Source organism: Schistocerca americana, chromosome 11 (assembly GCF_021461395.2).
Source record: "Schistocerca americana isolate TAMUIC-IGC-003095 chromosome 11, iqSchAmer2.1, whole genome shotgun sequence".
In the NCBI taxonomy this organism is placed as follows: Eukaryota; Metazoa; Arthropoda; class Insecta; order Orthoptera; family Acrididae; genus Schistocerca; species Schistocerca americana.
This window is the reverse complement of record NC_060129.1, coordinates 109557397-109697537: the sequence shown is the minus strand read 5'-3', so window position 1 is coordinate 109697537 and position 140141 is coordinate 109557397. Positions and strand designations below refer to the sequence as shown.

General features: G+C 43.7%; 2 protein-coding genes across 2 annotated transcripts; one reads left to right on the top strand and one right to left on the bottom strand.

The window, feature by feature from the left end:
• Nucleotides 1–18548: 18548 nt before the first annotated feature.
• Nucleotides 18549–83425, bottom strand: LOC124553341 (TD and POZ domain-containing protein 1-like). Its single transcript, XM_047127217.1, has 4 exons — nt 83235–83425; nt 34550–35123; nt 29366–29512; nt 18549–18942 (listed from the first exon to the last, which is right to left on the bottom strand). Exons 2-4 carry the CDS (start codon nt 35110–35112, stop codon nt 18549–18551), a joined length of 1104 nt encoding a protein of 367 aa, XP_046983173.1. The 5' UTR covers nt 35113–35123; nt 83235–83425.
• A 10413-nt stretch (nt 83426–93838) lies between these two features.
• LOC124553340 lies at nt 93839–96426 on the top strand. The gene is made up of 2 exons (XM_047127216.1): nt 93839–94016; nt 95525–96426. Exons 1-2 carry the CDS (start codon nt 93839–93841, stop codon nt 96424–96426), a joined length of 1080 nt encoding a protein of 359 aa, XP_046983172.1.
• Nucleotides 96427–140141: the final 43715 nt, after the last annotated feature.

The following is a 140141-nucleotide window of genomic DNA, read 5'->3' as shown; positions in this document are numbered from 1 at the left end:
AAGTGTGAGGTCATCCACACGAGTGCTAAACGGAATCGGTTAGGCTTTGGTTAGACGATAAATCAGTCAAATGTAAAGGCCAGAAATTGAACTAAATACCTAGGAATCACCGTTACGAACAACATAAACTGGATAGAACTCATAGGAAATATTGTGGGGAAGGAGAACCAAAGACTGTGTTTTATTGGCTGAAGATGCAACAGATCTATTAGAGAGACTGCCTACACTAACGTTGTCCGTCCTCTTCTAGAATACTGCTGTGCAGTGTGGGATCATTACCAGTTAGAATTAACGGAATTCATCGAGAATGTTCAGGGAAGAGCAGCACATTTTGTATTATCGAGAAATAGGGGAGGGAGTGTCACTGACATGATACTGAATTTGGGGCGGACATATTTAAAACAAAGGCATGTTTCTTTGTGGGAAAACCTTACCACGAAATTACGATCACCAACTATCTCCTCCGGATGCGAAAGCATTTTGTTGACGCCGACGTTCACAGGCGTTAACAATCAGCATCATAAAATAAGGACATCAGGGCTCGCTCGGAAAGATATATGTGTTTGTTTCTTCCGCGTTCTGTTTCAGATTGGAATAATAGAGGATTATTGTGAAAATTGTTCGATGAACACTTTGCCAAGCATGTAAGTGTGATTTGCAAACTGTCCATGTAGATGTATATTACGAGTTTACTACGAGTGATATTGTAGTGGACTTTAAAGGACATACATGGTACTCTCACTTGAACGCGTGAACTGTGATAATAATTTATTTCATGCATGCATGGTTTTTTATGTTGTTACTTTCCTTTTTGCTACCTCAATTTATTTGCGATATAGTTTGTAGCTATGTAATTAATCGCATGAGCTGCAATCGAATTTTATTGTATGTATGTGTATTATCTTTCCTTTTTCTGATACAGTCTTTGGTTTAGGAGTGGACCTCATTGCCCTCATATGTCGCCTCTAAGTAGGTCTGTGACTAAGATATGACGTCGGGCAAAGCCATAGAGTAGAAAAATCTCTGCAGTGAGCATTGCGTGCTGTGTATGCTGCTAGCACTAAGTGAAATTGTGACATGATCGCGGGGTGACTCTTTTTAAGACGAGTTCACAATGGCTGTCAAGTCTGGTCATGTCAAAACATTCCACAATGCATTTCAAATGGCGACATTCTGAAAAGTCGTCAACAGACCATCACGTCACACCAGGTCACGGTTTACCAGGAAGGAAGTGTCGACGGTATTATCGTCTGCTATCATCGTAAGTCAACCAATTTTGCCGCGCTTACTCGTTGTATAGATAGTGGATATTGTGCTTTTGTAACTTCTTAATCTTCATTTTATTATTGTTTTGATTTCGTGGCAAATTGTAAATGTTCGATGCCGACTTGGAGGTTTCTTTGCACTGGATGTTCTCACACAAGCGTTGTGAGATATCTGAAAGCGCTAAATTATTTAGGTTTGGCAATAACAGAAGAGACGCGCACTCACCCATAACGAAGAAATGTCGCTGTTTTAAAACGTTTCATGTATCAGCACTTCAACAAACAAAACTGATCAAGAACACGAGTTATGAGGTTTGCTTTACCCATTAATCACCTTACTTCCTCATTTGCAATCCTATACTCTGTCGCAAACTAAGCAAATTGATGTTACATGACGTGACGGACCGTGTGAATACACGCTGACGTGGCGGTGCTGTGACGTGATGTCCGCTCATTTTGCTCGTCAAAGCTGAGAGAACAATTTATTCCAGGTATGAAATGCAAGTTGTTATGGTGTCTGCAAAACGCCTGTCGCTAATACACAGCACGTACGAGCGGAATCTATCTGAACTAACGATTTGGCGACATTCTATATTCACAGGAAGATCATAGGTACATAAAATCATACATCTTTGGAAGAACTATGTTATCTGTGCATACATTTATAAATACATCTGTGGAAGGGCAGTGTTATCTGTGACCAAAAGGTGTAAACAGTATGTTTGTAGCACAAAAATATGACATCATGCTGAAAGAAATACACATATCTTTACTGGTTTAAATGAGAACAATGTCCATGTGTCATACATACTATGGTATAGAAATTGCGAAATTTTGCCATTAACATACTTAACGTTGTAACCAATATGTGGCAGATCATTACAGTTTCAGGCCTATGGCCTGAATGCCAAAGTTGACAGCGACATGAGTCAACATACCGGCAGCTCGAATTGGCACAGCGTCTATAATTCAGTTCTAGGGAGATGAGGAGCCAAGATAACGTGGCAGTACTGCACTGGTGTTAAGGATGCGAATTACAATGGCACAAGGACGATAAGGACGCCTCATTTAATGATACATAAACAGAAAAAAAACAATGCACATATTCTAGAGCTCCATTTCACCCTCCACTTTGACCATAGACTGAGGATTCACATGCACAGAATTTATTTTCTGTTGTCGACACACATTGCCACAGTAGTCATGTATTCTTGGCGTGACATAGGTTTCTCCGTAGAACGTCCTATAATTTAACTACTGCACTGATGTTCATTCTGTGGCTCGATTGTTTAATGAATAAAAAACATATTTGCTATCTGTCTGTCATAGATTTAGACGATTTTGCGCTTTCTGCACGCTGAGACATCCGTTTCAATAAATGTTGGCGATGACTTTACTTATACTATCTGATCAAAAGTATCCAGACATCTGGCTGAAAATGAGTTTGTGGCGCCCTGGAATTCAATATGCTGTTGGGTTTCTTATCATCCACAACTCCTAATGGATTACACGCTTTCTCTTTAAATTACTTTAATTACCACATGGGTTCGCAGTAACCTTGAAAATTAATTGGAAATGGTCTTGGGAAATAGTTAAAAAAAACAGTAGATCATTGTGGATAATTCGTGCTAATCTTGCCAGAACTTACTCAGTCATGTTCCGCGCTAAACTCCAGCAGCGACAGAGATGTCGCTCAGACGCCGACTTCAGCTCTCCAGGCTGGAGTGAGAGCGGCACTGTTGCAGGGACGTCGCTGCTGAGGAAAATGGAAGAGGAAAAGGGGATGATCTCGGAATCCCAAAGTGGGAGGAGAGAAGATTAAAGAGAAAGGAAACAGAAATAAACGCGGAAACACTATCTACTACAACGTTTCTGGCGATTGGCAACCCAGTAGTGGACCCTGTTCATTGAAAAGGACCTAAATAACTCTTGGCCCGACCCGATTCTGCCGAAAGCCCGCAAAAATTGACAGGTATGTGGTATTAACGTCGGAGAAAAACAGTACATTGCCTCCTGTGGGGTAAACGTTCCCCACAAGTAGTGCTGCTGTGTTTGGGATAGAATTGTACATTTCGATTTGCAGCTTCAGAGTGAATAATGTAACAGTTTCTGAAACAGCCTGCTGGACACCCAGTACTTGCCGCCGACCAGAGCGAAAACTTTCTGAGCCGAATTACCTCTCTACGTGTGCGTCATCATGGTTTGGTGCAACTTACAGAATCGCGACCTTCGATCGTATGAATAAAACGGAGAATGTACTTTATACTAGAAATTGTGGAGAACATTCCCAGGTTCCCACGAATAAAGCGAGTCGGAGAATATGCTTCACGAGAGAAATTTCTCAGATTGAGTAAACGAGTGGGGGGGAGTCGCTAAAAACAATCAACATGCTCCTATTTCGTATGAATAAAACTAGAGGAGCGATCACGAACCGAGAACATTCTCCGTTTTTTGAAGTGTGCTCTGTAGCATAACATCGAGCTGAGTAAGTTCTGTTGACGTTAGCTTTTACAGACTTTTTGGTAGTAAAGGCAAAGTTTATATTGCCTGTAAGGCAAGAAGGTATACGTACCCGAAGAAATACAGAAGAGAGAAACCGTAGAAACTTCTACGAGTTTTACAATAAAAACATTATTTGCATGGCGAATTTCCTTCCAAAAAATCATGAAAGAAGAGATGAGCGACCTTTCAAACGAAGTGAAAATTAAAATGTTTTTGTTTCTATTTAGCAGACTCAAGTTTTCACACTGATGTACGAGAAGACTTTGATATACACAGAATAAGTGTGCAACTGACATTTCCGGATATTCATCATGTATTCTCACACGGTAAATCTTACACTTCGTTAAGTTCGAAATATAGACGAATCAGAAAAATTAACAGCTGGTTGATTACAAAGCTAGCGATCTGCTTCTCGTAATGAACCTCACGGGCGATCGATTGCGTCCTTGACACCATTCTGCGTCGTATTTAAACAAAATTATCTCTTCTTAGAAAACTCGACCACAGTTCCGGTTTGGAGTCGATGAAAAATGATGTAATTTTAAGATTTCATTCACATAATGTGTTGACCTAACTTCAGTAACAGAAAAGGTTCGTAAAAGTCGTAAATTCAGTACGATCGCAGAAAATGCATTTTTCTAAATGGTCTTTAATCGTCTTAACAATTTGCTGCCGCACATAAAAGTGAAATCTAAACGTAGTGCAACTCTTTACAGAACACACTGACGCCAGTCCCATCTTCGTACACTGAACGGTTTGCCTGTTTGAGCGAGCTGAATGAAGTCTGACGTTACGCTTGCGTTCTGTGCGTCACACGGCGGACGACACACACAGAGAACCTTCTCAGGGAGGTGGGGAGGCAGTGGGGAGGAAACTCTCTCGCCACAGAATACGCTTCCAATTTTTCATTCATGCGAAACTGAAAACTTTCTGAGAGAATATTGTTGTGCTCTGATAATCTTCTCCGGAGAAAGATGTCTTTTTATTTATACGGCTCCTTATCCTCACGATTTCTCCCCATGAATGCGAAATCGAAGGGCGTACCCACGACATAAACTAGAGCAATTGTGGCGGGAGGGGGCAGGTCATACTATTCGCAAAGAACTGGGAGTAGGCAAACCAGGCATCATTTCTTGATAGAGAAAACAGAAAACTGGCAACAAACTGCTTTCCAGAAACATTTTAAGTATAAGAATACATTCGCGTAACAACACAATAATTTAAGTTCTTGGATTGGACTCAGATGTTTGATACTTCCTTCTTTGAAATCTCGCCGTATTCTTTCACGTAGTTTCGGTGTTCGCTCAGCAGGAACAACGCAGCCAGTCTCCCTCGTCTGTCTCGATTCGGTTGTAAGCCAAGTCTTTGCTGTTCGTAGAGTATTGGAGGATCGTTCCACAGTCACCGTTTCCGTGGAATAGTACTCAAAATATTTACTGCTTCTATAATGCTAGAGAAAAGGTTCTTGCCCTAGTGAAACAGAGCTGCCACCTATAAACCACTTAATTTAGAGTCAGAGACACACTTTATCGTCAGTTGTACTGCGGGTGCAGCTGAATAGCAATGGCCATAAAACCGTGAAGCTTTTTAAACAACTCTGCGTTTTTATGGAAGTGCGCTGTGCTACTTTTGCAAATATTCAGGGGATGTACCATGTTCAGAGCAAACGCTGGAATACTTTCAGAGAAAACTGAATACTTAACGGAGAAGGGAGTTATTCGATATATGGTAATACGAGCGAACGTCATCAGCATTTCCTCTCTTTTTCCGTCAAACATTTTCTTTCGAATTTTTCCTTACAAGCGAAAGGTCAAAATTTAGTTTCCACCTCCGGTCCCCCTGTAGGAGCAGCCTGTGCTTCTACAAGTAATTCCACACTCATCGTGTCTCCTTCAATAATATCTACAAATTCCTGTACGGCATGTAGTTCATCTACACAGATGGGTTACTGCTGCTACGATGGCAGCTTATGAAGATTTAAGTGAGTCTTAACGCGGTGTTATAGTCGGCGCACCAGCGATGGGACACAGCAACTCCGAGGTGGCGATGAATGGGGATTTTCCGGGACGACCATTTCATTGGTGTACCCACAATATCAGGATACAGGAAAACATCAAATCTCCGACATCATTGCGGTCTAAAAAAGATCCTGCAAGAACAGGACCATCGACGACTGAAGAGAACCGTTCAACGTGACAGAAGTGCAACCCTTCCGCAAATTTCTGCAGATTGCCATGCTGGGCCATCGACAAGTGTCGGCGTGTCAACTACTCAACGAAAAATCATCGAAAAGGGGTTTCGGATCCGAAGGCACACTCGTGTACGCTTTATGACTGCACGACACAAAGCTTTACGCCCGTCAACACCATCACTGGACTGTCGATGATTGGAAACGCGTTGCCTGGTCGGACGAATCTCGTTTCACATCGTATCGAGTGGATGGACTTGTACGGCTATGGATACAACGACATGAATCTATGGACCCTGAATTTCAGCAGGGGACTGTTCAAGCTAGTGGAGGCGCTGTACTGGTGTAGCTGGCGTGATATGGGACCCTTGACACGTCTAGATACGACCCTGACTGGTGACAAGTACGTAACCATACTGTCTGATCACCTGCGTCCATTCATGTCCGGTGTGCGCAACGACGGACTTTGGGAATTCCAGCAGGACAATGCGACATCCCGCACGTCCAGAACTGCTACGGAGTGGCTCCAGGAACACTCTTCTTATTTTAAACACTTCCGCCGGCTGTTAAATTTGCAGCGCACTGTTCAGAGGAGATCTCCACCCCCTCGTACTCTTACGGATTTATGGACAGCCCTGCAGGATTCATGGTGTCAGTTCCCTCCAGCACTACTTCAGATTTTAGGCGGTCCATACCACGTCGTGTTGCAGCGCTTCTGCATAAAATATGTGGACTTGAACAGCAAATTTTAAGTGCGTCTTTAGGTTTACATCTACTCCTTTTCCTGAAACTGCTCCTTTATCTTTAGTCTTTTCTAATGGGACTGTAGAGCAAGAATTATTCGGATTGCGTTTGTTACATGCTGCATAGCTAATCAAAGTAACTAGACATCCATAGTCAATTACCGCGGTGAAATTATGTGAGTCAATTGGTATGTTGATAATCGCTTGATACACATTCTCTGGTGGGTGTTCTTTTCACTGCAATAACGTGTCTATTATATCTTCCAGTGTGACAATACGTTCTGTTACTGTGTTCACATTGTAAAAATGTGCAAACTGATTAAATCCTGTTTATTATTAATCTCTTTTATAAAAACAAAGTGGTCCCCGTGCCTTAATGCTCTGGAAATACTACTGTTCGTGAAATGGTCCCTGTCCGTTAATAGTTTTCGTAGTAAACACATCCTGTAATGAAAATATCTTACCGCGTAATGTAATTGTTTGGTAAGTAGAGGCGCCTAATCGCTCATACATCTTTTTGCAGAAAGCTTCGTCCATTTCGTGCTCAGGTGAACGCTATGTCAAGTTACAAATGTTGTTTACAAATGTGCTCAGGTGTACTCAGAATACGTTACATTTCGTTTGAAAGAAGTGTGCGCAAGTTAATAAAATGGTCTACACCATTATTGTGCATTAGCTATAAAGTGAGGGAAAAAATTGCATTCATGACTTCATTTTTTATCGTTATTCTGCACAAAATCTCGTGAGATTACGTCGAAGCAATGTCTTTTCGTGGTTTTCATACACTACGCTATGTAGCACATGTCGGAGTGTCTTCCAGCACTCGTGACGTCGTATCGTGACTGTGTGGGAGGCGGCTGAGAGCAGACTCGGTGCACTCCGTACGTGTCAGAGACAAACCCAGTGACAACTCAGAGCCAGACCGCTCACAGAAGGTACCTCCATGTCACTTTTAACAAAATATCTGTGAAGTCGCCAAAAATCACGATAATCGATGCGGCATGTCGTGGTAAAGGAAACGTTAATAATACCTCCAACTTTCTCACAGCGCAGTGAGTCCACGAACGTGCTGCTTTCACAAAGTACGTATATTCTGTTACAATACAGTGAAAGAAAATGTAGCTAAGAGTTTATCTAAAACTACGTATAGTATATTCTCGGATTAAATGCAAAGACTAACAATCATTTTTCACGAATATCGAAATTACAATTTACACAGATGTGTCGGTAGTAACATGTCACACTGAAAAATCATAATCGAAATTGGTTTTACACTGCGCTAGAAAAGAAACATTAAAATAAAGTAATCATTACATGTATAATGCATTATGAAAATATCAATAGGTAAACATTGTGTTGTTATGCAAGAGTACAATAGTGATTTCTGCAGAGAGTGTGTTTCTATGTACTCGAGTAAATGCGCATAAGTACACAGGCTAAAGGAAAGGAATGTGAACAATATTTTGCTGCCGTAGAGGAAAAAAATAAATTATTACATTTCTCTGCTGCCTGTCAGTCACAAAAAAAGGCCTGTCAGTCACAAAAAAAAGATAAAGCAAATGAAAATGTGTCCACAAAACCTTAACCTATGCACGTGCCAGTTACTTATAATTACCCCAAATGCAAAATTTAAGTGTTATCAAGAAGAGTACTTAATACCTATGAACAACTAAAGTCAACGTGCAGAATGGAAATAATTAAGAAATTCTTTTTCCGATTAAGTCGATTAAATGTGGGCGAAAAAGAATGATAAATTATATTATTCTGTGAATGAGAATAAAATCTATTAGTGGAAGCAAAGTCACAAATTTCATCAAAGCATGTAAATCGTAATAAGCGTCTTCAAACCTTCAGGTTGTTATTCCCACAGAAAAAAGGCATATGTTTGAAAGAAAGTGTTTATCTTCCTGTAGATTCATAGTTTTGTCTTACCGCTTTGTAACACCTTATCGCAAACCATTAGAAATTCTAGAATGAGAGTTTCACTCTTCAGCGGAGTGTGTGCCGATATCGAACTTCCTGGCAGAGTAAAACTGTGTGCCGGACCGGGACGCCAACTCGGGACCTTTGCCTTTCGCGGGCAAGTGCTCTACCATCTGAGCTGCCCAACCACGACTCACGCCCCGTCCTCACAGCTTCACTTCCGTCAGTACATCGTCTCCTACTTTCCAAACTTCACAGAAGCTCTCCTGCGAAAGGCAAAGGTCCCGAGTTCGAGTCTCGGTCGGGAACACAGTTTTTATCTGCTCGGAACTTTCATTAGAAATTCTATTCATCAGAGAAACACACCAAAACACAATCAACAAAGAATGCTCCAAAGGTTAAATCATCTCGTAATACCTAACATTCCCAAACATCAGTGTGCCAAACTTCATATTATAAATCATAAACGTCTGCATAATAATCATGAAAAGTTCGCTACCCTCACTTCCTATTATCTCAACATATCTTTGTTGCAGAAATCCATAAATCATTGCTACACATGCTCCATCTAAAATTAATCCTTATGTCTTCACATACGACACAGAGTAAAATTCTTACAGTCAATGAAGAAACCCTAGTTATAGCTCAGGGTTCAGAGTATCCCACTGGAAGACGAAGAAATTAAATATCTTCTCCGATAGTTGACAGTACGTGTCATAGCTGTGCAAATATACATTGTCTACCTGTTTTATCAGTACTATCTGGAATCCGTTATTGCATACTTCTGTACCTTAACCTGTAAGAGAAAATGTATTAGCTCGGGCGAAATTCTATGTTATTGTTTCACATGTTGCTTTTATCTTTTGTGATGCGTTTGTCTTTGGCGAAGGAGTCGTTACTGTCTTCTTTTACGTAACTTTTGCTTTTAAAATGATGTATTGTAAAGATCGGGGTCAGTTATGTTAGAACACGGAATGGTATATACTCCGTAACAATCATGACACAGTGAAAATAAACATCCGAAATAGCTTGTGCTGTATGAGATAAAAATGTTATTGTCATGTACTCATACATGTCAATGAAAGAAAATTTGTAGAAAAAGTTTAACTACTACGTACAAACGGTTGGCGTTATAAGGAAACGAAGTGTAGTATATCGGTATGGTTTTGTCTTCATGAGGAGTACAAAATCAAACAATTGCATAGTGAACGGTTTTGTATTGGTGATGTAATGAAGACTAATAAACAATGTTTTCAGCCTTCAGTTGCAAGGTAATTTTACTCGTTTACCTAGGTTTCGATTCCAGTAATGGAATCTTCTTCAGAACCTATAAATTAAACCACATATGGACATATATTACTCACTAAAATGCATTATGTTCACCCCCTTTGTTCAATGTTAGGCATTCAGATCTGTAAAGTGCTTCTGGTTTAATTATTGTTGGGTAGTGTTTAATTTTTGCCTGCAATGATACTGATCTTATATAATATCAGTTTTGGGTACGAGTGTATGCTAATTACATTTTCTTCACTCTTTCTTAACTGGTGCTATTACCTAAGTCATTGTGTTGTATCCATCACCCAAATACGTAAACTTATCAACTTTTTTGATGTTTTTTATGTTGTCTTCGTATGTATTTTACTGTTATTTTCAGTGTATTCCATTCTCTCGTATGATATTCATAATCTGGTTTATCTGCAATGTCATAAAGTGTTTGTATCTTTGATTTTTTCCTCTGTTAGTTCTTTATCTCAATCTCTTATGACCTTGTCTAAGACCAGATTCAAGACACAAATCTTTAACATATTGCAGCGTGTCAGCAACTGTGAAATGTACAGCAAATAAACAATGTTTTCAGCCTTCAGTTGCAAGGTAATTACCTGAGGCTGAAAACATTGTTTATTTGCTGTACATTTCACAGTTGCTGACACGCTGCAATATGTTAAAGATGTGATGAAGACCTCTCGAAGCTTTCGTTCTGAGTGTTTCAAGATGTCCTACGTTCCGAAGTGAAGTGGGATTCGTCGATTCCGAAATGGTCCGTTATAAGGCAATGCAAATTTCTGACACCTGTTCTTTGCTTTACTAAGACAATGGGCGTGTTTGAACTAAAACTTACTGTCCAACTTGAAATTTTTTAGTGTGACTTACCTTCTGTTGTAGCGTTTTCCTCTTCTCAGCTGCCTCTTTTGTATTAACTGTTGCAGTGTCTGTCTGTCAACGATGACGTAGACGCTGTGACTTGGGGAAAGTCACAAGTTCTTTTATTTTGTCTGGCTGATTTTTATCCTTCAAAATTAAATGTGGCGAGAGCAAAGTTGCATCAATAGCAGTTGAATTAGTGGTGATCTGAAAAATCTGTCCAATGGAGTGTGTTGTTTGGTTCGTCTGTTGCTGCTTCACGACTGTCTTCCTTGGGTCTGACTGACTGCGAAACGTCGAAATTTAATCCTTCATCTGCATTGACTGTGGCAAAATACGTGTCAGTTAAAAATGATGTGTACCATTGGTTATTTTTTGTGTATGAAGAAAGTTCTGATCTGTTAATTTCCCATTCGTGTATTGAAATGCTCTGCTGAAAGTGTAATGATCTTCATAGTCCGAAATGGCGTCATGTTCTGTTAAAAAACCCATACGCAGCTTAGCTTCATTTTTTAAAAAGTTGGACGATCCAAAAATCTGCATAAATTGTGTGGCTGTGAACAGCAAATTTTAAGTGTGTGTGAGTGGTTTTTACATCTATTCTTTTTCCTGAAACTGCTCCTCTAACTTTAGTCCTTTGTAATGGGATTGTACAGCAAGAATTATTCGCATTGTGTTTATTGCCCGCTGCATCACTATACGATGTAACTGGAGATCCGTAGTCAGTCAGTGCGGTGAAATTATGTCAGTCAGTTGGTATGTTTGTAATCGCAAGATGCACATTCTTTTGTGGCTGTTCTTTTCCCTGCAATAACGTGACTCTTATGTCCTCCTACGTGATGATATGTTGTCTTACTGTATTGATACCGTAAAAACTGTAAACTGATTAAAACCTGAACTTTACTATTAATCTCTTTAATAAAAGCAAGGTGGTCCCCGTGTGTTAATGGTCTGCAAGTAATGCTGTTCGTGAAATGTTCCCTGTCGGTTGATAATTTTCGTAGCAAACAGATCCTGAAATGGAAACATCTCACCTCGTAATGTAATTGCTTGGAAGCACAGTGCTTGGCTGCTCTCTGCGCTCCAGTTGCAAATTTCTGACTCCAGTTGCTGAGAGCCCAGTGCAATGCTCCAGGCAGCGAGCAAACTGTTTTATACACACCACTGAGTGAGACACTGCTTTAAATAAAAGTGACTTGGAGCGAGGATGTGGTGAAATATGCCTTTAAGCAAATGTTTATACATTATCATATATATTAATATCTGTATGCACTTGATATTACAACATTTATTAACATTGTCAAAGTAAGACTCCGATACCAAAATCTTACTCTCACAAACGTCAGTGAAATAATTGACAGACATGAAAAAGCCCTGACAGTGAAAATTAAACAATCTTTAATGAAAAATCTCAGTTTCCTTGATATTACTGTCTAATTCAACAATGAAACTAATGTAACTAGCGCGACTGCAGTGCCACTAAATAAAAAAAATGTTCCCTTCATTCCTCTTCATACTCTTTTCTGATGTCCTTACACCTCATTTAATTCTGAACCGTTAATCGTATCTCTCCCCTCTGTTTCACAGCATTCAAACACAAAGCGCTTCACTTAAACGCAGGCGCATTTAACTTCACGCCTGCACTGCCCAGAGTCCCCTGCTCAGCGTCTCAACTCACAACTACCCCCCTGACGCTGGAACTCCAGCGCCCCTCTCTCTCCCCGGCAGCGACGACAAACACGTGGACACCCTCCAGCGACGCAGCTACTCGTCCCTTCTTCCGCTTGGTAGGTAAACAGACCTGGTTAGACACTGTTCATATGGGACCCTGCTGCCTCAAATGCTGTCTCCTGTTCCTTACCAGCAGGTTAATGAGCGCCACGTCGCTGCCGCCATTTATTCTGATATCGACCGCATTTTTTAATCTTTTTTTGCCAAGGAAAGATGCCCAAATGAAGAGAAATAAGTACTTCCTTCTAGCACTGGGTAAGTAATTACATGTGGTTAACATTTTTTGATATTACTCTCTGCAACGTCATAGGCTATTATTTACAGCTTCCTATTTGGAATGTGGTAACAGGGGGTATTCTCCTGCTCTTTATCAGCATTTAACGGACGCCTTTCAGTCTACTCTGCCGATGACTGCATTTTATCTGCAAATGGAACATGCTCTATTCGAACAATCTTTTTGAGAAGTAGGGAGCATGAGTACTTCTTACTTTTATTTTATAACAAATAACATCTGGTTAACGTTTTAAACATTACATTCTGCTGCCTCAAATGTTTTCTACAGAGCCCCACATGAATTGTAGTAATAGCACTGTTCTTTTCCAGCATGTCATGAATGTCTTTTGGCTGCCACCATTTCCTCTGTCAACAACTGTGTTTTATTTGCAAAGTGGAGGTGCCCTGCCCAAAAGCACGCTATGAAACGTACAGAAACCAGTACCTCCTCCTTTCATTTGGTAAGTGATTACATCTGGTTTAGACTGTCCATATTACATTTCACATATTGAAAATGTTACAATTGCCGTGACGATAATGGAAAGGAAAAAAGTTGTTATTTTATGTCGCGTTACCAAGACCTCAGTGAGTGTCCCTGCAGTTTCTCTGCCTCAGTCTGTCATCAACTGAAGGCCGCGGCAGGCGCCTTTTGCCGACACACTGTGGTGACGTCACAACACCACCGCCCACACACGCTGGCCCCGTAACCGAGAGAGCCTGGCCTTGTTGCCTCTCACCGGAACAACAAGTCAACACTTTGAAGTCTGGAAACAAACAAACTGAAAGGCATTTACTATAAAATATCGCAATACGCAACTAAATTAAATTACAATTTTTTATAAATAATTTGTATACGTAATTGGCTTTCGTGTGAAACGGTTCAAAGCATTCTGGCAAGCACAGCGCAACATCACACACTGGACAACAGTGTGTTGATTCTTCCCTTTTCCACTCTCCAGTTTCTTTTTTAACTTTGTCACCACACGCTTTACACCACCTTCACGGCCTCGCTTTGCTCTCAGTTGGAGGAAAGTTTCTTCCAAAATGACGCCCAGTTAGTCTGTCGCCTGCAGTCGAAGGCTTCGCCCCTACTTGTTCCTTTCCAGCCACCGTAGCCAGTGTTTCTCCAGTGAACACACGGGTTTATCTGGAGCACATGGTTTCCTGTGTAGCATTTTATACATAATGTAACTTTACTATTCCCCAAATGAAAATTCTGTAGATAAGTGAGTCGTGCAAAGGACTTGCCAACACGTTTTGTATTATTTACAGTCTGACATGTCACATGAACGAATTATTTTTTTCAATGATGTAGTGAGAATTACTAATTATTCTTACGAGTTTCAAATAATTCAAAATGAAATTCACGCTTTACTTCAATCCTGTAGGCGACATTTGTAACTAATTTCCGAATACCGGGTTTTAAGAGATTCACCCACCACTCAATTGCTTTACGGAAGAAACGTTTCCAGTTAACCCACAATTTGTAGAGAGCAATGAAAATCATATTCATCCATATTATGTGCAGCAGGTTAGAATTTAATTTCCAGTATCCTCTGCGAATTATTTTGGGACGAGGTAGACCTTTTGCTTCCACAATTACAGTGTCACGGTCGGAGAAGCTGACAGGGGCTGCGTCGTAATCCTGGACAGTCACTCACACCCCGCTGTGGTGTGGAGTCTGTCAGGCCTCGAAGCTGACACTGGCGAGTCGTGCGTGCAGTGAGTGCGTGTGGCGGCGCGCCGCTCAGCTGCGGCTTCCGTGTCCAGACCTGCAGTCAGATTTTGCAGGGCGCCACAGAAGAGTGTCGCGCCTTCTGAGTCGATCGCTGAAAAATCTTTCCCTAGCAGCTCTCTTGTTTGACGCGGAGGGAGTGCAGAGGTTTAGAGAGGAAGTTTAGAGAGGTGACGACATTCACAACGCCTGTCACAATGCGTCCTCCCGGCTCTTTTTCTACATCATTTAGTTACTGTGTTCGTGAAGGGTTACTCATTGAAAAAGGCGCAAAATCTGCATTACGAAGCTCTGCACTCGGCCGGTGGCCACCCGAGCGAGAAGCAGAACGCAAGACTCAAGTTTCATTTGCCTAAGAGACAAGACAGAATGTTTACACAGGCTTTCGTTACGTAGAGAGTAATGCAACATCTTACAGATACGTTGCTCTTTCCGGAAATAACTTTCTTTGGCGTCATTTTTATCGATGAAATTCGGATCTCGGAAATTCCTTTGTTATGTCGTGATCTGGGGTGCGGAGACGCGCACTCAAATGCAAACAAGTGGCACGAACTCATGTCTGTCAAACCAGGACTGAGACGCATTTGGTCGGTACACACCTGCCTGAAGCGTATTTCACAATGCTCTTCCACTGCTTCCACTGATACCTGCGCTGTTGGTGCTGCAGAGGAAAGGAAAGCTGAAGCCTGTTTCTCGTCGCTCTTGCTAAGCACAATAACATTCCCTACTTATTTTCTATTTATGGTTACGGTCGTATTCAGTGACACTGTAACGCTCCTGTCATAGCTGATTCCCCGTTCTACCCCTACAGATTCGAAAAGTTCGGGTCTATTTGTCACTTGCAAGCCTAAGATGCTGTCTTCACGACCCGTTTCTCAGATTAATGGCCCGAGGTAGTTTCTGAGTGAGGCACTTGGATCAGTTTCTCACGATTCCCTGGCCCTGCCTTCAGTCTCAGCCACCTATGTCGCCCACTGCAGAGGTGGCAGGTTAAAGGTTCCACCTAAAACTGTAACATGGCGAGGAAATGCATGCCAGATGTTCTCCAGGTTTCTTACTTTCTATTCACAGCTCTTCATAGACGATATGTCTCTCGCATCGTCAGTGGGGACTAACCTGACCCGGTCTCTTAGTTAATATTCTACAATCCTCCATTCCGAAATCACTGATATCTGGGAACCATGTCAATACAAATGGCCAAATTTCTGCTCGGTTCTTGATTGGTGGCTGAGTTACAGTAAGCCTAGTGTGCGAAAGGACCCTGTCTGCTACTGTTCTGAAGCAGCTTTTAGGAAAAGCAGGACAATGCAACTTCACAGTCAGTGTTTGAAAAACGTACTCTGCCCTTCTGCTAGTCTTAACGGGAACTGATAAGTTGAGCAAAGACACATCAAAACTGTTCATTCTTGTCGACGTGAAATTTTTCAGTCGATTGCAAACATTTTTATGATAGTACAACAGGGACATGAAGAAGACTTGAGCTCTATTTCAGTTTCTCTACGCCTGACTCAACCGATATATTGCTACCTGCTACGCACGTCTCGGGAGAAGGAGCGTGAAAGTAAAAATTAAGGAGGGAACGTGAAAGTAAAAATTAAGGAGAACGGAGGTCAGTTCTGCTACAGAGATAATTATGGAGAACGGAGGTCACACGGTGGCTTACCAGCAGTGTTTCACACCGCGACTGCAACAGTAAGAGGCCGAAACAGCTGTGGTACTGAAACTATCCTCCGCCACACACCAGAATGTATCTGTCAAATTGTCATATTTCAGACTTTCCAAATCGGTAAGTTATTTCAGAAAGGCGTTATCTTGTGAATTTTCAAGCAGTTTTGACACTAAGTGGGATGCGTTACATTTTATCTTCATTTGCTCGATAGACACGACAGCAGATCTGGTCCAGTTATTGTTTACAAGTCTGAAGATAAAGATTTACAATATTCGGGACTCAATATTTTTAATTGAGTTATTTGTTTTGCAGATAAATGGTATGTATAAATTACATTGAAAACGACCTCCTCTCTCGCAGGCGAATTGTTTGATGTACCGGCTAGCCTGGATTTCGCATCGTGTAGCGTGTGCTTCGCATACTTCCGTACAAAATTTAATTTTTACACTTTTCTGTCGCTCTGGACTGAGATTTACGTATTTCGATATCAAAATAAATTTTAGTCATTTCTCAGATACCAACCACACACTTAGAAGCACTAGTTTAAACAAATGCGAACACGTTTGAAAATATATGACGTCCGTTTCGACAGCGGATGTCTGCCGTGAGTGCAATTGTGTTTGACGATGCGAAGAACGCAGGTGGAGCTCTGGGCTGTTTTCCGTCTGCTGACGCGTGCCGTACCGTTCCAAAGTGCCGTAATAGCAGAGTGCAACAGGTGAATGGCGTTAGGCGCGATCCGAATTTTGGGGACTCACCGTTTTTTTTTTTTAGTACGCTCTAGCGCGGCCACCACTCGCCGTCAGAAAATCACTGCTGATTGCTGCATGTTGTAGAAGAGTTTGTCCAATTTAATTTTGTGTTGGGTTTTCAACTTTGAGAAACACGTAGTCTTTGTGAAATAAATGAAAATCTGAGAAAAGTCGGAAAATTTTGAGGCTTTCGTTGTGAAGCCGACATACTACAGGGCAGGAAGCACGAAATTTGGATTTAGGAGCCCAAAACATATGATTGTGGAATCGGTGAGAAAAGATCTGCGGCAGTTTGTTACCAATTGGTATTTTTGGTCATTGCACGCAGGGTGGCTCTGGATAGTTACTCCTAGATATTTTACGGTAGGTGACTTACTGTTTCCACCAATTTGTGATCAGCAGTGTAGTTGTGGAGTAGTGGATTTCCTTTCCTGTGTATGCACAGTATGTTACATTTATTTATGTTGAGGATCAACTGGCAGAGCCTGAAGTATTCATCAATGCCGTGGAGGTCACTCACCAAGTCAGTACTGTCTCCTGGCGCCGCTGCTTCCTCACAGAGAATGTTAAGGAGCTTCCGTGTGTAACGCCGCCACATGAGGGCCACAGAAGCTCTTGTTCAGAATGCAGTCTGCCACTTTGGTCACACATGCACGCATGGGGATGCCAAGTCTAATTGTATCACAGCAGACAGTGGAATGAATGTTCCAAATGTGGTCTGCTTCGAAAGCGTCTACAGAGATGCAAAAGTGTAATTTGGCGAAACTGCCGTATAATTCCAGTGATGGCTCCATGTCTCACGTGATTGAGTATAATTCCCTGAGAGATGGTAGTTTGTTGTGTAGGAGCAGCAAGGGAGGTGTGTGGGAAAGGAATGATTTTAGGTGGTTCTTCTAGTCTCTTTATTTGAAGGTGAGCTGGGAAGACTACTGCAGATGGTGAGCATGATGTGGTGTGAGCACTGCTACAAATGTGACATAGCAGTTAAACAGGAAAAGTACTTGTGCAGTGCATGCACAGAAGTGAATTCAGTGTGCAATCTGAAGTGAAGATACATTCTAAGTGAGCAGCTTATATGGCAGTAATTTGAGTATGGTGCAGTTTGCACTGATGTAATGTAGCACCATAGACACTGCTAGCAATTAGTTTGCAGTAATTATGTAATGTAGGAGACTGGTGCAAAGAACTAACATTAACGCACAACAACCGCTATTCTCGCATTTGTCTCTTGGAAGAGATTGGGTGTTTACATTTCGAAATACAGGCGGTTGTGAGAGACGTCGGCTGTATGCTTGTAAGCAGTTTGAATATTATATGTGGGATGAGAAACACAAGACAGAGAGGGAGAGAGAAATGAAGTTTATTAATCATTGAGTGTTTGTCAATTGTTGCTGAGCTTTTGCAGAAATTGCTTGTGAAATGTTTTACAGAGTGAATTCTGAAAAGGAAGGTTTGTCACGTTGGTTTACAGATATCTCCTGTTGTTGCAGTAGTTGTGGTGTTACTGGAGTAATTGCGTGGACTGCAAAAGGTAGAAATGAATAGAGAAAGCGGTCTTTTTTTTCAATTTTTTATTTTAATATTATGTACAATGAAGTACATGTCATTTCCTCTAGTGGCACGTATTAACACTCTGTTAGCATCTCGACGAGCTGCTGCTGGTTGTACTGCCTGGCGAGGTCCAGGGGGGTGCTCCCCCAATCAGTCCTCACCCCCCTGTCGGCTCCGACCTGCAGCAACACAGCCGCCGCTTCTGCGTGGCCATTCTGTGCCGCGAAGTGCAGCGGCGTCTGCCCCCACTGATCCCTGGCGTTGGGATCGAACGCAGCAGAGAGCAGCAGCAGCAGCTGCACCACAGCCGCGTGGCCATTCAGTGCAGCCCAGTGCAGGGCGGTCAACCCGCACCCGTCCCTCGCCCCCACGTCCGCCCCAGCCACCAGCAACGCCCGCACCTCCTCCACCGCCCCCTCCTTAGCCGCCTCTATCAGCCTCCGGCCTCGCTCTGAATCAGAAAGGCTCCTGCACAGAACATCGACACACTTACTCTCTACTATCGAGACACACACCAAATGAAAGAAACTGTCACAGCCGCAAAACTGCCAACAATTCTGAATACACTTCTTCCGAGCGACTAATCACAAATCTAGAAATCTCGCTTCTGCGATACGGGTTAACCAGCATATTACAGACAGATTCACAGCACTAGCCCGTACAAGACCACCAGGTCGACTCTTCCTGACACACACACACACACACACACACACACACACACACACACACACACACACTAACTACCCGCTGCATAATAATCGTCACATGTGCTCATATAATCATGCATGCAACAAGAGATACATCCACTCGAACTTTTATTTCCATCTACTTACACACTTTCCAAGCCACCATATCGTCTGTGGTAGGCGGTATCCTGCATAACTACTATACTCTGTCATGTTAACTTTGTGTAACTTTTTGCAATTTTTGAAAATTCTGGACACTAAGTTACACACCGCTACAGGCAGCGTAAAACTTTACATTTATAGTTAAAAAGGTCTTCGGAACTGTAAACGTACACCAATTATGTTGCTCTCGAGTAAAATTTCTGTTTCAGTAGTAGTAGGAACACTTAAACCGTAACTTTAGACCAGTCTCAAAAATGTACTATATTTCCTGTATCTAATGCTATGCATAAATCAGATCATGGCAGAAAGAAATCAGCTGTTTGTAAGAAACAGAAACACACAGTGTTAATTGATTATTGCATGTTCACTTACAAATATCAAAATACTTGTCTAGATCTGGCATTGCTGAACTTTAACCAATGTCGCGAGAACCTCTCCCCATAGCTGATCCAACTTAAAGGCTAATCCCAAGCGAGTGAGCCAGTAAGAAGCTCCAAAGACAAGTGAAATACTAGCTAGAAACTACACAGGTAATAAAACTGCTGCATTCAGTACAAAATAATCAATGTAGGTGGAGCAGGAACCATATGAAACAAAGGTAGTAACTGGTACACATAAAAAGTTATCCTAACCGACTGCAGTCATTTCTCTTTCCGTTCTGCTCGCAAATTCAGCGAGGCAGAAACGACTGCCTGTATGCCTCTGTACGAGCGACAATGCCTCTCACCCTATCTTCACACGCCTTGTCTCAAGTGTACATTGCCAGAACTAGAATTGTTCTGCAGTCAGCGTCAAAAAACAGTTCCCTAAACTTTCTCAACAGAATTCCTCGAAAAGAACGTCGGCTCCCCTCCAGTGATTCCGATTTGAGTTCCTGAAGATTCTGCACAGTACCTCTGCGCCACTCGAAACTACCGGTAGCAAATCTAGCAGCTCAGCTCTCAGTCCTTTAGCTGTCTTCCTTTAATTCTACCTGTTGCCGATACCAAACACTCGAGCAGTACTCGAGAATAGGTCGCACCAGCGGCCTACATGCAGCCTCATCTACAGGCCAACCACACTTTCCTAAAATTCTCCCAACAAACTAAAGTCGACCCCCTTGCCTTCCCAACCACAGTCCTCTCAAGCTCGTTCCATTTCGTATCACTTTGCGAACTCTCGCTCAGACATTTAAGCGACGCCTCTGTGTCTAGCGGAACACCGCTACTGCTGTACCTCAACATCATGTGTCTGTTTTTCCTACTCACCTACATCAACTTACGTTTCTCTACATTTACAGATGGCTGCCATTCGTCACACCAACTAGAAATTTTGTCCAACTCGCCTTGTGTCCTCCTACACTCACTCAACGACGACATCTTACTGTACACTAGGGGACAGTCAGCAAATAGCTGCAGATGCCTGTCCACCAGACCATTTATGTATACAGACAGTAACAGCGGTCCCATCACCCTTTTCTGGAGAACTCCTGCCTCTGGCGAACGCTCGCCACTGAGGACAACATACTGGGTTCTGTCACATAAGAGCTGAGGTCCATTCACATACATGGGAACCTATTCCATACGTTTCTATCTCCTTCAACAGTCGACAGTAATCCACCGTGTGAAATACTCTGTGGACATGTACGAATATGCATGTTATTCAGAGGTGATCGATAAGCGCACCACATCACAGGAAAATCTGCACAATGCAAAGAATTCCGATCTTTGATGTAAAAATGGCTCCGTCACCTCTATTGCAATCACGGATTGTATTAAAGAGTCGGCACAGAAAGAACTGGGGGTAATGTTGCCCGTCTCAAAGAAAAGGATTGTAGTTTACACAAAAGTCAGCCTTGCCGCAATTGGCACATCAGAAAGGCGACCGAAAATAAACCACGCAGTTTGCCAGAACCGCCAAGAAACACCACTAACAAATTTGCAGTATAAATCCATCATTGCAAGCAGCTTCTCAAAATCGGTAATTTGATCAACCATAGGGACTTTTGTATGGCTAAAAAATGGTGCTGACATTACACAAATTAGTTGGCGTAAAAACAAAAAAAATTATTTTTCCTTGGAAGAAAGCTGTTTAGCTTAAGACACTGCATTAAATGCAATTTACTTGCAATAGACCTCTAAGTAAAGGAAAGGTCCCTCTAGAGAGAAGTCATTACTGACTGGCGATGCAAATACTTGATACAAGTCAGGAAATTAACAGAACTCTTTTATGTCGACGAAACTTGGGTGGTGAACCAACGACATTCCTCTTAGAAGACGATGACAGGGTCGTGACATTGGCACCAAAATGGACAATATGATAGTGGAAGCAACAGCGGTGAATGTTGTATCCAACACTGGGTTTATTTATAGGTCTACATCAATGTCGTCTTCACCAAAATATTTCGCATTACATATTATACATTTATTCCAGTGCTTCTTCCAATGCTTAAAACTATTCTGGAACAATCCTTACGGTTGCGTTTAGTTCTCTCAGAGGTGCAGTTTGAATCTCATCTCTTATGTAAAAGACAGCTCTTTAAGGTTTGTCTTTATTTTTGAGAACAAAATGTCACACATGGAGCGAACGTGGGGCCAAGGACATCACTACAGTATTGTTTCTAGCCAAACATGCACAAGCACGCAACGAACTGTGAGCAGGTGCGTTATTGCAGTGCAGAAGCAATTAATTGTTCCGCCACAAAGCCGGACTTCTTTCCGCGTTGCTTCAGGCCATCGGGGTTGAGCTGGTGAGAAGATCTGCCCACTGGCCGTTTCATCTTGGGACGAGGAGTCGTGGTGCACTGTACTGTCAAAACCGATCACTGTCAGACACGTAACATTCACGTTTCAGTGGTCTTGGCCATCTGTCACCGAGACGATTGAGTGTTGGTTTATGCATCGTTCGGTTGAAGTCCTCAGCTCGTCTTCTATTACGACCTTTTGTCATCTTCATCTTCATCTTCTTCGAAATGTTTATACCGGCGGTAAACACCTATTTCACTCTTAGTATACTCACCAAAAGCAGTATATAATATTTCTAAAACCACGATGCATTTTAATCCGTTCTCATAGCAAATTTTAATACAAATGCGCTAATCTGTTTCTACAGTAAACAAATGATCGCTGATACTCTTAAAATACCAGTAACCTTTCTAACACCTGACAACACACTAAGTAACCGATGCGCATAACGTTGTACACACAATGACAAAAAGAAGTAGGAATCTGAGTAATAAAACGCCTGAAGTGATGAGTTTCCCGTATAACAAGAATGGTTGCGTTTCAACCCACCCAATCAAAGGGAACTGTTACCTCTTAGAGGAAACACAATGGAAAAGCAAGTCTTCAGTTCTACAGTATAATTACACCACATTTCCTTTATATTCGCTTCGACATATATATCCATCCATTTAGGAGGGAATTGTAGATGAAAATGCATACAGGGGAATAGGCATTCGGTTCTGACGTATATTTGTAATAGATGTAGCAACCCTGGCTTTTGATTTCTGTTCCTGTGTGGATGTAATTTACTCCACAATGTTGTGTTTCGGGAGAGGGCCATCGTCTGCTGTCTCGCAGTGGTGCCAATTCATTTACCTAAAAATGAACGCTGCCCGGATGGGTCTGCACAGTGCGTCGCCACCGATTTAAGGCGCGCGCCGCGGAATCGCCGGCACGGCATTTCGGAACTGAGTTGTATAGGAAAAGCAGGCAGGCCGCCATTCCGGCCCCAAGCGAGTAAAAAAAACTCGCAGACGCCCTCGCGCGCCTTGACGTCACGGAGAGGAGGCTGCAGCGCCGAGCATTCAGTTTTGAGACAGCCACGAGCAAGGCTCGCTGTAAGTGTGCCGTGGCAACATTGCATCAATAGTGCTCGGACGACGACGGACGTTACTTATCACGCTTTTCCCAAGGATGAGCACTTGCGACGTGAATGGATGATTCGATGCAAACGCAAGGACAAAGTGAATGTGAAACCTGCACGTGTGTGGTCAGCTCATTACCGGCCAGAAGATTATGAACGGGATTTGAGAAATGAGCTTCTAGGGTTACCTTCAAGGAAGAAGTTATTACCAGCAGCAATCCCCTGCATAAATATTCCGAACTGGCGTGAGCAAGAAATTGTGGAAAGCGGTGATGCAAACGAAAGGGTAAGACGTCTGCACATACATAACACTTTCAATAATTGAAACTGTAAAATTTACCGTAGTAAAAACGAATTCACATACATGCAACGCTGTTTGACGCATTACTACACTCCTGGAAATGGAAAAAAGAACACATTGACACCGGTGTGTCAGACCCACCATACTTGCTCCGGACACTGCGAGAGGGCTGTACAAGCAATGATCACACGCACGGCACAGCGGACACACCAGGAACCACGGTGTTGGCCGTCGAATGGCGCTAGCTGCGCAGCATTTGTGCACCGCCGCCGTCAGTGTCAGCCAGTTTGCCGTGGCATACGGAGCTCCATCGCAGTCTTTAACACTGGTAGCATGCCGCGACAGCGTGGACGTGAACCGTATGTGCAGTCGACGGACTTTGAGTGAGGGCGTATAGTGGGCATGCGGGAGGCCGGGTGGACGTACCGCCGAATTGCTCAACACGTGGGGCGTGATGTCTCCACAGTACATCGATGTTGTCGCCAGTGGTCGGCGGAAGGTGCACGTGCCCGTCGACCTGGGACCGGACTGCAGCGACGCACAGATGCACGCCAAGACCGTAGGATCCTACGCAGTGCCGTAGGGGACCGCACCGCCACTTCCCAGCAAATTAGGGACACTGTTGCTCCTGGGGTATCGGCGAGGACCATTCGCAACCATCTCCATGAAGCTGGGCTACGGTCCCGCACACCGTTAGGCCGTCTTCCGCTCACGCCCCAACATCGTGCAGCCCGCCTCCAGTGGTGTCGCGACAGGCGTGAATGGAGGGACGAATGGAGACGTGTCGTCTTCAGCGATGAGAGTCGCTTCTGCCTTGGTGCCAATGATGGTCGTATGCGTGTTTGGCGCCGTGTAGGTGAGCGCCACAATCAGGACTGCATACAACCAAGGCACACAGGGCCAACACCCGGCATCGTGGTGTGGGGAGCGATCTCCTACACTGGCCGTACACCACTGGTGATCGTCGAGGGGACACTGAATAGTGCACGGTACATCCAAACTGTCATCGAACCCATCGTTCTACCATTCCTAGACCGGCAAGGGAACTTGCTGTTCCAACAGGACAATGTACGTCCGCATGTGTCCCGTGCCACCCAACGTGTTCTAGAAGGTGTAAGTCAACTACCCTGGCCAGCAAGATCTCTGGATCTGTCCCCCATTGAGCATGTTTGGGACTGGATGAAGCGTCGTCTCACGCGGTCTGCACGTCCAGCACGAACGCTGGTCCAACTGAGGCGCCAGGTGGAAATGGCATGGCAAGCCGTTCCACAGGACTACATCCAGCATCTCTACGATCGTCTCCATGGGAGAATAGCAGCCTGCATTGCTGCGAAAGTTGGATATACACTGTACTAGTGCCGACGTTGTGCATGCTCTGTTGCCTGTGTCTATGTGCCTGTGGTTCTGTCAGTGTGATCATGTGACGTATCTGACCCCAGGAATGTGTCAATAAAGTTTCCCCTTCCTGGGACAATGAATTCACGGTGTTCTTATTTCAGTTTCCAGGATTGTATAATATTTGTCACGAAGATTAATAAGCTACAAGAGAAGCTAAGCTTTCACATATAATGTCGATCTTTCTTGCGCGTTTGCACTTTAAGATACATCACACAATGTGCCAGTAAAATGTTTAACACCAACATAAATCTCTGATGTTCTGGGTTCGAAATTTTTCTAAATGGCTTGTCATCAAAGAGTTGGTCTAAATTAGAGCCAAACGCTCTGCAATTTAAGAAATTCATCGTAAATTTTCGCACATAGTTCATCGTAGAGGGAGACCGAGAGATGAATACAGTAAGCAGATTCAGAAGGATGTAGGCTGCAGTAGGTACTGGGAGATGATGAAGCTTGCACAGGATACAGTAGCATGGAGAGCTGTATCAAACCAGTCTCAGGACTGAAGAGCACAACAACAACAGTTCATCTTGCGTAAAAGGAAATTTACTTTGAAGATAATGCTTTTCAAACCACAATTCGTAATATTTCCCCTCGATCTGTCAGAAATAGATTTGTTCCAGCAGCTGCCAGAGAGCTTCAGGTAAGAAGCGTCCCCGCGCTTTCGCAGCTACGGCGATGTAGGAAGCCCGTATGTTCTTATGAGCAAAACATTAAAACACCTTACATTATGTCATAAAAGGAACAAGGGATCAGAGGATACTACAAGAGGCCCGGAATTTCTTGAACCACACTGAAATGAATAATTTGCATTGAAGTGCACATGCGTATGTCCAGATTCCCAACGAAGTAGGCTTTGATCTGATATTAAGATTTTCAGTGTGCTTTTCGGGGTGTAAATTTTCTTGAAGTACCAGCACTGTATTGTCACATGTTTGGTTCTTTATTATGGCATAATGCCATACGTGCTTAAAAATGAAAACTTGCACTTGAAATGGAGCGAACAGTTGAATCTAGCCGATAGTGTAGAATTAAACACATCGTTTCAAACAAACTGGCTGACTCAGTGGAAAAGATAAATAAAAGCCGAATTTCTTTAGCAAAGTGACAAAAATAACTTATTTGTTATGCAAGGCGATTAATGCTTGACAGTCAGAAAGGTGGATTTTATATTAAAATCTGGAACTAGTAACATATTTTAGCCTTCCGTAATTATGTGAATGTATTTTAATTCACTTGGTAGTTCCCAACGACAGAAATCATTTTTTTTCCATTCGCGTGAGAACAATAAACAAAGAGGAAACAGCAAAATCACTAAATGTGAACACACATCACGTGGAGCTCCCCCCCCCCCCAAACCACTGTAAGTCAAACAGCTCTGCGCATCAGCCCCAGATCTATGATATTTCGTACCAGGGCAATACTGGACGGTTTGATGGTGGCACCACCCTAGCCGCTTTGTGAAACAAGGTTATTTTTCCTCGAGAATACGAATTCCTCCCCCCCCCCCCCCCCTCGCCACCGAAATTGCCGCCTGGTTCAGATACTCCAGTCTGCTGCGTACACAACCAACAGCGACATTCCTGTTTCCAGAAGCGGGAGAAGGTACTACTCAGACGCGACTCAACTGCGCATGCGCGTGATTCCGCTCGTAACTGCTTAAATGAATCTGATGTAAACAGTTGTGATGTCACGCTGATCGGAGGTAATTTGTTGTTACGAAGCATTACATTGTCTTCCTACAGCCTTTCACACATTTTGCTGTTGGCAGACGCTTGTATGAGCACTGTGTTTTATTATATATATGACGCATTTCCTTTGCAATTTAAGTTTCATTCTCTCGTTCATATTTTGTAGATGCAGTATTATTCTGCAGTAGCGGGATACAGTAATACCCTTTGTTAGAGTATCGGTTCTTAACAGTCAAAATGACAAAAAATTAACTGAAAACAAAAGCAATGAAAAATTCCCAGGTTTTTCCCAGTTTTCTTCCGGACGAAAAAATTCCCGAGTCTTTCCCAGATGTCCCGGGACGTATAAACCCTATAACAGTCTCTTGACCGAGCGAGGTGGCGCAGTGGTTAGACACTGGACTCTCATTTGGGAGGACGATGGTTCAATCCCGCGTTCGGCCATCCTGATTTAGGTTTTCCGTGATTTCCCTAAATCGCTCCAGGCAAATGCCGGGATGGTTCCTCTGAAAGGGGACGGCCGACTTCCTTCCCCGTCCTTCCCTAATCCGATGAGACCGATGACCTCGCTGTCTGGTCTCCTTCCCCGAAGCAACCAACCAACCAACCAACCAACAGTCTCTTGATACCATTCCTCACAAGCCTTCTGTAAATGTAGGAATATGGAATCGATCTTAGATCCCTTGTCGACAGCACTCATTACTTCATAGGAATAAAGAGCTAGCTGTGTTGCACAAGAACAATAGTTCCTGAATCTGTGTTGGTTATGTATCAGTAAGTCATTTTCTTCAAGATGACTCATAATGTTCGAGTACAGTATATGCTCCAAAATCCTACAGCAAATTGAGGTCAGTAATATGCGTCTGTAATTCAATAGGTTACTCCTATTTCCTTTCTTGAGTATTGGTGTGACCTGTGCTACTTTCCAGTCTTTAGGAACAGACCTTTCGCCAAGTGAACGGTTGTATATGATTGCTAAGAAAGACACTATTGTGTCTGCATACTCTGAAAGGAACCTGATTCTTATTCCATCTGGACAAGAAGACTTGCTTTTCTTGAGTGATTTGAGTTGTTTCACAACACCTAAAATATATACTTTTATGTCACTCATGCTAACAGCTGTTCTGGTTTCGAATTCTTGAATAGTTACTTTGTCTTTTTTCGTGAAGGAATTAAGGAAAACTGTATTTAGTAACTCCGCTTCAGCGGCAGCACCATCGGTAACTTCTCCATCGCTATCACACAGTGACGGTGTTGACTGTTTTTTGCAACTGGTGTACTTTACATACGACCAGAATGTTTTTGGGCTTTCTACCACATTTTGAGACAATGTTTCATTGTGGAAACTATTAAAAGGGAATAAGTCAAGTCCATTCAAAAGACTCCTGCCACATTATCCACATTAAATTACTTGTTTGGCTCCCACGTTTCCCTTTGTATAGGGGAGAAATTTCTGTATTATACAATAGCTTATTGCATTCTGCTCTGGTTAATTTCAAAAAGGCATGTCGAAGAGTCTCACTGCTGTTGGTCCCAGGTGTGTGTGTGTGTGTGTGTTACTGAAGCATAAATTGGTCCATACTTTATTTTGAAATCCACCAGCTATTGAGTCATCTTGCAAACATGTCAGTTCACTTTGAGATGGCAGTATATTTTCAGTAGGACCAACTATCTTTGCCCACATCGGTTGCTCTTTTCTAAAAATAAAAGTTAACTATACCATGGAATTATGCAAAACTTCTCCTCGGTGAATCAAATCCACTACTCATCACACCTGGTGACCTCCATCATCCATCGAATACACGAGTTTGTTTACGAGTGACGAGCCATACAGTGCTGTACGCACCTCCACTCAGCCACACCCACTGCATTTCTCCCTTCTCGAGAGCAGATACCTCAACCATTAGACCAGCTGAGTGCGTTTGCTGGTGTAGATGGAATTACCACTGTGGATGATGTTTTTTCCCATGATTTGCTAACACTGCCACCAGAGATTCTGATGTACAACCTCTGAAGTAAGATAACACATCCACCGATTCAATTTCCCTCTTGCTACTCTTCCCAAAAGTGGATAAACTGTAGTGCAAGTGTCGATGAGGTGTGCTCAGGCAGCCTACTGCTCAAGGAGACTGCCTACAATAAGCAGCTAATCTGGGTTCCTGTTACAGTGTGGCGCAGATTTCCAACAGTCACTACAGATGTAACTGACCAGAGAACCATTTAAGGAATATTCGAATTACATTTTAAGACATACCCAAAACAAGCTGTATCCTCATTACTGTACTAAATATTAACTTTGTCATTCTTACTTGTATTTCTGTTTACCTTTCTTTCGCCATTTCTTCCCAAGTGTCTTCAATAACTTATATCTACAACCATTCACATAGGTTTTGTTGAGTGGAATTGTGTGAAAAATCCTGTTTCCACACCCATTTACTTCAGAATCAATTTGTAACACGAAAACATCACTAAAAACAAAATCTAGATTAAACACATCAATACATAAAGAATTTGGAAATGGGTATGATTTGAATGGGACACTTCCTACGTAACTACAGTTGAGTGACTCTGAACTGAATGTAATTCTCACGGCAAATACAGAGAACGAGAAATCTTCTGCATATGTGCTCAGTCTTCAAAATATCATAGCCAAAAAAGTGTGAATGGAGTAATGTTTAATGGTACCTGTAACCTCTATCCAAAAACTGAAGGAATCTGTATTTTATTTTATTTACTATATTGGCTGGTTAATGCCAAAATAAGCAGTACTGTGAGGGTAAGACTTGGGCACATGTGGTAACACAACTCACCGGAAGCGAGAGACGGCTGCGTCATCAGGTGGAGGGGTGTGTCGGGCATACGTGGGAGGCGCAGCTGCAGCAAGAGTCCGGCTGTGGCCGCTGTGGGGTTGACGGTCAGAGTTGGGGGTGGACCCGCCCCCTGTGGCGGTCGGCGAGCTGCACAGAGAAACACTGTGTGGGTGGGCGTGTTCACACAGGGGCTCACTGCAAGCGGTACAGCTGAGGGACTGTCCACTGGGGTAACAGAACACACAGTGCCAACAACACCAGCCTGTCACTTAACGTAACTGTACAACCAAATAACTGGTCTTTTTCTGCACTACATCTGCTATATTCTCCACTGGCACAGCTTAAGATGCAAAACAACACATTGTTCACAATGAAGCACAAACCAAATCCCAAACATAAGGACCAACAATTTTGCTGCCCTGACAGAACAACTATCAGACAGAATTTAGAAGCAGTTAAAGACAACTGGCTGCTACTTTTGGTTGTGCGGTAATTTGAAAATTAATGTATGCAAGCTGAATTATATCACTGGAGGCAGAGAGAGAAGGAGAGAGAGAGAGAGGGAGGGAGGCAGAGAGAGAGAGAGAGAGAGAGAGAGAGAGAGAGAGAGGCAGGCAGAGAGAGAGAGAGAGAGAGAGAGAGAGAGAGAGAGGGCAGGCAGAGAGAGAGAGAGAGAGAGAGAGAGAGAGAGAGAGAGAGAGAGCAGGCAGAGAGAGAGAGAGAGAGAGAGAGAGAGAGAGAGAGAGAGAGAGAGAGGCAGGCAGAGAGAGAGAGAGAGAGGCAGGCAGAGAGAGAGAAAGAGAGAGGCAGGCAGAGAGAGAGAGAGAGAGAGAGAGAGAGAGAGAGAGAGGCAGAGAGAGAGAGAGGCAGAGAGAGAGAGAGGCAGAGAGAGAGAGAGAGGCAGAGAGAGAGAGAGAGGCAGAGAGAGAGAGAGAGGCAGAGAGAGAGAGAGAGGCAGAGAGAGAGAGAGAGGCAGAGAGAGAGAGAGAGGCAGAGAGAGAGAGAGAGGCAGAGAGAGAGAGAGAGGCAGAGAGAGAGAGAGAGGCAGAGAGAGAGAGAGAGGCAGAGAGAGAGAGAGAGGCAGAGAGAGAGAGAGAGAGGCAGAGAGAGAGAGAGAGAGGCAGAGAGAGAGAGAGAGGCAGAGAGAGAGAGAGAGGCAGAGAGAGAGAGAGGCAGAGAGAGAGAGATAGAGAAACAAACTGGTAAGTTGGGGTATCAACTTACTGTTGAAACTATATGGTCATGGATATGCAAGGGCTGTTTGATGTGAAGCCCAAGGGAATGAAGAAGATGGACACGAATTACAAGAGCTATGCTATAAAAGTTATCAAGAGTGTATTCAAATTTTGCATTTGAGTAAAGCAAATAGAACTATATATATGCATTTAATGTCTCCACAATTCGATTTATTGAAAAGACAGCAGTGGTGATGTGTTTCTTAAACAACAATTTTTGTGTTGAGCAGTTTGCAGTAGAGGCCACCATTAAAAGAAAAATGGGTTACGCAGTGTATGCAATTTTATCTCATGGACAATGTTTACAACTTGTGAAGTAATCTGTAGTTTATTGAATATGGATTTTTTTAAATTGAAAATGAAACAATAGAGACTTGTATGGAGCATATGTATCAGAGAGACAGAGGCAACAAATGATAGCTGGATGAAAACGTCACATCAATACTGACGTCGTGGGAGATATGTCGTACACCTGTAGGTGGACAGCGAATATAATCTGCTGTATCCCAGTAGCAGGAAACCTCATAGGATTCACTGGACGACCTCTGGTAACGCCACAGGGAACTTCAAACAACAAAAGGGGGCAGAGATTTCCTGTCTGTTTAGTGAAAGGGAATGCACGGAAAATATTCAGGGCGATAGCTGAACAGAGACGAGAAGGAAATGTGATTGTAAGACACAGCATTGATTGTGACAATGTTATTGTGCTGCCTGGAGCATTCTCTTCTTATATGCCCCCAGTGGGCATGAGTAGCCCCAGTGCTCATAGCTCCTGCTTTACTGGACATCTCATCTCAGGGAGTCATACCCTGCTCTTTGGGGCCAGTCACCCAGGGGCAGTGTCTTTTTTAGTAATCAGGAAAGTCTTCAGTCCCAGGTTTGAACCTCACCATCACTTGAATTTTGAATACGAATAATCAGCATTGGTGTCTGAAGACTTCCAGCATCAGGTGTCACCCTCTTTCAGCCAACAGCCTTTCCAAAGAGGGCGGAGGGGCCGACAGAGGTTCAGGGCACTCTCTTTCCCTTGAGGTCTGAAACTGCTCCTAAATGAGGAAGAATTGGCATTGATCAACAACGTGAGGATACAGAAGGCAATGTAAACCACTGCATAAAGATACATAACGTGCATCAACATGACATGTGGTATGTGATTCAATAAGAGCCATAACGGTCTCTCCATTAGCAAAAGACTAGTCCCCCATTCAAACCTCCAGGCGAGGAGGCCCAAGAGGGAGGTGACCACGAGAAAAAGGTTGAGTAACCAACGAAAGGATAACATTCTATGAGTCGGGAGCTGGAAAGTGAGGAGTTCGAATGTGGTTGGGAAGCCAGAAAATAAGAAACGGATTTCTGGTCACATGAGAATAGGGTAGTAGCAACAGTAGTAGGATTCAGTATCAATAGAAAGGCAGGACAGAAAGTGAGTATAGATATGTTCTCTTGAGAATTAAAAGCAAACCAACAACATGCATAGTTCAGGTATTCATGATGACGTCGCAAGTTGAAGGTGAAGAGAGAGAAAAAGTGAGGATATTGAACAGGTAATTCAGTACTATGTAATAGTTATGGAGGGACTGAAACGCGATCGTAGGGGAAGGAGTAGAAGAAAGGGTTACACGAGAATATGTACTTGATAATAGGAATAGGAGAGAAGAAAGGCTAGTTAAGCTCTACAGTAAATTTATCCTAGTAATAGCTGGTATAGTATATTCAAGAATCACTAGACAAGGGGGTATACTTGGAAAATGACCGAAATATGGGAGGTTTAAAGTCACACTATATTATTGTCAGGCAAACATTTTGAAATCAGATACTGGACTGTAAAGCATACCCAGGAGTAGATATAGAGTCATAACAATTTAGCAGTGATGAAGAGTAGGCTGAATTTTATGAGACTCGTCAGCAGCCATTGATGTACAAAGAAGTGGAATACAGTAGTACTAAGGAAACAAGAGATGAGATTTATGTTCTCTGAGGCTACAGATACTGCAATAATAAGCAGCTCAATAGGTAGTTCAGTTGAAGAGGAATGGATATCTTTAACAACTACAGTAACAGAAGTTGGAAAGAAAAACGTAGGTACAAAGAAGCTAACTGCGAAGAAACAATGGAAAACATAAGAAATCCTTCAGTTGATCAATCAAAGAAAGAAGTTCAAAAATATTCAGGAAAATTCAGTAATAGAGAAATATGTCACTTAAGGATGAAATGAATAGGAAGTGCAGAGAAGCTAAGGTGAATTGGCTGCACGAAAAATGTGAAAAAATCAAAGAAGAAATGATTCTTGGGACGACTGATGCAGCATATAGAAAAGTCAAAGCAATCTTCCACGGAATTAGAGGCAAGCCTGGTAACATTAAGAGCACAATGGGAATTCGAGTGTTAAATACAGAGGCGAGATAGTTGGAAAGAGTACACTGAAGGCCTCTCTTATCGGAACAACTTGTCCGATGGCGTGACAGAAGAACAAAGAGGAGTCGGTATGGAAAATATTGGTGATTAGAATCAGATTTTAAAAGCGCTTTGGAAAATTTAAAATCAAAGAAGGAATAAGGTATAGACAACATTCAATCAGAAGTTCTAAAATCACTGGGGGAGGTGGCAAAAGGTCTATTCTCACTGGTGTATAGAATGTATGAGTCTGGCAATATACAATCTGACAGAGAGAAATATAATCATCAAGATTTGGGAGACTGCAAGAGCAGAGAAGCGTGAGAATTATCGCACAATCAGCTTAACAGCTGAAGCATCCACGTTTCTGACAAGGATAATACACAGGAGAATGGAAAAGAAAATTGAAGTTCCGTGACGTTCATAGGATTTGTGGTCCTGGAGAAAGCGTTCGGCAATATCAAGTGGTGCAAGATGTTAGAAATTCTGAGAAAAATACATGTAAGCTATAGGAAAAGACGAGTAATTTGCAATATGTACAAGAGGCAAGAAGGTAAAATAAGAGTGGAAGACCAAGAATGAAGTATTCGGATTAAAAAGGGTGTCAGACAGGGATGTACCCCTTCGCCCCTACTGTTCAATCTATACATCGAAGAAGCGATGATGGAAATAATGGAAAGATTGTAGAGTGGAATTAAAATTCAGGGTGAAATGACATAAGATTTGCTGATGACTGGTTCCCTCAGTGACAGTGAAGAAGAATTAAAGGGTTTGCTGAATGGAATGAACAGTCTAATTAGTACAGAATATGGAATCAGAGTAAATCAGAGATAGGCGCAATTGATAAGAAGCAGAAGAAGTGAAAACAGCAAGAGACTTAGCATCGTGACCGACAATCAGTAAGTAGATGACATTAAGGTGTTATGCTATGTAGGCAGCGAACAAACCAAGGGCGAACAAACCAAGGGCGAACAAACCAAGGGCGAACAAACCAAGGGCGAACAAACCAAGGGCGAACAAACCAAGGCCGAACAAACCAAGGCCGAACAAACCAAGGCCGAACAAACCAAGGCCGAACAAACCAAGGCCGAACAAACCAAGGCCGAACAAACCAAGGACGAACAAACCAAGGACGAACAAACCAAGGACGAACAAACCAAGGACGAACAAACCAAGGACGAACAAACCAAGGACGAACAAACCAAGGACGAACAAACCAAGGACGAACAAACCAAGGACGAACAAACCAAGGACGAACAAACCAAGGACGAACAAACCAAGGACGAACAAACCAAGGACGAACAAACCAAGGACGAACAAACCAAGGACGAACAAACCAAGGACGAACAAACCAAGGACGAACAAACCAAGGACGAACAAACCAAGGACGAACAAACCAAGGACGAACAAACCAAGGACGAACAAACCAAGGACGAACAAACCAAGGACGAACAAACCAAGGACGAACAAACCAAGGACGAACAAACCAAGGACGAACAAACCAAGGACGACGTCAAATTCACACTAGCACTGCCAAAAAGGGAATCGTGCTTACCTGGCTTCTGCTGGTGGCTCACCGAGCATACTGCTGACTTGAATGACTTCTTGCGGGTACTCGAGCACAGCGTCCGCCCAGCCCCGCGTGGCCATCACTTGCGGGTGGTCCTTTATGAAGGCGACGGCAGCCCTGGTGGCGTCCGGGCACGAGTGCCTCACTGCCCTGATGGCCGTCGCCGCTGCGGTCTCCACGGCCAACTGCGAGATCAGTTGCCGCTCGCAGGCAGACTTCAGGGCCGACAAGCCGTATTTGTCGGCTGCCGAGAGCAGCTGGGGGGCCGTGTCGGGCAGCTGGGGGGCCTGCAGGGTATACATGTAGGCCACCAGGAGCCTGAGCACCGGGCCCTCCACGTCGTCGATGCTCACCTGGCCGCAGCTGGCCTCAAGCATGTCGTGCGCAAACATAGCTTTGAAGACGGGGCTCGCAGCTGCCAACACCGCCCTGTGAGCCGCCACCCTCGTCTCTCCCACCACTAGTGTCACCAGGGCGTCTTCACCCCCGTCTACCAGGGCGGCCAGGGCCTCGGTTGTGTTGTTCTGAACCTCCGTAACTGCCGACATGGTGGGTGGTCCTGAAACACAGTACCACTGAGCAGCCCTCACACTGCACCCTCAACACTTGTACGAGGCGCATGCATACCTGTATGAAACAGCAGCTGTTAAAGTGTTGTACACCCTAAATCAATTACAAAGTCACCAGTTTCCTTCAAATGACAAGGGCCTGTACTGCTTCATGATCACCTAAGGTTTGTAACTACCAGTGTGGTGCTATGATAGACTGCTTTCACCTTCTACAAATGTTATCGTTCTCAGTCAAAAGATGGTTTATTTATGTCTCAGCAAAAAAATTGGCAAAGCAACAAACTTCTTTCAGCCCTAAAGTTACACGACATATTTAAATCCAAGCTCGTGGCACCTCTGAGAAAAATTTTCTTCCTCCTTATCTCAGGTTCCTCAGATCCGTGACACCTCATCAGAAGCAATGCACATGTAATGCAGAAATCAGTTTCCTCGGTGAATTTCTCAGGGTAGGCACAATTAAACTTGACCTGCCATGGTGGCGAAGCGGTTCTAGTCGCTTCAATCCGGAACCGCGTGCCTGATACGGTCGAAGGTTAGAATCCAGCCTCGGGCATCGATGTGTGTGATGTCCTTAGGTTACTTAGGTTTAAGTAGTTCTATTGGACTGATGACCTCTGATGTTAAGTCCCATAGTGCTCAGAGCCATTTGAACCGTTTTGAACCACTGTAACAGTCTAAATTGTGTCATGGCGGCTGCAGTGTAACACGTGTTAAGTTCGGCTCGCGAAATTTAGTTGATTTCGAAGGTGTTCTCGCAGGTGGTGTTGTCTAGTACAAGTGGAAATCGTGTAAACAACAGTGTTCTGCGCAGTAGTGCTATTTTTTTCTGTGCTCCGCCAATATCTTCGAGAAAATGGTAAACAGAAGAGTCAACAGCAGCGCGTCCAGCAGCGGGGAAGCAGCAGGTGCGGCGGGTCTGCTCTTGGCGGAAGGTGCGGCCTCGGCTCCCGGTATAGCGGAGCTGGTCCGTTCTGAGGTAAACGCTGCGCTTCGCGATAAAAGCAATCTCGATCTGATAGCAGGCACTATATCAGATACTGTAACGGCAGCAGTATTGGCCAAAATGCGTGAAACTGTTGAGGCCAATACTGCCGAAATTACAGCACTAAAAAAGTCTGTGTCTGAATACGAGAAAAAGGCACGAGAGTTGGAAGTGAAACTATCTGCCGCAACAGACGAGCTAGAACAGTACCAAAGGCGAAATAGTCTACGACTGTTTGGAGTAGTAGAAAATAAGGAAGAAGACACAGACAACCTGCTTATAGAGGTTGCGCGTGAAAAATTAGGTGTTGAAGTGACCAAGGCAGACATTGACAGGAGCCATCGGGTGGGACGAAAACTTCCAGGTGCTACCAAACCTCGTCTATTAAATTTCTCTCGTACCGAAAAAGGGCAGAGATCTTTACCCAGAAGAAGAAGTTAGCAAGGACAGGGCTTACAATAAGGGAAGATCTGACACACGAACGGCTAAAGATTTTAAACAGTGCCATATCCCATTTCGGTCTTCAGAATGTGTGGACTCAGGATGGCAGAGTAATCATTAAGACAGCAGCTGGAAAGAAGACAGTCACAAACATGACAGAACTGAATAGTATTAAGTGAAGCTACTCGAGCCAAAAGTGCAAACTTAACACCATTTGCAAATTGTAACAGCCCTATACTCAGATATAGTGTTGTAATTGTATTAACTTTTCAATTATACCCATATTTGTACCTTCAACTAATTGTTTTTGTAACTGTATTAACTTTTCACTATTTTTTGTGTCTGTAGCTCTAACCATTACTTAATTTTAGTTACTGCTAATACTTTTTTCATTTTCTCAGTTTATTCTCTTCCATTCTGTAATAGTTCTACTGCAACTATTACTCTCTCGTTTAGCTCAGTAATCATCCATCTCTTCGGTTTAGATTGTTCATAACAAAAGTCACCATCAGTATCACTTTGGCAAATTTCATTCTAATTGTAGCTTCCTACGATAATCACTACCAATATCACTTTAGTAAATTTCAGTTTAATTATAGCTTCCTACGATAATCTATTAATTATTAAGCTTACTTCTCTCTGCTGGCAGCATCGGCCTATTAAATCACTCCCCTTTTCCTTATTTCCACCCTAACCTGTTTCAAATACGCTAATTACATTTCACCTCTTACGACATAGGATACACACTGACACACAGCCGTCACTATTTTGGTCATATTCTCCTTGCACCGAATACCACTAATCCATTTTCTATACTCCCGCAACCCCAGGAAATCTCTTGCAGTCGCCTTTCTTTCGGTACTCGCGGAGTCACAAACAGGGCGCGCAAAATCTCGGACACCCCTGTGTTATGTCACTTGGCGGAAGCACCGGCCAGTGCCCCTCGCGGCAGGTAGTGCCCAACAAAGGGACAAAACAGTCTGCCACCCTGCTCCAGGCCGCCCAGCGGAACGCGTCAGAGCTTTTAGCAGCTCACTGCAACATCCAGTCTTTACCTGCACATTACGAGGAACTTAGCCTCCTCTTCAACCAACTAAACTACCACGTAATCCTCTTATCCGAAACGTGGTTGAAACCACACATATCCTCTGCATCTATTCATCTCCCAGGGTACACATTTCTTAGGGCAGACAGATCAAAAAAGCGAGGTGGCGGGGTCGGCGCGTATATACGAACAGATCTCAAAGCGAAAGTCTTATGTACGTCAAATCCTGCTGAAGAAAAAGAGGCTGAATTCATGTTCATTGAAATAAATATACAAAGTCGGAAATTCTTGACTGGCGTCGTGTACAAGCCGCCAAAAATAAACTCAATGAGTTCCTTCCAGTCGGAATTACATTCACTTCAGTGTCAATACGAACATGTCGTCGTAATGGGTGACTTGAACATAGACCTGCTAAGAGACACTCCCTCCGCAACAAACCTAAGAAGACTGTTTAGTTGCAATAGCATGAACATTCTTCCATTACAATCTACACACCATACGGCGCACAGTCATACTCTTACAGACGTAATCGCAACGAAACAGACTGACAAAGTAAAAGATGTTGGTCAAACATCGGCCCCTGGCCTCTCAGCACATGATGTAATATTCCTGGCCTACTCTGTGCAACCCCCAAGGATCAAATCGCGTTACATAACTTGTAGGAATATGAAACGCATTGACCCTGACGCTCTAACAGCCGATTGCTCAGAAATCTCATGGCATCAAATAATCAGAGAACCTACAATCGACGGCAAAATTAATGAACTTGGTGATAAACTCACTGCTCTCTATGACAAACATGCACCTGTGCGGACAATCCGTGTAAGAAAATCTCCTGCTCCATGGCTGACAGCTGAATTACGTCAAATGATGACTAATAGGGATGCTGCCCACAGGCGTTTCAAGGCAGATCCGAAACCCGAGCGTTTCGAAGAATACAGAAAGCTACGGAACAGAGTGAAGCAATGCATTCGCAATGCTAAAATCAGGCACGCTCGCTCCCTTGTATGCAGCGATCTGACGCCCACGACTCTGTGGAAGAATCTCCGTAGCTTGGGGGTCGGAAAGGCAAAATCGGAAACTACTTTTCATGTGTCAGCTAACGAATTAAATGAATTCTTCTCTGCACCTCTGAATACCAGCACGGCTGATAATTACCGTCCACAAGAATCCCCAAACATGATAACTAAAAACGATACCTTCCATTTAAAACATGTAACAACAAATACGGTAAGAAAAGCAATAATGAGAATCTCTTCTGATGCAATAGGCAACGACAGTATCGGTATAACCATGATTAAGAATGTTGCCGATATCTTAGTACCTGTCTTAACTGACATATTTAATTTTTCCCTCGTGAACGGAATATACCCCACTGCATGGAAAAGAAGCATAATTCGACCCATCCCTAAGATCGAAAACCCGCAACTGCCTAGTGATTACCGACCAATTAGCATACTGCCTGCTGTTTCCAAAGCACTTGAATATATTGTTCATGACCAAATCACTGAACACTTGCATGAATTCAGCCTATATGACAAATTTCAATCCGGTTTCCGTAAACATCACAGCACAAACACTGCTCTAATTAAAGTAACTGATGACCTGAAATGTGCCATCGACAATCGAAAGGCAACAGTATTGACGCTACTGGACTTCAGCAAAGCTTTTGACACTGTTAACTTTGACATATTGCTCAGAAAAATGCAACAGCTTAATTTCTCTGATAGTGCAATGAGATGGTTTGAAAGCTACTTAAAAGACAGACAGCAATGTGTTGTCTGCCTAAATGAAAAATCTTCCTGGAAACATGTTTCCTCGGGAGTGCCACAAGGATCAGTCTTAGGACCACTTTTGTTTTCTTTATATGTCAACGATATTTCGTCGGTTCTGTCCTCCTGTAAATATCATTTCTATGCCGACGACCTCCAACTCTACCTAAGCGTCAGACCTGAAGACGTAAACACTGCAATCGCTCAGATGAATGATGATTTGTCTTCAGTAGTGACATGGGCGAAAAACCTGGGACTTAAACTAAATGCAAAAAAGACGCAAGTAATCTTAGTAGCCCATCAGAAACTAATAAGTTCAGATTTCCGCGAGCGGCTACCTCCGATTCTGCTCGACGGTACTCCAATACCATATCAGAAAACAGTGAATAACTTGGGTGTAATTTTGGATGAGCATCTCAACTGGGCGGAGAATACAGTCGCAGTGTGCCGAAAGACGTCTGCTTGTCTCTATGCTCTCAAAAAGTTTCGGAACGTATTTCCACAGGACTTGAAACGCCAGCTCGTGCAAGCACTCGTTCTACCGAACCTCCACTATTGTGATGTGATTCAGCAAGGCACGAGTAGTGAAAACTAAAGACGGCTAGAGCTAACCATGAATGCCTGTGTGCGTTACACCTGCAACATTCGCCGATATGATCATGTTAGTGCTTCATACTCCGAGCTAGGGTGGCTGCGGCCGGACAAATTGCGTGACTACCACACTCTATGTCTACTTCACAGACTCCTCGTCGCGCAAGCACCCCAATACCTTGCTTCAGAGATTAAAAACCTGTCATGCCATCATAATCGAAACACGAGGTCACTCTTATTTGGTATCCTAACTGTGCCCACTCACAAAACAAAAACTTTTGCAAACTCCTCAGTTGCAGCTGTCCGCCTCTGGAACAAACTGCCTCTTACCTTGCGCAAAATTCAATCTCCTGCTGCTTTTAAGAAGAAGTTGAAGCATTTCCTACTATCATCTTCATAAAGCTCTCCACAAAATTAATGTACCAGGCCAATCCTCTGATCTGTCAAATAGCAAAGCTAGCGTCTCCTATCTTGCTCCTGAGATGCCTTCCTCTTCATCTATCTCTATTAGCCACGCAATCTTCTTTTCCTTTATATTTCCCTAATTATGTTTCATCATGTCTCTATTCTTCTGCTCCCTTCACCATGAGTCTCCCTCATACTCCCTGCTGCCAGCACTCCTATCTAAAATCTGTCTGTTCAATAATGTCTAATTATAACAGTACTTATGATCTACGAATATAAACTCTATATGTATGTATTTCTAATTGTTTATTTCACTTTTTGTACTAGATGTAGTTTAACATGCCTACTAAAACGTATGAATGTAAAATAAGTAGAATGCCTGGTTAGATGTAAGAGAGGGCCTGATGGCCCTAATCTTGCCAGGTTAAATAAATCAATAAATAAAAATAAATAAATAAAAATAAATTCATTGGTATGTTTAAATCTCCTTTGAACAGATTGATATCTGCGTCTTCTTTCTTAAGAAAAAGATGCAGCGCCCACCTCCGTGGTAAATAATGCTGCATAATACAATCATAAATCATGTCGCCATTTTATCCGATTGTTGCGAGCTATGGTGTACCAAGGTATTTCCAGGTTGAGCAGTTTAGAAATGAAACTCGTTGCTTCCATTTCCAGAACGCGTGTTGTGGAACTTTCGCGCAAATATATATTTGTATCTCCTTTTGGCGTGGACGTGTTTGTATAGCATCTTTGCCCCACAGAACGTTCGGATACTTATTAGATGACAGATACGTCATGGCTAAACCAAAGTAAGCTCTATCACAGCTCCGACATCACTCTTGACTCTCCTGGTCGTATGAGGGGGCAGACGACGGAGTCAGTGAAATAGTTCCACACTCTACAGTGTAAACTGGTTTCCGAAATTCAGACAAGTGGGTTTCACGAGCACGGCGTCCACTTTTTTCGAAATGTGCCGACTTAGCATCTCCATTACACCAGCGTAAGAGGTCTGCCGGCCGCTCGTGGTCTCGCGGTAGCGTTCTCGCTTCCCGAGCACGGGGTCCCGGGTTCGATTCCCGGCAGAGTCAGGGATTTTCACCTGCCTCGAGATGACTGGGTGTTTGTGTTGTCCTCATCATTTCATCACCATCCAGGAAAGTGGCGAAATTGGACTGAGCAAAGATTGGGTAATTGTACGGGCGCTGATAACCACGCAGTTGAGCGCCCCACAAACCAAACATCATCAAGAGGTCTGCCGGATTGTTACGGTGCTAGCAGAGCGCCCAGAATTCGTCCCAAGGCTTCTGTCACGCCAGCTCGACGTAGATGGAGACGCCGAGGCAGTGCTGTACAGAGTGTAGCGCCGGAGGTCAGCGCAGGGTCGCAGCCCAACACGTGCACTGCAGGCTTCTGGAAGCCACCCGACCAACCCGAGTCTTCCTTCCCCATCCCTCGTTAGTTAATTGTACACTTGTTTCCGTTTTATATAGCTTTGTCGTTTTTTATGCACTCAATGTTACAGGCTCAAAACTCTTGACACAGGCGTTGTAATCGCATAATGAACGACTTTTTACTGTTGTTTACAGGTATTGTTACCGTATTTTCCTACATCCAAGTGCTGCTGCACGTCAATAAACGAAGTGGTAAAAGCTGTAAAGCCGTTTACATTTCCATACAGTCTTCGAGCATCAAAATGTTCCTCGTCTAAGAAACAGACCTTCAGCATATTTTGGAGACACAATCTTCGTGCGTGTCGGCGCCATGTAACCGACAGAGAAACGTGTGTGAAACTCAAGTAGTGGACTGGATATGCAGGGCGCGGCGGTGAGACACTCTTGACTCACATTCGGGAGGACAGTGGTTCGACCACACACCGTGCAGTGGTCTGCAGCAGGTCTGCAGACGAAGGGCGAATGCGTGGACGTGGCTGCTTGTCATTTGTGTCTTCTGCACCGTTTTTCTGTTTGCTGTCCACCCACACAGGTTTCTCTTCATGGAGTCTCAAGAGGAGTGCCATGACGGTGCCCTAGAAGAGGCATGACCTTTAAGGTAGCCCTACCGGTCTTCATTACCGAATGTTCCACAAATTGCAACACGTATTTAGCTGTCTGTGTGTCTTTTCCCAGGAAATCCGTGAGGAAGTGGTCTCATTTCGTCCATCATTAAAGTTGTTTACAAGCTTTCCAATGAGTACGACGTGCATTAAACTACTTTTCAATATTTATATAACATCCAATGTTGGTGATGTTTTCTTCTTCAGTGCAATTTCCGTGTGTGGGTCACGCAAGTCAGAAACGATTTCACGGTGCCATCAATTTGGAATTTTTACAGTCGCCTCATCAGCAAGAATTACAGACTTCTTTATTCTTTTTCCATCCAAATTCGAAATTAATCAGCCTTCTCGAAGGTTTTTTTTTAATGAGTAAACACTTGGCTGAGCTTTTGATATTAATAGCTCACTTTCTTCCACCCCTCAGAGGCGTTTTCGATGTGATGGGGCCTTCCACTGTAATTCCACATGTCTGATGGCATCTGGTCTTTATCAACCAAATGGTCCAGAAATAGTCCAATAATCGACGAGACTAGTTTTTCAGACAGTATTTTCTGAATAGACAGCCAACTATGGTCCAATATTTCTAAGACAATATATCGTACTCCGGATAGATTTTTAGGTAACAATGTCTATCTTAGTTTTTCTTAAGAGGGGACTTCTTTCCACGTTGTTGAGTAAAATGAAAATTGCAACTCGTAATCTCTGGTTCAGGAAACAAATTTCGAGCTGATTGGAATGGACATTAGCAACTTCCCGAGTCATGAGAGAAGAAAGTTCGATCCGAGCACATTATTTTCATTTGTTAAGTAATAGTAAATATTAGGACTATATAGTATGTCTCAAATAGTGAGGTGCATTCTGACTCTTGTCATGTACGCAATTGTCTTTCATGATTCAAAACAACTGTTAGCAGTGGTTAAATTGTGCTCTGTGCAAAATTCTGCCAGGCAGCTTCCCCTTTCATTCCCTTACTTCAGTTCTTTTCTCCTCCAACTTTTCTTCCACTTCGTATTCCGACTATATTTCGAGTGCCCCATCACAATCAAGTTTTGATCTCTCTTAACGATCTGACCAATTTCTTTTCTCTCAAAAAGCATTTTCTTAATCTCTTCGTCATTTTCGGTAGTTGACGTGCAAGCCAGTACTTCTGTAACTGGTTTGGCTGTGTGTCTGTCCTGGCTGTGGTAACAACTTCACTGTGCAATTGATAGCATCTCAGATATCAATAAGATGTTAGTGTTTTCGGCCGAGAACGATATTAAACAAATTTCCACCGACCTCAGGGAGAAATCTAAGACGGAGCTATTCTCAAAGACACGCATTTCTTGCTACCAAATTCTGAGACGAAGACAGGCAGTATGAAGAATCTAGCCATACCAAGATCAATGACACTGACTAAAACACATAAGCATAATCATCCAACTGAGCTAATTATAAAACTCTGGGGGCGTTCGATCTGCGACACTACACTTTTTTCTCGGCCAATTTCTGTTGGAAAAATGCGAAATTTGTGAGATATCGTGGAATATTCCCGCTTCAGCCCCTACAGCTTCATGGAATTCCATCAGCTGACAGCACTGTATGTAGCCTCCAAAATGGCGTCCGTAAAGGAGGTGCGACCCAAGCTGAGAGCTGTCACTGAGTTTCTTTCGGATGAAAACCACAGCATCGGAGATCTTCATATACGCTTGCAGAATGTCTGAGGAGATTTGGCAGTGAACAGAAGCATTTTTCTGTAACACCACATTTCGAAAGCTTCTATTCTCTTCTTGTCCAAACTAGTTATCGTACATGTTTCACTTCCATCTAAATTTCATACGGAGGAACATTTCATACACACCAAACATAAAATCATAGCGAGCCCTATTTTTCACTGCAAACTTTTCGGTTTTTGCGAAGCGCCTTACGAAAACGTGCTCCCGTGTCCCAGTCCAGTCCAGTCCAGCCTCCCGTCTCCAGGACAGAGGGAGGCTCCCTCCCACCTGCTGCTCCCCGCCCCTCACCCTGCCGTAAGAAAGGGAGTGGCGGGGCGGGGCAGCCGCTCTGACGTCACGTGATCCCCCCCCCCTCACCGTACCGCCAGCAACAAACACTGCAAGCCACGACCTTCGCGCTTCGTGTAATCTTATTTTGTTCCACGTAGCGAGCACACGCAATTCCTGCGACAGAACGCCGCGTTCCGAATAAACAACTCCGCCCTCTGCTTGCGCCTACCTCCGGCTCAGCCCTGTTCAGGAACGACACGACTGAGATCGTAAGCGCCTGTTTTAATACCTGAGGCCCTGCTTTGCAGTTCAACGCAAACTGTGCTTTGCACAGTCTACCTCTTTTCCGGACAATACAGGAATTACTTGTAGACGTTTTTGCATGTACTTATGAAAACAGCGCCATTTGTCACGTCAAGGCTGACTATTGCATCTCATACTGTGAGAAGAGACACTGCCACACACTTATACTTCTTTCGAGACCTCCTGGGTGACGACTGCACACGTTTGGACAGTATGTGACCGCCGTGTCGGCTGCTGAGTCCTGACTGCACTGCGCCGACGCAAGGGGTCGCGGGTTCTCTCCCAGCAGCAGCTCCTCCGCGCCTCGCCGTGCTGTGCCGTGCTGTGAGAGAACGCGCCGTGCAGCAGGCCCTGCCCGACCTGCTAGGCCACGGCCGCACAGGACGCGCCTGGGGTTTCTCCTCGCACTTTTCGTGATTATTCACCATCGCTGTTGGTCTGAGTATTTAGCTTTCCTGATACTCGTTAATATGCGACGATAAACAGCTGTGACTATAGTAAACATCAAATGAGGATGTGATTAATAAGTAAGCTGACTCATTCTCATTTCAAGTAAACAGGATACCTCCATTATTAATCTTGAGCCACACAGAAAAATTAAAGAAATATTTTTAAACACAACTACACAAATGAGATTACAAAGATTATAGTAATTCTCTCTTGGCCTCATTAGAGTGTAACCGTCCACAGATACAATTTGCATGATTCACGTCTACCTAGGCGGTAATGATCATTTGGATATTTTTACGCAAAGAAGTAAAAAGAGGAAATAATTTGTGCATGCGATAGGTGTAAAGAAATATTCGATACTAATTTTCATAATAGTAAAAGATAAAGAGAAATAGCATTTTGAAACTGTTAAATAAGGAGACAAATTATGCGGCTGACTTGCCACTTAACTTGTCGGCTTGCAGTTCGCAAAATTTACACGACAAAAGAAAGACGACGTGAAGATCGAAGCCATTTTTTGATAAACTGTAAGTACCACAATATTTGCTATCACTAGATTTGCGTACGTATTCAGAATTTTAAGCGTGGATAAACGAGAGACGGTTTCATTCGTGAGTGGTAACGAAAAATTATATTATCGGTACGAGTCAGCGATATAATAGAGGTACAACTGCGCTTAAAAGCACGTTACATCACCTACTGTGGCATCTATATGCGCTTCTCGTCTTATGGCGAAATCAGTTTGTGTGCGCTGTGGCACCAAGAAAGATATTTCGTAACGAAAACTTACGTGTATTTCATCATCCAATATAAAACTAAGTTATCCAGATGAAGTATTCATCTACTTCAAGCCACACCACATTTTCTCCATCTACATGAGTATCATGCAATTCGCTCTTAAGAGCCTGGCAGAGGGTTCATCCAACTACACTCCCACTAATTCTTTCCCGTTCTACTTCCCAAAAGCGCGGGAGAAAAATGGACACTTCAGAATGTGCCACGATAACTTTAGTGTCTTTTGCTTTATTACGGTGACCACTTGACTATGCAGGTGGTCGTCAGCCAAATATTCTCGCATTCGCAGGACAAAGTTCGTGGCTGAAATTTCGTGGGTAGATCTCGCCGCAACGGAATCTCCTACTTATTGCCATCCCAACTCGCGTATCATATCCGTGACACTTTCTCCCACCTTTGGCAACAAAACAAAACGAGCTGCCCTTCTTTGGACACTCTCGATGTCCTCAGTCAGTCGCACCTGGTCAGAGTCCATTACCGCACAGCAAACACTCCCAGCGAGGCAGGACAAGCGTAGCGCAGGCAGGCCCTTTAGTAGACCTGTTGCACCTCTGTTTTGTGAATAAAACAGTTTTCGGTTCGGCTTCCCCACAACATTTTCTTTGTGTTCTTTCCAATTTAAGTAGTTCGTAATGGTAATTTCAGTCGGTTCTCTATTTGGCCTCACACTTTTCATTACTTAGGAGCAGTTGCCAATTTTCACCAACAAGCTATCGTCTCCAAATCATTCTGCATTTGGTTTCAATGTTCTGCTGACCTTACCAGACGGTAAATGACAGCATCATTAGTATACTATCTAAAATGGTTGCTCGGATTTTCTCCTAAAGCATTTACGTAGATCAGTAAGAGCAGAGGGCCTTGAACACTTGCTCGGAGCACGAAAGATGCACCTTCTGTTTTACTCCACGACTTTCCTTCAATTACTGCGAACTGCGACCTTTCTGAGAGGAAACCACGAATCCAGTCGCACAACTGAGAAGGTACTCCCTGGGTGCGCAGTTTGATTACCAGTCGCTTGGCCACCGTCAAGAGCCTTCTCGAAATTTATAAATATGGGATCAATTTGAGATCCTCTTTCAACAGTGCTCATTACTTCGTGTGAATAAAGAGCTAGTTGTGCTTTACAAGAAAATTTTTCTCAATCCGTGTTACATGTGTGTGTCACATCTTTTCCTTGAGGTAACTCATGGTCGAACAAGGTTTAATTTCCAAAATTCTACTGCAAATCAATTCCAGTGATATGGGTCTGTAGTTCATGGCATTACTTCCATTTCCTGTCTTGAATACTGGCGTGCCCTGTGCGACTTTCCAGAGTTTAGCTACGGATCTTTCGTCGAGAGAGCGATTGTATGAGGTCCAAGGGACGTGCCTTGATACTCAACATTTACTTTGCCAAAATAGAATACTGAATAAGTGACGGATTAATCACCTTTGAAGTACCACTGCACTGTTTTGTTCCACAACAATTTCTGAAGCGAGCCATCAAACTGGTAACTGTACCTTACAGCGTCACTGCGTACGGCTGTAAATGCGCATACAAAGGAAGGCAGGTTATCTGAGGGGTCAGCATGAAACTATCACCACCGGTGGCTGTGTTGAACACCAGTGGAAAAAGTTCTGGAGTCCTGTGCGACACGCTTCAGACGTGTGTGTGTGTGTGTGTGTGTGTGTGTGTGTGTGTGTGTGTGTGTGTGTGTGTGTGCGTGGGCGCGCGCGCGCGCCGGGCAGAGTAGTGGGGGAGGGCGAAGACCCGCCGTGGTTCCACATCATCAGCGTTAGAAAGCAACACAACTAAACTGAAAACTACACGCGGCCAAATCCCCACAGCACAATTAAATTAGCGAGCCTTATCTGCAGCATTCAACGAATTTACAAGTCTAATTCTGTCGACCGTTTTTAAGTCAACAAATAGGTCGAAACCATCTGTCCAGCTGCCCCCCCCCCCCCCCCTTGTATACTTCCCTCCATTACTAAATTGGCGATCCCTCTGTGCCGTATCAACCGATGCATTCTTCTAGTCAGGTTGTGCCAAAAATTTCATTTCTCGCAAATTCTCTTCAGTATTTTATTAGCTACGTCATCTACCCATCAACTCTTCAGCATTCCCCTGCAGCACTGCAATCCGAAACCTACTATTCCCTTACTGTCTAACGCGTTGTTCTCCACATTTCACTTCCAGACAAAGCTACGTGCCAGACAAATACGTTCAAGAAAAGACCTGCAAAAACTTTAATTTATATTGGAATTTGAAACCTCTCTTCTTCAAAGATACTTTTCTTGGACATACCAGGTTGCATTTTATGTCCTCTCTACCTTGTTCCTCATCAGTTATGAATAAATAGGAAAACCCTTCTAATTTTAGGGTCTCGTTTCCTAATTAATTTCCACAGCATTGCCTAATTTAATTCGGCTACACTGCGTCGCTTGATATCTTCCTTCCACGACACTGTCCATTCCGTTCTGTCCTCAAAATATTCATTTTGCTCCACTAACTAATTCCTTCGCCACATTTTTCTTTGGTTTCTTTTACTGAGTGCCCAGTGCAAAGACCGAATAACATCGGGGATAAGCTATAATCTTGTCTCAGTCGCTTCTCAACCACTCCTTCCCTTTCATGCCGTTCCAAACACTCCTTCCCTTTCATGCCGTTCCAAACACTCCTTCCCTTTCATGCCGTTCCAAACACTCCTTCCCTTTCATGCCGTTCCAAACACTCCTTCCCTTTCATGCCGTTCCAAACACTCCTTCCCTTTCATGTCGTTCCCTTAAGTCTTGTAACTGCTGTCTGGGTTCTGGTCAAGTGGCGTAGAACCATTCGTTACCTGTTCTTTACTCCTGCTGCCTTCACAATCTCAAAGAATATTCCGGTCATCACTGCCAAGTGTTCTTAAGTCTAAAAACGTTATAAAACAGGTTTGTATTTGCTTAATTTTATCTTCTAAGAGCAGTCATAGGGTCACTACTGTCACGTCCCTACAATTTTCTGCAGAACAAACTCATCTTTTCCGAGGTCAACGACTTCCAGTTTTTCCAAGCTTCTGCAGATATTACGGATCAGTATTTTGCCACCATGACTTATTAAACTGATACTATTTTGGTAATATTCACACCTGTCAGCACCTACTTTGTTTGTAAACTGAGTTATTACATTCTAGCACAATGGCATAAAAACGGCGATTACAGAGAGAGGCCCCAACGTCTTCTCCGAAAACTGTTTCACTGACGGTGTTAGTCCTAGTTCCGTTTTAACCATCGGAGGAATATCAGAATGGCGGGTATCGAAAGATGCGACGATGTGATAGAAAAGCAACTGGAATCACACAGGAGAGAACGCTACTGCGCATTTTCCGACAACTGTCTCGAACCGCTAATTCGAGAACCCACACAGAATGGGAATTGATTAGACTATAGACACAGGGATTAATGATCACGATTTCAACGTAGGGGCGATGGTTACTGAAGCCAATACATCCTTCACCAAGTCTAGGAGAATATTTACGATGGGAAGAGTAGCTAAGCAGGTGTTCGTATCTAAAGACAATGAATGTGCATCGTTTATTTTCGATATGATGGACGTGAAGGAATTATGGGCAAAGTGTAAAATGACCAGATGGATAGAAAGTAATGTGCAGCACAATGGCTACCGTCCTTGAGGTTTTGGGTTACGTAATTACTGTAATTACCTAAAAACTGTAATTACTGAAGCCGGCCGGAGTGGCCGAGGGGTTCTAGGCACTACAGTCTGGAACCGCGCAAGTTCGAATCCTGCCCTGGGCATGGATGTGTGTGATGTCCTTAGGTTAGTTAGGTTTAAGTAGTTCTAAGTTCTAGGGGACCTCAGAAGCTAAGTCACATAGTGCTCAGAGCCATTTGAACCATTTTTGTTATTACTGAAAAAATCTGAAGTCACTTTAAAGCAAAGTCAACAGTTAGCAAGCTACTACAGCTACCTTAAGATTTAATTGAAACAAAAATAGCTCTTTTAAGCAATGACACAGCTATATCTAAATTTCACTATTGTTTATGACTAACATGCTTCGTCGATGAACTTTGATTCTGATACGACATTCTACATCTAGCAGTACAAAATGAGTCCTGAGCTGGAGTGCGATCCAAAAATAAAAAGAACAGCTACTTCCGGCCACTTTACGGTGTGTGGCGGAGGGTACTTGGGGCAGGAAGGCCATTCTGCGCTCCGTCGCCGCGTCAGCCTCGCTGCCGCACACTCCTCTCCCCCACAGCAACAGGTACTTTTTTTCCGCGGGTGTGGCCGCACTGCGCCAGCTGCCCGGGGAAGTGCCGGCCTCTGTGGAGCCTGGGCTGGCCGCTCCCCGGTGGCAGACCGCTCTCTCTCTCTCTCTCTCGCAGTGGCTGTGTGGTGTCTCCTCAGTGTTTCAGCCTCGCAGCCGGAGTATTTGCCTCCACGCCTATCAGCAAAGCGTCAACCACACCCGCGTATTCTGGCTGTTGAGACGTTTACGCCCCACATGAGGTTGCCAACGTGGAAGCTTCACTCTTGCCAGCTGAGGTATCCGCCCACGCCTTACGGCACAAATTTCAACACGTCTAGATACGCAAGCTTCATCCATCGTGCTTCACAAAACTAAAGTATCAGCAAGTTTTACAACAGTATAAGCAACCAGGCAGTGGTAACGATTCACTTTAGGTTATCTCCTTTATACAGAACATGTGCAAGTGTAACATCTGACAGTAATGAAAAACTTACGAAATCTCCATTTATTCTGTTTTTTTTCCGATATACAAGTTGTTAGGGCTTGACAAACATACCCTATATATAACGGTAGGTTCGTGTAGATGGGAAACAGTTTTACATTTATTGTGTAATGTATTCGAATTTCGCGAAGCCGGACACACGGCCGCTGTTTGCGAAACACGAAACTTTGGGCCGGTTCTGAACTCTAACCCGAATGCCGCACAAACTTCCACAGCTCACGTCGATCCGGGTTCGTAGAATGCGAAGCCATTTGGTAATGTTTACCACAGCTGTAATCTTGAGAAGAGAGTGTCTGCATCTCTCAAGGGCACTGAAGTGTGATGCGGAGATGGAATTAACACGTACATTGCAAACATGGAGTTGAATTCATTTCAGAACTACGTATCACTGTATTTTGATTTAGAATCTCGTTGGGTACACTGGAATATGCAATTGGAATTATCGTGCATTGACGGAGACTAATGGGTTACGATTTCCCACAATACTGTTGTCACGGCGTAAATACGAGACTGGATCTATGGCTTGGCCCAGTTTAAAAGTATGCTCTCTTCTTCATCAGCGGTAGGATTAGCTTCCGTTTTGTTTTTGCAGTTACTATTTTAAGCCAACCTGCATGGGGATAACTATGGGTTTGAAATATCGGATGATCCCAGCTATTCGGCAAAACGGGAGTGCTAAAACATGTTGATTACTCCCTACGATTATGGCGGATGGAATAACGGTTGAACACCTTCAAAAAAGTTTTTGCTTCGCAGCTGCAGCTGGTCGTTAAGAAGGTTATTTTTTGTCATGTAGTACGGGAACTTCGCAATGCAAGAGCTGAGTACTATTCGGAGGGTTGAGTGCGTAAGCCGTTTGCACCAAGTGTTCAGCGAATGTCAAACCACGCTTGGCATCCGCAACTTTGGTAGGGACAGGCTCCTTGTATCTCGTTAGTAAGGCTCTTCCTGTTTGGCCGATGTAAAATTTCGGACAATTGTCACATGCAATCTCGTAAACTCCAGATAATGACAATTTAGGCTTTTTTAAAGTGTCAATCAGGTTCTTCTGCAGCCTGCTATTAGTAGGCAAAATTGTCTCTAACCCCTGGTTCTTTAGAAGACGCCCTATTTAATATGAAACTTTATCTATGAAGGGACTAACTTCTGGCATGATACCTAAAGTGGAACTTTTAGTCCCATTATTATTTACTTTCCTGTCTTAGAGCCGTCTCTTCATTTCAAGCTCGTAACCGTTATTTCGCGCTGTTGTTTCAAGGTTTGCCAGTTCGTGTTCGAAGGCTTCTGCGGATAGGGGAATGGATATCGCTCTATGTATACTAGAACGAGAAAGTGCCACTTTATGCGCCAGCGGGTGTGCAGAGTCGGCAGGTATGACATTCTCAGAAAACGTATGCTTCCTGGAGATGAAGATGTCACATTCTATGTGATCATGGACTATAGATAACTTAAGATCTACAACGTCATACTGGGTGACTCGTTTTCAAGAGTAAAAATTTTCTCGTGGAGATCGTTGAACAGTACAAGTATCTGATCTATGTCTTCTTGGGATGAGTCAATTACCAAGAGAATATCATCCACGTATCTCGGCATACAACTTTATTTTCTCCGCCATCTATATATTACTAACAAAAAATTGAGATTCTATCGTATCCATGAATATATCGGGAAGAATCCCTGCTAGAGGGCTACCCAATGCTAACCCGTACGGTTGTGAGTATATTTTGTCTTTAAAAGAAAAGTAATTGTATTTCGAAACAATGCGCAGGAGATTCATGAGCACATCAATTTCAATATCTGACAATTTCTTATGGAAGTGTAAGTCCGATCTACAGGTACGGTGGTACCGAGGCTGGAAACCTAAAAAGGGGGCCAGCTCGGATGTGGCATGGCAGATTACATTATTCAGTTTATTTACCATTAGACAGAGTTTCTGAAAGTAATTTTTCTGGAATGCGAAGTTGTCCTTTATTTTGTAATGTAAACAGACAGCCAGCTTGTGGTACGTACTGTTTGCACTGTCCACGATAGGACGTATCGGATGGAAGTTTTTGTGAACTTTGAATTGACTCGTTAGTATGGGAGGCTTCGGTTTCATATTCAGGAGTCATTTCTTTAGAATCACTCCTATTAATTTATTGGTGTTCTGCAAACCTGTTCTTATCTCTTTATGTAACGCTTGAGTAGACTGATTCGATGGAAGTAATGCCATTTTGATCGAAAAATGGCTGTTTTATCTATGTATTCCGCTTTGGAAGCTATAATTAACGAGTTCCCGTTATCGGCTTTCGTAATTAGGGCGCTATTGTTCTCCAGTTTACGATTAATACTTTTCACGTTTCTATAACTAATGCTTTGATTGAGCGACAGATCATTCATTTTCTAAGATTTTACAGGATTAGCCAAACCACGTTTGAACATTCTTTGTCGTTTTGGTACACTCCACACCTAATTTAAGGCCTACTATGAAATTGTCTACCACGTGTGGTTCTTTAATCGCAGGTGCGATATTTAATTTCTGCGCTTTGGACAGTAACTGCGTCTTAGCTGTTGAAAACATTATAGAAGTTTTATTAATAACACGTTCACAGAACGTTCAAATGGTTCAAATGGCTCTGAGCACTATGGGACTCAACTGCTGTGGTCATAAGTCCGCTAGAACTTAGAACTACTTAAACCTAACTAACCTAAGGACAGCACACAACACCCAGCCATCACGAGGCAGAGAAAATCCCTGACCCCGCCGGGAATCGAACCCGGGAACCCGGGCGTGGGAAGCGAGAACGCTACCGCACGACCACGAGAAGCGGGCTTCACAGAACGTGGGTGTGAAACCTGTATTATTGGAACATCCTTGTTGGTTACCTCTGATAACACCCTTGGACAAATTTGACAGTTTTTTCGCATGCCTTGCAGCGATTTCTTCTTTCTGTTTGTCAATGACATCAGTGGCCAGTGCCCAAAAATCATCTATTTGATAATTGGAAGACTTCGAATAGTGCATCAATATTTCAAGATACAACAAATAAGCTTTCTGGTTTAATTAATCTTTCTTTGTATGCAATTCCACAACCACAATTCTGTTATTGAGAATCTGAGCTATGAATTTCTTTTTGAAAGTAGGCGATTTGTAATATAATTTTCCTACATAATTGCGAGTACTAGCATGGCCATTTCATTTATTAACAAGTGTAGACAGAATAACGTGACCCCGAAGTTTGTCAGCGGATATTCCGTGCCGCAAAACACAATCGTTCTTTCCGTTGAACGGACAGCACGGCTCTTATCAGAGACCCATCTGAGAAGAAATTCGCATGTTCTAGGTCAAAATGCGAGTAGATTTTTGTTTTGTAGAACATCTTCACATCCCCCCTTGGCGCCCCCGCCCCCCCCCCTCCACAGAGACTAAACGCGACGTTGTTAAGGCGGTAATGAACGGAAGAATTTCGAAACACTGACTACTTCTAACAGGGAAGAGAGGTGGTGAGCCCCACACAGTGTATCCCAGACCGACTCATGTTCACGGTCGGTGCAGCAGTGTCCGCAGTCCGTGGTTAGCGTCCCAGGTTCGAATCCCGGCCGAGTCGCTAATTACTTTCTCTCGGGGTCTGGGTGTTTGCGCCGCCCCCGTAACTTCGGGTCATCTCCACCGCCGAGCAGATCGGCCAAGCTGAAGGAAACGTTCTTCTGCCTGAAAACTTCCTGTGGCGTACACATTTTTTACGCGCCAACGTTTTCCGGCTCAGCGTGAAACATCGCTTTCAAACGATATGAAGCACACAAAATGCACCGTCATGAATGTAACTGTATACCGTCATGTGCATAACCGTAATACGTTATGGTGCTCTTTTCCAAAACACTTCTCGTGTATCAATCAAACCTAAACCTAAAGCACCACAAAATTAATATCGTGATGGGGCATGCAATAAAACTAAGTAACCACCTCCAGATCCAAACGTGAGACGACTTTGCGGAATGTGGTGGTGGGTACTTTGTTCACCGAAGCCGTTCTTCGCTGCGCCGTGACGTCAGTGTTGCTGCTGCCGCCGTCGCCCCCCCCCCCCCCCCACCCTTCCCCAATGTGCTCGCAGAAGCCGGTTTCCACCAGCCTCGCCGCGTGACGTCACCCGCTGACCCTGGACTGGCGACTCGCAGTTATCTGCACTGCGCGGACGCCCGCTTCCTGCCCACAAACCGCTGTTCCGCAGCGCCAGCACGTCTCCTCGAAGCTTCCAGGCTTGCAGCGAAATGACGACGACGAGAAAAATCGAGAAACTGCGGCCAATAAAGACGCCTTACCGAGGATCACCCTACCCACGCGCCATTCGTGGGCGGAAGAGGAACCTAAATTTTTCCTGTCTGTTCCCTTGTGCTGCGCCGAGTACGATGGCCAGATCTTATTTTATGGCGGCTGTTTTTTTGCAGTAACCCTTATATATATTTGGGCTGGTCACTTTCAACAGTTCCCAGTAAGTGGCTGTTGTCTGCGCTCTGATTCGTTGATGCAGAAGAGACTGACCGGTCGCCGTATTCCGTTTTATACTACCGGAGCACTGGTGCCACATTTAGTGGCTTTGTATTGAACAAAGAGCAAGGAAAAAAATCCCTCGAAATCTCTTAGTTACATATACGAATTCTTATAATATAACCGCGCAGAATATCGCTGTATGACGTCATCCCCGCAAGCTGCACTTACTTTAGGTTCAAATACCAAGTTTAATTTCTGACGCTTCAAACTAAGCACAGTAAGAAACTAACTACAGTAAGGTCCGCACTGTGGATCACCACACAAAAACTGTCAAGAGTTGACGTCATCGTTGTTTTATTTAGTCCTGTCTGAAATATTTCGGTCGAGTAAAGTCACTTTAATAAATCTTTGCGTGAGTTTATAAAAAACAGCACCGTTCATCATGTAATGAATATATTTTTAAAGCATCTACATGAAAGAGGCTACAAAGACGGTAGTAATTCTCTTTTAGCCAATTTAGAGACTAACCGTCCATAGATATAATTTTCATGTTTTACGTCCATCTAGGTGGTAACGATTATTTGCATATTTTTATGTAAATAAGTAAAAAAGAGGAAATAATCTGTACACGCGGTAAGTACAAAGAAATACGCAATACTAATTTCTGTAAGAGAAAAAGAAAGAGAAAGAGTTGTTTGAAACTGACAGATAAGGAGACAAAAATCCCTGACTTGCCGGTCGTCTTGTTTCCTTGGCGTTGGCAAAATGTACACGACGAAAGAAAGAAGGCATGGAAGGTCGGGGACATATTTTGATAAACAGTAAGGAGAGCGATATTTGCTATCAGCAGATTTGCTCAAGTATTAAGCATTTTAATCGTAAACAAAAGAAGAGACGGAATTATTCGTGAGTGGTAACGAGAATTCATTGTATCAGCTGTGCAACTCAGAGACAAGCAAAGCTCCTGCAGTGCTTTGTAGAGGACGTTACTTCACCTACTGTGGCATTTCGTAACTTGTAATCGCAGTTTTACGTACGGAAAGGAAGGACGCTTCAGTGATACTGTAAGTGAACTAAGGGTAGGTAGGGTGTGAATTACAAGTTAATGAACAGCAACACTGACAGCTCACCATACACTAGGTATTTACGCGTTAGAAAGCACTTGTGTATAAATTTCTCAGCATTATTTTGAAAGAAGAATAAAGCCATTGGTGCAGTGGTTTTCCGTACTTGGCTCTCCACATAACGAACTTCTACATCCAATTTTAGAATTCAAACACTTACACTCGACGTATCAACGATACCCGCGTCTTTGTATGCGTCAGTTACACGCGGAACTGCATCGGTTACATGTACGTACATGATTAAATTGTGTACCACAGAGGAGTAATATGGGTTCAATAGAAGTAGGCATATACTCATTTACGTACATTATCTTTCATTGCTTCCGGAAATATTCCCGACACTAAGGTACACAGTGTATGTACTGGGATTAAATTCAGCACGTGAAGTGTAACCAAGCGTGTTCAGAAAGTACCAGATTCTGTGAATTAAATATTAGGCGCTGCAGTGATTAATTGTATGGGTACAGAAGTACTTTGATGGTTAACAATCCACACGTGTTCTTGGAGGCACATTACGTGTACAGATATTACGTAAGTTATTGAAATAATCCGTAAATGCAATATTGTGAACCAGACTGACTAAGAATTTAAAGAATTCTTGGCCTTGTGTAAAATGAGCAAGGGGATCGAGATCATGAGTTGAGCAGCTCAGTACCGTACTGGTGTAGAAACTAAAGACGACAGGTAAAAGGCGGAACAGAGGGCTATCATCAACGATTCACTCGTTTTCAGAATTCGAATTTCTCCGAAGTATTAAGTGTACGAATATGATTGCGTGCCATTACGAATTCAGCGCCTTGCCAAAATGCCGACAAGGCAAGACTTTTCATGTGTTGGAACATGCGAGGTATTTGACCAAATGTGGCAGCTGAAAAAAACCGTGTAAGGGGTGAGGGGTGTGGGGCTGAACGAGATTTCTGTACGCAGTCCACACAAGTCAACAGCACGCAGAAGCCACGAACTCTGAACACGGCAGCAAAGTGTATGGAAGACAGTGCTTACAACAATTAAAAGCGGACTGTTACGGCCGGCGCCTTCAGATTTGCGCCACATTGGAGGCATCAATTGACGATGGACATTTCGCCCCCACGCTGATATTCAGCGACAAAGCAACTAACACTTTTCTGAAAAAAGTTTATCTCCGCAATGTGAACGAGTGGAGTACTGAAAAACCTCACGTAATTTCGACGCATGAAGGAGATTCGCCGAGGGTTAATGTATCCTGTGCCGTGTGACAGGCGACGCTGAATGGGCCGTTTTAATACTGTGAGACAACTGTGGCGGGTACATCTTACCTCGGTATGTTGCAGCTGTGGTTGTTTCGACTACTCATTCCTTCAGGGAGCATCGATGTTTGTTGCTACCTAAACGACGAAATTTGGCATCGCTGGATTGGCCGTAGGCGGTTAACGCAAGTACTGATCAGCTTGCAAAAGCACTTAACAATGGATGTTTGAAAATCTGAAACTGGTCACGGGTTTGTGTAATTAAACTGTGTGTGTGTCGTAACTGCGGTTGTCTCCTATATTTAAGTCATAATCTTTATACTTCTACTACAGCTCTGTTTCTCTCAATATTTATTTTCGAAAATCTAGCGATTAAAATAGGGTTTCATTGCACTGTGGCTGACTCAAATGAACTTGAAATATTGGCAGGAGGCCACTCGATCACTGATGATACAAAATAGAGGCCATAATGGATGTTACCGAGAACTCGCGTCAGACGTATGTATGCACGATGATCTTCAGAGCCATTTTGTTTCTTTTTAGACCACTCGGCCGATGGGCTTGCGAAAGTTTGAACGGGCGCGAAACACAGGAACGTAACAGTGAGACGCAGTACAAAAAACAGACAAAAAAACACAGTGGACGGCAGAGAGCGCGGTCTGCGCTCGTCCGGAGGAGAGTGGGGGCTGCCGCTGTCTGCCGTGCTCACGTGTCGGCTGGCCGGCCGGCTGCACAGGTGTGGACCTGACCTGCCCCCACACCGGGGACAAGCGGCGCCCAGCACTGAACCTGCCGATTCCAACTGTGCGTCACCAAAACGGACATACAACACTCTTCGAAAGCTAACATGCGTGAAGTACGTGCCACACAAAAATTGTTACTGTAGCATTTCATTTCTTTGGCTCCGCTGAATCACAACCATACTGTAACCTGACAACCTGTACCAGAACTCTGGCCACGCAACGGATCACTTTTCCACCACAACACTTTACAGCAAATAATATAGCAGCCACGCGTTCTGTTGTATCCGTGAGTGTGTGACGTCACGCAGCACAGCATTACGCCACGGGTCAATGTCCACGGCCGGTATCAGCAGCTGCGAGCTGCTCCAGTTTAGGCAGCCGCCTGTACTGGAAATACGGGTATTTCCAGAGCCTTGATGCTTTGAGAAAAGTGAAACACACGACGGAAGTCTGAGAAAACTGCAGATTTTTTCACTGATTAACTACTAAATGGTTTATGACCACATGGGCCACCAAGGCGACAGCAAAATTTTCGCGAACAGTTTTTTTTTTCTTCATCTGAGACACTCAAGTACCGGGTGCTCATAAGTAAAATGCAGCTACTGACCGAAGTCCACTGTGGTCTGTGAGTATGGTAAGGCAGCGAAACACTGTAGACATGCTAATGCGTTAACGCGAAACCAGTTGGCGCCGGAGGAAATCAATTCCAATGTTGGTCAGCAGGTGCGAATCTGTCACTGTGCAACACCTCGCGCAAGTCTCCGGTGCTCACACTGAACAAGTTCTGCAAGTGGCGGTTAATAATATCGACATTCTGCCTTTCTCACTTGTTTGTCCCTTCCTGTGCACGTTCCGTTCCCAATGCATTAGATATGGGAACATTTCTTTCCAGTGTAAATCGGTTCCCCAAGGGCGCATTAGCATACCAAGTTCCGCTACCATACAGCAGTTACAGCCCACGATGGACCTCTGTGAGTGGCTCAACTTCAGATTACTAGCACACAGTGGTGCAGCGAATGACGGACATTTGCCACGCTGAACATTTGCAACACTTGCCCCTTCGCCAGGTAGCTTGACTAGCAATCCCTCAGGTTAGGGACGCAATTCCTCGTACTACTTCTGTCCGCTTTCGAACCGCTGTCTCCACATCTTACTCGATGCAACCAGTACGTAAGGGACCTCCTTCATCGACATCTCGGGGAAATACAGAGCTGCTTCTCCGAAATCGAAACATTTATAACATTTGGGAAACGAAAGCAATACCGACGACTAAGTCAGTATGTGATTAGTTCTGCCAAGTATAAATACAGATCCCTCTGTCTGTACGGTAGCTTGCTTTCACGCTTACTTATTGAGATAGAAACAGTCTATTGCCATCGGAACAACAAGAACGGTAAGATGTAAAAGAGTGCGAATGTACGCTAATTATTTCTTTTTGGTCACTGCAATGTGCCTACTTTAATTACTACAACTGCATGCCCAAAAGACAATAAGGAAAGAAGAAATGGGTATGTGAACGTTTGAAAAGAAGAACTACATACTCCATATTAATTTACTCTCTAAAATCCGGTATCTCTTGCGGCGAAACATTAGTTAATAAAGTGTAGCGGGACAATGTTCAAAACATGACTGAAAATACGCTACTAAATAGAGATAAGAACTTCTATGACATGTCATCTAAAGTCTACGTACATTTTTAAAAATGATAGAGATAAGGAACTGTGGTAACGTACGTTGTTCTACATTGTTTAGCTCTGGTATTTACAGTCACAGAGAAAACATCCTAGGTTTTGGAGGGAAAAACCGTAATTCTAATGATCTACACTAGAACAGAAACAAGAAGCACAACGTAAGAAAAAATAATGTAATGACTGTTCCAACTCACAAGTGACATTGAAGCAGAAAGTTCCTGTCACTTAGGGTGGGCAGCGGTTATATTCGACAACCTGAACAAATTAATAACTGGCTCCTTTTACCGACCCCCGGTCTCAGATGAAACAGTTGCTGGACAGTTCAAAGACAACTTGAGCCTCATCACAAATAGGTACGCTACTCATGCAATTATAGTTGGTAGCGACTTCAATCTACCTTCCATATGTTGTCAAAAGTTCATTTTCAGACCCTATACAAAACAACTTCTGTAATTGTTCTACATGGTCTCTTTAAATTATTTTGAACAATTAGTTAACGAGACCATTCATATTGGAAATGGTTACGAAAACAAACTTGAACTCTTAGCCACAAATAATCCCGAGCATCACGACGGATACGGGGATTAGTGAACACACAGTCGTATCGAGGATCAATCCCGTAAAAAAGAATTTCACCAAAACTAAACGCGAAATATATCTATTTATAAAAGCTGCTAAGAATTCGGTTGACTTCATTCTAAGAGACACTCCCCAATCCTTCCAGACTATGTAAGTGAAGACCATATGAGGCTTAAACTTCAAAGAAATGTTATCAACAGCACTCGAGAGATTCGTACCAAATAAATTAATAAGAGACGGAACTGATACCCCATAAATGCGGCGGAAACTCCAAAGAGATCCTGGTCCTGTGTTAAGTAAACCAGTGGAAAGGCTCAGTGAGTGGCTTTACTACGCGGCGGGTGAGGAGGAGGGGGGAGGGGGGGGGACACAAGGGACCCAACCCTTCGGAGCAGCTAAAATCGTGGCGAATGTCCGCACACCGGTACAGCAGGGTTCCTCCTGCACGCAGGTTACCCTCAGCCACGTGTCAGGGCGACACCTCGCCACCGTCTCCACGTTGAGTCACGTTTACTGCCAGCCCGAGTATCATGTGAGACACCACAGTGAGAAATTTTATGCAGCTATCACATTTTACTGGTGGACAGAACACCTAATGAACTGAAACCACTCGGAAACACTGTGCACATTCCCAAGTCACGAGTGACCTTACTCCCTTATTATTGGATATCTATGTGTGACCTAAAGAGCCGATTCCACACACTCGCGATTAAATGGCGGCCTTCTTAGGAAACTGTTTTGGCTGCCGCTACTGCTCATCCGTGAACGCCGCAGTTTTCTACAATTCGGCAAATCTTATCTCGCTACACACGACACGTTTTGAACAGGTCTTTAATACGGCGTGCATCAATTGCGTTGCATATTTTGTGATAGGCGAGTATAAATACGAAAACCACCACACATAGTTCCACGTCACGAAAGTGAAGGGCATTTACAGCACTGATTCCGGGTTGCTTTTTATACATAAAATTCGTGCAACTTTTATCAAATCATCCTGTCCCTCACGTGTGACGACAGTCACTTTTCCGTGACGTCACGCGTTCTTTGCTGCCATTGGATAAGGGGAGGACACTGAACAGTCGTCGTGTTGATCTACCTGTTTCCGAAGATAAAATTGTCAATTTTATGGTTTTGGTATTCAAATTTGCGTTTTACGACGATGTGCAGTCTAACTGACACATGGCATTTCTGAACTCTTCAAGACGGGTCGTCTTCAGTACTTTGTCATGCCGAAGTGTCTGTAAATGCGACGTCAGTGGCCACCCACGATTCCGAAACTGTGACTTACCATCGATAACGGGTGAGGCTTCTGTAACAGTATCTGGCTAAACGAAATAATGTTTACTGTAGGTTTCTGTCAAACATAATTAGCAAATGCTCCCACAAATGTTTTAATTTTGACGTGATTCAGCCCTCTGACGGAAACTAAGAACAAATCTACCTCGATTCTCGCAATTGGTGCACTGGAAATGGCACAAATTAAATCTAGATTCTGTCGTCATTAGTGCCTGCACATAGAAATCTACACTGCACTTTAATCGTGTAACTTGAACGTGAAATGAAGAAGCTGGTAAGTGACGGCGTCAGAATCACCGACATTCGTTCCTCCCTCACATAATATACGACTGAAGCGCAGGCCGCACAGAACACGGCGCGCCTCACAGATGGCTGACGCGTTGCTTTGTCGACACACCGGGCTCTCTCATCATAATCAGGCTAATAGTAACACGAGAACAGCCAAACAAAGCGTTGTAGAGTGCTAAAAAAAATTTCATCAGCAAATCACAAACCAGGAGACGTGACAGAGCGATAAAAAAACACGAAATGTTTATTTCGTGAAGCACAAACATTACGATAAATTCTCAAGAATTCGCCAACTACTACGCAAATGGTCGCCTCTGTGTAATGAGGGTGTTGGGGAAAGCTACAGATTGCTCGTTGACCATAACCTTAATTCCAGAACATTGTGAAAATACGGAAATGAACGCGAGTGCTGCGTCTCACCGCCACAAGCGTGTCGGCGTCACGCCACGAGTTGTGATTCGCGAACGGATTTCAGGATCCGCAACGCCCACGCACGAAACAGCTTCTGACGTCTCATTACTTTCCAGACGAGTTTATGTGTGTAACATCTGACGTTAAGCATGTAAGCGAGATAAAGTTTAGAAACGGTTTGAAATTGTTCTTAATGTGAGTTCGAAAGCAAGTGCTCATTCTGAAATACTGAGTTGTATAGTCTGGCTAATTTGCGCTCCTTTTTAAAGAAAAGCCCGTTTATCGCGCGTCTAAATTTTTGACACGTCATGTCTACTGATGTGTGGGCCGTACGACGATGTAATTTTTGCAGATACCCTACGGGGTGTGGGGATACTGTCTGCAAACTGCGTCGCGAATAGCTAGGTACTGATAAACTACAACGATACGTCTGATGCCTAAGTTGACTCGATGAACAGCGACAACGTGGCCCCCGGGGGGGGGGGGGGGGGGGGGGGGGGGGGTAGCGGAAAAATCTCTTCAGTTCTCGTACTCTTGCGTGCAGTTTCTTGGAAGTCGGTAACTGCCCTCATTCTGAAATACTGGCTGAATAACGTCCGCGTATTTTAGCGCCCTTAGTCACGTTACCTCGCGACGCGCTATGTTTCCAACTGCGGTACTTCTCTTACTGTGTGAAAGCCGCAATTTAAGATTATACCTCTGAATGAGTACATCTTGACAACATTTTAGATGTCTGAATTCGGCCACATCACGCGAAACATTAAAAAATAAATTTCTGCCACGCCTGCAAGCCGCTACACGCTTGTCGCACTAAAACTCGCTTACTGCAAAGTTCTGCATTTGATGGTTTTCGTAAAATTGCGTCCTACGAACTTAAGAACGCGAGGTTTTCATTTTAAATACCTGTGCTACGTGAATTCTGGGGAAATCGACAGTGGCACATCGAAACACTAGCCGACTGAATGTGGCGTTATTTTCCATTCGTTCCACGTTATTCTCGCTCAAGTTTTCATAGACTGGAGCAAGGCCACAAGTAACGACCAATAAATCACTGAACACTCAAGACGGTAATTTAACACACTGTTAGCCACCCCCTTTGTTCGTAGCGGTCGTAATTTTTCAGAGTAAGACAAAGCATTAGACAAGAGCAGTAAGTGAGTTACGCGACAAAAACCACACAAAAGCGTGCAGAACATCCGCCGCTCCCATAAATTCCTGCCTTACCTTTCTGTGGTATTCCCATGCAGACACAAGATACACAAGCTCTGTCTGCGTAGGCAGGACAACGTGGCACGCCGCTTTCCTCCAGGCTGCTGCGTCACAACTGGGCCGCACAGACAGACAGCCGGCTGCCCCCCCCCCGCCTTGCTCTGACGTCACGGGGCGGCGTTGCCAGCTCGCGCGGCAGGCGAGGGAACGGCTGCAGCAGGGCGTCTACGTCTGTGTCGGCACTGCCGGACCGCCTGCGTCCCATCCACGCCAGTCAGTTACCTCGAACCGCGCTATACAGCTGGCAACACACACCCCCTTCGCCTGGCGCCCCAAAAACCGGATTTCGTAAACCGATTTCCCAGTACCGCTTTTGGTGAACGCAAAGATGGAACAAAGACGCTGCATTTTGGTCACGGGATGAGGAGAGGTGTGAACACAACGTCTTCCGTCATCGTGCTGAGTGCCAGTGACTTACGCGCGAGCTTCGCGATTCGTATCGATCATTTGCTACTCCAGAAATGACGGACGAGTGTGACAAGTTTTCGTTAAAGAAGGTTACAAGGATATCAATGCTGAGATCATCGGTGCCTGGGCTCACGTACTACTTACTCTTACTTAAAATAAGTTACACTGAGGACGACACACATTTACCCTCATCGTGTGGACCAACTGAAATCATTCTGTGATTTCGTTGATACTGCATACGGGAAAGTTCTGGGTAGTATTAAAACTAGATGGTTGTCATTGTTGCCAGGAGTTACTAAAGTTATTGAACCTTTGAAATCTTGTTTTCTATCTCAGAGTAGGTGTCCCACGTTGCTGAAACAAATTTTCGAAAACCAACAGTCACTTCTTTGGCTTCATTTCACACAATGTCCATTCAAAATGTTTTTAAATTCAATCCAGAAGTTGGAAATAACCACGGTTTCAGCTTGCTTCAAGAAATAATCAATACCATTTTAATTAACTTGGAAAAGGAAGGTACTTTCACTCGGTCAAAATACGAGCCTTTTACCAATTCTAAGACACTTCAACACTTTTCTGACTTGTTTGAAAAAGTTGAGTTCTCCACTTCAACCTCTGAAATCATTTCACTGGATGAGAACAAAAACTGTTTCTTGGGCTGAACTTCTAAATTTTCTGATAATTCTTAAGGCAGTAGACTCATGTGCAACATTTCAGACGAGAAGGATGCGTGAACAACATTGTATCCCAGAAACTTGAGGAATTGGAAAAAGCTAATTTGGAAACAGTTAAGAGACTGTCTGATATATTCCACACACTTAAAAGTACAGGTACTTCATGTAAAAATATAGACACGCTTGTGAGTTTTGCTCCTGCTGTACTATACACAAATATTGTTGTGGAAAGAATATTTTCAACTGTGAAGTCCCTTTGGAGGGTGGAATGTGTAGTGCTAGAACCAGTTCATTCCCCACAGGTATTGTGTGTCTCATATTAGAGGCCAAAAACGAACATAAAATTCTTTGTCAAGTACAGAGTACAGGTGCTCTTATTCGGTAACTGTACTGTCTAATGATTGGATTTATAGTGAATTCTTGCAACGGGACTTTGTCCTCAGAAGTTGACTGTCTAAAGTAGTTGCTCTCTGTCCCAGTGTACTTAAAAGCAGAATAAGCAAGCATTCTTCAAAACTATATAATGTATGGATGGTCAGCCTCTGCATCAAGTAAATCCTACCCCATATTTAGCACATTGGGTTCCGCATTTGGAGGCTGCATTCGAGAGACACGTACCATATGTCGAAGTTTAAGCACCATTTAATATTTTCGTGTGTTTTAATTCAGACGTAAACGTCGAGTGGCTCTTTATATACTACCTCACAGCACCACTCTGCTTCCTAGTCAAGATCCCTAAAATCATTCAGTTCTTAAAATGGCTCTGAGCACTATGGGACTTAACATCTATGGTCATCAGTCCCCTAGAACTTAGAACTACTTAAACCTAACTAACCTATGGACAGCACACAACACCCAGCCTTCACGAGGCAGAGAAAATCCCTGACCCCGCCGGGAATCGAACCCGGGAACCCGTGCGTGGGAAGCGAGAACGCTACCGCACGACCACGAGATGCGAGCTTCAGTTCTTATCCTCCCGTAATAGCGATCAATAAAATTGTAATATGTTGTCTTGTGTATCCAGTACGAGGATATTTCATTCCTTAGCTCATACAACAGCCTGACAGGTGGTGGTTTTCTCGGCTATTTTTCCAGTACATGAACGAATTTCAGCCACAATCTAAGTTTGTGTGTCTGGTGCGTGCTCAATGAAACGAAAATAACCTCTGTTTGCCTGGTGGCTGTTGGTATTTGAATTCAGGAACAGGTTTCATTCGGAACACCGACTTGGCCATTAAATCTGAATTTTGCGGAGAACAGGTAGCCTTCATAATGGCGAGACCCTTTTGCACAGGATTTCGGTCACCCCAGGGATCTTATGTTGATGCTGTGACATTGTTAGGGTGTACTAACATGTAAATTTTATTTTCTACAGATCTCACACAATTTCTTCATTGTGGTTGATCAGCGTTGTTGCTTGCTTTATGAAACAGTGTCGTCTTTGATGTCTGTTTTGAATTTTGTGTGAAGTGTGTTTATGGTACTTTGGGAGCTTTTCGTCGTAATCCTTTTCATTGGGGAGTTTTTTTTTAAATGTAATTAATGCTCGTGTGACGATTTTGCGCTGCGAATTGCGTGTGAAGCTCATTTTCATTCTACTAGGTTGCTTGTGATTAATACTCTTGTTTAGCCAGTGTGATGAACTTGGTAAAAATTTAGTATGTTATTTAAGTGACGGTTTGAGGTAGTGTTTTTTCTGTATAAGATTTTCATTTGCGTTATTCGAAAATAGTTACGTGTAGTCGCTCCAAAAGCAGTACGAGGAGAAAAGAAAAAAGGTGGTGAGGAGTCAGCAGACGAAATGCCCAGAAAAGAGACTGCGAAGGTACAGAGACGTGTAGGAGATAGATTCTCCCCACTTTTAGCCACGAAAGTGTGCAAAATGAAACAGTAGGTTCCTCCGATGCGAGGCAAATGAGTGAGCCAGACTTCAGTGGTGCAGCGGAGATGTTTAGATTTAGGACGTGCACAGCCTGTTCCACTCACAGCTAGCAGTGTTTGGGGTCGAGTGCACAATTTACTAAGTGTGAGTGCGGGCGAGGCTGAAGCAACGAGAAGTGAACAGAGGGCAGCAGAGCATGTAGCTCTGAGCAGAACGTGATTGGCCAATTTGGCCACGCTGGTAAAAAGAATAAGCACACAGCGAAGAGTTAAAGGCAGACTGCAGACTTGCTGGCGTCAAAGGAGGAGCTGAACTGAGATTTAGTTGCCGAATATGGCACCTTAACGACTACAGTAGAATCACTGAGCTCAGAAATTGGTGATATGGAAGAAACGTTCAGAATTTAGCAATCAAATCAAGGACGATGTCGCTGTTGAAGTTACTGCGAAATATGAAGAGGCGCGCGCGCGCGCGTTCGTGTGTGTGTGTGTGTGTGTGTGTGTGTGTGTGTGTGTTGATTCGTAGAGACCAAACTACTAAGGTCATCGGTCTCTAGACTTACACACTACTTAAACTAATGTAAACTAACTTATGCTAAGAACAACAGAGACACCCATGCCCGTGGGGGGACTCGAACCTCCGGCGGGAGGGGCCGCGCAATCCGTGACACGGCGCCTCAAACCTCGCGGCACTTGGAGAGGCAGGAAACAGGTTAAGTGGGACAGAAGGAGAACAGGAAAGAGTGAGCGGGAAAGGCTGGTTGCCAGGAGGCTAGAACAGGAGCATGGGGGATGTGACTGATGGTGATCATTGGGGATTCTTTAATCTACTAAAACGAATGCCCATGTTCACTGGCAACATACAGGGTGGCGCACGAAATGTGTTACCATTTTGTTTTTGAATATGAACTTTACTGTCAATACGATCTGACAGGAACATGTACTACGATGAAGAGCCGCCCATGGAGATTTGTTCTAACTCAGCGCATAATCAAAATGGCCACCATTTCGTTTCCGACCTTCCTTCAAACGAATACTGAAGTTAGTGATTACCCTACGGCACATGTCGTCCGTAATTTCAGTGCAAGCTTGATGAATAAGTCTTCTGAGCTCCATTAAATCTTGTGGACGTTTCGGGGAAATTTTTTCCTTTAGGAACCCCCAAAGAAGAAGGTCACGTGGATTGAGGTCTGGACTATGAGTTTTTACACGAGCATTTCGACATGCGGATCATTTCACTCAGGTTTCCAGCTCGCTTCAATCACGGACAAAATTGGCTCCCTAATGGCGGACATATTGACCATGTGCTCAGAACAAATCTCCATGGACGGTTCCTCATTGTAGTATATGTTCCTTTCAGACTGTATTGACGCAGTTTATATTCAAAAACAAAAATGGTAAAACATTTCGTGCGCCACCCTGTATGTAAGCCAAGTACGGACATTATCGAGACACTTGGGAGCGAACAAACAGCAGGAAATTTGGAACTGGAAAGTACAGTTAAGGAAACGCTCGATGTTGCAGAGATACAGTACATGCACAGAAGCCTTAGGAAATCATAACAAATACCTACAGGCAGTCCACTTAAACTGGAATCATTAACATTTTATAGGAATGCACAGTATTTGCGAGCTGAAATGAGAAACATTAGGTAATTTTGAAAGAGAAAAATGGGAGCTCGACTTGGAATCGACCGAAGTACAAATAGGAACAACTGTGGCCGGATCGAGAAAGTGCAGAAGAAATCTACAGCAGAAACCCTGCGTCTGTGATGTAACGAAAACTAAGATGCACTGCGATGAAAAAAGAAAAGAAAATGAGAACGAGAATTGTCCGAAACTACGGAAGACGCTGTGATAATAGGATGCTAAACAGCACCTTCTACATTTGCATCTACATCTACATGCTCTGCAAACGACCGCGGCAGAGAGTGCGTCCCACAGTACCAGTTGTCAGGGTTTCTTCCTGTTCCATTCACGTATGGAGCGCGGGAAGAATGACTGAATGCCTCTGTACGCTTAGTACTTATTGTAATCTTATCCTCACGTTCCCTATGTGAGCGGTACGTAGAGGGTTGTAAGTATATTCCTAGCATTACCATCTAAAGGTGGTTCTTGAAACTCTGCTAATAGACTTCCTCGGGATAGTTTGGGTGTGTCTTTAAAGAGTCTGGAAGTTCAGTTCCTTGTGTACTTCGGTTACACTCCCACGGATCAAACAAATCCATGACAATTCGTGCTGCCCTTCTCTGTATACGTTCAGTATCCCTTGTTAGTCTTATTTGGTGCGGGTCCCACAAACTTTAGCAACATTCTAGAACCGGTGGTACGAGTGGTTTGTAAGCAAAGTCCTTTGTAGGCTGACTGATCTCAGCCAGTATTCTTCCAGTAAACGGAAGTCTGTCACCTGATATACCCACAACTAAGCGTATGTCGTCATTCCATTTCATACCAGGTACTTTTTATGTGTCGGCCGATTCCAACAGTGACTCGTTGATATTATAGTCATAGAATACCATTTTTTTCGTTTTGTGGAGGCACAGTCTTACATTTATGAACATTTAAATCAAGTTGCCGTTTTTCCACCGCTTTGAATTCTTATCAAGATCTGACTGAATATTTATGCAGCTTCTTGCAGACAATACAGATAACTGGATCATCTAAAAACTCTGAGGTTACTATTATTATTAATACACTACTGGCCATTAAATTTGCTACACCACGAAGATGACGTGCTACAGATGCGAAATTTAACCAACAGGAAGATGCTGTGATATGCAAACAATTAGCTTTTCAGAGCATTCTCACGAGGTTGGCGCCGGTGGCGACACCTGCAACGTGCTGACATGAGGAAAGTTTCCAACCGATTTCTCATACACAAAAAGCAGTTGACCGGCGTTGACTGGTGAAACGTTGTTCTGATGCCTCGTGTAAGGAGGAGAAATGCGTACCATCACGTTTCCGACTTTGATAAGGGTCGGATTGTAGCCTGTCGCGATTGCGGTTTATCGTATCGCAACATTGCTCCTCGCGTTGGTCGAGATCCAAGGACTGTTAGCAGAAAATGGAATCGGTGGGTTCAGGAGGGTAATACGCAACGCCGTGCTGGATCCCAACGGCCTCGTATCACTAGCAGTCGAGATGACAGGCATCTTATCCGCATGGCTGTAACGGGTCGTGCAGCCACGTCTCGATCCCTGAGTCAACAGATGGGGACGTTTGCAAGACGTCAACCATCTGCACGAACAGTTCGACGACGTTTGCAGCAGCACGAACTATCAGCTCGAAGACCGTGGCTGCGGTTACCCTTGACGCTGCATCACAGACAGAAGAGCCTGCGATGGTGTACTCAACGACGAATCTGTATGCACAAATGGCAAAACATTTTTTCGGATGAATCCAGGTTGTGTTTACAGCATCCGTGTTTGGCGACATAGCGGTGAACGCACATTGGAAGCGTGTATTCGTCATCGCCATACTGTCGTATCACCCGGTGTGATGGTATGGGGTGCCATCGGTTACACGTCTGTCACCCCGTGTTCGCATTGACGGCACTTTGAACAGTGGACGTTACATTTCGGATGTGTTATGACCCGTGGCTCTACCCTTCATTCGATCCCTGTGAAACCCTACATTTCAGCATGATACTGCACGACCGCATGTTGCAGGTCCTGTACGGGCCTTTATGCATACAGAAAATGTTCGACTGCTGCACTGGCCAGCACATTCTCCAGATCTGTCACCAATTGAGAAGGTCTGGTGAATGGTGGCCGAGCAACTGGCTCGTCACAGTACGCCAGTCACTACTCCTGATGAACTGTGGTATCGTGTTGAAGCTGCATGGGCAGCTGTACCTGTACACGCCATCCAAGCTCTATTTGACTCAATGCCTAGGCGTATCAAGGCCGTTATTACGGCCAGTGGTGGTTGTTCTGGGTACTGATTTCTCAGAATCTGTGCACCGAAATTGCGTGAAAATATAAGCACATAGCAGTTCTAGTATAATATATTTGTCCAATGAATAACCGTTTATCATCTGCATTTCTTCTTGGTGTAGCAATTTTAATGGCCAGTAGTGTATTTCGTCTTCCGTACCGTGTGATCTTGCAGGCAACCTACAGTTCACAGGAGTTTCTGCAAACGTGACGTTATTTTGACACCATAAGTTTTGCGTTCATGTGGACCGGGCTGTGGATAAGGGAGAGATTATAATGTTGGCAAGAATTAGCTCCGAAACTTACTGAAAAAGTTTTGCCAACTGCATTTGCTAATACGCCTTCATCAACACCAAAAGTGAGACCAATAACTGATTTACAAGCAAAAAGAATCTTACGCCAGCCTGCACAGATTCCAATATTCTGCTCATTCAAGTTTTTCAAGAAAATAAAATTTTTAAAACATCTGAAAACTGATGTATGGAGTTGGTCCGCAGTCAGAAAAAAAGGTGGGGGGCAGCCATTCTAACAAGTGAAGTAAACCATCAGCTCACTTACCTTGTGTCCAGTAAGTAAAGCCGTTTCGAAACAACACAGTTAGCATCTCTCGAAAACACGTCACTATCTGTAGCATTTGGTGTAATAAAAATCAGGAAAAGCGTAATATAAGTGGTTGAAGAGGTACTTTAATGGGAGATTTTTGTCTGGGAAAGAAGTGGCCTAGAAAAACTAGCCCGTAAATTGTATTTTGTACACTTCACATATGGCTAAATTTTATGTATAGCTGAGACTATGCTACCTTTTTATTCTGTTGCAAATGTGTCAGTCAGTTCTATGCTTTTTATTTTGAACGGTAATTTGCTTTGCCAGATGATCAACGTGTGAATATTTATTCGCATTTGCAAGTTTCACACTTATGTATATTTGAAAATTATTGTCAATGACAACCCAGACCTGATACGGACACCTCCAGAGAGAGGTAACTACTGTATGTACAAAATATCAAATATTTAAGAACTGCAATTAACTTAACAAAGAAGTCCCACAACCTTTGCAAACGTGAAGGTGAGATAGTAGGACGCGAGTCACCTCCGTAGCCCCCCTCTGCTCTGTAACTCAACGCTTACAACCGCTGCCTGACAGTCAACCGCTAGATCAGCCCCCGCACCGTAAACTAAATGTAATGAAGGCTTTAGCAGTCGATACGTCCTTATATGACGCATGATTATAACATATCAGAAAGAAAGTGACGTGTTTTTATATACCTTCCGCGTACTGTTGCCCTGAAACGGTGCTGTTTCATAATACGGAATTTGGGGCCTCATATCCAGTAGCAGCCATGACAAATTACTACTTTTTGATGCATAAATAATTATAACAGTCACGTGCAAATGTCGTCAACTCACGGGGTAACAGTGTGACGAGTTTCTTTTTTTAACCATTCTTGGCGGCCCGCATCAAGCCTCATCTTCCGCCATTTCGTTTGTCTCCACAGGAACACAGCCGACCAAGCGAGCAGAACCGTTGTTCCAGCTCCAAGTACTGGAGACGCTGTCCAATGCTCCGTACTGCATGCCTGGACTGCACACTTGCGAAGGGCGTTTCAGGTTTCCAATACCTATGTACCCTAAAATGTATCACAGAGTTTCGTGGTGTGCAATTTAATAAATAATGACTCCGAAATGCACCACTTACGCTTCGCGGAAACTGAATATAACCTGGCGTCTACTACGACTGCTGTTTCCCACCAAACACAAAACGACACAACTGAAGTCATGAGAAAAGTTACTGACGTCTAACTTTAAATGACGGGAAAATTCTCCGTACAACTTCGTACGCATTACGTAGCTAAAAATGAAATTTTCATCCCGATGACAAATTTATTACTGTGTTTATTTGCATACTGATGAGCAAACCATCATTTGAATTCTCGGTTCCATAAAACACTTTACAGTTTTGCATCAGAAGATCACATGATCAGAGACACCTAAAGAGTGAATAGTAAAGATATTGTTTTCCGACGCAGACTGAATGCACATTTAACAGCACATGACGATTCTTGCTGCACGAATTTCGTGAAAGGAATTACGGACCAGTACTCTACGAGATGTGTCCACACTAGGAATAAGAAAATACCGCACCTGTTGCTACCGCTGCCCATCATCTTTGACCGACGAAGAAAATGCCGGATAAGCCACTAACCAAAATGCAGTATGCGTAAAATACGTGTAGTAACAAGGACTATTTAAACTTTCTGGCAGATTAAAACTGTTTGCCCGACCGAAACTCGAACTCGGGACCTTTGCCTTTCGCAGGCAAGTGCTCTACCAACTGAGCTACCGAAGCACGACTCACGCCCGGTACTCACAGCTTTACTTCTGCCAGTACCTCGTCTCCTACCTTCCAAACTTTACAGAAGCTCTCCTGCGAACCTTGCAGAACTAGCACTCCGCTGCAGAGTGAAAATCTCATTCTGGAAACATCCCCCAGGCTGTGGCTAAGCCATGTCTCCGCAATATCCTTTCTTTCAGGAGTGCTAGTTCTGCAAGGTTCGCAGGAGAGCTTCTGTAAAGTTTGGAAGGTAGGAGACGAGGTACTGGCAGAAGTAAAGCTGTGAGTACCGGGCGTGAGTCGTGCTTCGGTAGCTCAGTTGGTAGAGCACTTGCCCGCGAAAGGCAAAGGTCCCGTGTTCGAGTCTCGGTCGGGCACACAGTTTTAATCTGCCAGGAAGTTTCATATCAGCGCACACTCCGCTGCAGAGTGAAAATCTCATTCTGGAAGGACTATTTAGTTTGTTTCCATCGCAGCAGATTCATACACTTCACCAAATCACAAACTGCCCTTTCAGTCTCAGCTGCAGAAACGTGTCAGCACACCCTGCCTTCCAAGCAACAATGTGGGAGGGAAACAAGCGTCAGTGCTGTGTTCTGCCTCTGCACTGGGAGTAGAGAGAGTCCCGTGAAATCACGACACAGGTCAAAGCCAGTGTGTGGCATCGCTAGGTCACTCGGTGGGGAGTCTTGTTTTACGGTACGTGGTTGTGCCCTAGCAGTGTTAGATTTTAATTTGGAAGGCATGATATATACGGCAAAGTGCGTTGAATATATTGCAAATGTGGACATCGGACTATAGTCCGTTCATCACAATAAACTTCATGTAAACATTACACTATGTACTCTTCCGCGTTTGCTGGAACCTCTTTGGATTTAGTTTCAGGAGGAGCGGAAACCAAGCGGTCACCAGTGCAATCAAGTACGATAATGAGCTTTCGTTTTATGCTGTGCCTATGGACTTGTGCTGTAATACGGGGCAACAGCTTTACCGGCGCGTTTAGCTCTGACAGCGCTGGCCGGGCAAGTGGTCCAGCTAACGTGCTCTGCTGTGAGCAGTGGCGGTTCAGACGTAGAAAGAGACGAGCAGAGGACAACACAGCTTTGGATGTGAATTTTTAAACAGAAGGAAATAATATATGGTAAAACTCGGGTGATTTTCTCCTCAGGTGACCGGACGGAAAATATAACATGCCATCGATATTAGCGAACATAGTATTCTAATTAAAAGGAGGAGTGATGAAAATTCGTGACTAACGAGGGTAATTTTTCTACATGAGCTGTGTGTGGCGTAAAAGCGCAATGTAGTAAAATACTAAGCCACTGAAGGTATCGGAGTCAGTTGTCTGGTAATCTCTGAACTCCTTCCACATCGGACACCGCTGAACACACTTCAGTACAGCTAGGTTGATAACGAGTCTATCAGAGACAGAACCCCAAGCCACAAAAATGTCCACATTTCCTCCTCCTCCACCTCTTTCGTGACGTGCTGTTCTGCAGTTCGCCATCGTTAGGCAGTGACGTGTCACAAAGCTTCGCGCATTAGTTGCAGTACGTTTGACAGCGTAATGTCTTATTTCTCGCGACAAATCCCTTAACTTGGCTCCATATCAATTCTGCCGGTTTCAGACTAGTGTTACGACCACAACTCTAAAAATAATCCATTTGTACAGCGTGCTCGACGGCGTCAAAATTGTCTTCCATGTTTCTGCGCCATTTATCACTCTGGCTCATGTTAGATCACATCTCTCCTACAAAATAATGGGCATATGCGAAGAGCGTACTTGACTTTATAATTTTTCTCCAAGAAACTTATTTATATAACGTTTTATCTTCAACCATCTTTTATAAAATATCGGTAATTGAGAATTTATACTTGCAATGAAAACCAGAAATTTTCGTGTCATATGTAATTGTGAACTACAAGATCTGCATTTTTCTTAAAATTGATGACTCATGAGTTAATTGCCATATATGGCGCAAAACCATATCAACCAAAACCACTAAAAACAAACGCAAAATGTAACTATTTACAACAGCAGATAAAAATTCTGCTTGATGCTTTCCTAAGAGTGTCTCCATTCCTTCCAAGCTAATTATGTAAGTGTAGAGAAGATATCGCTCAAATTCAAAGATACAGTATCGACAGCAATACATTCATACCGCCTAAGTTAAGAGACGGGACTGATTCACCATGGTACACAAAACACGTCAGATCACTGTTGCACAAGCAACGAAAAACGCATGCCAAATTCAGAGGAACGCAAAATCTCGAGGACTGGCTAAGATTCACGGAAGCTCGAAATAGTGTGGACGTCAATGCTAGATGCTTTTAATAGTTTCCATAATGAAATATGGTCTCAAAATATGGTAGAAAACCCAAAGAGATTCTGGTCGTATGTAAAGTACAGCAGTGGCAGAAAACAGTCAACACCGCCACTGGGCGATAGCGATGGAGAAGTTGCCAATGGTGGCGCCACTGAAGCGGAGTTACTAAATACAGTTTTCCGTAATTCCTTCACGAAAGAAGACGACGTACATATTCCAGAATTCGAAACCAGAACAGTTGTTAGCGTGAGTGACAAAAGTAGATTTGTGTTGCGAAACAACTCAAATCACTTTACTAAGGCAATTCTTCCGGTCCAGATGGTATACCAATCAGGTTCCTTTCAGAGTATGCAGATACAATACCGCCTTTCTTGGCAATCACATACAACCGCTCACATGACGAAAGGTCTGTTCCTAAAGACTGGAAAGTAGCACAGGTCACACCAATACTCAATAAAGGAAATAGGAGTAATCCATTTAATTACAGACCCAAATCAATGACCTCAATTTGCAGTACGATTTTGGAGCACATACTGTACTTTAACATTATGAATCACTTTGAAGAAAATGACTTATTGATACATAACCAACACGGCTTCAGAAAATATCGTTCTTTATTCCCATGAAGTAATGAGTGCTGTCGACAAGGGATCTCATATCGATTCGATATTCCTAGATTTCCATAAGGTTTTCGATACCGTTCCTCACAACCGACTATTAAACAAATTGCGTGCATATGGAGTATCGTCTCAGTTGTGTGATTGGATTCGTGATTTCCTCTCCGAGAGAGGTCACAGTTCGTGGCGATAGACGGTAAATCATCGACTAGAACAGAAGTGATATAAGGCGTTCGCAAGGTAGTGTCATAGGCCCTCTGCTGTTCCTGATTTACATACATGATGTAGGAGATATCTGAGCAGCCCCCTTAGATTGTTTGCAGATGACGCTGTAATTTACAGTCTAGTAAAGTCATCAGACGATCAATTCCAACTACAAAATGACCTAGAGAGAATTTCTGTATGGTAAGAAAAGTGGCAATGGGCACTAAGCAAAGAAAAGTGCGAGGTCATCCACATGGGTACTAAAAGAAATGCGAGTAATTTTGGGTATACGATAAATCGCACAAATCTTAGGGCTGTCAATTCGACTAAATACCTAGGAATTACAATTACGAGCAACTTAAATTGGGAAGACCACATAGATAATATTGTGGGGAAGGCGAAACTGACTGCGCTTTGTTGGCAGGACACTAAAGAGACAGCCTACATCACACTTGTCCGTCCTCTGCTGGAATATTGCTGCGCGGTATGGGATCCTTACCAGGTAGGATTGACGGAGGACATCGAAGAAGTTCAAAGAAGGGCAGCTCATTTCGTGTTATCGCGAAATAGGGGTGAGAGTGTAACTGATATGAGACGCGAGTTGGGGTGAGAGTCACTGAATCAAAGGCAGTCTTGATTGAGGAGAGATCTATTTACGAAATTTCAATCTCCAACTTTCTCTCCCGAATGTGTAAATATTTTGTCGACGCCCAACTACGTAGGAAGAAATGATCATGATATTAAAATAAGAGAAATCAGAGCTCGAACGGAAAGATATAGGTGTTCCTTTTCCCCACGCGCCATTCGAGAGTGGAATAGGTAGAGAAGTAGTATGAAAATGGTTCGATGAACCCTCTGCCCAGCACTTGAGTGTGAATTGCAGAATAACCATATAGATGTATATGTAGATGTGATGAGTTTCATATTTATATGCTTTAGGTATTCAAACGGAACAAAGAAAATTACGCACCACGTGGAGCGTAGAACCACCGCCCGCCGGCACACAGTCAGTCTACGACCCTGTCTATCACGCCACGCATACAGTCAACACCTCCCTTATCTCTGATACATAGTCCTACTCGAAAAAAGTCAAAATCTGATTATTGTCTGTAATCTTGTGAAGAACATTAACTACTTGTTTCCCGCCATTAACGGTGTTCCAGGCGCGTGTTTCACTACGAAGCAGGAAGCAGTGTCGTCCATTTTCGCGGTACGTATTGAACAGCGAGACAATCAGAGCACAAGTACTGGTTACAGAGACACTGTGACTGTACACAGTTTTTAAGATAAAAGTTACGTAGGTAAAGTACGATTAAGATAGTAGCTGATGGCTGTTAATACGTCAGAATGTCTGAAAGGTTCTTCCGCACTGACATACTAATAAGCCACCGAACACTTAAGTTGGACCTACTTCCAAGAGCGGAGCACCAACAGTGGTAAGAGAGCTACGGCTGCTGACCAGTCACCGCGCTTGCGTTTGTTTACATCTGGTTTGCTCTTATGATGAAGTACATGCTACATACGAACCCCGTAGCCCCACCCTTTATTTCGCATTCACTTTCATTGCCTTACCCGTCTCACAGCCATACCACCTTACTCCACACCAACCTAGACCTCTCGCTGTGCTACGGAGTACTGAAATCTTGTTCCCAACAAATAAGTAGGAGTCTCAGCCAGATATGTATTTTTCCTGATAGACTGAAATACGCTGTTGTTCAAAAACTGCGTAAAAATGAGGGGTCGACAAAAGCGTCCGATCCCACGCGTCGGCTTTGACCCGTGACGTAAGGGTGTCGTGTCTGACGTCACGACGGCGCGGAGTTTGGTTTGTGAGTGTGGCGTGTTTGTAGATGTCGTCGTGTTGTGGTTTGTTGTGCTCTCTGGTGGTGTGTTCAGGGTTTTCGTTTGTGTGGTGTAATGAGCTCAGTTTGCTTTTGATCATTATCCAGAATTGTTCGAGTGTAGGCTGTGTTTGTGGTGGAATTCGTTTCAGTGAGTTAACGATTTTGTGTGAAAGTTAATTTAGTGTTCGCTGTACATCGTGTGGTAATTTTAGGAAAATTAATCGGTTGTTGTTTTTGTTCAGGAATGGATATGACGGATAAAATTAACAGTGCACAGGTCAAGGGAAGTGTTCGATCCCAATGTGTGGCTGCGTATGTTGGTATTGGTATCGGGAGATGTTTTTCGAGCTATATAGGCCAAGTAAAGTGTTTGATCCTAATTTATGGGATCGGGAGCTGCCCTTTGAGCTATATAGGTCAAGGGAAATGTCCGATTCCAGATGATATTGTGTTTAGTGGTATTTGGAGAGTTTTGTGTTGTTTTGTATTGGGGTGGGTGTCTAAAATAGTTTATATTTAGTTTTCCCCCATCCAAAAACACCCCATTTCCCGCGCTCGTCCCGTTAGTCTCATTAGGCTTTTTGTGGAAAGTGTGTGTGTTTGTTTTTCGATGTATTTTCGTCCTCATAATGTGTACGTAACGACTTTATATGCGCCATATTGGAATCGTGGTTTATGGTCGTTTTCGCCATATTTGTGACGTCAAAGCAGATGGGCGGGATCGGACGTTTGCGTATTTCCAAAATGGGGATAGGTCTGATGCTAACAACTACCAACCAGTCTCACTTCTGATAGCTTTATTCAAAAGTCTTGAAAAAGTAATGTATTCAGGAGTAGCATCACGTACCTGTAAAAATGAAGTACTAACAAAATGTCAGTTTGGTTTTCAGAAAGGCTTTTCAAGAGAAAATGCTATAAATGTGCTTTCACTGATCAAATATTAAATGCACTGAATAACCAAACATCACCTATTAGGATATTTTGTTACCTCTCAAAGGCTTTTGATGGTGTGAATCATGAATTTCTTCTACACAAGCTTAAGTACTGTGGCATGAGTGGGACGGTGCACAAATGGTTTAATTCATATTTAACTGGAAGAATGCAGAAGGCTGAAATTAGCACTACAGATTGTCTGCAAAAATCAGCAGTCCTTTAACTGAGGAGGTATCAAGAATGGTGTCCCACAGAGTTCAGTCTTGGGTCCCTTACTGTTCTCAATATACATTAATGCATGCAAAGCTAGTTCTTTTTGCTAATGATACAAGTACAGTAATCACACTCAAGGAAATTGTAAATAATGTCTTTCACAAAATTATTAAGTGGTTCTCTGCAAACGGACTCTCATTAAATTTTGAGAAAAAAGTGTATGCAATTCTGTGCAGTAAATGGCGTAACACCATTGATAAATATAGGCTATGAAAGCAAGTCTATTGCTAAGGCAGAGTATTCAAAATTTCTGGATGTGTACACTGATGAGAAATTGAATTTGAAGAAACATCAATGATCTGCTGAAATGATTAGGTTGAGCTACTTATGCTACTGGGGTTATTGCAAAATATTGGTGATGAACATCATTAAATTAGCCTACTATGCCTATTTTCATTCACTGCTTACACATGGTATCGTATCTGGGGGCAGTTCGTCACTAAGAGGAAAAGTATTCATAGCATCAGGCTAACAGCTGGAGCCCACCGAAGATGACCTTGCGGACATTTATTTAATGAACTTGAGATATTCACAGTACCTTCGCAGTACATATATTCATTTATGACATTTGTCAATGACTCATCCCAATTCAAAAATAACAGCAAAGTGCATAGCTACAACACAAGAAGAAACGAAGATCTTCACTACTCTGGATTAAATCTCACTTTGTCACAAAAAGGTGTGAATTATGCTGCCACAAAAATATTTGGTCATTTGCCAAATAGCATTAAAAATCCGGCAGATATCTAAACAACATTTAAAAGAAAATAAAAGTATTCCTGAATGACAGCTCCTACTGAATAGATGAATCTTTAGACATGAAGTATTAACTATAAAAATATTTACTATTTTGTATAAAGAAAACTTATGTTAAAGTGACACATCCCACATCATTACGAAATGTATTAATGCTCTATGCAACAAGGATCAATGTATGTACGTATGTATGTATGCAGACCAATTTGTCAACACAACCCATATTTCAGGGAGGTGAGGAGGTGGCTATCGTATCAGCCCTTCTTTGTGGAAGTTTGTCTACAACCACCTGCATTGCCATATTTCATTTACTTCCACAAAAGACGATGAAATTACTCTTAACGTATTAATGTCAAGAGATCCGCTTGCTGTGATATAAACTGTGTATTCCTTTCTCTACGCAACAGCAACACACTTTATACTGTAGGCAACTACAGATGTAACAATGCGTTCTTCTTGAAGCCACAACAGTTTAATAATTCTTTATTTGTCGTAATAAAGTATTACTCAGGAGCACCCGTTTGGTTTGACAAGAACATGTATGTGAATCTTCAGTTTCTCCCAACTTATTTTTTGATGGAACAGTCCACAGGTGAACTGCCTGTTCGTAGTGTCCAGCGTGCACGCTATGAACCGAAAGTACAGCTATGGACTGTTCCATCAAGAATATATACACTCCTGGAAATGGAAAAAAGAACACATTGACACCGGTGTGTCAGACCCACCATACTTGCTCCGGACACTGCGAGAGGGCTGTACAAGCAATGATCACACGCGCGGGACAGCGGACACACCAGGAACCGCGGTGTTGGCCGTCGAATGGCGCTAGCTGAGCAGCATTTGTGCACCGCCGCCGTCAGTGTCAGCCAGTTTGCCGTGGCATACGGAGCTCCATCGCAGTCTTTAACACTGGTAGCATGCCGCGACAGTGTGGACGTGAACCGTATGTGCAAATGACGGACTTTGAGCGAGATCGTATAGTGGGCATGCGGGAGGCCGGGTGGACGTACCGCCGAATTGCTCAACACGTGGGGCGTGAGGTCTCCACAGTACATCGATGTTGTCGCCAGTGGTCGGCGGAAGGTGCACGTGCCCGTCGACCTGGGACCGGACCGCAGCGACGCACGGATGCACGCCAAGACCGTAGGATCCTACGCAGTGCCGTAGGGGACCGCACCGCCACTTCCCAGCAAATTAGGGACACTGTTGCTCCTGGGGTATCGGCGAGGACCATTCGCAACCGTCTCCATGAAGCTGGGCTACGGTCCCGCACACCGTTAGGCCGTCTTCCCCTCACGCCCCAACATCGTGCAGCCCGCCTCCAGTGGTGTCGCGACAGGCGTGAATGGAGGGACGAATGGAGACGTGTCGTCTTCAGCGATGAGAGCCGCTTCTGCCTTGGTGCCAATGATGGTCGTATGCGTGTTTGGCGCCGTGCAGGTGAGCGCCACAATCAGGACTGCATACGACCGAGGCACACAGGGCCAACACCCGGCATCATGGTGTGGGGAGCGATCTCCTACACTGGCCGTACACCACTGGTGATCGTCGAGGGGACACTGAATAGTGCACGGTACATCCAAACCGTCATCGAACCCATCGTTCTACCATTCCTAGACCGGCAAGGGAACTTGCTGTTCCAACAGGACAATGCACGTCCGCATGTATCCAGTGCCACCCAACGTGCTCTAGAAGGTGTAAGTCAACTACCCTGGCCAGCAAGATCTCCGGATCTGTCCCCCATTGAGCATGTTTGGGACTGGATGAAGCGTCGTCTCACGCGGTCTGCACGTCCAGCACGAACGCTGGTCCAACTGAGGCGCCAGGTGGAAATGGCATGGCAAGCCGTTCCACAGGACTACATCCAGCATCTCTACGATCGTCTCCATGGGAGAATAGCAGCCTGCATTGCTGCGAAAGGTGGATATACACTGTACTAGTGCCGACATTGTGCATGCTCTGTTGCCCGTGTCTATGTGCCTGTGGTTCTGTCAGTGTGATCATGTGATGTATCTGACCCCAGGAATGTGTCAATAAAGTTTCCCCTTCCTGGGACAATGAATTCACGGTGTTCTTATTTCAATTACCAGGAGTGTATAATAGTTGAGTTCTGCAGTGAGATTTGTAACTGATACTCTGTATTTTGATATCGTTCTAAGCAATGAGAAACACTTGTCAGAAAGGATTCTGAGGTTGGCTGGTTTTACTGCAAAAATGTTTGAGTACTGGTCCTTTACGTGGGGCACTGCTTCACTCGTCCAGATACCCCCTTATCAGAAAACCGACTACTTTTTTGGTAAGAGTACGGCACAGTCACTGCCTGGAGATGCACGATTATTAACAGAAGTGAAGACTAAGCCCCTAACGCCTGGAATTTTGACAACTTTTCTAGCAAGAGGATCAATTTTAGGTCAACGTAAGAATTCATTCATTTCTGCACTTACTCATATAGAACAAAGACGAAATGGAGGGTAACATTTTCTGTCTTACTGACTACCCAACAGGCTACCTTGTCACCAAAAACATTTCTCTAGAAAAGTGAAGATATCGAAATTCAATGGAACAGCGTTCTGTACTAAAACACATTTGCGTGACTTAACGTGCTGACGATTGCTAATGCAGGACTGGGGGAAAGACGCGAACAGATCAGTTTTACTAAATTCGGCAGTTTTCGTGGAGTCGACTGCTTCGGGAAATATCTGATTCAATGCTCCACTACGGAACTGTCAAAATGCGTCTCGCTTGGTTTGATTTCAAGCCATTAGGAGTAGGATCAGACTGTCCCAAGGTCTACGCACTATCCTGATGGAAAGTAATTGTTTAATTCCTCTATAGTCGAAGTTGCGATAGCACCTTATCTACTTGCACAAGCAGTGTTCTATCATTCTGTTCTGTTATTCCTAACAAGCAGAATAATCCTTTTATGGATCACATGTGTACAAATACGAACCTACATTTCGGGAAAAAAAATTCAACAAAATGACGCGAATACGAGTAGAAATCTCGTCCGAGTCTATGCTTTTCACTCATGCCTAAAGTCCGTAGAACAGCAGAATTAATAGGAATGTCGGCAGGACTTTAAAATATCAAGATTTGTAGTATTTTGAGAGCGTAATAAACGAACGCGGTTTGTTTTATACGCGATAGTCTCCATAGTGAACCTAAATGAAACCTTACAGCTACCATGACTTTGCAGAAACAAACCAAAAGAAAACAAAGAAAATAATTCAATACTGTGGGAACACATGAAAACAGTCGTCCTTACCTTATTTAGGGTGTGGGTGTAGCAGAAGAAATTCTCGGCGCAGAAACAGCAGCACGAAATCCCAACGCAGAACGTCACACTGGACCCGACTCGCTACAAATGCGACAGACGCCTGGGCTGTGGCACGCAGTCAGTGCTGCCAACGGCTGCGAGGCCGGCAGGTACCAACTGCAGTCTGCTACGGGGGCCTCACACAGCGGGCAGCACTTCCAGGGACCCCGCGCACAACATGCGAATGTAATACGAAGACTGTCGTCCTAATTTTGTTATTACTGATAAATTCAAAAAAATAAAGTAATTAAATTTCATCATTTTTTCACTTGCTATTGGCTTTTCTTCATAGGTAAGACAGACTCTTCGGTTAATTTGGCGCAGCGTACAAACCATGCTTACAGGTGTATGAAAATCTAGAATTTTCCAAATCTATAAAAACTCTGGTAAAAACTGAGATAATTGACAATAAAATTAGGTTTTTTATCTAAACATAAAGTTTAAAATGTAACAGCTTACTCATTTTTTCATAAATTAAGTAAACTCTAGAGCTTCATACAGCTGTAAGTATGGTTTGTATGCTGTGCCAAATTCATAGTAGAATCTCTCTTACTTATGAAGAAAAGTATACCTATAGCAACAAATGCAGCCAATAGTGGGTGAAAAATGTTGAAATTCCACATGTAAAAAGAAAATTATTTTGTTATGTTTTTGAACTTCCACTGCTATGAGTGTGATTTCTGAATAAAATGTCCTGTGGAGCCTCTCCTGTTACAAGTCGGGCCGTTTGACGTCCTACCCCCCTTAAAGACAGCACAGCTGTTCATGTGCCCAGTATGTGCGGCGTTCCTTGTAAATGTGGCAGCATTTACATGCGTCACACAATTCACAGTTGCAGAGCGTTGTACCGAGCATAAGATATTAAACAAAGGGAGCTTGTCAAGTTGACCATAACTGACCTTTACTTGGAAAACGGACGTGAACTAAAGTTCGAAAACACGAGAGCCCTAGCTCACGCGTCAACATACTGGGATTCCGTTATAAAAGAGATGAATGAGATTAGCCGGCCGAGTGGCCGAGCGGTTCTAGGCGCTTCAGTCTGGAGCCGCGCGACCGCTACGGTCGCAGGTTCGAAACCTGCCTCCGGCATCGATGTGTGTGATGTCCTTAGGTTAGTTGGGTTTAAGTAGTTCTCAGTTCTAGGGGACTGATGACCTCAGAAGTTAAGTCCCATAGTGCTCAGAGCCATTTGAACCATTTTTTGAATGAGATTAGAGTGGACAGCAACAGTTTTAAAAGAGACGAGGGGAACACAGTTGTCAGGGCGTGGGGGCGGGCACTGTATGTTGAAAGGAAACAACTGTGGGCGCTCGACGTTTTCAGAGAGACGGGAGCGGCAGCTTCAAACGTGGCGCCGGCCCCTCGTTCCAGATGACGTCATTCGGTCCCGCGGCGGGCCAGCGCTGCTACACTATGTGACCAAAAGTATCCGGACACCCCCAAAAACGTACGTTTCTCATATCAGGTGCAGTGTGCTGCTACCTACTGCCAGCTACCCCGTATCAGCGGAACTCACGAACTTCGAATATGGTCAGGTGACAGATGTGACTTGTGTCATACGTCTGTACGCGAGATTTCCACTCTCCTAAACATCCCTAAGTCCAATGTTTTCGAACGCAAAGGGACGCGTACAGCACAAAAGCGTACAGGTCGACCTCGTCTGTTGACTGACAGAGACCACGGACAGTTGAAGAGGGTCGTGATGTGTAATAGGCAGACATCTGTCCAGACAGTCACACAGGAATTCCGAACTGCACCAGGATCCACTGCAAGTACTATGACAGTTAGGCGGGAGGTGAGAAAACTTGGATTTCACGGTCGAGCGGCTACTCACAAGCCACACATCACGCCGGTAAAAGCCAAACGAGGCCTCGCTCGGTGTGAGGAGCGTAAACATATGACGATTGAACGGTGGAAAAACGTTGTGTGGAGTAACGAATCACAGTACATAATCCGGCAATCTGATGGCAGGGAGTGGGTATGGCGAATGCCCGGTGAACATCATCTATCGGAGTGTGCAGTGCCAACAGTAAAATTCGGAGGCGGTGGTGTTATGGTGTGATCGGGCTTTTCATGGCGGGAGGGGAGCCTTGCACCCCTTATTGTTTGGCGTGGCACTCTCACAGCAAAGGCCCGCACTGATGATTTAAGCACCTCTTTGCTTCTCACTGTTGAAGAGCAATTCGGGGATGGCGATTGCACCTTTCACCACCATCGAGCACCTGTTCATAATGCAGGGTCTGCGGCGGAGTGGTTCACGACGGTAACATTCGTGCAACGGTCTAGCCTACACGGAGTCCTGACCTGAACCCTATGCAACACCTTTGGGATGTTGTGGATCGCTGACGTCGTTCCAGGCCTCACCGACCGACGTCACTACCTTTCCTCAGCGCAGAACTCCGTGAAGAATGGGCTGCATTCCGCAAGAAACCTTCCAGCACCTGCCTGCGAGACTGGAAGCTGTCATCAAGGCTAAGGGTGGGCCAACACCATTTTGAATTCCAGTATTAGCGATGGCTAGTGCCAAGAACTTGTAAGTCATTTTCAGCCAGGTATCTTGATACTTTTGATCACATAATCTAGTTAACCGCCTCTTAACAGCCAATCACACAGAGGTGCGGAATTAACAATAGAAATGTCCATCACAGAAAAGTAACTCAGCGACTCATAAACTATTGGATTAGAGCAGGCGGTTTCTCGCACTGGAAACGATGAGACAACTAGCTGATAATTAAGTACTGGTCAAACAAAATGTAGAATGATTATGAGACTGCATGGTAGGCTAAAAATGACTAATGAAAACCAGTTAGCAGTTCATTACCATAGCACCAGCACTGGTGGTAGACATCCAAACAGATGTCTGTACGTTGTCAGTTTGGATGCTCCATACTCAAGGGGCTGATTTCATGTATCAGGGTTTGACTTGGAATTGCAGACAAGTATATGTGATTTTGACCACTACCAGTATCCCCTTTTTTTCTGTTTCTTTTTTTTAATGAAGCACTACCTGTATTATTATTGAGCTTATAGAAAACAGGAGATTATACAAAAATGCAACTGATGAACAAAGAAAAGCTGAATACAGAAGACTAAGGAATTTAGTTAATAGAGAATCTAGGAAAGCAAAAGAAAATTTGAAACTTCCTGGCAGATTAAAACTGTGTGCCGCACCGAGACTCGAACTCGGGACCTTTGCCTTTCATGGCCAAGTGCTCTACCATCTGAGCTACCCAAGCACGGCTCACGATCCGTCTCCACAGCTTTACTTCTGCCAGTACCTCGTCTCCTACCTTCTAAACTTTACAGAAGCTCTCCTGCGAACCTTGCAGAACTAGCACTCCTGAAAGAAAGGATATCGCGGAGACATGGCTTAGCCACAGCCTGGGGGACGTTTCTGGAATGAAATTTTCACTATACAGAAATGTGCAAGGAAGTGGAAGAAAATATGCAAAACGGAAGGAACTGATTTAGCCTACAAAAAGGCAAATCAGTTTTTTAACAAACGTAAAACAACACTCTAAGCACAATAGAAAATAAAGAGGGGAAATTGCTGTTTGGTGAGGACTTAGTGAAGAGATGGAAAGAATACATAGAGGAGTTGTACGCCGGAACACCTCTTTCCGAGGAAGTAATAGGAAGAGAAGAGCAAGAAGATGAAGGTGACAAGGGAGAAGGCATTCTGCAAGAAGAATTTTACAGAGCTCTAAAAGAACTACGAGACAACAAAGCAATGGGTATTGATGACATCCCTGCAGAACTAATAAAGAACGTTGGTGACAGCACGAAAATGATGCTGCTTAAACTTATTAGGTCCATCTATAACACAGGAGACATACCGACAGACTTGCAGAAATGTATCATTGTTCCTATTAAAACGGAAGTTGTTGTACCGTTCCAATGTTTTATTAAATTACTAGCACGCAGAAATTATTTGCAAGAGTTTCTTCTCTTGCAGGTAATAGCTGGTGTCCAAAAGGAGAGAATGGACTAAACAGTGTTATTTATTGAAATTTTTTATGTTGTGTACCACGTTTCCCATTTTCTTTTCCTTAGTGCGGCCTGGATGGTATAAATGAGTGAATGTGTGAACTAGCAGAAAGCTTTAGGCACAGATTGTAGCACTCCACGAATGGTCGTCCTGGCTTAGGGTAGTACCAACCCCCCAAGTGCGAATAAGTTTAGCAGAGACCAAGTTTGCAGGTCAGGGCAAAGATGACACGTAGGCGCGCGAATTGGCTCTGTCAGGTTGGCGCGCCACCCCCACCACGTTTGTAAGCGGAACGGTTAGGCGAATTCGGTTGGAAGAGCACTTGTTCCTGGGTCGTGGTGCGGGGCAGACATGGAGACGCAGCTCTCGTTTTGGTAATGTTAACATAGGCATTAGATTGTCTCAAATCTGCTCTGTAATGAAGTCCAGATGTTGAAATCAGGTGCGAGATTACCACTGAACACCATAAGGGAATTGATTTTCTTAATTTACTCGAATTTCAGTAGGCCTTGCGTCAGTGCCTTGTTCAGGCAACGCACCATGTGCCTTAAGCTCACGGTCACGTTACTGCTCTGTGCTTAACGGAAATTCACTCATTCAATGTATTTTAATCTGCTCTTCCATTTACAGTAATGTTTTTGGGATTTTTATTTATTTTCCATATGTTTTCTTTGTGAACTTGCTTTCGCGCCACGTGGTCGGTTGGAGCAACCGCTGCATTGCTAAATTGTAGTTTCGATCTGAAAATATATTGTGCACGATGAATAATCATACGATAGTGAGCGAGTGTATGATAGGGAAGGGATAATCGTGTGTGTCCATATTTTTCTGGGTTTCTGTTGCCTACTGAAACTTGGCCATGTGGGTTGAACAGCATTGCAGTGATGTTTCTTGTGCACCCCCATAACGATCTGATTTGTTGGCGATGTTGTGCGTTAAGTAAAATACTCGTGCCACTAGGAAAAGTATCGGATTTTAATGCCCACTGATTTGATAAAGATTTGCGAAATACTCTTCCACCCTGACCTAGTTTTGCTTGTATTGTCTTTGCGGAACTTTTTCTGAGTAATCTATAGTAACTGAATGTAATAACCGAGGGTTTAGGTATAATTGTGCGGTTGTATAAAATTACATTGAAGCCAGGTCTGCGCTCACCTGTCCCATTTCATAATTACATGGCGAAACTGAAGCATGTTAACTAGAGACCGGTTTTGATGATGTACATATCAAGAGAAACACGACTAGTTGTTGAAATACCATCGTTATTGCATAAATATCAATTAATCTCTACCGTCGACTGATTATTTACTCCGTCCATCATAAAGAATAGGTGGCAGTCAGTACCACAGTCGAATTGTGGGTCATGAAAGCAAATAAAAGCTATATACTGCCTATTAAGCCCTGTATAGGTGCCTTCTGTAGTGATTAAAAAAATGCGTTATCCGTTGCGTTCCAGTTTTTACCGGTTCATTACAACCTTCCGCTAGAAATTATTAATACCCAGCAATAACTCGCAGGGGCCAGTAATTTCGGCCGGCCGAAGTGGCCGTGCGGTTAAAGGCGCTGCAGTCTGGAACCGCAAGACCGCTACGGTCGCAGGTTCGAATCCTGCTTCGGGCATGGATGTTTGTGATGTCCTTAGGTTAGTTAGGTTTAACTAGTTCTAAGTTCTAGGGGACTAATGACCTCAGCAGTTGAGTCCCATAGTGCTCAGAGCCATTTGAACCAGTAATTTCGTGGACCACACGAACTTAAGAAACCATTTACTACAGATGGTAGCTTGCAGGAGCGGTAGGACATGTCAAAGCGACGGTAATCTACCTACGTAGGTAGACTTTTACCACCACCAGTACTAGAAGGTTATATTGCACGTGGCGACCCCGCCTGGATATCGAGTCACAGGTCCTTTTGATCAATAATTAGGTTGCATTAAATTAACAAAATTGAATGAAATAGTAATTTTTTTTCTTGTATAGTGGAGCACAATTCTGCTTGTGCTGAATAGAGCGTTCCTTCTATCTATGTTGTGTTGTGCTGATTTTGTTGTGTCTTGGCCTATAGTTGAATTTACGGGTGTTTTGGTACATGAGATCGGTTAATTAGATATTTCTGGGTTATTTTATTGTACGTTGTATAGTGTGTAGGGGTCAGTGATTAAAACCGTAAACATAGGTAATGAGTCAGATTATTACTAGAGTGCGCGCGAAAAGCATAGCAGAGACGGATATGTTGCACGACGAAAACGGTGGTGTGTGCAGCACGCAGGGATTGCCGGCTGGTGCGGAGTACCAAACCGGGGCGAGCTGACCGCGGGCCACGGACAAACAGTGGAGCCCAGTGCGTTCGTAACGGGACTCGGGCCCCAGGCAGGCAGTGCGGAGGCGACCTTGGAAGCCGCCAGCACGAGTGAGGGTGCGACTCAGGAATGTGCATCCGTGCCATCTTTCACAGCACAGGCTAGTGAGGAAAATACGGGCCACGAGAACCCACTGCTAGCAAGTGTTTTGCAATTCGTGAAGCAGCAAGCCGATGTTCAGAAGAGGGTAAATAAGGCGTTAGAAGACTCAAATAAGACATTACTGGACTCAAACAAGGCGTTATAATATAATTTGACGTTACTAATTAATAACTCAAATAAGGCATTACGCGAGGAACTAACAAGAAAATTAGACGAACAGATAGGCGCAATTAATAGCCGTTTCGACGAACAAGAACGCAAGCTAGGGCACCAACAGGAACGCCTAGAAGCGTTAGAAACCCGAGTCGAAACAGCCACTGCTGGAAACCAGGCACTGGCTGACTCCATGTCAAAGGAGATACAGTCTGTGCAAACCGAAGTCAGCGAGGCCACAAGCAGACTCGAAAACCGGGTCACAGTGCTTGAAAGTGATCTGTCCCTGCGAGAAATAGTGCTTCCTTCCGAGTCGCAAGTTAGAGAAGTATAGGAGAGCGTCTGCACGGAACAGAGAGAAGTGGTTGCTCGTATGAGCGAACAGGTGGCCGCTCACGTGAGCAGCTAACGGCGCAAGCAGACGAGATTGATAAGGTCATCAATCAGGTAGGCGTCCTGACGAGTGCGGTAGAGGAAATTGCGCTAAATAATGGAACGGACTCCGATAGGACACAGCCGGTTCCTGTTGCGGAATCCGCAGAAATTCAGTCACTTCTGCAGTTTAAAAGGGCGCAGGCGGATATTAACAAATGCAATCGGGACTTGATAGCTGACCTGCATAATAAGCTGCAGGAAAATCAAAGCGCCAACGGCAGTAATTCTGTTAGTAATGCGGCTAGGGGAGCAGAAAGTTCCAGCAGTGAACGCAGACGTAGACAAGAAGAGGAATACCGTGATTTTGAAGGGCGACTCGGTAATTTAAGCCGTAATCCGGAGCCGCCTACTCGGACGACTGATCATGGTATGAATTTTGATACTGACGAGGAAGAATGCAGCTTTGTCTCAGTGCAATCTTATTTTCTTTTCCCCGACCCGACCCACGACGTAGCGCCCTCGATGTGGCTCAATCAGTTTGAACACTCGCTGCCTCGGTCCTGGGGAGATGTGCTAAGAATAAAATTCGCGTGCAGCCACCTGAGAGGTGAAGCGGCTACCCCGATTACAAATAATGCTTAAGGACTGTCGAACGTACGAAGACTTCAAGGCGGCTTTCCTCAGCGAGTTCTGGTCTCGGAGCATGCAAGAGCGGGTGGAATTGGGCAACGTAACGCGAGAGAACTACGTTTACAGTACGTTCAGACACCCGGTAGAGTACTACAAAGACATGGTCGAGAGCAATCAGTTCCTTGACGCACCGTGTGATCCTAAGGAACTCAACAGAATTTGTCTTACTAAACTCCCGAGCAAACTGCGTAAAGAAATTACAATTGCGGGAAGAGGCATGGACGAAGTTAGTGGCTTTCAGAACCTGCTGCAAGAGTTGCGACACGTTATTGGTGGCAATACCGACAACGTGACGTGGACAGGCATGTAAGATCTTGCCTGCCGTGTGCACAACGAGCACAAAATAGGCATCCGCGAGTGCCGCTGCAAACACTTCCTCAGGCATCTTCACCCTTCGAAATTCTTGCTTTAGATTTCCAAGGTCCTTTTCCACAGTCGCAACAAGGTAACAAATACATTTTGTCTGTTATTGATCACTTTTCACGTTATCTAATTTTGGTTCCCCTTCCCGACATGACAGCTGAAACTGTGTCGTGAGAGTTTGTAAATCGTGTGATACTACCTTTTGGAAGTCCTGATGCCATTTTAACGGATCAAGGAACCAATTTCATGTCTGCTTTATTTGTACAAGTTTGTAAATTGCTAAGAATCAAAAAATGGCGTACAACTCCCTTGCATCCTACAGTCAACGGTCGCGTTGAACGCGTACACCGTACAATTTGTAAAATGTTATCCTATTATGTTGCAAAAACGCACGCTGATTGGGACAGATATGTACCGTATATTTCTTCTGCATACAACACCCGAATACATGAATCCACGGGGTATACCCCTTACGAAGCTGTGTTTGGACGGCCGATGAATTCGCCATTCGAAATAGACAAACTACCTCAAGGTGTAGAAATAAAGGAAGTAAAAGGTTTAGCCCGCCGGCTAAAAGCGATCTGGTATAAGGTAAAGAGGAATAATATCAAAGCTACTAATAAACAGTTGCACAGGCAGAACAAAAATGCCGTTTTACCGACTTATCAAACAGGTGATTTAGTCTTACTACGAAACCCGGCAATCAAAAAGGGACGAACTAAAAAGTTCTCTCCCCGCTTTGAAGGCCCGTATCGGATTGTACGGTGGACCTCACCAGTCAATGCAGAACTGCAATTAACCGATCGTACGGTGATAGTGCACTTGACCGCCTGCAACCTTACCACGGTAGGGCTGTGTCACCACAACAGGTCGCAGCCCCCGATCCGCCTGTGGAACAAAGACGAAAGAAAAAACGGAGGAGATTACCTCCACAGGGTTGTAGATACCCTTTGCGGAATCGACACCCTTATGGGTTGAGGTCGCGTGATTAATCACGCCTAATTAGAGTTTTATGTTATGTTTTATTGCAGCTTAGTTTAAGTCATTTTCTCCAGGGACTTGGAAGCAAGACGTGCCTGACCACCACGGAGTTCCCAGCCATTCTCAATTGTCAGTTTCCAGTCATGTCATGTATTTTTGCTCATTTTCATATGTATGATTATGTTTTATGTTTTGCAAGCAATGCCACGCATTAGACGTCACGCAACTGACTTGTTTCAAATGCAACCATTACACTTGGTGTTGGCAGAACCGCGGCTGCTAACTCCGAATAATATTCTTCAATGTCCTCTATTGCCATCTATTTGGCAAACCAGTACATGTGGAGTATTTTTACTCCGAGCTTTTCTTAATACTTGCTACGTTGACGTCTAGTGTATTGTACTATGTGTCGTAGTTCTGTATTTGCTGCAGCTAACCGTAAGTAATCGGAACAGATAAAGCCAGGACTTGAAATGCATACGCCTCGTACGCTTTGTTTAGGGGACCAGCTGTTGGCGGGGCAACACATCAGCTGTCGCCTCCCCTCCTCTCTTCAGCGCTGTCCCATCTCCTCGCCAAGAACTGGCCAGCGGCCATCGATTTTTCTCAGCCAATAACAGCGCTCCGCGCGATGACGTATCTTATCAGCACGTGCGCTGCCACCTCCAGCGTCTCAACACTAGAGATGGGGGATCCGCTCTTGAACTAATTCATAGAGTTCAATCTTTCAAAGGAGTGAACAATCAGTGATTCAGAAAAAAAGAACGGTAGCTCCAAACGTTTCCCACGGCAGAGAGAGAGAGAGAGAGAGAGAGAGAGCCGGAGCATATCAGCAGCGCCTCTGCTGGTCACAGCACAGTGCACGCCACACAACACAGCCAGCGCCGGCCTCTGCCCTGCTTCTACCTTGGCTGCCTGCATTGTGCAGTGCCCCATTGGATTTTGTGTTTCACATATGCCGCGCAGTGTCTGGCGCAGCGTAATTTCGCATCGCACTCTGTCGGCGATCGTTTCAGTCGCACGTCCTGCCCTCTGGGCAGTTAATGCGAGCAACAGGACAGAGAGCCACCTAGCGGATAACATAGGAACTACTTGCAAAAACCCGCTCGCAAGGGAACGAACTATTTGTCTCGGAGCGGGTGAGTTCACCGCTACCCCCTCCCTCGGAACTCGCCCGCTCAACGCTCGCCCCACCGTCTCGACTCTAGCCAGAGCGTCGAGCAAAGCGACTCAGGTGTCACGCCGCTTTCACACTATACGGTTTTGACCGTACGGCAAAAAGCCGTACGGCTGTAGGTGTGAAGAAATGTATGGCGCCTTTCACATTATACGGCGACGGCAAAATGCCGCTGCCGTGCCGTGCTGCAGCCGTGTCTTGCCACTACAACAGACGGTCGCCGTACGGCAAGTTCGACAACAGTGGCCTACGTGACTAAGTGCATGCTTTCACACTGGACGGTTTTGAGCCGTACGGCGTCGACTAGTTCGTTGTAGTGTCGTTTTATTCATTTGTGTTTATTCTTGTTTACTGAAAAGTGTAGAAGAATGGATGAAATTGATACTGAACTTTTGATAACCTTGGTGGAAGTAAGACCTGTTCTGTGGGACAAAACTCTAGATGCGTATAGAGATCGTATTGCTACAAAGAATGCTTGGCGGGAAGTTTGCGTAGCACTGAAGCAAGATTTTGATGAGATGGAAGACAAAGATAAAAATGCGTTTGGTAAGTATTTATTTAATATATTAATATTACATTTAATACGTTTTAAACAGTTTTTATTTAACGTTATAAATTTTATTCTAAAAGTAAATCGTTTGTTTATAAGTAAATTACTGCTACCAGTCACGTTTTTTTTGTTTTGTTTATATTTTGCACGACGCGTTTCGGGAAATAATTCCCATCCTTAAGTGCGTTTTTCTCTAAGTTTTCATCATGTGTGGTGTCTTTTTATGTGTCAGGTCTTGCATTCTGTTTTCTTTACTGTAATTTATAAGAGAAACACGCACAAGACCTCACAAATAAAAAAACACTACACATAATGAAAACTTAGAGAAAAAAACGCACTTGAAGATCGGAATTATTTCCCGAAACGCGTCGTACAAAATATAAACAAAACGATTAAAAACGTGAGTGGTAGCAGTAATTTATTTATAAAGAAAACTATTTACTATACAGTCGCAGGCTTTCACAAACAATCTACAAAAAGGAAAAGGCTTGTTAATTTATATCTTTGACATCTGCCATGACACGCTTCCAGCATTTGTCATAAAATATTTACAAAGAGTGTTCCTTATGGCGTTGGCTGTCAGTCCTCCTCTTATGTTGGCATCTTGGGCTAAGTCTTCCAAACCAGTGAAGGATGTGGTGTCTTCAATTATAAATCCATCTCTCTGACGTACAAAATTGTGTAAAACAATGCAAGCTTTAACCATTTTTACTGCAAAATCTGGATGAACATTTAAAGGTCGGTGAAACAACCGCCACTTATTGGTGAGGATGCCAAAAGCACATTCCACATACCTCCTTGCTCTGCACAAACGGTAATTAAATACACGTTTCTCAACTGTCAAGTTTGTTCCCCCAAAAGGCCGGAGCAAATGCGTGTGTAGGCCAAATGCTGCGTCTCCCACGAAGAAGTAGGGTACTTTTGGACCTTCCGTACCAGGCAGACATTGGACGTCTGGAAATTCCAGGGAATTACTTTCTATTGACTTCCATAAACTGGACCGTCTGAACACTGAAGAGTCACAGTCTTTGCCATAACTTCCTACGTCGACATAAATGAACCTGTAGTTGGAATCCGCTACAGCCATCAGAACCACAGAAAAGTATTCTTTGTAATTGAAGTACATTGATCCGCTATTAAATGGGGCAGTAAGACGGATATGTTTTCCATCCACCGCTCCTAAGCAGTGGGGGAAATTAGCAGTACGTTCAAATCCAGCCGCTATTGATTCCCATACCTCTTTGGTCGGTCTTTGTATACATTCTTCCCGCAGTGATGACCAAATTGCTGTGCATACATCATTAACCACTTTACTTGCTGTAGAAATCCCAATTCTGTACTGGAAATGTAAGTCAGTGAAGGAACAACCGCTTGCCAGATACCTGAACAAAACGAAAAAAAATCAGTGACATTTAGTTTGCAGTGGACATTTTTTGTTACAGTTTTGCTTTTTTCTATACAAAATTAAAATGTTTTCATACAGTTTTGTTTTCTTTTGATGTAGGTATAGAAGTAATACGGAGGTGGACCAATCTACGAGACTCCTTTGTGAAGTCAAACATAAAAATTCAAGCTGCGAAAAAAAGTGGCTCAGCAGCAAAGAAAATGAAAAAGTATGTATATTCTGATCAGCTGCAGTTTCTAAAAAAGCTGTATGATGCTCGAGAGACGGAGGACAGTTTTCAATCGGAACGCACCGCCAGACTGGAAGAAGATATAGAAACGCAGGGCTCCGTCGAAAATACTGAGAATGTTTCTGGGCCATTTGATACAGCACCCACACAACAAACATCCAAAAGCGAGTGCCATACAAACAGAAAACATAGAAAACCTGATGCAATCGAAATGAAAATATTACGAGCTCTGGAAGAAGACAAACCTTGCAGCAAAATGTCATTTTTACTTAGTCTGAAGCCTCATCTGGAAAAATTTGATGAACAGGATTATCTTCAGTTTCAGATGGGAGTCCTCAAAGTTATAGAAAATATATATGAAAGGAGAAATATATTGACAGCTCAACCTCCTCCATTTACCCATTACACACCTCCCATGCCCTATAATAATAGATTTCAAGCTTATTCTTATTCACCTATGGAAAATGCTGCTCCAATATCCTCTTACCATACGCATCAGATTCGTCCTCCTCCAGCTGCACCAAACCCAACTACTTTTCTCGAACAACCATTACAGACTTCTCAAGGTCGCAGTTCTTATCAACGAATTAATAAAGTGCCACCACCATACCCTTCGCCTTCCACAAGTAGCCATGAAGGCCCACCATCAACAACGCAGTTCTACAACGTTTTTGCAGAGAGCCTGTCGCCACAAAGTGACAGTACAGTCAGTCCTGCTACAAACTCTTTGGTTTCAACTGCTGATATTGATATTGACTTTTCTACTTCATAATCTGAGCGTAATAAAAATGTAAAACACAAATAAATAAGTAAATAAACAGAACTAGTTTTTATGTATTAAATTACCTTAACGTGATAGCCAGCATTTGAACAGGTTGGATGCAATTGCGGAATTGTGTGTTTTGTCGTTGTAACACATCCTTTAGTTTTCTATGTAATTCGTCAAACGAGGTAATAGACATTCGGAAATAGTTAAAGAATTTATTTCCGTCGTTCCTCAAATCTTCAAAGAGTGTATAAAATAAACCCACTTCGTCTCTTCTCTGGTTAATGGGGTGTACCCACAAAAGACGACCTTTTCTTTTGCGGCGACGATGAAGCAACCACAAAGCAACAACTCGTTTACGGTTCATCTTGATACACACATTAAGCAAACTGAATAGACACCAACAACTGGTCACGTCAAAAAGCCGTGTAATGTGAAAGCAACACAGGCACGGCTAAAACTCGTACGGCTTTTTGCCGTACGGTCAAAACCGTATAGTGTGAAAGCGGCGTGACTGTGGTCTCTGCGGTCTCAGCTCACGCAGTAATACAACTCGCGGCTCGACCTGCTCGACTCAGCGCCTCTGCATCGGAGTTCGTCCCCACTGGATATTGTTCTTCGTAGTAATGCCGCTATGTATATTACATTATTATGTTATGTATACATCAATTGTTTTTATTTTATTTTTATTTGTTTAAACTGATTAGATTATGTTCCTGATGACTCCTCTTACTATAGGATTTTTATTATAGACACTCGAATTTACGCTTTAATTACGAGCGAACCGATAAACGTATCGCAAAATGTGATACACCAATATTTTCCTTGTTTTATTCTGCGTAAGGCTATATGCAGCACTTTCGTTTTACAGTCAAATTTATATTTTTTTTTCTTATTCTGGTACGGATTTTGCGATTTTAGGCGTCTTCGAAAGGAAACGTTCACTTTAAAAATATATGGCTTGCGATGTATTTGTATGAGGTTAATGAAATTTTAATACGTTATAGCCAAATATATTGTTAATGTAAATCTCAAGTTACAACATTTTCCGATCACCCAAAAAACCACGATAGTGCAAAATAAATCAATAATCAAAAACTTTGTCATATCGTGGAAATTTCAATAAACAATACACAATTCTTACTCATTATCTGTGTTACTTCAAAATAGGATCAAATAAGATCAAAATACAGGTATAGTACTGGAATAAACCAAGTTTAAAGGGCAATGTGCCTTCCATTTATTTTATATTGTAAATGAGTGGTGAGTCATGAAAAAGAGCTAATTCATTTCAGGGAGTGAACAGTTCTGATCCAATCTCTGAAAAGAACAGTTTTGCCCATCTCTACTCAACACGCGGCGCGTCCGAGTAGTTACAAAAACAAACCGCAAATTACTGCCCTATCCTCCGTGTATGACAGACTACAATGCATTTACCATCATTTTATATAACTAACAGCCTTTTTAAAAAACTCTTGTTCTAGAGAATTAGCAATTTCTGATTCATCGTTATTTCTTGTACACGCTAAGCGCGTGATATTTGTCGCTGCAGTAGCGGCCGGCGTCTTGCGGCTACACGCCGTCTCACATAACCGCTGACGTGCCGGTGCCTCCTACTCCGCACCTACGCGTGCGCTGCGCGCTCGCTAACAGCTCCGAGCTGGTTTCTTTCGTGCAGCCGGAAGACACGGCAAACAAAATTCATTCAAACATCCCAATAAATCTTAACATAAATATTAAGTAGATGTGATTCATTGTTTAAATTCTCTTCCTTGTTTTGTTTCACATTAGCTGGATAAATCACACGAAGTTCTTAACGATTTACGTTATTCTGCATACCTTAGTCTGCCAATCCTATAAGTGAAGTTTCACTACTGCTTTGATTCATTGTATAAGCTACAAACTACAGCCCTAACCCTCTTACACATCGAACTATGAGGACATTTAACGTTATCTTCCTTGGACAAGGCCAGATATGGGCAAACCAATGCAATGCCACGGGTTTTTCACGCTACTGACGAGGCACAAACGACCAATCGTCCGGGCTGCCGTATATCGGTGGGCGATTGTTCCTCGGTTGCTACGCAGTTATTTTTTGCCCTCCCCATTTATTTTACTCTACCGCCGTGGTCATTGTTCTATCCTGTTTTCCTTCTTCTGTCGATGAGGAGGCCCCTACAACATGTTAGGCACCCTCTTCCGACAGTACCGGTGTTTTAGTCTTACCACCCATTTACACCGAGATATTGCTCTCCCTTGTGGCAGTCTTGCCCCAAAATATCGGCCGATGATCCATTGTGAGATACGTACTTTGCCTCTAATTAGCCGGCGATGTAAGCGCTACGGGAACTGTGCCTAGTTGTCCTTTCAGTTCAATTTGTTATCGTCAGTTTTAAAACTAACACACACGCAGCCTAGCAGCCAGCCCCAGGTGGCCAGTGCTACATGTTAACGTTGAGCGTTCCGACTACTTACAGCGTTATTATTATACATCATTGTGTTTTTATTTTCCTGTCAATTTATGTCATTGTGTTTAATTATGTCATTATGCTAGCGCTAGTAATTTATAGTTCATGATTTTCATTTTATGTAGTGTTATGTACTGCGCGCACAAAAAGTGACGCTATTTATGCATGTATGCTATTCTAGCTTCAGAGCTATTTTTGTTGCTTGAACAGTCGACATTTTACTAGTACAGCAGGTCGCTAATAACGCCGCTGATACTTTTATTACATGTATCGCAGGAGATCCACGTGCCTACACTAATTCTTATTAAGTCAGACGGACGCCCTTAGGCCCGCTGAACTACGGTATCGCAGATAGCTCCAGTGCACTGCCTACCCCTCAATTATTAGACAGGTTGCCTTAGCACTGTCCGCAGGTTGCTCCATTGCCGTGCAAATTATGTAATCATCAATCCAAGTCTGCAGATTGCACTAATGCACTGCTGAACTTAATAGTCGTGTCACTCGCAGGTAGCTCATACGCACCGCGAACTTGTACTTACACGTCACCGAATCCTAGGCTCCTCGGTTGACCACAAAACAATTCGTACATCAATTCCCGTGAGACAATTTTGTCTCACACTACGCCTTTGGCACTCAACCACAAATGAACTGAGCCCCAGACGCTCTTTTATTACATTTATACAACGCCTCTTTCTTCTACATGGCAATTCCATTGCATAATGATCGGATTCTGCCAAAGATTCAGATACCGTTCCCCAGATGGCAGCCTTTTCCGTTGCTGAACGGATTCGCTGCTTCTCACCATCTGACAGTGCAAACTGCACTTTTAAGAACAATGTTGTTATACACACACACTGTCGGATTCTACTGACGTAGTCCCTTATGCACTTCGTCAACCGACTAAGAAAACAACATCCCCTGACGGATTTCGTATCCGATTCTGAAGTTTATGTTCGGGAAATATTCCTTTTATTTTATTTCTTGTCAATTATTATTACTTCAATATCATCTTTTATTGTTATCAATTTATAGTTATGATTAATGTTAGTACACTTTATGGTTATACGTTATTTTTGTGTCATATTCGGTATTCCTTTTTAATTTTCATTGTTTCTCGACTGGAAGTATCTCTGATAGCACCTATTGGCCTTCAATTCGTATCCGCCATCAGCTACCATTAGTCACACATTTACACAACACTTCATATGCCCAATAACAACATACAACACACTCACATTGTTCATATCCACACTACCTTGGTGTAACTTGTTGATGTTCCCAGACCTCTATTGTCATATACTAAGTACATGAACAAGGCTCTTATCGTTTATGCCCTCCGCTCTTCGGAAGGGGAAAGGGAAGTACGTACGTATGTACGTTATGTTCAGTAGCAGTTTGGAAGTACGTACGTAGGTACGTTATGTTCAGTAGCAGTTTCTTTTAATCAACAACGTAATCAATTTACCTGTTGAACACTTAAGTTGTTCTGTTAAAATGGAATCAAACGTCTTTGCGACATCAGCTATTCGTTTATTATTGCTTTGCAATAAACTGTTAGTTTTAAGTTGCACCTACAGTGTCTTAGTCTCGGACGCAGAGCCACTAGCGCTCTCCGACGCTGTTACCTGAGCTCAGCACTCTGCCGGCTCAGCGCTGATAGAGCTGCGCTGCACCGCCTCCACTGCTTCACACACCAGCCTCTGTATTCACGAGCAACAGACTCGCTGTCGCTAACATTCATTTCCGACTTCAGTACAGTTAATCTCTCTATTGACCACTTCTGTAAGTAAAGATCCTATGATTATTGAGTTAACTTGAGTTGTTCTACCCTCATTCGGGTTTTCTACAGCTGAAAAACCACTCAATATTATTTCTGAAATTTATGAAGTACTTCACCTGTCTCGCCGTGTCGAGCCTTAGCGGGGTGGGTGCCCTGCGTAGTGGCCAATGCGTGGGAGGTGCCTAGGCTGTGCAGGTTTGCACCGCGATCACAGGATTCCTTCTCATTTTATTCATTTAAAAGAAAAAAAAAACTTCCTTCGTACAAAATCTCAAATTAACTAACGACACTTGGCCTTCGTCCCATAGCAGGTTGAAACATTTTTTCCAGCGAGTTACGCTTAGTCTGCGCTGCGTAGTACTGCCTCCGCGTTCAGCGTCTTTTTTGCTGACGCGTGATTGATCAGCGGATACTCAGTGTTGAATTACACCGTTGTCTTGCCGCCTTGCTACCCCCCACGGCTGCCAAGCTGTTGGTTGCCTGCCGCGATTCTACTTCGTGGCCTTCTTCATCAGTAAGCGTGACTGAACTGGTCCATCGTCGCTACTAGCAAGGTAATTATTGCTACAACGTTGTACACCCTCTGTCATCTCTGAATTACTCATCAAGTGAGCCAGGAAATTTTTACTTGTAGGGTCACTAATACCATCTCTCGCAGTCGACCGTTATCAACATTGGAAGCTGAAAGCAACCTCCGTTCAAATGGCTGTCAATTTATCATCCGCAATGGGAAGCATGTTAATCTCAGTGGTTGTCGTCGTCGCCGTTACGGCGCCTCCATTTCACGTCTACCCTTCCACGTCTGGCGTGCTTTTTGGCCGTCGTCATAATCTGGTGCATACTCCACATTATGCTATTGTGTCAGCTAATGTTAACTTAACATTAGAAGAGGAAGACCGTGCTTTATATGATACAGCTCAGCAATTGTCAAAATATGAAACCTTCTTGACGCAGACGAAGGAACATGAGTTTTTCCGATCTTTGTGGGAAGTTACTAGAATTATTTCAACCCTTCGTAGTCAATTGAACAGTATTAGGGATGCAGTACCACGGCCTCGTTTCAAACGAGCCTGGTTGCCCGTTGGAGGTACATTATTAAAATCTGTCTTCGGGACTCCTGACGAAACAGACGCAAAACGCTGGGATTTGGACACACAGCAAGCGCTTTCGGAAACACAAGTTAATCACGAAGTGTTGGTACATCAACAGGTGCGCCTGACACATCTTGAGAATAACCTGTTAGCCACAACTAGACAAATACAAGTTGTAGCCGACAGATTAACACGACGCTATGGTGCACTTGAACAATCCTTTAACCAAGAGTGGACTCATCTTCGCTCGGGATTACGTAATCTAACTATCACATTGGACATTGTGAAGACCACGCAGATTCTTTTATTTAATATACACACAGCACAGTTACACGTGCACATGTTACACTCGGCCATTCAACTCGGACTGCAAGGAAAGCTCAGTCCACATCTGTTACCCTCAGAGCCCTTCTTGCACATCCTACACAATGTGTCGTCGCAAATTTTGGCCCCTAAACAAATGCTTTATGCCGTGCGGGAAAGCAACCTCCCCTTTTACTATGCTGCGTTGGAGGTCCGAGTTACCCGTAATTCTGATGGTATTCGGATGCGAATGAGGTTACCAATCACGTGCGCAAATTGCGAATACGAGTGCTATCAGATATGCACTTTTCCAGTCTCTTGGGCCACCCTTCACCACCATGTTGTTTGGCAGACTCAAGAATTTTTAATAGTTAGTCGGGATCGACAAACTCACGCCACTCTCTCTCGCGTTGAAGTATCCAGTTGCACCCACACAACACATTACTTATGCTCCACGCTAATTTTATGCACTAACACTACTGAGTGCGAGATGTCACTGTTTTTAGCCGAAACTACTACACCTCCATGTCCTCGTGTTCTAGTCTCACTTCGTCAACCAGTAATTCAGCCTGTTGGCAACAGTTTTCTGTTCGCTGTTCCACAGACTGTCACCGCCACCCTGGTGTGCCACCGTTCAATGTCAGAGACTGAACCGTCCCGGCTAACACTGAATAATAGTGGCCTAGTGTATAAAAGTTCAAGATGTGACGTATAGGCTGCTTCCATGAGGATATCAGCTCAATTGCACTCCACCTTCCATGTCACCATTCCCACATTTACCTTATACCTTCCTGAACTCTCTTTTAAACTCCATCACCATGAGAAGCTGAAGAATTTACCGAATACCAATGATTCAGATCTACTCCAATCGATCAATCATCTCCTTACCCAGGAACACAACCAAGTTGCTCTTGACCGAGTGGCCTCACATATTGCTGATTCGCACCAAACCAAGCGATTAACCACCGTTGTATTACCCAGCGCTGGTTCGGTAATCATCACTGTAATGATTCTGATTATAGTATCCTGGATACTCTGTAAAAGAGGGTTTTGCAAATGTTTCACTTCCTTCCGAGAAGTAGTACCACCCCCACAGCCTGAAGGTGAATATCATACCTGAAACTACCTGCCCAACTTGGTGCATGTGATCAGGCATGACCCCTCCCCCCCCCCCCCCCCCTTAGAATTAAGTTGTAGTCTAGGTGTCAGGTCAATGAACTAATTTTGTAATGGGTTTGTATTTCTATGTAAAGTCTATGGAATCACAAATTAACTGTCGAGTCTTAACCCTCATGGAAGTCATTTTGTTTTCTCTTTAACTTTTTGTCATTTTGTAATGTTCTCATTCACCCACTTGGGCAATTACCATTGTAATCCTAGATTTAAGAACTCAAAGTAATATTATGGGGAAAAACCCCCTTGTGACTGTTAGGCCTGGGAGCGTTCTCTCACCCCCACGAGGGTGGAGTGTTTCAGTGTGCCGTGCCCCGGTGTCCCTCACCATCGCCTGGGTACCCACCACCACTCATACCGCCGACACACACTCACAGCATGGCGCCGCCCCACTGCCGTCGCACCAACTTCACAAGTTTGTTATTCAAGAGCCTTCCTTCAGGCCACTTTGTAACTTTTGCACATATTGATATCACTATGTTATGGATGTTAATTTCTGGGACCCTTCATAACGATCATATATATTTTTAAATGGAATAATCAGTTACAATAAGCTCATTCATTTTCATCCAGAGAGCCTTCTTAGGAAGGGGAAAGGATGTGCAGGGAGGAGACCCCCCAAGAGGGATCATTGCCGACAAAATTTTATTTAAATAAATTTTCAATGCACAATGTTCGGCGTAGCCGGCTTAGGCATACTGTGGTGGAAGGTGCTGGCCGGAAGACCACGGTCGGCACATTCCTGCCACGTGCTCCTCGGTCAGACTCGAGTCCCACGGGTCGGTTGCGCTGACGGGGGTACGCTACTAGCAAGGCGCGTTGGCGGAATCAACCCTCCAATCAGAGACTAATCGTGTGATCACGTGGGGACGCGGCCGGGAGCGGCGAGGGCGGCTTGGAAACAGCTCCGCGCTCTCTTAGCTTCTGACCTCGGCCCCGAGTAGTCGCTCCTCTAGCCTCTGCCTCTCTGATGAGCAGACGGCAACCCCTCTTGGGGCTGCTCAGCCCTACGTAGGCACCAATGTATCATCGTTACAAGAATAAACTGGGTCCACTCCACTTCATTACTTTTCATTTTACAACGCCCTCCGCTCCTGACCTCTATCATGACGAACACTACAAACTCATTATGAAACGCTTCGTGTCAGAACTAAAAATGATAAATGCATTAGTTTTTACCGGAATTGCGGAGATGCACAAAACAACATTTCCCAAGTCGTTTGTGCGTACAGGGGTGTGGCAGCTCACGCAGTAAGGAAGACGGGTGACGTCACCAGTTCTTCCTTAAGACTTACGATTGTGTCAGCCATGAAGACATATGGCACAACTCTTGCACAAACTTTTAGTGAACGTTTTACAAACTCCATGAGGAAGCTATTAGCCACTATAGGTTGTGTAACACCTGTCAAAAAAAAAAAAAAATTGGGTTCAAATGGCTCTGAGCACTATGGGACTTAACTGCTAAGGTCATCAGTCCCCTAGAACTTAGAACTACTTAAACCTAACTAACCTAAGGACATCACACACATCGATGCCCGAGGCAGGACTCGAACCTGGGACCGTAGTGGTCGCGCGGTTCCAGACTGTAACGCCTGTTTTCTGAATTGATTACTTCATTTATTCTAAAATAATTTTGACTGCCCTATTGTAATAGATTGTGATATAGATTCACATGTATTTACTTAATTCGAAAAGTCAGTCTGAAGAATATCGTGTTTAGGATCCTAAGAAACATTAGCAAGTAAGCTTTTGTTTAATATACGTACATCATTACTTGGTAGTATTCTAATACTAAAAATGGTGGTCTATTTTGTACATTTTATGGCGTCGTAAGAAACTGATGTGGCTCTTGCACAGCTCTTGGGGTTGGAGTCGAATGAAGGAACCCCGCGAACAGAATCGAAATTCGGCCACCACAGAACTCAGATTACAGCCTGGCTAATCACCCTGTCCATTTGTTTCAACACGTTCAACACGTCGGCGACACACCAGGCCCTTGACAACAGAAAGGCGCTGGGTAGCTCTGATAGTTCTCTGTTAGTCCATCTCGAACACAGAGTAGAGGAAACAAACACCTGTATCTCTGCGTGCGAGCTCCGATTTCCCTTATTTTATTGCGATTATCGTTTCCCCCTATGTAGGAGAACGAGGTATTTCCGCAATCGGAGGAGAAAGTTTCCGACTGAAATTTCGTGAAAAGATCCCGCCGCAATGAGAAACGCCTTTGCTTCAGTGATGTCCACCACAAACCCTGTACCATGTCACTGACATTGTCTGCTCTATTTGTCGATAAGACAAAACGTGATGCCCTTCTCTGAGCTTTTTCGATGTACTCCTTAAATCCTGTCTGGTACGGATGCCACACCGCGAGCCGTACTCCAAAACAGGGCAGCCAAGCGTAGTGTAGGCAATCTCTTTCGTACATGTGTTGTGTCTCCTAAGTTTTCCGCCAATAAATGGCAGTGTTTGTTGGCTTTCGTCACAATATTTTCTCTGTGTTCTTTCCAATTTAAGTTGTTCGTAATTGTAATTCCTTGGTATTTAGTTCGGTTTACGGCCTTCAGCTTTGTTTGATTTATCGTATATCGAAGTGTAGCGGAATCCTTCTACCACTCATGTGGATGATACCACACTTTCCATTATTTAGCGTCAATTGCCCATTTTCGCACCATGCACATGTCTTCTCTAAATCGTTTTGATCTTCTGATGTGTTTACTAGACAATAAACGACAGCATCACCTGCAAACAACCTAAGACAGCTGATCCACCTGCCTTCTAAATAGATAAGGAACAACAGGGGGTCTGTGACACTACTTTGCGGATCAGCAGAAATAAGTTCTGTTTTACTCGATGACTTTCCGTCAGTTAGTACGAACTGTGACCTATCTGACAGGAAATAAGAAAATACAGTCGCATATCTGAGACGATATTCCATAATCATGCAAATTGATTTCAAGTCGCTTATGAGGTAAAGCGTCGAAAGACTTTTGTAAATCCAGAAATACGGAATCAATTTGAAATCACGTGACAATAGCACTCAACACTTTGTGTGAGTAAAGGGATAGTTGTGTTTCACAAGAATGATGATGTCTAAATCCATGTTGACTGTATGTCAATAGACCTGCTGATTAATTTTTGAATATTGTTTTATAAATTGTCTGAAGTCATCACTGTCAACTGGGATATGCGGGCATTCGCCGTGTTTCGAGCTGAGTGAGGTTTGAGCCTGCAGTGACGGGGAAGACAATGCAGAAGGGACAGTCGGGCTGCGGGCGGAAAGAAGAGTGGGCGTGTTCAGTTATGGCGGTCTCCGTTGTTACGCGGTCGCCATTCTCGAGCTCAACACACGGAAGCAAGCTGTTGTGCATTTTGTGTTTTCCGTTTTGAAAGTGCTTCAGTGCGATATTTTCATCTGGAAAATTCCCTGCAGGCCTTGCCTAGCAACTCACCCTCTAATGTGTTGTGTTTACATTGACAGTGTGGGTCGCTACCAGGAGTAGCAGAAGGCCTAGCGACACCTGAAGCAGTGTTTGTGGAGTTCGGCTGCAGTTTCTCATCACAAAGCTGCGTCACAACAGCAGCCGGGGAGGGCCTTCCGTACAGCAGGCCTGGCGTAACTCGCCTCTGCACTGTGCTGGGTGTAAATGTTGCCGTTTGTGTTGACAAATTTTCATGGTACCAGCGATTTCGGAACAGAGGTCCCGAAGAGGGAGATAGCTGTTATTGAATTTCTAAAGAGAAGCAGGTCCGTTTGTGAAGGTAATCTTAATTTTAGGCGCATTTCGAAGCCACAATCGTCCGTAAACTCAATAGGAAAAATTTCAGTTTGAATTAGATCACCGGTTAGACTTCGTGAAACGTATTCGGTCTACTCTGCTCACCACACTTTCAAAAATGTGGAAAATCATTTTGATCTTAATGGAGAATGCGCCATACGTCAGTTAAGAGAAAGCAACTAATTAGTTGCTGTAAGTCTGCACATTTATTAAGTGTTATAATTTCGTCTGCAGATCCAGCACACAATTAAAATATCTACCACATATTATGCTACTATTTGAATTTGGGAGGAGAGTTGAGATATGATGACTAAAAACATCCGATCGTGCACGTGTAAAGTTAGCCCCGATGGCGCGTCAATATTTATAATGAATGCCTCACCGACAGAACATGCAACTGCGTCTCCGCTGGGCTAGAGTTGGAAATTTATAACAGTAAAATTATCCCTTAAAAGAATAGCCGTACCTCAGTTGATTACTGGTTCGATATTAATCATAGCTTCCAAGTCAGGCAATGTTCCCATTCCTGACGTTGAGACTTGCTGCAGAAATATGACGTCAAACGTGACATGTTGTATTAAATCATGTAGCGCACCATTTGTAACAGAGGTTGTTTTCGGATTAGTATATAGTATTAGCACGCAGTAGAGTGACATTACACAGATGTAAACTCCTGTGTCATAACTGCGAAATTGCTGGGAAAACGGGAGAAAATATCTTTGTAATATTGTGACGTTAATTGGCAGCTGGGTGCTGATGTCTTCGATCACGAGTAAATTTTAAACTGTTGAATAGAACTGGAACTCGAATCGCTAAACAGTATTACAGAGTTTGTATGAGAAGTGGTCATCCTGATTTAGTTTAGGCTGGGCGCAAATTGAGACGCGTATAGCGCGTGTGGTGCGACGCAACGCAGCGTGTGTTTTTGTAACTCCAGAGGTTGAAATGGGACCGCGGCGCAAACTGCGACGCGACGCGACTGGGACGCGACACGCGCCTGCGCCAGGTCGCGCGGCGTTGTGGTTGCGGCACAGTTTCTCGCGTCGCGCGTGCCAAGCTAGCAGCGTGGGAAATTTGAGGCACGGAGCGGAAAAGTAGCCCGGCCATATGCTCACATCGGAGCGGCGCATATGAGCAGTGCCCATACGATAAATTTTGCCTTACTGTGTGTACTGAATTTTATTGCCATTGGGTAGTGTTTCGTTTTTCGCCATTTAAACGCTCCAGCTTTCTTCGTTAGTACGTTATACTTTCCTGTTATTTATATCTGTAAAGTTTTGTTTTGTTTTTCTTCTATCTTCTATTCATACTTCGGTAACTGATGAGCCATTGGCCGCTGGAATTGCATCATGTGGCTACGCGATGTTTTCAGATCGCAAGAAGGGACAGAGGGTAGTGAATAAGGAAGCAAGGAATGTTATAAAACCATGTGATTAAGAATCAAGGCAGGAAAGTAAAACAAGGTTATCTTCTCGCTGACTAGTATGCTGGCATATCTGTACGCTGTGTTACAAAAATTTAAAAAATGGTTCAAATGGCTCTGAGCACTATGGGACTTAACATCTGATGTCATCAGTCCCCTAGAACTAAGAACTACTTACAACTAACTAACCTAAGGGCATCACACACGTGGATGCGCGAGGCAGGATTCGAACCTGCGACCGTAGCAGTCGCGTGGTTCCAGGCTGAAGCGCCTACAACCGCTCGGCCACACCTGCCGGCTACAAAAATTTAGAAAGGGATAATCTCCACAGGTATGACCCCTTTGTGCTTGTGGTAAAAAACGTCCAAGATCTGAAGTACAGAAGTTTCACTGTGATTACTCTGATATGTATGTAATAATCTAATACGACACACTGTACTAAATGCATGTGAACAACATATTTCCACTGCAAGCTAGAAACAGTCAAAAAGCAGTCACAAATAACAATGTTTTAATTGGTTCGCCGTGATGAGAAAAAGCATTTCAATTGTTGCATGGACATTATCAGCACTAATAAACTAATTATACAACAACAGGCTACACAAATGAAGAAAATGGTCGGTATTATTACGAAAGTAGGAATATCGTAAAAGATTGTTATGATTAGGTATATTTAATTTGTTTAAATGTGCTGCTGACAAAGGGAGATCTACTTCCATGACAATGTTCTTGTAACTGCAGCTCACAAGGCACACATGGCCAGCTTGTGCATTCCTGTCGCGCGCATTATCCTTCGCTGCTAACAACACACTCACCATTGTGTTGTGCGACATATCAACTGTTTATTTTTCTCAATAACAACTATTTTATTCGCGATCACGCATTGTCAGTTTGGCAAGCCGTAGGCGAGTAACCAGTACCTGGCATGTGCCTATCATTCCGCCTGAAGGAACGCTCGTCATTATTTTAATACTGCTCAGATCAAGAGAAGGAATAAAATCCTTTGGTAAGTTTCCATTCCCGTCACTCAGTGTTAAAAATGCGATGGATTACGGGGATTCGACCAAAATTCCAACAGAATTGCCAATCTGTTTTTGTGTGAGTTGTTAACCTTTTGCCGGCCGCGGTTCTAGGCGCGCAGTCCGGAACCGTGCGACTGCTACGGTCGCAGGTTCGAATCCTGCCTCGGGCATGGATGTGTGTGATGTCCTTAGGTTAGTTAGGTTTAAGTAGTTCTAAGTTGTAGGGGACTGATAACCACAGCAGTTGAGTCCCATAGTGCTCGAGCCATTTGAACCATTTTTGCTAACCTTTTCTCATTCGAAGAAGCATCACCATTTATGAGTACAGGCCACATTTCTCTTGGTGACTGGTTTAATTGTACTTCCTTTGTCACAGTGTAATTTGACAAACTCATCTCACAGCAGCTATTGAGACAGAATTCCGAAACGTAGGGCCTCATTAAACAAGTAATTGGCAATTACAGAGCTCAATAGCTTACGAAAAACCTCATAGTATCGGTTTGCACTAACATAAAGGAAGAAATTTCATGTTTATTTTCATACTAGGAAGCTCTTGTTTCGCTAGCTGTCGATAACTCTTAAAAAATTACAGTCACTGGAGTGAAGTAAATAAAAAAAGAAGTATAAGTATAGTGATATATGGCCATAGATAAGAAAGTTCCGTGTGTTTAATAATTGGCAAAACACTCTCCTCCTTGTATACTATCATTCGCCAAACTTTCGTTTCGATGTCTAGAGCGGTTTAGGAGATACGAGAGATGTTGCGAGTATTTCATTCTCACGGGCGTGAGATCGGAAGTGAGCGCGCTACATGGGATCCATTTTCTCGAGATCGGAGGCAGATAAAGATCTCCTCCCAAGTCTAAACAAAAATTCAGCATGTTAGCTAAATTTCATACGCAGCAACATATGGTGTAATACGCACCAAACGCAAAATCATAGCGACCCCTAATTTTCGATGCAAACTTTTTGAGTTTTGAGTAGTGTCTTACAAAAATGTGTACATCACAATAAGAATGGTCATTAGCGAGGTGATGGGCACGAAGCTGACATATAACGCTACAAGTAAGGCAAAAATCATTTATTTTCAGAGAACAGTTTCTGTAAAATCGTTTGAGAAAGATAAGAGGTTGCGCGCGCTTCGGTTCAGTCAGCGCAGAGCGTCGCCAGTCGGCTCGTGCGAAGTACGGTGTACGCGTCGCAATATGCGTTCGACCCGCGTGACCCGTGCGGCACGTGCGTGTCGCGCTGTAGTCTAGTGTCGCGTCACACGCGCTGTACGCGTCTCACTTTGCCTAACGCTGCCACTCACGGCACATTTACTGCTGTGCCGTCACGTATGCGACTTCAGTAGTCGACTCGCATCGGCCCTTCATTGCTCTACTTACTGTAACAATTCATTCTGTGTAACCGCTATCTACGTGTCTGAGGAGACTGTGCAGCCCTGATTCGTGCCCAAGTAATGATGAATTAACGTAGAGTGCAAAAACAAAAAGATACAGGAAACGGGGTGACAGCCTTCAAAAATTCCTTAACTTTGGAATCGGACATGAATGTGTGTGTTTAGAAGCCACATATGATTGTAACTACTGTGTTCAAAATGTATAAAGGAAGATGGCTGAAAGGGTTAGTGTACTCATGACAAATTACTGTGGCTGTTCTTATAGCGTTCTGCTCATGTTTTCCAACAATACGTCTTTGTTTCTTTCTTTATTTCTTTTCTTGGTACTCCCACTACGTTCCAACACAATACTTGGAGTCATTTTACATTTCACAACACTTCTTCAGAAATAGCAACGATTCAACTACTACAGAAAGAGAAAGGTAAGATAAAGTGCTTTAAGTATTCGGTAGATGGCATGCTAATACAATCACCATTGAAAGGGCACTATTCCAGGAATAAAGCACTTTCGTAAATGATGCCATGGTAACTGAGTCGCAGTAACACATTTGAGGTATCGGCAATAAAGCCATTTTCATACAAAAATATCTATCTGTGTGTATAGGATCTGTGACCGTGCTTAACTGATTTTGTCAAAATTTGGACTAAGGCCCTTTCAAAAATGATTCTTCAGTCAACTGGACCCCCTTACAGTAAACAAGACAAACCGTGATGTGACGCAGTTGTCAACAATACACGGCTCTCGTCATCGGCCCATGCCGTATCCCAGCAACGGTTTGAGTCGAAAGGCGAGCAAGGCGGCTGTTGCTGTCCCCGTTGCCAGCAGTCTCTCAAGAAACAGAGAAATGCGGCAACAGCACGGAGCAGCGGCAGCGGTCTGTACCGAGTCACCGAGCAGAGTGTGGTCGCTGCCAAAGCACGGCCACCGAAATGACTGCACCTTCCTGCGCATGCGTAACATTAATTCTCGACTCCTGCATGTTTAATAAATATGGAGATCTTAGACACAAGACTTATATTAAGAATAATATAATTTTACAAATCAGTCGAGCGGATTATTCGTACGAATCTGTCTAAGGCAGTCTCTGTAGGACAAAGATCAATTTTATGTATCTTTTAATTACAGGAAGATCGGGCGTCTGCAGATTATAAATATTCCTACAAAGCTACCATGCCAAGTGCTTTCTTCGTTCGATCTACTGGATAATGCTCGACAACGTTAGCACATCGCCATGGTTTCTTGAAACACGCGTCCTCCATGGAGCTATCGTAAGGCATAATTTATTTTTACAAGATTTTCCACCAGCCTAGATATGAATTTCGGGCATTAAGTACTGTTCCAGCCGTCAACTTTGACTAGCGACGTCGTGACATCAGCGGTCTACGATGCGAAAGATGAAAGTGTCCCGTCATTAAATGTTATCTGTGGTTGTCTCAGTGCCTGAAGTAAACTGTGCCGATTGTTGTAAATATGTCGCGATTTCCGAGAGTATGGTTAGGCAGCACCGCAACCTAAGCGCGCAGCTTAAACTGATGCCAGTGGATCAAGCAGCAATCGTATTTTTCATACTTGGTTCTCATAAAATATTTAGCTATTTATTTGCCAATAAGATATGATTACCGAATGTGAGGTCGGGCAGGAATCGAAAGAACAGCATAACAGGTGCGAATGGAACGGTTAGCACGCATATTTATAATCTCGATTCACACAAATATTTGGCTGTATTTTTCCGCAAACTGCTCGATTTATGAGGGTGAGGTTAGGCAGGAGACTAAGAGGACAGCCAGGCCTATACAGGTAAATTGTAGGTCTCTACTGCACGGTGCGTTATTTTCCCTGACATTTCATTAAGTATCTACTGTTATTACATTTTAGGATTTTATTTTTGTTCTTGTCTTTGTACTTGAGTCGCCTAGATCAAGTTTAGTTATGGATTCCAGAATTTCTTATTTGTCAGAGTACTACAGAATGCGACAGTAGCAACAGAAATACAGTGACACAGAACAGCACTAACCAATTGCAAAAACTCTGAAAATAATGAAACTTGGACTCGATATGTTGAACTGAAATATGTAGCTCAATTCTCGTGACCGGTTCGAACATTTGTCACTTTTTTTTAATTTTCCTTACCTCTGCAGTGCTTCTTTTTGGAATTCTGTGTTTATTTCTCCTTATTTCCTGCTTATGACCTCTTTAAGTTTTCTATTTTTTTATAATTTAATTTTATCAACTATAGATAGCTTAGAACTATAGATAGCATTGAACCGGGGTGTAAAATTAGTTCGCCTCCACGTGGTGCACCCTGGGTAACGCTAAATGAACTAACAAAACTGGCGGCAGACCGAACGAAGAATTCCTGCCCCACATCACAGTGAAACGGAACGATAGACAAAGCGCTATGCAAGATACATACAACTGTCCTTTTAGGGACCAACCGACAAAGGATCTCGGACCATGCATCCGAATCTGCCATTTCAATATTGAGGGCATAAGCAGAGCAAAATGTCAAGTATTACAGAGAATTTTACACGATAACGACATTGACCTGGTAGCCATACAGGAAACTCATGCTGAAAATCAACTTTAAGCTAGAGGAAGGATTCTGGGATATGATCTTCTTGGAGCCACGTATGACAGACACTATGGCGTTGCGACATATGTGCGTGGGGACATAGAGGATGCCTTTCCAGTTGAAGCCTCCATTGCAAATGATATCCATGAAGTTGTCATCAAAATAGGAGAAGTTACAGTAACTAACATCTATAAACCTCCTGCTACTACATGGCCAGCTGAAGTGATAAAGATCCACCCACACCCAACCGTATACGTTGGGGACTATAATAGTCACCACGAAATGTGGAAATATAGTACGAATGATAGCAATGGAGACATGCTGGTCGATTGGTCCGAGGAACAAAATACATATCTGGTCTTTGATGCCAAGGACCGAGGGACATTCAGATCAGCCGCATGGAACTGCGACTATAACCCGGATCTGTGCTTTGTTTCGAGGGATACAAACGATAAACCACTGACAGCCTCTAGAAGGATCCTGACTGACTTCCCTCATAGCCAGCACCGCCCTGTGCTTATTAATATCGGTGTATCCATCCCGATAATAAGGTCTTACCCTCGACCAAGGTGGAATTTTACAAAAACTGACTGGACAAAATTCTCTGTACAACTTGATTATACCTTGAGCTGGATCCCTCCAACCAGCAAGAGCTATGAGAGGTTTGTGGGAGCGGTCATTAGCTCTGCGAAAACAGCGATCCCGAGAGGGTACCGCAAAAAATACATTCCCGGTTGGACAGGGATATGCGATGACCTGTACGCGGAGTTCCTCAAGAATGGGGACCGGGAAATAGAGGATGAACTATTACATAACATCGACTTTATTAGACGGCAAAAATGGGAGAATACTGTCGAAAATCTAGACTTTTCAAAGTCAAGCCGACAAGCCTGGTCCCTACTGCGTAAACTTGGAGGCGCAAATCCAGCTGAACATAGAAAGGACGAAATATCTCCCAACAAGGTTGCATCCCGTATAGTTTCTGTGTCTAGAGCCCCACGAAATAGAAAGCACGCAACAAAAGTGAAGAACGACTTAAAAACATTAAAAAGGACCCGTGTAATGGACTCGATGGTATCCACCCTGAGTTCCTCATACATGTCGGAGCCTACACAAAACAATGATTGGCTAAGTTCTTTACGGACATTCTCCAAGTGGGTAACATTCCTCCCTCACTTAAACGAGCAAAGATCATCGCAGTCCTGAGACCTGGTAAACCAGGCGATAGACCAGAGAGTTACCGCCCCAGTGCCCTTCTCAGTATGGTCTATAAATTACTAGAAAGACTGCTCCTCAACAGAATAGGCCAGACTATACTAAAAAAAAATCCCTATCGAACAAGCAGGATTCCGTCCATATCGCTGCTGTACAGATCAAGTCCTATCACTGACAACATATATAGAGGCGGGGTTCCAGAAGAAACATAAAGTAGCTGCAGCATTCATAGACCTAACAGCAGCCTATGATACAGTTTGGAAACTGGGGCTCATGTACAAATTAATCTGTGCCGTCCCCTGCAAGAAGATAACCAACCTCATTGATGATATGTTGTCAAATAGAACCTTCCAAGTAATAATGGGGAATGAGAGAAGTAAACAGATGAAACTCAATAATGGACTCCCACAAGGCTCTGTCCTTGCGCCCCTTCTTTTCAGCCTTTACATCGCTGATATGCCTGCAACCATATCGCGCAAATTTGGTTATGCTGACGACTGGGCTCTAGCAACAGCCAACAGAAATATAGAAACTGCCGAAGATATCCTTACGAGTGACCTAGGGATTCTCAGCGAGTACTTTAGAAAACGGAGGCTACAACCTAGTGCTACAAAGGCGGAATTATCTGCCTTCCATTTGAACAACAAAATGGCCAACAGAGAACTACAAGTCTATCTAGACGGGAAATTACTAAATCACAACAAACACGCAAAGTACCTTGGGGTTACCCCAGATAGGACACTAACATTCAAAGAACACCTGACGAAATCTGCAGCGAAACTTAAAACACGCAACAACATATTGCAGAAGCTCTGTGGCACCACTTGGGGCTCCACAGCATCTACCTTAAGAACATCCGCACTTGGCTTGGTGTATCCAGTGGCAGAATACTGTCCCGAGTGTGGCTCAACAGCAAACACACACACATGGTAGATAGCCAACTTAATGCAACAATGCGTATTATATCAGGCACAATCAGGCCAACTCCTACAGTGTGGCTGCCCGTTCTCAGTAACATAGCCCCTCCTAACCTGCGCCGTGAACACGCTCTGGTTAGAGAATTTCAAAAAATCATGACTAACCCTCAATTAAAAATCCATGAAGATACTCACGACATCCGAGGAAACCGACTCCGGTCTAGGCATCCTCCACTAAAGACCGCACAGCCTCAGCACCAAACCAACTTTAAAATAAATGACCGATGGAAAGAGGAATGGGAGAGCAGAACAGCAGTAAACTGCCACAGTATGCCATGCATCTTTAGTAAACCAAAAGGATTTGATTGCCCTCGCAAAGTTTGGTCAACTCTTAATCGCATCAGAACCAACTGTGGGAGATGCGCCGACTCCTTACACAGATGGGGTAAACTTCCTTCGGCCGCTTGCGACTGTGGCGCTGAGAGGCAGACGGTCAAACACGTCGTGCAGGAATGCCCACTAAGGGCATACGAGGGTGACCCACGGGATTTCCTAATGGCGACCCAAGAGGCAATCGACTATTTATTATCTAAGCTGGACGTCTGCTTGTGATTGCTCTTCTGTGAGTGTAAATTTACAATTGGCGGTGTTCTTATATACAAACTGTTATTTATTGCTCTGTTTATACATATGTGATTTTTCTTAAATCGTGTTGTTTCTGTAATTTTTACTGTGATGTTATGAGCCATACGCTAAATAAATAAATACAGGGTGTTTCAAAAATGACCGGTATATTTGAAACGGCAATAAAAACTAAACGAGCAGCGATAGAAATACACCGTTTGTTGCAATATGCTTGGGACAACAGTACATTTTCAGGCAGACAAACTTTCGAAATTACAGTAGTTACAATTTTCAACAACAGATGGCGCTGTGGTCTGGGAAACTCTATAGTACGATATTTTCCACATATCCACCATGCGTAGCAATAATATGGCGTAGTCTCTGAATGAAATTACCCGAAACCTTTGACAACGTGTCTGGCGGAATGGCTTCACATGCAGATGAGATGTACTGCCTCAGCTGTTCAATTGTTTCTGGATTCTGGCGGTACACCTGGTCTTTCAAGTGTCCCCACAGAAAGAAGTCACAGGGGTTCATGTCTGGCGAATAGGGAGGCCAATCCACGCCACCTCCTGTATGTTTCGGATAGCCCAAAGTAATCACACGATCATCGAAATATTCATTCAGGAAATTAAAGACGTCGGCCGTGCGATGTGGCCTGGCACCATCTTGCATAAACCACGAGGTGTTCACAGTGTCGTCTAAGGCAGTTTGTACCGCCACAAATTCACGAAGAATGTCCAGATAGCGTGATGCAGTAATCGTTTCGGATCTGAAAAATGGGCCAATGATTCCTTTGGAAGAAATGGCGGCCCAGACCAGTACTTTTTGAGGATGCAGGAACGATGGGACTGCAACATGGGGCTTTTCGGTTACCCATATGCGCCAGTTCTGTATATTGACAAAGCCGTCCAGGTAACAATAAGCTTCGTCAGTAAACCAAATGCTGCCCACATGCATATCGCCGTCATCAATCCTGTGCACTATATCGTTAGCGAATGTCTCTCGTGCAGCAATGGTAGCGGCACTGAGGAGTTGCCGCGTTTGAATTTTGTGTGGATAGAGGTGTAAACTCTGGCGCATGAGACGATACGTGGACGTTGGCGTCATTTGGACCGCAGCTGCAACACGGCGAACGGAAACCCAAGGCCGCTGTCGGATCACCTGCTGCACTAGCTGCGCGTTGCCCTCTGTGGTTGCCGTACACGGTCGCCCTACCTTTCCAGCACATTCATCCGCCACGTTCCGAGTCCGTTGAAATTTTTCAAACAGATCCTTTATTGTATCGCTTTTCGGTCCTTTGGTTACATTAAACCTCCGTTGAAAACTTCGACTTGTTGCAACAACACTGTGTTCTAGGCGGTGGAATTCCAACACCATAAAAATCCTCTGTTCTAAGGAATAAACCATGTTGTCTACAGCACACTTGCACGGTGTGAACAGCACACGCTTACAGCAGAAAGACGACGTACAGAATGGCGCACCCACAGACTGCGTTGTCTTCTATATCTTTCACATCACTTGCAACGCCATCTGTTGTTGAAAATTGTAACTACTGTAATTTCGAAAGTTTGTCCGCCTGAAAATGTACTGCTGTCCCAAGCATATTGCAACAAACGGTGTATTTCTATCGCTGCTCGTTTAGTTTTTATTGCCGTTTCAAATATACCGGTCATTTTTGAAACACCCTGTAAATAAGCTTAGAACCTAAGACAATGGTACGTCGTTTCTCATCTTCCCAGAATCTCTTTATGCATTGGCTGGCAGCCTGGCTCTGTTCATTTGACATCAGCCTCGTAGGTTGTGAGTTTTGTTGTCAGACAAGAAATTTTGCACTACTGACCTGTAGCCTGAAATTTTCCCTGTCTTGCCTGGTGTCTTCTGTGACGTTCGGTTTTGTCATATCCTTTCTTGGCTGTTCCAGCCACCTCGTGATGTTTTTTAATTTGAAAATACGAGATTAAAATTTTTATCCAATAGCCAGTAGTCATTCGTACAATGACCGTAAAACTTTCATCTCCTCTCTCTTATTGAGTCTGCGATTGTTCCTATATTTCCCTATAGCTCTTCATTTTTCCTCTTCGTCAAGCTATTTATTAGTTTAGTTCTTTTGTGACCCTGAAGTCTTTCTGCATTTCCAGTTCTTCTCCTTCACCTCTTGTACTCGGTGTTAGGCATTTAGTTCTGCATGGTGCATCCGGTGTAGTTACTGTTGCGTGGTGTTAAATTTTTGCCTGGAATGATACTGATTTTTTATTATATCGGTTTTTGGTGAGTTTGTTTGCTAATTCAATTTTCCTCGATCTTTCTTTGCTTGTAGTGTTATCTAACCCATTTGATTGTATCCATTCTCTTCGATACTTAAACTTATCTACTCTTTGGACGTTTCCATCTTGTGTTTGTATATATTTTTGTCTATTGTGTTTATGTTCAATGCATTCTGTTTTCGTTTTCGGTATTTGTAGTCAGGTTGGAGATGCAATTTTGTACAGTGTTCCTTGCATTATCTTTGCATCTGTTTTATCCTTAGAAATCATAGCAATATAGTCAGAAAAAAAACAAGATATTCTACGTCAGTTCATGCCCATTCTACTAAATGGATTCGGTCGATGTTTTTCTCTTGTAGTTCATATTTCCTCTCTCTCGTGACATTGTCTGAGATCATACTGAAGAGGATCTGTGAGACGCCGTCGCCCTGCCGAACTCCTGTGCTATTTTTGAAGGCTTCAGAAATTTCCTTAGGAATTTAACTTATGAAGTTGTGTCTGTAAGTGTCTGTTTGACTGACTGTCTGCTGATTTTGTCAGCACCTGCTTCTTCCAGTGTTAAGGGTACTCTGTCTATTTACAGAACTGTAAGATTTTTTGAAATCAGTGAATGTAACGACTGTGTTGAGGTTCTTCATTGTTCTGATCCTGATAATTGTTTTCAAGTTAAGAATTTGCACTGGGGAAAAACTATTTTTCCTCAACCCCGCTTGGTACTCGCCGGTTGTGCGTTCTCCTTGGTCTTCTGTCTTACTCAGTAGGTAGATGTGGGAGCCGCGCGTGATTAGCCGAGCGACCTCAGGCGCTGCAGTCATGGGCTGTGCGGCTGGTCCCGGCGGAGGTTCGAGTCCTCCCTCGGGCACGAGTGTGCGTGTTTGTCCTTAGGATAATTTAGGTTAAGTAGTATGTAAACTTAGGGACTGATGACCTTAGCAGTTAAGTCCCATAAGATTTCACACACATTTGAACAACATATGTGTGTGCCTGTCCTGTCTCCCTTCTTACGTGGCGGATGGATTGTGGCTTGCTTCCAGTCATCCGGTACCTATGATCTTCCTGTGGACTTGGATTGTCCAACATAGACATGTTATTCATCTTTGGCCATGTCAACCAGTATCTTCCATAGTAAAATTTCAGATCAGATTCATTACACATGTAACTACTGTACTGATGTTCATTCTGTGGCTCGACTGTTTAATGACTGGAAACCATATTTGCTACCTGTCTGTCGTTGACTTAGACCATCAAGCTCTTTCTTGATGCTGGAACATCCATTTCAGATCTTGACGATGCCTTCACATACACTATGTGGTCAAAAGTATCGCGATACCTGGCTGAAAATGACTTACAAGTTCGTGGCGCCCCGCCATCAGCAGTGCTGGAATGCAATGTGGTGTTCGATTTGTTATCATCCATAACTCCAAATGGATTACACGCTTTCTCTTTAAAGTACTTTAATCACCATATGGGGTCGCAGTAACCTTGAAAATTAAATTTCAAATGGTCTTGGGAAATCGTAAATTAAAAAAACAGGAGAAAAGTTGTGCATAATTCGGGCTAAGCTTGGCAGCACTTACTCAGTCGTATTCCACGCTAAACTCCAGCCGTGAGAGAGATCTCGTTCAGACACCGACTTCAGTTCTCCAGTCGCAAGGCTGGAGTGAGAGCGGCACTGTTGCAGGGACGTCGCTGATGAGGAAAACGGGAGAGGAAAAGGGGTTCATCTCGGAATCCTAAAGTGGGGGGAGGGAAGATTAAAGAGAAAGGAAACATAAGTAAACACGGGAACACTATCTAATACAACGTTTCTGGCGATTGACAACCCAGTGCTGGACCCCGTTAATTGGAAAGGACCTAAATAACTCTTGGCCCCACCCGATTCTGCCGAAAACCCGCAGAAATTGACAGGTATGTGGTACTAACGTCGGAGAAAAACAGTACATTGCTTCCTGTGGGGTAAACGTAGAAAGGTGGCTACACTGCGCCAGAGAGTTTTGTTCCGCCGCCTCCACTGGCAGTGATTATTGAGAAGTAGCGGTGGGCAGTTCTTGTCGAGAAGTTGTAGTGGAGAGTGTTTATCGAGAACTCGTAGTAGACAGTGATTATTGAGAAGTAGCGGAGTGCAGTGCTTGTCGAGAGGTCGTGGTAGGGAGTGCTTGTGGAGATGTTGTAGTAGAGAGTGCTTGTTCCATGTTTTATGCAGTTGTTTGATGGGATAGACAGCAGATGTTGTTCTAATGGAGATATTGTAATGATTAGAGTGCTTTTCGTCAATATATATGAAGGTAAAATATTCCCCTTCATTTTCATTATTTCCATGTCGTAAATAATGCGTCATTACAGGTTCAGTCAACAAAGCATCTGGCTCGTGTTCTTGGATTAGAGTGTAATTCTGGTTTTCTTGCGTAATTATAGTATTTCTATTTTCTTTAATTACTTCAGTATAAATGGTATTTAAAATTTCTTGTCTTATTGAAGAAGAACCGTGCCAGATGTGTACGTTGAATCACACTTCCACACACAGAACAGCTACACTTGTGCTTTGTTGGCTTCGTAGGTTTTATAGTTGCTGGGGACTTAATTAATTAATTGTGGTAACGGAAATTTCATTTCATTCTTGTTGTTGTTCTATGCAGTCATATTGCGTACAAATACTAGTCAGGGCCAACCGTTTACGAGACTTCGTAATCGGACAGACAGCTACTAAATCAGAAAATTAAAATTTATTTGCATTCTTTTTAAATAATTAAGCCCCCATGCAACGTTCCCCACAAGTAGTATTTCTGTGTTTGGGACAGAATTGTACATTTCGATTTGCAGCTTCAGAGTGAATAATGTAACAGTTTCTGAAACAGCCTGCTGGACACCCAGTACTTGCCGCCGTCCAGAGCGAAAACTTTCTGAGCCGAATTACCTCTCTAAGTGTGCGTCATCATGGTTTGGTGCAACTCACAGAATGGCGACCTTCGATCGTATGAATAAAGCGGAGAATGTACTTTATACTCGAAATTGTGGAGAACATTCTCAGGTTCGCACGAATAAAGCGAGTCGGAGAATATGCTTGACCCGAGAAATTTCTCAGCTTGAGTAAATAAGTGGGGGGAGTCGGTAAAAGCAAACATCATCCTCCGATTTCGTATGAATAAAACTAGAGGGGCGAATCACGAACCGAGAACATTCTCAGTTTTTTGAAGTGTGCTCTGTAGCATAGCATCGAGCTGAGTAAGTTCTGTTGACGTTAGCTTTTACAGACTTTTTGGTAGTAAAGACAGAGTTTATATTGCCTGGAAGGCAAGAAGGTATACGTACCCAAAGAAATACAGAAGAGAGGAACCGTAGAAACTTCTACGAGTTTTACAATAAAAACATTATTTGCATGGCGAATTTCCTTCCAAAAAATCATAAAAGAAGAGATGAGCGACCTTTCAAACGAAGTGAAAATTAAAATATTTTTGTTGCAATTTATCAGACTCAAGTTTTCACACTGATGTACGAGAAGAGTTTGGTATACACAGAACAAGTGTGCCGCTGACGTTTCTGGATATTCATCATCATGTCTTCTCACACCGTAAATCTTACACTTTGTTAAGTTTGAAATATAGGCCAACCAGAAAAATTAACAGCTGGTTGATTACAAACCCAGCGATCGGTTTCTCGTAACGAACCCCACGGGCGATCGCTTGCGTCCTTGACACGCGAGCACACCATTCGTATTTAAACAAAATTATCTCGTCTTAGAAAACTCTGCCACAGTTCCGGTTTGGAGTAGATGAAAAATGATGTAATTTTAAGATTACATTCACATAATGTGCTGACCTAACTTCAGTAACAGAAAAGATTCACGCATGTCGTAAATTCAATACTATCGCAGAAAATGCATTTTTGTAAATTGTCTTTAATCGTCTTAACAATTTGTTGTCCCACGTAGAAGTGAAATCGAAACGCAGTGCAACTCTTCCAGAACACACTGATCCCAGTTCCATCTTTGTACACTAAATGATTAGCCTGTTTGAACGAGCTGAATGAAGTCTGGCGTTACCCGTGCGTTCTGTGCGTGACGCGGCAGACGACACACACAGAGAACCTTCTCAGGGAGGTGGGGAGGCAGTGGGAAGGAAACCGTCTCGTCACAGAATACGCTTCGAATTTTTCATTCATACGAAACTGAAAATTTCTGAGAGAATATTCTTTTGCTCTGATAATCTTCTCCGGAGATTGATGTCTTTATGTACACGACTCCTAATCCTTACGATTTCTCCCCATGAATGCGAAATCGAAGGGCGTACCCACGACATAAACTAGAGCAATTGTGGCGGGAGGGGGCAGGTCATACTATTCGCAAAGAATCGGGAGTAGGCAAACCAGGCATCATTTCTTGACAGAGAAAACAGAAAACTGGCGACAAATTGCTTTCAATAAACATTTTAAACGTAAGAATGCACTCGCGTAATTTAAGTTCTTGGATTGGACTCAGATGTTTCTGATACTTTCTTTTATTAAATCTCGCCGTATTCTTTCACGTAGTTTCGGTGTTCGCTCAGCAGGAACAACGCAGCCAGTCTCCCTCGTCTGTCTCCATTCGGTTCTAAGCCAAGTCTTTGCTGGTCGTAGAGTATTCGAGGATCGTTCCATAGCCACCGTTTCCGTGGAATAGTACTCAAAATATTTACTGCTTCTATAATGCTAGAGAAAAGGTTCTTGCCCTAGTCAAACAGAGCAACGACCTATAAATCACTTAATTTAGAGTCAGAGACACACTATCACCTCAATCAGTTGTACTGCGCGTGCAGCTGAATGGCAATGGCCATAAAACCGTGAAGCTTTTAAAACAACTCGGTGTTTTTATGGAATTTCAGTGCGCTACTTTTGCGCATATTCAGGGGATGTAGCTTGTTCAGAGCAAACGCTGGAATACTTTCAGGGGAAACTGAATACGTAACGGAGACGGGAGTTATTCGATATACGGTAATACGACCGAACGTCTTCAGCACTTCGTCTCATTTTAGGTCGAACATTTTCTTTCGAATTTTTCCTTACAAGCGGAAGGTCAAAATTTAATTTCCACCTCCGGTCCTCCTGCAGGAGCAGCCTGTGCTTCTACAAGTAATTCCACACTCATCGTGTCTCGTTCACTTAGGTCTGCACTTAGATGGTCGAGAACCCATGGCGTGTGTTCACCCACCGACTCACATTGCTGGACATCCAGAACGGGTACCACAACTCTAGAGACCTCGCTACTACAATTCTGCAAAGAAAAGATAAACTACACCAACGTTCCCTTCGAAAGGTGGATGACGGAATACCACATTCTGTTACTTGGTAAGTAATTACATCTGGCTAATTTTTTACAAATTAAATGCCATTATCTCACTCACTCATTACAGATTCATACACGTCATGCAGTAATACGCTTATCTCCTGTTCTTCATCAGCAGCATAACGAGTACCGCCTGCCTGCCACCATTAACTCTGCAGTCGACTGCCTTTCATCTGAAAACAGAACATGCCCTGCTCGAAAGCTGCCTTTGAGATGTAGGGATGTGTCTTTCTTTCTTTAATTTGATAAAAATGATATCTACAAATTCCTGTACGGCATGCAGTTCATCTACACAGATGGGTTACTGCTGCTACGATGGCAGCTTATCAAGATTTAAGTGAGTCTTAACGCGGTGTTATAGTCGGCGCACCAGCGATGGGACACAGCAACTCCGAGGTAGCGATGAAGTGGGGATTTTCCGGGACGACCATTTCATTGGTCTACCTACAACATCAGGATACAGGAAAACATCAAATCTCCGACATCGCTGCGGTGTAAAAAACATCCTGCAAGAACAGGACCATCGACGACTGAAGAGAATCGTCCAACGTGACAGAAGTGCAACCCTTCCGCAAATTTCTGCAGATTGGAATGCTGGGCCATCGCCAACTGTCGGCGTGCCAACCACTCAATGAAAAATCATCGAAAAGGGGTTTCGGATCCAAAGGCCCACTCGTGTACCCTTGATGACTGCACGACACAAAGCTTTACGACCGTCAACACCATCACTGGACTGTTGACGATTGGAAACACGTTGCCTGGTCGGACGAATCTCCTTCCACATTGTATCGAGTGGATGGACGTGTACGGGTGTGGTAATAAACGGTCACAATGCCCATATAGTACTAGGGACAGAAAGTTGGCTGAAACCAGACGTAAACAGTAATGAAATCCTAAACTCAGATTGGAATGTATACCGTAGAGACAGGCTGAACAGTGAAGGGGGAGGCGTGTTTATAGCGATAAGAAGTGCAATAGTATCGAAGGAAATTGACGGAGATCCGAAATGTGAAATGATTTGGGTGAAGGTCACGGTTAAAGCAGGCTCAGACATGGTAATTGGATGTCTCTATAGGCCCCCTGGCTCAACAGCTGTTGTGGCTGAGCACCTGAAGGATAATTTGGAAAATATTTCGAGTAGATTTCCCCACCATGTTATAGTTCTGGGTGGAGATTTTAATTTGCCAGATATAGACTGGGAGACTCAAACGTTCATAACGGGTGGCAGAGACAAAGAATCCTGTGAAATTTTTTTAAGTGCTTTATCTGAAAACTACCTTGAGCAGTTAAACAGAGAACCGACTCGTGGGGATAACATATTTGACCTTCTGGTGACAAACAGACCCGAACTATTTGAAAAAGTTAACGCAGAACAGGGAATCAGCGATCATAAAGCGGTTACGGCATCGATGATTTCAGCCGTAAATAGGAATATTAGAAAGGGTAGGAAGATTTTTCTGTTTAGAAAAAGTGACAAAAAGCAGATTTCAGAGTACCTGTTGGCTCAACACAAAAGTTTTGTCTCAAGTACAGATAGTGTTGAGGATCAGTGGACAAAGTTCAAAACCGTCGTACATTATGCGTTAGATGAGTATGTGCCAAGCAAGATCGTAAGAGATGGAAAAGAGCCACCGTGGTACAACAACCGAGTTAGAAAACTGCTGCGGAAGCAAAGGGAACTTCACAGCAAACATAAACATAGCCAAAGCCTTGCAGACAAACAACAATTACGCGAAGCGAAATGTAGTGTGAGGAGGTCTATGCGAGAGGCGTTCAATGAATTCGAAAGTAAAGTTCTATGTACTGACTTGGCAGAAAATCCTAAGAAATTTTGGTCTTATGTCAAAGCGGTAGGTGGATCAAAACAAAATGTCCAGACACTCTGTGACGAAAATGGTACTGAAACAGAGGATGACAGACAAAAGGCCGAAATACTAAATGTCTTTTTCCAAAGTTGTTTCATAGAGGAAGATTGCACTGTAGTTCCTTCTCTAGATTGTCGCACAGATGACAAAATGGTAGATATCGAAATAGACGACAGAGGGATAGAGAAACAATTAAAATCGCTCAAAAGAGGAAAGGCCTCTGGACCTGATGGGATACCAGTTCAATTTTACACAGAGTACGCGAAGGAACTTGCCCCCCTTCTTGCAGCGGTGTACCGTAGGTCTCTAGAAGAGCGTAGCGTTCCAAAGGATTGGAAAAGGGCACAGGTCATCCCCGTTTTCAAGAAGGGACGTCGAACAGATGTGCAGAACTATAGACCTATATCTTTAACGTCGATCAGTTGCAGAATTTTGGAACACGTATTGTGTTCGAGTATAATGACTTTTCTGGAGACTAGAAATCTACTCTGTAGGAATCAGCATGGGTTTCGAAAAAGACGGTCATGTGAAACCCAGCTCGCGCTATTCGTCCACGAGATTCAGAGGGCCATAGACACGGGTTCACAGGTAGATGCCGTGTTTCTTGACTTCCGCAAGGCGTTCGATACAGTTCCCCACAGTCGTTTAATGGACAAAGTAAGAGCATATGGACTATCAGACCAATTGTGTGATTGGATTGAGGAGTTCCTAGATAACAGGACGCAGCATGTTATTCTCAATGGAGAGAAGTCTTCCGAAGTAAGAGTGATTTCAGGTGTGCCGCAGGGGAGTGTCATAGGACCGTTGCTATTCACAATATACATAAATGACCTGGTGGATGACATCGGAAGTTCACTGAGGCTTTTTGCAGATGATGCTGTGGTGTACCAAGAGGTTGTAACACTGGAAAATTGTACTGAAATGCAGGAGGATCTGCAGCGAATTGACGCATGGTGCAGGGAATGGCAATTGAATCTCATTGTAGACAAGTGTAATGTGCTGCGAATACACAGAAAGATAGATCCCTTATCATTTAGCTACAAAATAGCAGGTCAGCAACTGGAAGCAGTTAATACCATAAATTATCTGGGAGTACGCATTAGGAGTGATTTAAAATGGAATGATCATATAATGTTGATCGTCGGTAAAGCAGATGCCAGACAGATTCATTGGAAGAATCCTAAGGAAATGCAATCCGAAAACAAAGGAAGTAGGTTACAGTACGCTTGTTCGCCCACTGCTTGAATACTGCTCAGCAGTGTGGGATCCGTACCAGATAGGGTTGATAGAAGAGATAGAGAAGATCCAACGGAGAGCAGCGCGCTTCGTTACAGGATCATTTAGTAATCGCGAAAGCGTTACGGAGATGATAGATAAACTCCAGTGGAAGACTATGCAGGAGAGACGCTCAGTAGCTCGGTACGGGCTTTTATTGAAGTTTCGAGAACATACCTTCACCGAAGAGTCAAGCAGTATATTGCTCCCTCCTACGTATATCTCGCGAAGAGACCATGAGGATAAAATCAGAGAGATTAGAGCCCACACAGAGGCATACCGACAATCCTTCTTTCCACGAACAATACGAGACTGGAATAGAAGGGAAAACCGATAGAGGTACTGAAGGTACCCTCCGCCACACACCGTCAGGTGGCTTGCGGAGTATGGATGTAGATGTAGATGTAGATACAACCACATGAATCTGTGGACCCTGAATTTCAGCAGGGGACTGTTCAAGCTGGTGGAGGCGCTGTACTGGTGCAGCTGGAGTGTTATGGGACCCGTGACACGTCTAGATACGACCCTGACAGGTGACAAGTACGTAACCATACTGTCTGATCACCTGCGTCCATTCACGTGCGTTGTGCACAACGACGGACTTTGGGAATTCCAGCAGGACAATGCGACATCCCGCTCGTCCAGAGATGCTACAGAGTGGCTCCAGGAACACTCTTCTGATTTTAAACACTTCCGCCGGCTGTCAAACTTGCAGAATACTGTTCAGAGGAGATCTCCACCCCCTCGTACTCTTACGGATTTATGGACAGCCCTGCAGGATTCATGGTGTCAGTTCCCTCCAGCACTACTTCAGATATTAGGCGAGTCCATACCTCGTCGTGTTGCGGCACTTGTGCATAAAATATGTCGACTTGAACAGCAGATTATAGGTGTGTGTCTTTAGGTTTACATCTACTCCTTTTCCTGAAACTGCTCCTCTATCTTTATTCTTTTCTAATGGGACTGTAAGGCAAGAATTATTCGGACTGCGTTTATTACATGCTGCATAAGTAATCAATGTAACTGGAAATCCTTAGTCAATTCCCGCGGTGAAATTATGTGTGTCAGTTGGTATGTTTATAATCGCAAGATACACATTCCTTTGTGGCTGTTCTTTTCCCTACAATAACGTCTCTATTATATCTTCCAGTGTCATACGTTCTGTTACTGTGTTCATATTGAAAAAATGTGCAAACTGATTAAATCCTGAACTTTACTATTGATCTACTTAATAAAAACGAAGTGGTCCTCATGCGTTAATGCTCCTGTTGGTGAAATGATCCTTGTCCATTGACGATTTTCGTAGCAAACAGATCCTGGAATGAAAATATCTCACCTCGTAACGTAATTGTTTTGCAAGTAGTGGCGACTACTCGCTCATACATCATTTTGCAGAAAGCTTCGTCGATTTCGTGCTCAGGTGAACGCTATGTCAAGTTACAAATGTTGTTTACATTGGTGCTCAGGTGTACTCAGAATACTTTACATTTCGTTTGAAAGAAGTGTGCTCAAGTTGAGAAAATTGTCTCCATTATTGTGCACTAGCTAAAAAGTTATCAAATGAGGGAAAAAAATTAATTCTGGCATTTTTGATCGTTATTCTGTTCAAAATCTCATGAGACTAATTGTGATTATATTGTCTTTTAGTCGCAGCAAGTTGTATCGAAGCAATGTCTTTTCGTGGTTTTCACACACGCAGCTGTTGGCCTGAGAGTACACAGCACGCTATGCAGCACATGTTGGAGTGTCTTCCAGCACTCACGACGTTGTGACGCCTCACCAGGTGAAAGCGTCGTATCGTGACTGTGTGGGGGGCGGCTGAGAGCAGACTTGGTGCACTCCGTACGTGTCAGCGACAAACCCAGTGACAACTCAGAGCCAGACCGCTCACAGAAGGTACCTCCATGTCACTTTAACAAAATGTCTGTGAAGTCACCTAAAATCACGATAATCGATGCGGCATGTCGTGGTAAAGAAAACGTTAATAATACCTCCAACTTTCTCACAGTCCAGAGAATAACTATACTGGAGTCCACGAATGTGCTGGTTTTACAAAGTACGTATATTCTGTTACAATACAGTGAAAGAAAATAAAGCTAAGACGTTTATCTAAAACTACGTATGGTAGATTCTCGGATTAAATCACAAAGACTAACAAATATGTGCTCACGAATATCGAAATTACAATTTAGACAGATTTGTCCGTAGTAACATGTCAAACAGAAAAATCATAATCGAAATTTGTTTTCACTGTGCTAGAAAAGAAACATTAAAATACAGTAATCATTACATGTATAATGCATTATCAAAATATCAATAGGAAAACATTGTTATGCAAGAGTACAATAGTGATTTCTGCAGAGTGTGTGTTTCTATGTACTCGAGTAAATGCGCAGAAGTATACAGGCTAAAGGAAAGGAATGGAATGGAATCTGAACAATATTTTGCATTTCTCACTTGTCTGTCAGTCACACAAAAAAAGATAAAGCAAGTGAAAATGTGTGCAAAAAACCTTAACCTATGCACGTGCCAGTTACCTGTAATTACCCCAAATGCGAAATTTAAGTGTTATCAAGAAGAGTACTTAATACCTATGAACAACTAAAGTCAACGTGCAGAATAAAAATAATTAAGAAATTGTCTCTTTCCGATGAAGTCGATTAAATGTGGGCGAAAAGGAATGATAAATGATATTCTGTGAATGAGAAGAAAATCGATTAGTGGAAGCAAAGGCAAATTTCATCAAAGCAAGTAAACCGTAATAAGCGTCTTCAAACCTTCAGGTTGTTATTTCCAAAGAAAAAAAAGGCATATGTTTGAGAGAAAGTGTCTTGTCTTACCGGTTTGTAACACCTTATCGCAAACCATTAGAAATTCTAGAATGAGAGTTTCACTCTTCAGCGGAGTGTGCGCTGATATCAAACTTCCTGGCAGAGTAAAACTGTGTGCCGGACCGAGACTCCAACTCGGGACCTTTGCCTTTCGCGGGCAAGTGCTCTACCATCTGAGCTGCCCAAGCACGAATCACGCCCCGTCCTCACAGCTATACTACTGCCAGTACCTCGGCTCCTACTTTCCAAACTTCACAGAAGCTCTCCTGCCAAAGGCAACGGTCCCGAGTTCGTGTCTCAGTCAGGCACACAGTTTTTATCTGCTGGGGAGTTTCATTAGAAATTCTATTCATGAGAGAAACACACGAAAACACAATCAACAAAGTATGCTCCAAAGGTTAAATCATCTCGTAATACCTAACACTCCCAAACATCAGTGTGCCACACTTCGTATTATAAATCACAAACGTCTGCATAATAATCATGAAAAGTTCGCTATCCTCACTTCCTAGTATCTCACCATATCTTTGTTGTAAAAGTCCATAAGTCATTGCTACACATGCTCCATCTATAATTAATCCTTAAGTCTTTACATACGACACAGTAAAATCCTTACAGTCAATGAAGAAACCCTGGTTATAGCTCAGGATTAGCGTATCCCAGTGGAAGACGAAGAAATTAAATATCTTCTCCGATACTTGACAGTACGTGTCATACGTGTGCAAATATACATTGTCTACCTGTTTTATCAGTACTATCTGGAATCCGTTATTGCATACTTCTGTACGTTAGCCTGTAAGAGAAAATGCATAATGACGCGCAAAATTCTATGTTACTGTTTCACATGTTGCTTTTATCTTTTGTGATGCCTTTGTCTTTGGCGAAGGAGTCGTTACTGTCTTCTTTTACGTAACTTTTGCTTTTAAAATGATGTGTTGTAAAGATCGGGGTCAGTTATGTTAGAACACGGAATGGTATATACTCTGTAACAATCATGACACAGTGAAAATAAACATCCGAAATAGCTTGTGCAGTATGAGATAAAAAAGTTATTGTCATGTACACATACATGTCAATGAAAGAAAACCTATAGAAAAAGTTTAATTTCTACCTACAAACAGTTGACGTCATAAGGAAACGAAGTGTTATGTATCGGTATGGTGTTGTCTTCATTAGGAGTACAAAGTCAAACAATTACACAGTGAACGGTTTTGTATTGGTAATGTGATGAAGACCTCTCGAAGCTTTCGTTCTGAGTGTTTCAAGATGTCCTACGTTCGGAAGTGGGATTCGTCGATTCCGAAATGGTTCGTTATAAAGCACTGCAAATTTCTGACACCTGTTCTTTGCTTTACAAGACAGTGGGCGTGTTTGAACTAAAACCTTTTGTCCAACTTCAAATTTTTTAGTGTGACTTACCTTCTGTTGTAGCGTTTTCCTCTTCTCAGCTGCCTCTTTTGTATTAACTGTTGCAGTGTCTGTCAGTTTACGATGACGTAGACGCTGTGACTTGGGGAAAGACACAAGTTCTTTTACTTTGTCTGGCTGATTTTTATCCTACGAAACTAAACGTGGCGAGAGCTAAGTTGTATCAATAGCGATTGAATTAGTGGTGGTCTGAAAAATCTGTCCAATGGAGTGTGTTGTTTGGTTCGTCTGTTGCTGCTTCACGACTGTCTTCCTTGGCTTTGATTGTCTGCGAAACGTCGAAATTTAATTCTGCATCTGCATTTATCGGTGGCAAAATACGTGTCAGTGAAAAATGATGTGCACCATTCTGTATTCTTTGTGTATGAAAATGTTCCCATCTGTTAACTTCCTATTCGTGTATTGAAATGGTCTGCTGAAAGTGTAATCCATCTTCATAGTCCCAAATCGCTTCATGTTCTGTCAAGAAATCCATACCCAGCATAACTTCATTTCTTAAAAGTGGAAGCATCCAAAAATTTGCATAAATTGTCTGGCTGTGAACAATAAATTTTAAGTGTGTGTGAGTGGTTTTTACATCTATTTTTTTTCCTGAAACTGCTCCTCTAACTTTAGTCCTTTGTAATGGGATTGTAGAGCAAGAATTATTCGCATTGTGTTTATTGCCCGCTGCATCACTATACGATGTAACTGGAGATCCGTAGTCAGTCAGTGCGGTGAAATTATGTGAGTCAGTTGGTATGCTTCTAATCGCATGATGCACATTCTTTTGTGGCTGTTCTTTTCCCTGCAATAACGTGTCTCTTATGGGTTCCAACGTGATGATATGTTGTCTTAGTGTATTGATACCGTAAAAACTGTAAACTGATTAAAACCTGAACTTTACTATTAATCTCTTTAATAAAAGCAAGGTGGTCCCCGTGTGTTAATGGTCTGCAAGTAATGCTGTTCGTGAAATGTTCCCTGTCCGTTGATAATTTTCGTAGCAAACAGATCCTGAAATGGAAACATCTCACCTCGTAATGTAATTGCTTGGAAGCACAGTGCTTGGCTGCTCTCTGCGCTCCAGTCGCAAATTTCTGACTCCAGTTGCTGAGGGCCCAGTGCAGTGCTCCAGACAGCGAGCAAACTGTTTTACACACACCACTGAGAGAGGCGCTGCTTTGAATAAAAATGGCTTGGACCGAGGGTGTGGTGAAATACGCCTTTAGCAAAATGTTTTTACATTATCAGATGTATTATTACTCGTATGCAGTTCATATTACAACATTTATTAACATTGTCAAAGGAAGACACCGATACCAAAATTTTACTCTCACAAACGTCAGTGAAATAATTGGCAGACATGAAAAAAACCCTCACAGTGAAAATTAAACAACCTCTAATGAAAAATCTCAATTTCCTTGATGTTGCTGTCTAATGCAACAATGAAACTAATGTAACCAGCGCGACTGCAGTGCCACTAAATAAAAAAAATGTTCCCTTCATTCCTCTTCATGCTCTTTTCTGAGATGCTTACACCTCATTTCATTCTGAACCGTTAGCGTATCTCTCCTCTGTTTCACAGCATTCAAACACAGCGCACTTTACTTAAACGCAGGCGCTCTTAACTTTACGCCTGCACTGCCCAGAGTTCCCTGCTCGGCGTCTCAACTCACAACTACCCCCCTGACGCTGGAACTCCAGCGCCCCTCTCTCTCCCCGGCGGCGACGACAAACACGTGGACACCCTCCAGCGACGCAGCTGCTCCTCCCTTCTTCCGCTTGGTAGGTAAACAGACCTGGTTAGACACTGTTCATACGGGACCCTGCTGCCTCAAATGCTGCCTCCTGTTCCTTACCAGCAGGTTAACGAGCGCCACGTCGCTGCCGCCATTTATTCTGATATCGACTGCATTTTTTTATTTTTTATTTTTTTTTGCCAAGGAAAGATGCCCTGCCCTGCTCGAAAGGAGGCTTTTAAATGAAGAGAAATAAGTACTTCCTTCTAGCACTGGGTAAGTAATTACATGTGGTTAACATTTTTTAATATTACTCCCTGCAACGTCAAAGGCTATTGTCTACAGCTTCCTATCTGGAATGTGGTAACAGGGGGTATTCTGCTGTTCTTTATCAGCATTTAACGGACGTCTTTCAGTCTACTCTGCCGATGACTGCATTTTATCTGCAAATGGAAGATGCCCTACTCGTACAATCTTTTTGAGAAGTAGGGAACGTGAGTACTTCTTACTTTCATTTTATAACAAATAACATCTGGTTAACGTTTTAAACATTACATTCTGCTGCCTCAAATGTTTTCTACAGAGCCCCACATGAATTGTTGTAATAGCACTGTTCTTTTCCAGCATGTCATGAATGTGTTCTGGCTGCCACCATTTCCTCTGTCAACAACTGTGCTTTATTTCCAAAGTGGATATGCCCTGCCCAAAAGCATGCTATGAAACTTACATAAATCGGAACCTCCTCCTTTCATTTGGTAAGTGATTACATCTGGTTTAGACTTTCACTATTACGTTCCACATGTTGAAAATGTTACAATTGTTGTGACGATAATGGAAAAGAAAAAAGTTGTAATTTTGTGTCGCGTCACCAAGACCTTAGTGAGTGTCCCTGCAGTTTCTTTGCTTGAGTCTGTCATCAAGTGAAGGCAGCGGTATGCGCCTCTTGCTGACACACTGTGGTGACGTCATAACACCACCGCCACACACGCTGGCCCCGTAATCGAGTCAGCCTGCCCTTATTGCTTCTCACCGGAACAACAAATCAACACTTTAAAGTCTGGAAACAAACAAACTGAAAGGCATTTACTAAAAAATATCTTAATACACAACTAAATTAAATTACAATTTTTTATAAATAATTTGTATACGTAATTGGCTTTCGTGTGAAATGGTTCAAAGCATTCTGGCATGCACAGCGCAACATCACACACTGGACAACAGTATGTTGTTTCTTTCCTTTCCCACACTCCATTTTCTTTTTTAGCTTTGCTACCAGACACTTTACACCATCTCCACGGCCTCGCTTTGCTGTCAGTGGGAGGAAATTTTCTTCCAAAATTTCGCCCAGTTAGTCTGTCGCCTGCAGTCGAAGGCTTCGCCCCTACTTGTTCCTTTCCAGCCACCGTGGCCAGTGTTTCTCCAGTTAACACACATGAGTTTATCTGGAGGACATGGTTGCCTGTGCAGCATTTTATACATAATGTAACTGGTTACTACCCCCCGAACGAAAATTCTGTAAATAAGTAAGTCGTATCTAGGACTTGCCAACATGTTTCGTATTATTTACAGTCTGATATGTCACGTGAACGAATTTTTTTTTTTTGAGTGATGTAGTGGCAATTACTAATTATTCTTACAACTTTCAAATAATTCAAAATGAAATTCACGCTTTACTTCAATCCTGTAGGCGACATTTGTAAATAATTTCCGAACACCGGATTTTGCAAGATTTAGCCGCCACTCACTCGCGTTACGGAAGAAATGTTTCCGGTTAACCCACAATTTGTAGAGAGCAATGAACTGTATATTCACCGATGTTATGTGGAGGAGGTTACAATTTAATTTCCATTATCCTCTGCGAATTATTTTGGGACGAGGTAGACCTTTTACTTTCTCACTTACAGTGTCACGGTCAGAGAAGCTGACAGGCGCTGCGTCGTAATCCTGCACAGTTACTCACAGCCCGCTGTGGTGTGGAGTCTGCCAGGCCTCGAAGCCGACACTGGCGAGGCGTGCGTGCAGTGAGTGCGTGTGGCGGCGCGCCGCTCAGCTGCGGCTCCCGTGTCCAGACCTGCAGTCAGATTTTGCAGGGCGCCACAGAAGGGTGTCGCGCCTTCTGAGTCTGTCTCCCTTAAAATGCAATTAAAATGTCCTGCGGTGACGATGTCGCCTTTTGCCTGTCTCAGAAAATACGGGACTCGATGACTGAAAAATCTTTCCCTAGCAGCTCTCTTGTTCGATGCGGAGGGAGTGCAGAGGTTTAGAGAGGTGACCGCATTCACAACGCCTGTCACAATTCGTCCTCCCGGCTCTTTTTCTACATCATTTAGTTACTGTGTTCGTGAAGAGTTACTCGCCGCAAAAGGCGCAAAATCTGCATTACGAAACTCTGCACTCGGCCGGTGGCCACCCGAGCGAGAAGCAGAAGGCGTACCTCTGCGCATGCGCGCGCGTATCGAAACCGTCTGCTGGTTCTGTGATGCTGGCACCCTATCTGCCTCCAGACGGCTGTCGCGCTGGACCTGTACCGTACGTTTCTGACAGCTCCGTCACTATCTTAATAGTAACTGGTTACAGAACGGAGGAGCGTTCCGTTCGGACAGCTAGGCCAACAAATTTCATTACAATCAATGTTCATGTCCACTGTAAACTACACTGATAGATTGTGACAATCTGTGAAAATATATCATTTCAGAGGTTCCAAATACGTAAATGAAGTGTAAACATGAAGATGAACAATCTTCAGGGCCAACATTTTAATCAGAGTAATTTGTTTTGCAGAAAAATGACATATACAAATTACACTGAAATCGGCCTGCTCTCTCGCAGGCGAATTGTTCGATGTACTGACTAGCCTCTAATTCGCATCGTGTAGCGTGTGCTTCGCATACACACATTTACCAAAAGACATGGGACATTCTGATTAAAAAATAAACCGACCGTGCATGTGTAACGTCAGTCCCGGATGGCGCGTAAATATTTAAGCGGAATGTCTCAGCGACAGAACATGCAATTGCACGTCTGCTGGGATAAAGTTGGACGTTTTGAAGTGTAAACCCACCCCTTGAAAGATCCGCCATTGCGCTGTTGGTTTCTGCATCGATAGTAATGACAGCTTGAAAGCCAGCTGATGTCCCTACAGCTGCCGTTGAGACTTGCTGCAAAAATAATACACTCCTGGAAATGGAAAAAAGAACACATTGACACCGGTGTGTCAGACCCACCATACTTGCTCCGGACACTGCGAGAGGGCTGTACAAGCAATGATCACACGCACGGCACAGCGGACACACCAGGAACCACGGTGTTGGCCGTCGAATGGCGCTAGCTGCGCAGCATTTGTGCACCGCCGCCGTCAGTGTCAGCCAGTTTGCCGTGGCATACGGAGCTCCATCGCAGTCTTTAACACTGGTAGCATGCCGCGACAGCGTGGACGTGAACCGTATGTGCAGTTGACGGACTTTGAGCGAGGGCGTATAGTGGGCATGCGGGAGGCCGAGTGGACGTACCGCCGAATTGCTCAACACGTGGGGCGTGAGGTCTCCACAGTACATCGATGTTGTCGCCAGTGGTCGGCGGAAGGTGCACGTGCCCGTCGACCTAGGACCGGACCGCAGCGACGCACGGATGCACGCCAAGACCGTAGGATCCTACGCAGTGCCGTAGGGGACCGCACCGCCACTTCCCAGCAAATTAGGGACACTGTTGCTCCTGGGGTATCGGCGAGGACCATTCGCAACCGTCTCCATGAAGCTGGGCTACGGTCCCGCACACCGTTAGGCCGTCTTCCGCTCACGCCCCAACATCGTGCAGCCCGCCTCCAGTGGTGTCGCGACAGGCGTGAATGGAGGGACGAATGGCGACGTGTCGTCTTCAGCGATGAGAGTCGCTTCTGCCTTGGTGCCAATGATGGTCGTATGCGTGTTTGGCGCCGTGCAGGTGAGCGCCACAATCAGGACTGCATACGACCGAGGCACACAGGGCCAACACCCGGCATCATGGTGTGGGGAGCGATCTCCTACACTGGCCGATCTCCTACACTGGCCGTACACCACTGGTGATCGTCGAGGGGACACTGAATAGTGCACGGTACATCCAAACCGTCATCGAACCCATCGTTCTACCATTCCTAGACCGGCAAGGGAACTTGCTGTTCCAACAGGACAATGCACGTCCGCATGTATCCCGTGCCACCCAACGTGCTCTAGAAGGTGTAAGTCAACTACCGTGGCCAGCAAGATCTCCGGATCTGTCCCCCATTGAGCATGTTTGGGACTGGATGAAGCGTCGTCTCACGTGGTCTGCACGTCCAGCACGAACGCTGGTCCAACTGAGGCGCCAGGTGGAAATGGCATGGCAAGCCGTTCCACAGGACTACATCCAGCATCTCTACGATCGTCTCCATGGGAGAATAGCAGCCTGCATTGCTGCGAAAGATGGATATACACTGTACTAGTGCCGACATTGTGCATGCTGTGTTGCCTGTGTCTATGTGCCTGTGGTTCTGTCAGTGTGATCATGTGATGTATCTGACCCCAGGAATGTGTCAATAAAGTTTCCCCTTCCTGGGACAATGAATTCACGGTGTTCTTATTTCAATTTCCAGGAGTGTACATCAAACGTGACATCTTGTATTAAATCATCTAGCGCACTATTCGTAACAGAGGTTGTTATCGAAATAATGTTTAGTGTTAGTACATAGTGGACTGCCATTAGACAGATGTAGCGTGCTGTGACGTAACTGCGAAACTGCTGGGAGGGCGAGAGAAAATATCTTTGTAATACTGGGACATCAAATGGCAGCCAGACACCGGTGTCTGCGATCATCACCGACTTTGAAATTGTTGAATACAACTGGAGCAGTAATCGCTAAACAGTGTTACAGATTTTATGTCGGAAGTGATCGTCCTGATTTAGTTTCGGCCCCCCTGTCGTGTGGCCGGTCTTTTCTCCGCCGCCGTGGTCGGACCGCCCCTACCGCCTGCTCCCGCCCCGCCGCTGCTTCTGCGCATGCGCGGCCCTCTGCCGGATTCGCTGCCCGCATTCTGCGTCGCTCCCCCACCTGCGAGTTTCCCATCGGCGACTGCGCCGGCCGTTTGCGCGGGCAGTCTGACGCCACCTGTTGCTGTTTGCACGGGAATAACAGTGTCATAAGCGTTTCTGCCTTACAGACAAGACCGAATGTTTACACAGGCTTTCGTTACGTAGAGAGTAATGTAACTTGTTACAAATATGGTGCTCTTTCCAGAAACAACTGTTTCTTTGGCATCATTTTTATCGATGAAATTCGGATCTCGGAAATTTCTTTGTTGTCTCGTGATCTGGCGTGCGCAGACGCGCACTTAAACGAAAACAAGTGCTGTAAACTGATCGCTGTGAAACTGGGCTTGAAACGCATTTGGTCGGTACACACCTGTCTGAAGCGTATTTCACAATGCTCTTCAACTTCTTCCACTGACACCCGCGCTGTCGCTGCTGCAGAGGAAAGGAAAGCTGAAGCCTGTTTCTCGTCGCCCTTGCTGAGCTCAATAATATTCCCTACTTATTTTCTATTTCTCTTTACGGTCGTATTCAGTGACACTGTAACGCTCCTGTCATAGCTGATTCCCCGTTCTACCCTAACAGATTCGAAAAGTACGGTTCTATTTGTCACTTGCAAGCCTAAGATGCTGTCTTCACGACTCGTTTCTCAAATTAATGGCCCGAGGTAGTTTTTGAGTGAAGCACTTGGATCACTTCCTCACGATTCCCTGGCCCTGCCGTCAGTCTCAGCCACCTATATCGCCCTCTGCAGAGGTGGCAGGTTAAAGGTTCCACCTAAAACTGTAACATGGCGAGGAAATGCACGCCAGATGTTCTCCGGGTTTCGTACTTTCTATTCAGAGCTCTTAATAGACGAGTAGTCCAAAGATATTTCTAGCATCGCGACTGCAACAGGAAAAGGCCGGAACAGCTGTGGTACTCAAACTGTCCTCCGCCACACACCACAATGTATCTGTGAAATTATCATTTCAGACTTTCCGAATCCCTAAATTATTTCAGAAAGGCGTTATCTTGTGAATTTTGGAGCAGTTTTGACACAAAGCGGGATGCGTTACATTTTATCTTCATTTGCACTATAAATACGATAGCAGATCTGGTGCAGTTATTGTTTACAAGTCTGAAGATAAAGATTTACAATATTCACGACCAATATTTTAAATTGAGTTATATGTTTTGCAGATAAATGGTATGTATAAATTACATTGAAAACGACCTCCTCTCTCGCAGGCGAATTGTTTGATGTACCGGCTAGCCTGGATTTCGCATCGTGTAGCGTGTGCTTCGCATACTTAGGTACAAAATTTTATTTTTAGACTTTTCTGTCGCACTGGACTGGGATTTACGTATTTCGATATCAAAATAAATTTTAGCCATTTCTCAGATACCAACCACACACTTACAAGCACTAGTTTAAATAAATGCGAACACGTTTCAAAATATATGACGTCTGTTTCGACAGCGGATTTCTGCCGTGAGTGCTATTGTGTTTGACGATGCGAAGAACGCAGGTGGAGCTCTGGGCTGTTTTCCGTCTGCTGACGCGTGCCGTACCGTTCCAAAGTGCCGTAATAGCAGAGTGCAACAGGTGAATGGCGTTAGGCGCGATCCGAATTTTGGGGAGTCGCCGTTTTTTTAGGAGGTTCTAGCGCGGTTACCACTCGCCGTCAGAAAATCACTGCTGATTGCTGCATGTTGTAGAAGAGTTTGTCCAATTTAATTTTGTGTTGGGTTTTCAACTTTGAGAAACACGTAGTCTTTGTGAAATAAATGAACATCTGAGAAAAGTCGGAAAATTTGGGGGCTTTCGTTGTTAAGCCGACATAGTACAGGGCAGGAAGCACGAAATATGGATTTAGGAGCCCAAAACATATGATTGTGGAATCGCTGAGAAAAGATCTGCCGCAGTTTGTTACCCATTGGTATTTTTTGGTCATTGCACGCAGGGTGGCTCTGGATAGTTACTGCTAGATATTTTACAGCAGGTAACTTACTGGTTCCAGCAATTTGTGATCAGCAGTGTAATTGTACAGTAGTGGATTTCTTTTCCTGTGTATGCACAGTATGTTACATTTATTTATGTTGAGGATCAACTGGCAGAGCCTGAAGTATTTATCAATGCTGTGGAGGTCACTCACCAAGTCAATACTGCCTCCTGGCGTCGCTGCTTCCTCACAGAGAATGTTAAGGAGCTTCCGTGTGTAACGCCG

Excerpts from the sequence above, each read along its gene's own strand:
- LOC124553340 (XM_047127216.1), top strand. The coding sequence starts at position 93,839 with ATGGATGAAATTGATACTGAACTTTTGATAACCTTGGTGGAAGTAAGA. Across the intron at positions 94,017-95,524 it reads CAAAGATAAAAATGCGTTTG|GTATAGAAGTAATACGGAGG; the intron begins GTAAGTATTTAT and ends CTTTTGATGTAG.
- LOC124553341 (XM_047127217.1), bottom strand. The coding sequence starts at position 35,112 with ATGTCGGCAGTTACGGAGGTTCAGAACAACACAACCGAGGCCCTGGCC. Across the intron at positions 29,513-34,549 it reads GAGCCACCAGCAGAAGCCAG|CTCGCCGACCGCCACAGGGG; the intron begins GTAAGCACGATT and ends TTCTCTGTGCAG. Across the intron at positions 18,943-29,365 it reads GCAGCCGTCTCTCGCTTCCG|GAGCCTTTCTGATTCAGAGC; the intron begins GTGAGTTGTGTT and ends TGTTCTGTGCAG.